At 42.0% G+C, this 144179-nt stretch overlaps 1 protein-coding gene and 8 non-coding genes across 9 annotated transcripts; all 9 read right to left on the reverse strand.

Moving 5' to 3' along the window:
• Positions 1-19568: 19568 nt before the first annotated feature.
• Positions 19569-116970, reverse strand: RPS3 (ribosomal protein S3). The gene is made up of 7 exons (XM_044071144.1): positions 116865-116970; positions 112729-112859; positions 110661-110754; positions 108508-108602; positions 86386-86573; positions 52543-52739; positions 19569-19628 (listed from the first exon to the last, which is right to left on the reverse strand). The coding sequence occupies exons 1-6, from the start codon at positions 116892-116894 to the stop codon at positions 52546-52548; spliced, it is 732 nt and encodes a 243-aa protein (XP_043927079.1). The 5' UTR covers positions 116895-116970; the 3' UTR covers positions 19569-19628; positions 52543-52545.
• LOC122803011 lies at positions 77412-77555 on the reverse strand. Its single transcript, XR_006365057.1, has one exon. It is a non-coding gene; the product is annotated as a small nucleolar RNA SNORD15 (small nucleolar RNA).
• Positions 77871-78014, reverse strand: LOC122803009. Its single transcript, XR_006365055.1, has one exon. It is a non-coding gene; the product is annotated as a small nucleolar RNA SNORD15 (small nucleolar RNA).
• On the reverse strand, positions 78330-78472 carry LOC122803010. The gene has a single exon (XR_006365056.1). It is a non-coding gene; the product is annotated as a small nucleolar RNA SNORD15 (small nucleolar RNA).
• LOC122803015 lies at positions 78773-78917 on the reverse strand. Its single transcript, XR_006365061.1, has one exon. It is a non-coding gene; the product is annotated as a small nucleolar RNA SNORD15 (small nucleolar RNA).
• Positions 79207-79350, reverse strand: LOC122803012. The gene has a single exon (XR_006365058.1). It is a non-coding gene; the product is annotated as a small nucleolar RNA SNORD15 (small nucleolar RNA).
• LOC122803016 lies at positions 80248-80389 on the reverse strand. The gene has a single exon (XR_006365062.1). It is a non-coding gene; the product is annotated as a small nucleolar RNA SNORD15 (small nucleolar RNA).
• Positions 81110-81254, reverse strand: LOC122803013. The gene has a single exon (XR_006365059.1). It is a non-coding gene; the product is annotated as a small nucleolar RNA SNORD15 (small nucleolar RNA).
• LOC122803014 lies at positions 88571-88714 on the reverse strand. The gene has a single exon (XR_006365060.1). It is a non-coding gene; the product is annotated as a small nucleolar RNA SNORD15 (small nucleolar RNA).
• Positions 116971-144179: the final 27209 nt, after the last annotated feature.

The raw sequence follows: 144179 nt of genomic DNA on the forward strand, positions 1-144179 counted from the left end.
TGCACATCCCCTACTGTAATGTCTTCCCTGGTAAGTTCAGACCACAAAATGGTCTCCTTCTGAAGTAAAAAAAAAAAAAAAAACCCTGGACCCCCAGCTAAAGCCAGATTATTCAGGAACTCCAAAACCAAACTCCTGCTAGTAAGTGATAACCTAGCAAAACTTCAAGCCCCATAAACCCTCAGAACACTGCTGACTATGCAGAACTGTTCAAAGAAGCCTTGTGCAAGCATATTAACAGCTGCACAGAGGCAGCTGTACCAACCAGGAAGTACAGAACTAAAAAAAAAAAAAAAGCTACCATGGTGGAATCACAAAATCAACAGGCTGTATAACAAGAAAGAAAATCATGGCAAAAATTAGAAGGTGCAGCTTCCAGCAGGATAAAAGCACTCAAACTAAACATCTCAGAGGGCAAATAAAGTCTACAAAAGCCAAATTTCAAGCGAATTTAGCCTCCCAAGCCAAAAACAACCACAAGACATTCTTTAGCTGTGTCAGCAAACTCAAAGGCAATGCCTGCTTAGGTTCATATCATCCAGGAAGGGAAACTGCAGTCATCAGATCCCTCATAAGCACGTCTACGAGCTTAGTTTGTCTAGGGCCCATCCACGACCATAAAACCTGTGAGATTTCAGGCCTTTGTTCCCAAGACTCTTAGCAGCCATCTACAGGCCCTAAACGTTTACTTAAAAAAACAGCGCCTTAAACACCTGGCTCTGAAAGGGCCATCACGTCAAGCCACCCAAAAGGCCAAACTCTCCAGGCCTGTAACTACTGCTGCACTTCCTCTACCTGACGTCCCCTGTGACGCCTGTGCTCTGGCCCAGCAATCAAGGAGCCTCAATCTTCACCACTAACACCAGTGAGGGCATCTCATATAGGAGAAAGGATAATAAATACACACAGTAAAGTGCAATCTCCCTTAAGAGCACACAGAGATCAGTTAGTCTGGAGCTGGTAGCTCCCTTGCTCTCCAGGTCCCCAATAAGACCCCCCCCCCCTGGCACAGCTATAGGGTCCAGATCTCAGCCTAGCTGGCAAGCTAACCTACAGTACCCTCTGTCCAACCAGTGCTTTGTGTCCCTGCCCACGTAGCTGACACCAAGTATTTATACAACTTCACAGACACTCCTGGGAAAGGCTGACATTCTCCAGCTGTGCCCCTATAACCAGACTATACGGTAGTAATTACTGCCGCCACCAGCTAATAATTATCAACTATCCAGAGGCCCTTAAAAGGGTGTCCAATTATTGTGCAATATTATCCAATAGTAGTGTAACAAGCAATCAAAGCTTATTGGAAGGGCTTAGTACAGGATCACTTATAATGTACTCTAGAGCTTAATTTATCCTACATAAACCAGCCACAGTTGAAAAGGGTTTAAAAATATTAAATACTAAAAACATAAGACAATAGCACTACACCAGTGCTCTTCCAAGAGTTCAGACATCACACAAACTTAAATTTTGTAGTACAGTTCTGACATAACAGAAAAACAGTCTAATTGTTTCTAATTTCCTAGCTATTGCTACAAGAAAACACACTAAGATAACTTAAGAGAGCATAGGGAAGTGCTGAGTTGGATAGTCCAAGATCAAAAATCAAATCCAAGATCAAAATGCTTCATAATCTCTGGTTCTCACTGCTTAAATTGCTGTTGCAGTTTTGCTAAACATCAAGTCTTGCACCTTCTTGGTTCACAGGCCACACAAACTGCATTAACATTATTTTCCACTTAGAGCAATAAAGGACATTCCACATGTAAATTCTGATTATTAACTTAGCCTTAAAACAATAGGTAGGAAGTCTTCATCTAGCCAGACCAGAGCCGAAGAGTAAAACAAAAGCTTATGTAATGCCTTTATAGCCCTTAGGCCGATGCCTGCTTCCCCAGTTATCAGTCCTAGGCCTCAGACTGAAGATCCACATTCTCTTGATGCTGAGAACTCTTCAGATTCCTCTTCAGAAGACTCCCTTTCCTGTGCCTCTCAGATGCCTTCCCCTCTTGAGTATGCCTACCCCAAGGACGACTCTGCTGAGGCAGCCTCCCCAGGAGAAGACCTCACCTTTGGTGAAACCATCTCTAAAATGAGTGCTTTTTAAAATGGAAATCCACTGAAATGTCTGAGGTCCAAAAGAGGTATTACAAACTTTTACAAATTGACACCCTTCACCTTCTGCCATCCCTTCAGTTTTACCAGCCTTTTTGGACTCCTCCAAAGCAGCCTCTCCAAACCCAGATTCCAAACCACCAGCCCCAGAAGGCCCGACACATTCTATAAGGTCCCAGAAGGGGCAACATTTCTGATTAAATGCCCTGTTGCAGACCGTGGCACTGTTTCAGTCTCTGTTGACAAACCTTCAAGATTACCTTTCTCCACCTCTGGCCTTCCCACTGATAAGGACAGTAAGACCATGGAACGCATTGGCAAAAAAATGATGCACCTCTGCCACTTTGGCTTTTAGGGCAGTCAACTGCCAGACATGTCAAAGTATACCCTGGCCCTTTTGACCGATGTTTCTAAACTTTTGGCTGATCTCTCAGACTCGCCTTCTAAGGCCCAAATATTTAGCCTCATATCTCCTTGTCCTGTCAAGTGACAAGACACTATCAAATGCAGGTATGATGCTGCAGAGGACTATCAGATGGGCAGCTTCTGCCTCACTGCTTAGAAGGTATTCTTGGCCAAGACTCTACCCTCTGATATCGGGGCTAAATTCTGGACGCACCCCTGGACAATCCTGCCCTTTTTGGGGCTAAAGTGGCAGAACTTTTCAAAATCCTTCAGCAAAAGGGGAAGGAATTACAAAACTTAAAACATTTGTCACTCCAATCCCTAAATTGCACAGGAATTATCCCACCAAAACACAGTTCATCAGGAAAAATTTGCTCCTACTAATTCTAGGAGCAAAAAACCTCTAGGAAGCAGCAGCCTCCTTCCAGGATTGCTTTGACTCAAGTTCAGGAAAGTACAGTTTGTGTACACTTACCATAAATGTAGATGCTTGAGTGCACTCACTGTTGCAGTTATCACATTATTCCTGCCAGGGTAGCCCTCAGCCAGCCCGATACCAGCTTAGTATTTCTGCATTGGTAGCGGTCACTTCAGGACTGATGTCAGTAGTATAAATTAAGGCAGCCAATGCCATTACATCAGTTTTTCTTGCCCTGTCAGAAGCCCCCAAGTGGGAGCCAGGTTATGGTGGAAGAACCCCACCAGTAGAAAGGAAATACCAAAGTACTCCTTGTAAGAAGAGAGAAGGGGGGGGTGGAGGGGAGAGAGAGAAGTGGGGGATGGAGGAAGGGAAACCAGGACTGCAACAGTGAATATACTCGGAACATTTACATTTATGGTAAGTGTACAAAACCGTACCATGTTCGTGTCTCACTGTTGCAGTATTCACATTTGGGTTGATTTCCAAAGCTGAGGAAAAGGGTGGAGGCACTCACTGAGACTAGGGACTGGCTAGAATGCTCTGCAAGACTGCAGTGGCAAAACCTGCCCTGGATTTGAAGATAGGAAGGTGGTAATGCTTGGTGAAAGTGTGAACAGATGCCCAGGTGGCAGCATCCAGGATGTCCCCGGTGGGGACTCCTTTGAGGAAAGCTGCAGAGGTGGAGGCTGCTCTGGTGGAGTGAGTCCTGACCCCCTTAGGGGGAGGTTTGCCATGTTGCTTGGATGCAGTGCGCTATCCATTTGGAAATGGTTTGTTTGGAGATGGATTTGCCCTCTGCCCCTGCAGCAAAGCTAACCAGTAATTGATCAGGCATTCTGAATGATTCTGTCTTGTCTACATAGAATCTGAGTTGTCTGTGCACATCGAGAGTGCAGGATCCTTTCCCCCTTGTTTTGTGGGTTAGGGAAAAAGGTGGGCAAATGAATGGATTGGTTGAGAACCAAACTGGACACCACTTTGGGCATGAAGGATGGGTTAGTCCTGAGGGAAAACCCAATCAGTATGGAAGTTGAAGGGGCTCCACAGCCATGAGTGTTTGTAGCTCGGAGACTCTTCTGCTGAAGTTATGGCCAGAAGAAAAACTGTCTTCCAGGAGAGAAATTTTAACTCTGCTGAAGATGCTGGTTTAAAGAGGGCATGGTGAGCTTGAGGTCCCAAGCTGGGGTAGGTGCTCTTCTGGGTGGTCTCAAGTTGCTAGCCCCTCTTAGGAATTGTTTAATCAGAGGGCAAGAGAAAAGGGGCTTGCTCAGTGAGGAAATGAGCAGAGACAGAGGCATGAATTTTAATACAGGATAGAGACCACTGTGTAGCACGTCAGCTAGGTAATCCAGGATGAGAGGTAGGGAGGGCTGTGCTATATCGGCTCCCTTAGCCTCAACCCAGGTGCAGAACCTTTTCCATTTGTCAGCATAAGACTTTCTAGTACTAGGGCCTCGGGCCTCCCATATAACATCTAGAACCAGTTTACTGAGGTTGTCAGATTGATTACTGGTCAGGGAATAAGCCAGGCTGCCAAACTGAGGGTCTGCAGGACTTCTCCTTCCCTCTGGGTCAAGAGGGTTGGGGTCTAAGTGAGATGCCATGGTGGCAGTGGGGACAGGCAGCACAGCAATGGGTACCAGTGCTGGTGAGGCCAGTCTAGAGCAATAAGAATTGCCCTTGGTTTTTCCTCCCTTATTTTGAGCAGTACACTGGTGGTGAGGTAGTGGAGGAAATGCAGAGACCAATAGACTGACCCAGGGGAAGGATAGGTCATCCACTTTCCAAGCCCTGAAGTGCTGCCCCCTGGTGCAGAACTTGCTGAGCTGATGGTTGGTGTGGGATGCAAAGAGGTAGACCTTCAGGGTGCCCCATTTCTGAGTTTATTTGGGTGAAGGTTCTGAGGTCGACCTTCGGGGTGCCCCATTTCCAAGTTATTAAGGTGAAGGTTCTTTTGTCTAGCTGCCATTTGTGTGGGCCAAGAAGATTTCTGCTTAAAGTGGTCTGCCAGTGAGTTTAGAGAACCTAGCAGGAATTGTGCTAACAGGTGGAGTTGCATGGCAGAGGCTGTGTGCCAAAGGGTCATGGCCAGCCTGCATAGAGGATAGGAGTCCCTTCCCTGCTTGTTGATGTACCACATCAGTGGTGTTTTGTCTGTTTTGATCAGGAGCGCCCCTGGGGAGAAGGGTCCTGAAGGCTGTCAATGTGTGCTGGACAGCTAACATCTTTTTGGTTGACGTGCAGATGGATTTGCTGTAGGCTCCACATTGGCCCTGTATGCACCTGCCATCCAAGTGTGCACCCCATGCATAGTCTGATGCATCTGTGGTGAAGGTCTGAGTGGCAAGGGGCGCTGAGAAAGGTGGCCTCTTGTTGTGGAAGCATGCAGCTGCCCACCAAAGAAAATCATTCTTTAGGCATGATATCAGAGTTTCCAGGTCTTGAAAGCGTTGACACTATATGGATTTTTAGGTACCACTACAGTTTCCTCATATGCAGTCTGGCATAGGGAATGAGTAGAATGCAAGATGCCATGAACCCCAGAGCTTGCAGAATTTTCCTTGCAGACAACTGGGGTCTGTTGGCTAGTTGAGAGAAGTAGGTTGTCAGGCAAGTTTGCTTTTCTGGTGTAAGGAATACCATCTGGGATGCTGTGTCTAGGCTTGCTCCCAGGAATATAATTCTTTGGGTGGGTACTAGTTTGGGTTTCTTTTCGTTGATAGTGTTCCCTAGGGAAGTCAGTAGGGACTTCACAAATGTCAGGTGCTTGAGCAGCTTTTCCTGTCTGCGTTAATTAGGCAGTCATTTAAGTATGGGTAAATTTAGATATTCCTTTGTCTGCAAAAGGCAACAGCAGGAGCCAGACATTTTGTGAAAACTCTAGGCATGGTAGATGAGCCAAAGGGAAGTGCAAGAGATCCTGACCTGAAACGTAGATATTTCCTGCATGATTCCCTGGATAGGAATGTGGAGGTAGGCCTCCTTTAGGTCTAGGGTAGCTAGCTAAGCATCATTGGAGAGCATGGTTAGCAGCTGCTGGAGGACGAGCATTTTGAATTTTGATCACCACCAGGAAGGCGCTTAAAATGGATAGATCAAGGCTGGGGCGCCAGGTGCCCTCTTTTCTGGGTATCAGAGTCTGGTGTAGAAACATTGGCCTGTTCTGCAGGAACATGCTCTATTGCCCGCAGAGAGAGCAGGGAAAGGAATTGCTTTTTCACCTCTGCCCACTGGTTTGGAGGTAGATCTGGGAACCCTTCTGGGGTTGGAAGTGTGTGTAAAATCTGTATCCCTGGGACACTACGTTGAGGACCCAGCAGTCGTCGATAATGGTGGCCCAAGTGCTTGCGTGAAAGGAGCTTTCCTCCTAGGGGTAAGAGCAGGTGGGCAGGGGGTGGGGGAGAAGAGTCATTGCAAGCTCTTACCATGATGGGGTGGCTTAGAACTCCCTTTTGAAGTGGAGGAAGTCCACTGCTTTGATCTCTGCATTCCCTGTTGCTGCTGTCTGAGGGGTCTGCTTCCCCAATGTCTGGGCTGAACTGACCTGGTGGGAGCAGGAAAGGACCAGTGCTTGGAGGGGCAGTATCTGCTGAACTTGGGTGGCTGGACCTGTAGGAAATCCTTAACTGTCTGCATAGACTTACCTTTTCTTCCATCTTTAAGACCTCATCTGCTTTGGTGCAGAATGAGTCATCTTTGTGCAAGGGTGCATCCAATAATCTAGATTTGACATGGTCTGGCAAGGGCTGCTCCTCAAGCCATGCCAGCCTTCTAAGGACAGAACTGGTGACTGCTGCCCTGCAAGAAGCTTCTAGGGCATCAAAACCACATTGTAAAGTGTGCTTAGTCATTTGACTTGCAGACTGCATTAACACTTAAACTCTAGATTCTGCACAAGTAGGAAAGGAAGACACTGAATTCCGTGGTATGTTGCTGAAATTTTAGCATATGGAACTGGCAATGTAGTGCTCTGACGGCAAGAGTAGCAGAGATGTATACTTTTTTTTTTTTACCCCATCTGTCTAGTGCACGGGAATCCCTATCTGAAGGGGTGGGATTCTTAGCAGAGGTTGCTTTAATTCCTTTAGGCCCTTGAGAAATTACCTCAAAGTCTGCAGTAGGATTTTTGAAAAGAAATGTGCGAGTCAGGGACTCCAATACCAGTCAGGTTTTCTTGGTGCAGGAGGTAGGGTGCCAGGAGTCAAACTGGATTCCAGGAAAACATCATCCACAACATCCAGGACTGGTGTATTAGCCAGGGGTCTGTGCTGTGGAAGATTTAAGAATTCAGTCTTTTTTTTTTTTAAAAGACGGAAGTAGTCCTGACATTTCCTTTGGGGAAACCCTTCATACCTTAGGGGTGCACTTCCAATGGGAAAGCCCTCAGGTGGAGAGGCTGAAGGAATGGAATCATCTGCTAAGCTCCCCTCCCTGCGCCCTATTCCCACCCGCCGCTTCTACTTTTATTCTAACCCCTAATCACCTGACCAGTAGTCCAACCACCAATTCCCTAACTAGCCCAACCCACTCATCCTACCTCCTCCCACCCCAATCCAATTACACCCCACACTGAACCCACTCCCAACACATTCCCAGACAATACAACTCTACTCTCACACAACTCCCAACACATTCCCAGACAACACAACTCTACTCTCACACAACCCTCTCTCACAACCAACCAGGAATCCTAGTTGTACTTCTCAAAGTAGTATCATGTTACCCACACTCACATCCCTATCACTAACCTTCCTAACTTCCTTACAAACAGACCTACCTCTGCACAACTACTATTCACACTACCCACACTAGCCCACCCTCTCAAACCCACTCTGACTTCTACATCTGCCCTACAATCATAAATCTTACAACTACATATTACTCACTAACAAAAATTACACCATCTCACCACACTAAGAAAAACTCTCATAGACCAAGCTCACAAACTAATATTAAAAAACATACTGACACTCCTACAAACTCTGCTAACCTCTGGTGACATTCACCCAAATCCAGGTCCCCTCTCAGCTAGACAAACATCTGATCAGCTAATCCTAAATCTCAACACAAGTACTACCAACAAGCTAACAGACCTACATGCATTCATAGCCCACTACAACCCTGATATACTCGCCATTACAGAAAGCTGGCTTAAACCCAGTATCCAAGATGGAAGACTTTCTTCCCCTAGGGTATAATACACTTAGATCCGATAGAACAAACATGAAAGGAGTAGCCGCCACACTTTAAAACTGGCCTTAACCGCCAGCTCCTGCACACCACACCACCCACTTTTCAAAATGCTGAAGTCCTATTTTCTGTCCTATCCATAAGAAACACCAAGATCAATATAATGTGCTTCTACATACCTCCAGGAAACAACTCGCTCATAATACAAGACGTCCTACACTGGTCAAAAGACAATCTACCTCAGGAAACAATCCTACTAAGAGACCTTAACACTCACTGGGCAGCCTGTAACTCCAGCAGCCCCTCTACTCGTATCAATCTATATGGGTTCTCTCAACTAATTAAAGAACCAACTAGAATAGATGAGAAAAAGAATCCATACTGGACTGGACACTAACCAACTATCCCAAACAAAACTATACAGTAGGCCGTCTCCCAGATGACTTAAGTGATCATCTCCCCACCTTACTACTCCAGAAACACTCCAATCACCCCAAACCAGTAGTCTACAAATTTGTACGAGATGACTAACATTACCCCAAGATACCTAATACTGTCCTAAACCACTGCAACTGGGAACCACTACAGACACTCTGGTTAGAGCAGGCAGTAGACTACTTCAATACTACCTTCTCTAACATCCTTAGTCTAGCTCCCAGCAGAAAGATCAGAGTTAAAGCCAACTACGCACCCTGGCTAGATAGGGACACCAGAGCCTTACTAAAAGCTAGAGATAAAGCTTGGAAAATCTGGAAAACTGACAAAACCCCTAGCTCCAGACAATACCATCAACAGCTTAGAAACAAGGCTATTTTCTTAGCGCCCAAAGGAAATACTCAGTCCACAAAAATTCTGGCATGCCATTAACTCCCTACTAAAGCCAGGCAAAACCACAACCCCAGCACCCATCTCTACTAACAATACCCTAGACATAGCTTCTCAATTTAATAACCATTTTACTAAATCCATCTTAGCCCTTTCCAGTCAAATAACCAAAAACACAGTCTACCTCAATTACAACCTAACCTATCACACACCACCCCCTCTTTCAGCCTATCACCAGTGCCCACCTCAACTATCAAAAAACCCCTCCAAAAACTAAAGCCAACCACACTAGCAGCTGATAACATACCTGTTGCATACCTAAAAATGGCTAGTGACTCCCTATCATAACCTGTCTCCATCCGTATCAACCGCTCCATACTAGAATCCTACATACCCAAACTCTGGAAAGTATCTCACATCATTCCTTTCCATAAAGGAGGCAATTCTTATGAATTCTCCAACAACCGACCTATTGCCATCCTTTGCCCCATATCCAAAATTCTTGAGAAATGCATCCTCTTGCAAGTGATTACATTTCTTCACACACAATCTACCACACAACAGTTTCTGTCCACATCACAGCACTACCACAGCCCTTCTATCCTTTACTAATTATATAAACCTTCACAGGAATGATAACAATCGGCCATTTTCCTAGACCTCAAAAGCATTTGATATTGTCTCCCACTCCATTCTACTAGACTCACTAACATCATTATCCTTCACCTCCTCTACTATATCCTGGTTCAAAAGCTACTTGTCTGAAAGGCAACAACCAGTCCAGGGAAAAGGAACTCAGTCTACACAACTTCCAACCATCATAGGAGTCCCACAGGGCTCTATACTGGACCTGCTATTGTTCTCTATTTTCACAAATAACCTCAAATGCTCTACACAACATGCCACTCATACAATATGTGGATGATTCAACCCTGATCTGCTCCACCTCATCTCCCACTACCCTACATACACTCACTCAAGATACCTTCATCTCAGTAGAAAAATAGATATCTGGTATCCAACGAATTCTAAATCCCAAAGAGACAAAACTGCTACTATTTACCCCTAATAGATAAAAAAAAAACCCTCTCCTTTACCATAACAGTCTCCCTTCTAACCACACCAAACATCTGGGCATTGAAATAGACAATCTCCACTTTCATGTTCACATCTCGCATACCATAAAAACTAGTACACAAAAAACTAGGCTCCCTATACAGGCACAAGTCCTTTCTCTCACAAAAAGCAAGAGTCACTCTTGCACAAAGCCACCTCCTCTCAACTCTATTATACGCAGCACCAATCTTACCCAAATCAGACAATGTGACCTAGACAAACTAGAATCATGCTACAATAAAATAGCCAAGTTTGCTACTAACTCAACCTACAGAACTCATCACTGTGTTGTACTAAAAGAACTAAAATGGCTCAAGCTACAACAGCTACTTAACTATCACCAGCTGGGCACAGCCTACAATATTCTCAAAAATCCTGAAAAAACCCTCATTATCCAACCTACTTTACTGCAAACCAGTATCTAAGATCCAGTGAAAAATCTCTCCTCTCCATCACCAAGGCCAACAATAATGCAGGGAAAGCGCTCTACTCCCACACCTTTACTAGAAATTGGAACTCTTCCCCTTGTGTCCACTGCCCCCTCCACATCCATATTCAAAATCTCCCTCAAATCGCACCTTCTTAATATACCTGGTTATGCCCTTGTATCACATAACCTTACCCATACTATTAACTCCCCCAAATTACTCTCTGATCACATGCTGGAGCTCTGATCCCCTGTAGGTTTGATCATCTTAAAGGGTACTTTTAACTGTAGAATCTTACTTTACATATTTTCTTTTCTTACCAATGACTGACATTGTCTTTTTACCCATGTTCTATATCTTCATTTACCTGGAGTGTTTTTATTAAATTTGTTACATTACTATGTTCAGCATACATGATGTAACCTGTTTTGTGTATTATGCTGGATGTACTGTATTTGTATAACTTGATGTTGGGAGCTTTCTCCCCGGGCCTCCGCTGAAAACGGACCTGATCCAGTTGGAATTTCCCGGTTAATAAATGTAAAATAAATAAATCTGCATCAGAATCCTCATAAGCAGAGAGGGGTTGCTTCATATTCAGATGCAGAGTCAGTTTCTTGTTCAGACAAAACTACTGGGGACAGATCTTTCTTTTGGAAGGGATAGCTTGTCTTCCCCTGATCAGCATAAGGTAGTCTGCCATTTTAAACATTTGAGACAGGCAAGGAAGCAGGTACTTGAGAATGGGTCGTCTGTGCGCGGTTCGTACCCTGGGCCTTAGAAACTCGGTAAGGGCGGTTGACGTGAAAAGTCAGTTTGTGTCGAGAATCAGTAGTGCAAAGTACTTCCTCTGAAGCCAGTGCCTGATCAGCAGCTCCAGACCCACCCAAGGGAGAGTTAACCACAGGATCCTTAGTCAAAGAGGAGTTCTGTGGCAAACCGGACTCAAAAGGGTCTCTGTAGCGGCCTGCAAATCCACAGAAGCAGGCATTAGGGGCCATAAAAACACCTCACGGAGGACCCAAGAACTGACTACTAGTTTAACGGAAGAGTCGTTGGTAACTTTGGACCTGTGCGGTCTTTATCCTTACGTTTTTCTGACATCAGTTAGTGTAAGAAAAAAAAGACACCCCCCCCCCCCAACAGGGTTCTTAGCTTTAGAAGACTACAGTTTCAGTTTGGAAGACGAAACTCTGGTAGCAGCTGACCAGCACTTGTGCAAACTGCTTCACGCTCCTCGGCAAGAAAGGCTGATGTAATGGCGTCGGGCTGCCTTACTTTATGCTGACAACCTGACGTCAGTCCTGAAGCGACAGCAACAGATCCAGAAATACTAAGCCTGTGGTATTCAGGCCGGCCGAGGGCTACCCTGGCAGGGATAAGCTAAATGTGATGACTGTCCAACACTAACATCTTCAGTTTCAGGACAGATAACCTGACTACCTTGCTTACCCCTTCACCCCCTCAGGATTGCAACCCCCCGTCCCAGAGACTCTCACTGGCTTCACATCTGGCAAAAGCACTGCCTCAGACAAGTGGGTCTTGGCTATTACAGAACAGTTTTACTCAGGACTTGTCATTCCGCCCTCAAGATGCATCCCACAGCCACCAAAGGACCAGCTCCTCCTTTTCCAGACAGACAGCCTTCGCTCTCAAAGGACTATCCAAACTGTCCCTCTGCTAGAAAAGGAAAAATACTTATTCCAGACTTTTCCCAGTCCCATGAAAAGATGGGCTATGGAGACCAACCCTGGATTTCTCCCACCTGAACTTTTTTCTACAGGTACTCACTTTTCGCATGCTTACTCCCCCAGACCCTCTTCCCCCTGCTAATGCCTCAGGCAGTTCTGGCCACTTTGGACATCATAGATGCATGTCTACATATCCCCATAAGGCTCAACTTCAGGAAGTATTTAAGATTCTATGTGGGTGCCTCATATTTTAGGTTCTCTGCCTTGGACTTTGGACTACCTACTGCTCCAAGGGTATTCAAATATCTGGCTCCAGTGGTAGCCTACTGCAGGGCTGGGATTCAAAATTTTCCATACATGGACAGCCTCCTGATCCAGGCAAGTTGTTCCACTTCCCTACACATCCACCACCAAAAATTTCTCAGTCTTGCAGTCCCTGGGGCCCAATATCAATTTCCCCAAGTTCAAGCTAAACTCCTCCCAGGACCAGTTTTCCTGGGGTGTGGAATAAGGACAGATATGAGGTAATTTCCCTCCCTCACAAAAGAGGGAAGTCTGAAGCAATACCTGCTGTCGGTCTTCCATGCCATTGCAATGACAGACTATCTCAAGACTCCTAAGGCATATGGCTTCCACTATGCCCAAGTTGACACTGCAAGACTCCACATGAAAGTACAGTTGCGTACACTTACCATAAATGTAGATGTTAGAGTGTATTCACTGTTGCAGTCATTACGTTTAGGGTAATCTGTTGGCAGGTTGCCCTTGGTCAGCCTGAATATCAAGATCTTGGGTCCTGCGTCAGCTGCTAGCTCCTCTTCCATGACGTCAGGGGTATAAAACATGCAGCCAATGCCATTTTCTTGCCCCGGATGTCAGGTACCCCCAAATGGGGAGCAAAAATATAAATATATCTATATACAAATGCAATTGTAACAAACTTCACCTTAACCTAAAAGCAAATACACCACAAAGGCTGTAAAAATATAGTGAAGGAAAGAAGTTCTAGAAAAAAAGGGGGATGGCGGGTGGGTAACCTGGACTGCAACAGTGAACACACTAACATCTACATTTATGGTAAGGGTACACAACTGTACTATGTTCTTAGTCTTTCACTGTTGGTCATTACATTTGGGTAGAATCCCAAAGCTATGGATGGGATGCTGGAACTAAATAGCATTACGAGCGGCTATAAGGCCCTGCAGAACTGCAGTGGCAAAGCCAGTCCTGGACTGAGAAGAGGCGCAAATGATGATGCTTTGTAAAAGTATGAAGAGAGTTCCAAGTAGCAGCTTCTAGAATGTCTTTGGTTGGCACCCCCTCTAAGAAAAGCTGAGGTAGATGCAGCCCTGGTGGAATGTGACCTATATTCCCTTGGGCACTGGTTTACCATGATGCAAATAGCAGAAACGAATGCAGTGGCGTATCCACTTTGAAATGGTCTGCTTTGAAATAGCCTTCTCCTCTCATCCTGCAGCAAATGCCACCAGTAGCTGCTCAGACTTTTAGAGATTTGGTCCCGTTTAAGTAGAATCTTAGTCTGTGTACGTCCAAGGAATGCAGAACCCACTCACCCTTGTTCTGCGGATTAGAGTAAAAAGTTGGCAGGTGAATAGTTTGGTTAAGAGCCACACTGGACACCACCTTAGGCATAAAGGAAGGATTGGTCTTGAGGGCACCCTGTCCGGGTAAAATGTAATAAAAGGCTCCACAGCCATGAGGGCCTGTAGTTCTGAAACCCTTCTTGCTGAAGTGATTGCCAGAAGGAAAGCTGTTTTCCAAGATAAAAAACTTTATATCCGCAGTAGCTGCTAGTTCAAATGGAGGCAGGGTGAGCTTTTCCAACACAAAATTGAGGTCCCATGCAGCAGCTGGTGATCTTCTGGGAGGCCTTAAATTTTTGGCCCCTCTAAGATACTGTTTTAGCAGAGGATGAGAAAAAATGGGAGGCTCTGTATTGTAATGAGCAGAGATGGCAGAGGCATGGATTTTTATGAAAAAGACCCTTGTCCAGCATCTCAGTCAAGTATTGTAAAATCTGAGGAATATTTGGCTTTGCTGTGTCCGTCCCTTATGCTTGGTTCCAAACACAGAATCTCTTCCATTTATCAGCATAAGATTTTCTAGTACTAGGCCTTCTGGCTTCCAAAATGACATCCATCACAGATTTACTGAGAGGTGTTTGAATAATAACATGATCAGCCATGCTGCCAGGTTCAGAGTTTGGAGCTGATTGTGCAGAATTTGATTGCTCTGCTGAAAAAGTAGATGAGGAAATTTGAGGCAAGTACCAAGGAGGGAGTTAACACATTCCTTACAATTTGGTAGCACTGCTGGCGAGGCCAGTCCGGAGTAATTAGGATCATTTTTGTTTTTCCTGTCTGACCTTTAGCAAGACCGTGGGAAGAAGAGGCAGAGGAGGAAAGGCATAGACTCATAGGGCATCCACTTTCCATGCTAGTCTGTGATAAGCCCTTGTGCAGAATTTGTCCAGTTGACAATTCTGGGGAGAGGCAAACAGATGTCCGGACCCCCCCATTTCTCAGTTATGCTGAAGACTTGCGGATCCAGTTTCCATTCGTGAGGGTCCACAGGATTTCTGCTTACGTCTGCCAGAATATTTTTTTTTCCTGGCAGGAACTGAGCTTGAAGATGCGCAAGTCAAGGCTGTGTCCCACAATGCCATGGCTAGTCTGCAAAGGGGGTAGGAATGCGTACCCCCCTGCTTGTTTATGTACCACATAACCGTGGTGCTGTCAGTCTATCGGTAGTTGTCCTGGATGAAGCAAGTCCTTGAAGGCTGTCGGGGCATTCTGAACAGCTAACATCTTCCTGGTTGATATGCAAATGCATTTGTTTTGGGCTCCATATGCCCCGAATGCATCTCCCCACCAGGTGGGGCCCCCCCAAGCATAGTCTGAGGAGTCTGTAGTTGGGGTTTGGGTGGCAGGGGGTAGAGTGAAAGACCGTCCCATGTTCTGCTGGCATGTCTCTGCCCACCAAAAAAACTCCTGCTGTAGGCAGGGAATGAGAGAATCATTCTTTCCAGACTGACAATGTTTACTCCATAAACACTTTAGATACCACTGTAGTTTCCTCATATGCAGTCTTGCATATGGAATTAGTAGAATGCAGGATGCTATGAACCCCAAAGCCTGCAGAATTTGTCTTGCAGATAACTGGGTTTTTGTTGCCATCTGTTTGAAGTAAAGTCAGTTGTCAGGTTGTCTGGCATAAGATAAGCCATCTGGGCAGTTGTATTCAAGCTTGCACCCAGGAATGTAATCTTTTGAGAGGGTACCAGTTGTGATTTCTTGTTGTTTAGTGTACCCTAGGGCATGTTAGAAGCATTTTTATAAAACCCCAGATGTTGAAATAGAATGTCCTTGTTTTCTGCTTGAATGAGACGGTCCAAGTAAGGATAGATTTGTAGGCTTGTCTGCAAAATGTAATTACTGGTGCCAGGCACTTTGTAAAGACCCTGGGCGCAGTAGATAAGCCAAAGGGCAGTGCAGAGAATTGGTAACGCATAAAACCAGCCTTGAAGCGGAGGTATCTTCTGCACGATTCCCTTATTGGGATATGCAGGTATGCCTCTAAGTCTAGAGTCACTAGCCAAGCATTCTTGCCCAGCATGGGCAGAAGCTGATGCAAAGTCAGCATTTTGAATATTGGGATGTCCAAGAACGTGTTCAAAATCGATAAATCCAGTATTGTGCGCCAGGCATAGTCTTTTCTGGGTACCAGGAACAATCCCGAGTAAAACCCATGCCCTTTTTCCTGTTCTGGCACTGGTTGAACAGCCTCTATATCCATGAGGGACGTAACTCGTTTGTGCCTCTGCCCATTAATTTTGTGGCAGATCTGGCCAACCATCTGGAACTGGGCAAGGTATGGAAATGAAATCTGTATCCCTGGGATACTATGTTTAATACCCACTTGTCCTGGGTTATTGCCTGACAATGAGCATGACATGCTAATTTTCCCCCTAAGGGAGCTGCCAAAAGATAAGTGCTTGGTGATGGCAGAGGGAAGTCATTGAGACTGTTTACTGCAGGGTTGTGCTTAGTTTCCTCCAGATTTGGAGGTAGGGGCACCTCATTGCTTTGACGTGCAAGAACCCTGTGACTGATATCAGAGCCTTTTGAGCGCCTGGATTTGCCCCGTGAGGCTCTGTCGGACACAGGAAAGGACCAATTTTTTGTAGGCCAGTGTCTACTGAATCTTGGTGGCTGCACTTAAGAAGTCTTTTACAGCTTGCATAGACTTAGCTTAATCTTCCATTTCTTTAAAACCTCTTCTGCCCTATTACCAGAGTATCATGCTGTAAAAGGGCATCCAACAATTTAGCTTTAACATGAAAAGGCAGATTTTGCTCCTTGAGCCAGGCATGCCTTCTAAATCACAGATCCAGTAACTGCGGCCCTGCAGGAGGCCTCCAACGAATTAAAACCACATTGTAAAGTAGGCTACCTGTTCTGCTGCATGCAATTCCTGTAATTCTTTATTTTCCACACATTCAGAAATGATTTGTTTCAACAATCCCATAACATGCTGTTAATATTTAAGCATATGAAACTGGCAGTTTAAGGCCCTAACTGCCAAGGTTGCAGATGTATAAGCCTTCTTTCCCCATCCATCCAGCGCCCTAGAATCTCTGTCAGAGAGGGTAGGATTCTTAGCTGTTGAGGCCTTTACACCTTTGGGACCTTGAGAGATACTTTCAGGGTCAGCAGCAAGATTTTTGAATAAAAATTTGTGAGAGTCAGGAACCCTGTAATATCCGTCAGGCTTACTAGGAGCCGGAGGTAGGGAATCTGCAGTCATGCTCGATTCCGAAAACACATCAATGTCCAATACAGGAGGTATGGCCAAAGGCCTATGCTGACGAAGGAAATCCCTAAGCCTCTTGATTCTGAGAAATCCTGACTCTCCCAATGAAAATGTTCCCTCAAAGTATTCAAAGTTTCTCCAAAAGAATAATCTTCAGGAGGAGATGCAGATGAGATGGATTCTTCTGCATCTGAATCCTCATACAGTGGTATAGTAAATTCTTGAAACAACCAAACGGAACTGGAAAAGCAGCAATAAATTTATTCCGGTACCTCGGCTGAATGCCTTCAAAGGAATAAAACCAACAATTTCTTAGCTGCTTATATATTATGCATATGATTGTGTTCCAAGTAAATATTATATTGGCCAAACAAAACGCCAATTAAAAATTCGTATTTTGGAACACATGGGTGATGTTAGAAATGCTAGAATTGACAGTCCAATTGCTGAACATTTTAATACAGTTCATAATGGTGCTATGGAATCTATTTTGTGCTTTAGCCAAACCTGCATCTGACATTACTGGTAACTACTTACAGAATCTTTTAAATCTTGAAAGTAGATTCATTTTGAAGTTCAGCACTTTAAAACCTAGGGGCATGAATTTAGAAGTAAATCTTACACTTTGACTTTTTGGCATTAAATTGTATTGTGTTTTGTGATGCACTTTAGGTGTTTTTTCATATTTTCATATTTATACCGAATGTACTTTTACATTGAGATATTCAGTGTTTTTATTTAGCATGTCTAACTTTATTGGAATTGTGCAATTAATTAAATTAATTTAATTAATTAATTAATTAATTGTTTAATTGGTGTTATGCATAATATATAAGCAGCTAAGAAATTGTTGGTTTTATTCCTTTGAAGGCATTCAGCCGAGGTACCGGAATAAATTTATTGCTGCTTTTCCAGTTTCGTTTGGTTGTTTCATTCAGTTCCTTGCTTGGTTTCTTCATAGTAAATTCTTGATCAGAAGAGGAATCTGAATAGAAATCTGATCTGAAGATTCATAATCAGTGTCTTGCCTAGGCCTATTGGGGGGGGGGGGGGGGGGTGCCCTGATCAAGGTAATCAAGTCTTCAGCCATTTTGATCATCTGTTTTTTGGGCATAGAGGCCTGAGCATGTGGCTCAGGAGTCATATTTTTAGCCTTAGAAGTTGCTTTTGTCTTTGTTTTTGATGCTTGCGTCTGTTTTATATAGAAATGTTGAGGCCTGAAAACACCCTCAGAAGCCGGTGCCTGCTCAGCGGCTCCAGACCCATCCGAGGAAGAGACATCTAGGGGTACAATACTTTGAGAATCTCGCGGCATGCCGGACTCCACATGGGTCTCGGTAGAGGCCTGTGACTCGAAAGTAGCAGGTATCAGGGGCTGCGAAACTGCCTCACTGAGTACCGGCTACTGGCTTGAGAAGCTTAGTCAGTTTTGGACCTCGGTCTATCTCTGTCCTTTTCTTTGCGTTTGTGAACTCCGGTAGGTCTGATGCTATCCAACGACATTTCAGGGTAATTAAATCTGTTTCCAAAATATTTTGAAGCAAAGCTATATCAACGCTTAGTGTGTTGGTTAAATCTAGCACAAAACCGACAGCACAAAACCGACAGCAAGGCATGTTATGATCTGGGCTAGGCAAGGGATACAGTACAAATGAAAATCCTTATGGAGGTATTTGCTTCCCACAGTAATGCAATCATTAACTTTTACTGACATAGGTAAGGCCTTCTGTGTGGAGTCTGCATATCCTCCCCGCGGTTGGGTGGGCGTTCGAAAGACATGAGTAAATGGGCGTGCCTTCGTTGAAGGTTGAACGTCAAGTTGGCACCTCGGCGTTCGTGAAAATCTACTGCCAATCATTAGCAGATTGGAGTTCCGCTGTGGTGACCTCTAACAGGGAAAAGTCGAAAGACAACTGACATCGGTAAGAAGCAAGATAAAGTTTCCCCAATGGGGTACTTAGCTTTAATTGAAGACTTCGGTTCTGAAACTCTAATGCGAAAATTTCAGGAGTCTGCCGACTGGCACTTGTGAACTGCTTCTGCTTCGGGCACCTCGCAGCAAGAAAGACCAAAGAAAATTGCATTGGCTGCATTTTTTATACCCCTGACGACCTGACATAAGAGGAGACAGCAACCGACACAGGACCCAAGACTTTGACAATCAAGCCGAGAGGGCAACCTGCCAGCAGATTACCCTAAATGTAATGACTGCAACAGTAAAACACTAAGATCAGCAAATAGAGATATACATTGGGTAACAAATAAGATACATGCTTATTTAAACACAATACAAATCACTTGAATGTAACACTAACAGCCTAAACAGATTCATTCACTTCATTTCTGGCAATGCCTACCTGCCCTACTGGTAGTATCCTTGCATGTGCAGCAGATCTATAAAAACACCTGGCTACATCCAGAAAGGACTGACTAGAGCAAATGCAGCTGTAGTCAAGCTACCACTTGGAAACAAAGTCGAATATTGTCAAAAATTCGAAACTAAAAGCAAGTCAAATCAACTACACAAAAAACACACTTCCATAGTTTTAGTTTTACAGTTTTATTGAGAATCTGCAAGTTAGGATCTTCCCAAATGTTGAAGACCTAGGGGGGGAAAAGAAACAATTAGAATACTGAACTGAAAAATATATGACTGCTGAAAATTTTCATACAAAAACACAAGACACCAGATGCTCAAAGAGGGGTGAGAACGAGAGGAAAAACTACCTACTGAAAAGTTAACTAAAGCAGAAAAAGGTCTAACTCTAACCAGTGCCTACTAAATTTGCTGACAGACCACAGATGACACTGGCACTAGCAAACAGTAAATTACATACAGAAGTACCTAGACATTCATGGTACTTGAGCCAGAATGCTGCAGTGCAATTGCAACATAGAGCAAACATTTCTAACACAAAAAAGAATTTGCTTCCTACAACTGTAAAACACACAGCAATCTCCTTCAGATGTCCCAATATACTGAACACAATTACTGAGGAATACGTACTCAAGTGAAACCCAGAATAAAACCTGTAAAATTCTCACACTTCCTTGTATACAAACTACATTAATGTGAGCAGTGAAAGCAATAGCTAGTTAAGGCCAAGTTACACAGGGGGGGATTCAGTAATCCTCCATGTAAGACTAAGTCTTACTCGGAAACAGCCGCCTAAGAGCATGACGTCAGCGCACCATGCATATTCATGAGGGCGAGCTGACTCAACTCTAAGGCTAACCTGGACCGTTTAGTGCAGGGGGGCGTGTCAGACTGCCGAGCAGTCCCAATATCCACGCCCTGCAAGTGCGTAAATCTGCAAATGTCAGCAGATATGAGCGAGTCCGCTCAAATGTGTATACCCCCAACACTACACTCCCCCACATCGAAAACCCCTGTAAAAATGAAATAAAATGTAAAACAATTTTTTTTTTTGTATTCCCAAAATAGCTGCTCGTATTTGCACGTGTGTGCAGGTGAGCCCATTGCTTAGCTACAGTAAGTTTAGACATCGAAGAGGATAATAAACTACTAATATGCAAATTGAGCCAAATAGCAATAGTGTAGTGGTAGAGCCTTTGCACAAAGAGGAGGCATTCCCGGTTCAAGTCCCACCACTCCTTTTCATTTTCAGTAGGAAATCTGTGCATATAAATAATTCCTGACATTTACCTTTTAAATGTTATTAAAATGCAGTGAAATTGCCTATGTAGTAGTGAACGATATTTTAAATATATATAAGAAGGTGAAACGGTCATGCATACTAATGAATGCATAAGTAACCTATCTTAAGCAATGTGAAGCACTGCTAAGCAACGTTTATCAGTATTAAGCACATTTAAGAATTGCCTATAGCTAAGCACTGCTTTATCTAGTGCAATGGCTTTGCACGTAGCTGCGCATCGCTCCAACTCGCGCATGCAAAACATGTTTGCGTGGAGCTGCGCAACGTTGGGCAATATCGGGCAACGTAGAGCAACGTTGGGAAAAGTAGATCAAAGTCGGCTAAAAAGACACCTCCTAGCCGGTCAGGCCAGTAGTAAAATAAAAAGCAATGACAGGCTTCGAACCCGGGATACTGTGCATCATAATCAAAGTACAGAACCACTAAGCCATGACAGCTGAGCATAAACATGCACTGTTAACATACATATACTTATAAATGGAAGTTTAACCATTGCTAAGCAGGTTTGTTGTTAGCTGAGAATTTTCAAAAATGGCCAATCACAAATAAGTGCGGGAAATGAGGCATATTTAAGCTCCATAGGAGGGAATACTCGCCATAACTGATTGTAGCTCCCATTTGCACTCAGAATGGCAGGTGCCGGAGAGGGTACTCACTTTAGAGCGCAACGGTGGGGCATAGAGGAGTCAAAATACATGGTTTGGCTCATAGTCCACCATCATGAGTCAAGACTCCTGCAGGGCCAGTTCCAAGGGACTGAGTACAAAGCAGAGGCTTAGAACCGGTTAGCTCATTATCTCACCAGTGCCACAGGCATCCCTCGGACTGGTGAACAAGTCCATCACCACCATACAGACCTGAAGAGACGGAAGCAGGACCTACTGAACCGATGGATACAGGAGGCCCGTGACAGTCAAGATGCCCCACTACTGAGTAGGTAGCCATGGAATGAAGTATGTAAGAAATGCTATTGTAGTCTATATAATGGATAGGTATGTCTCAATATCCCTTCATTTACTTCACAGCTGCAGGTGTCCGTGCTGTGAATCAGCAAGCCTAGGCAGATAGGCTGCGCCACCAGGCAGGTTAGTAATTATTCTGCATGTACTGTTATATAAAATAAGTGAGAGAGCCTGAAAAAAAGTGTTGTAGCGTAACAAAGGCATAAAATGCCCTGAATAATTCCTCTGCATGTACTGTTATATAACATAAGTGAGAGCCAGAAAGAGAGAGAGTGTTGTAACCTATTAAAATGTATAATACGTCTTCTGCATGCACTGTAATATCAAATAAATAAATGAGAGAGCCTCTAGAAAAGTGTGCAATGTAGTTTATAAAAGATATAATACCTGGAGTGTGTCCGTGTCACTTACTTTGAAATGTTGTACTCTTGCATTATCTAAATAGTACTGTTGTAGTAAGCGCTGTCAACCCACAGTTGGCCAGTCCCATATAAAGTGGATGAAGGGAGTGCCAGTAACTGTGAAGCATATATACAGTCCTCAACAGTTGGTTAATGGCTGGCATGCATAGGTAAATCTGGCACACAAGTAGCTTGTTAAATGTGTTCCCCAGAAATGTGTGCGCGCTGCTAGAAATGTAAGGGGCTGTAGAAAGAACTGAAAATGTCACGTGAACACATCCAGATATGTAGATATATATAAATAAAATAAATACGTAGCAGTAACATCTGCATCTTGGACAGTTAGTAAGTCAGATATAGGTCAGGTATATAATGAACTAGCCAAACCCATTACATAACCTAATGCATGTTGCCTAGTGTAATAATGCATGTAGGAGATATACATCTGCAGTCAATAGGAATGTAGTGCAAACTATAAGTACATATAATATGTTAATGGAGATATCTTTTTACACCCTACTGTATGTGCATAAACAATGCAATTCCACACCTCAATGGGTATGTGTAATCTCAAAACATTTGTTGGGACATATGTCCTATTCTATAAATATTTGCATTTACTTTGATGCATGTGCCCTGTTCAAACACCACAATCTTGGTGGCCTGTTGTCACCAATCATTCCTGCATGCTGCTGGAATGTGCACTGTTGTTCAATATATGCATGTGTTATGCTTGCTGTTCAACTGTTGTAACCCTGGTCTGTTGGGTTAATGGGAATATTACAGCATGCTGTTACAACTAATTTGGAATGCGGTTGTCTATGTTGTCATTAAATACACCTAAACACAGAACGTATGGGGAAGGCCGGTCCCAGAGGACCCACCTGTCGCTCCTCAGCTGGCGATTGCACCTGGCACCAGCAGGTCCGGTGCCCAGCCGGGCCCCCCCTCCTCCGTTGGTCCTGTGCCACCTTCGAGTGGAAGTGCTGCAGGGGATGGGGCTCACCCCCCCCGTGCAAGCATGGGCAGAGAAGGGCCACCTGTCACCCTACGAAGGGTCCCGTTCAGGTTCAGCCACTGATCCCCTACGCCAGCTCGAGTCAAGAGTGGCGCAACTTGCAGGTGAGCCTGCCCCTCCTACACAGCCCCCAGCACAGCCACCCTCCGGGCTGTGATGGTGCAGTGGTGACTGCCCATGGGTGTGGATCTCAGTTCCACCGTTACCATCTGTGGGCTCATGGGCTTGCGATTTCCAAACATCCTTCCCCGTCAATTGTGTTCACCCACCCCGTGTGTCATATGCCGCCCCTGTATGCGTCGTCTGTTTACCTCCCCAACCTACCTCCCACAACATACCTACTTCCCCTACCTCACATTCCACTCACCTATAGAGAGAGAACCACAAGGTCATACTTACTGAGACAGGTGCCTGGTGACCAAGGCATGGACTGAAGCTCAGTGTTGACACTGCAGTGCCATCCCTTCTTGCCAAAACATTGTACCCATTAACTACCACATAGGTGGTAGTCTGCCTAAAACCGAAGGTGTGATAAGGGAGCATGGGACACAGGTGGACTGTAGCCTCCCCTTTGATAATCAGTGCCACACTAGTCATGTAATCTGTCTACGTGGAACACGTCATCACAAAAGGTGCGTCATCTAGGGAAATGTAGGTCAGTGTTCCCCTCTACTCACACTTAAAACCCATTATAGAGTACAATGCCACATGTGGTATGTACCTCACATGACAACTACAGCAACTGGAAAGGCCACAGACATACCTCACAAAGAGTAATCCCGTCCTCAAACAGATGCCCTGTACAGACCGACTCACAAAACCACAGCTATACTGTGTCGCATACCGCCTTACCCAGAGGTGACCTCTGCCTAACATACAAAGCTATGTCACACCCATAGCTGTTGGACATCCTCCACGTAAACATATCACAATCCCTCAGAGCTACACGCTCTAGGGCCCTAAACCTGGTCAGCTCACTAAACAGCACACGCTGGAGGGATAGATTCCTCAGAGACATGCCATACTCTGTCTGGAACAAACCACCTATCAATAGGAAACCAAGCTCATTAGCAGTTGTCAAATACTCATAATTGGTTGTGAGATAGGAAATATACACCAGGAATCACCTCTGTGGCTCTGGTTGACAGGGGCAAGTGAAATTAAATTACATGCGTGTCAAAGGCCAGGGTAGCGTATGGCTAGGCTGCTCTAGGCCTTAGGGGAAATAGCGTTTTACCTACCTATGACACTATGCACACACATGTATTTGGTGAATGTATGTGTGCAAGATATGTAAAGGTGTGACAGCTTAGTGTGAAATTGTTTGTCATGGTAGTTTGTGTCCAAGCTATGATCCTAGCAAAAGATGTGTATGCTATTTCTAGGCAGAAAGTATGGCATACGGTGTGACGTGGTCCCTTGTCGACTTGTGGTGTCCCATTGTCGGCTAAAGCAATACATGTATGCTTAGTGAGTGGTACTGCTGGTGAATCCAACTCCCGTATGAACTGCAGTGCTACCTGAAACTGTAGGCCTAAACAGTGCAGTATGGTGTATGTTCACATTGCTTGGAAGCACTGTTGTGCGTGTTCCCTGTAATCCTCACTGATTACATACCTCAGGCATAAGGTTTTGTTAAGTAGCGACACAGTACTGTATGGTACACAGGTAAACCTCATCTGGGTTGCCATACATGTGTGTGTTGTATGTATGTCTGATGTGTGTAATTATGCCTGTACCATGCCCTCAATCGTGTGTGCTACAGGGTATACATGTGTATCTAGCAACATGTATAGTCTAGTACAGCAGTATGCCACCTATATTAACTGTGCACATATGTTAGGCATGGGCTTGGCATCAATGACTAGGGTGGTATTCTGGGAATACTGTAACTGTACTTTACATTCATTGCAATGGATGACATCTTTCTTTATGCATTAGCTTGATATATACCTCCTGTGGCTAGGTGGTGCATTGTGTCACAGTGTGCCATGTACTGGTGTATAGTCTTACATACTGGCTTCTCATTGCTGCTGTGCAGAACATGGTTTGATATATAGAGCATGCCAGGCACCGTCACAGCCAGTTGTGGCCTGAGCACTGATATGTGGTATTGAACGTGTGTATCCTCTGACAGCCAATCGGATGCTATATATGGCAGTTAAGTGATATCTGTACTTTAAAATGTTAAGTGTGCCACATGACTTGCTCACACACATTGTTTAACAGTCTTCCAGGGTCATGGCCCACAGTAGAAACCAGTCTTACACAGCTGCAGAGGAACAGGAAATACACAGCAGCCTGGTGCAGCACTACAGCCTGCTGTTCTCTAGAACCAGCATGAGCAGAATGCACTGTGGCAAGACCTTTGTTCGTCGGGTGAATGACATAGGCATGCATAACCGGACATATGAGCAGGTACGCCATCACTGCAGTGATTTAATTAGACATGTCCGGCAGCGCGCGTCTGATATCCGTAGACAACAGCTTGCCACAGGTGGTGGGGTAGCCATTCACACCCCCCCCCCACCAGAGTGGAGGAGCAGCTCCTAAGCGTGGTGGCTCCTGGCCAACAGGAAAAGCAACATACATGCGTCATCATGGAGGCCGGAGCCACCCAGCATGTTGACATGGAGCGTGCAGGTAATATGCCACATCTGTAGACTGTTACCTGTATTGGTAGATTATGCATATGTGAGATGTGTACTGTGTGTTTAGCAGTTGTGCAATACTGATATTAGGAATATGTGTATGCCTGTGAAAGTAGACAGTTTTACTACTGCAGTTTAGCAAACTCACAGTAGCAATGCCACAGTTGTGGCCACTGAAACTGTCTCATTCTTGTAGGTCCCTCTGGTGTGACAGCAAGGCAGCAGATACATGCTGGTGAGTAAATGTAACATTACTAATGAAATGTGCATGTCATAGGTGAGGTGTAGGCCATGTACACGTAACACCTACGCATACTGCAAGCTGTGCATGCTTTCTGTGAGACTATGTACATCTCAATAATGTCAGTAGCTGCTTCAATCACATGCAATACACAAAGCATCACACAATTGTGGCAACACTGTACTGGACATTGGATAGGCACAGTTGATACACATGTACACAACATACTCAACTTTGTCATACGCAGTACACCTTAACATGCTACACATGGCGTATCCATACACCCGCTGTAAGGTCACACTTCAGTATCCCACATGTCAACCACACAGCACACAATATACCCGAGGGGTAGAGGCCTATCATAGGACTGTGCGACACTCCAACGAATAACACATTCATGTTAGGCAATGCTCCCTATTGGGCACCTTACAAACCCATGTAACAAGTGGCTGTGTAATTGTGAATGTAGCCACGGTACTGCAGTTCAGGTACAGCATGCTAGGTGGCGGTCTGGCACACATTAGTAGCCTTGAGCGACTACATGATGATGATGGCTCATGGTACTACACCCCATCCAGTTACAGTGACCACAGTACTACACATAGCAGCCATTGCTATGCACATCAATGTGTGTACGCAAACACATGCACCTATATACAAAATGCATAGCAATCACCATTTGTACAAAATTACATACGTCTTGTAATGCTCTTGTGTATAGGTCACATGACACATATTGGGTGTGTGTGACGTTTAATGCTGCAGTCATATTGTAGCACGCCATGTCATGGCTGGCACTGGCATGTCCACAATATGTCCTACACTCACCATAACCACTGTACACTGGCCATGTTGAGCAATGGTAGTCCATCACATATACATGCACCACTCATCCTGTGAGTATACATAGCATGCATGTGCTAAACCTGTGTCCACAATTATCTGCTACAGACACAGACAGTAATCAGAAATGGATATCTACGAGACACAGATACACATCCAGCCATGGTATGTATACCTGTGGCTGATGGTGCACAACATATTGCAGAGCTTTTAATACTTGCACAGCAATGTTGTGTCCCATGTACACATTGCATTCCAGGGTGAGGCCAGTCACCAAACACCACCACATAAGCAAAGCCATGTACACTTATGAACAAGGGCCGTCTACACTTGCACTGCATGGTCCTGAGCAACAGATTTTCTGCATGCTGACACGTGTGATATGACTGTTTGCCTTGTGATACTGTATCCCACCTTCAAACACTATTGAGTATGTTTTGGATTGCTGGTGGTGTGTGTGGGTATCTGCAGTAGTGAGGAGTGTATTTGTGTGCATGTGCTCTGACATGTACAGGTCGTAAAGTGCGTTTCCTGTGTTCCTCCCACAGGTGCTGTGTTAGGGCTGGTTCACTGCAGCAGGGAAGCTGATGTCACTGAGCCACATAGTGATAATGAAGATAGGTGTGTTGAGGCACAGGCGTGTTTACCAGGGTCTGTCGTTGGGCCACCAATCGACAGTACACAACTGTCCACCCCATCCATGCACACAGTCATACTGCCAATACATCAATCACCAATGGCCTTAGGTGAGGGACAGCGTACAGTCGGCAGTGGCCAGGACAGTGTGGTATCTATGGCACATGCATACCCTTACAGCAGCCATACCCAGATATCTGGAAGGGTACCACATAGGCAGATGTCCAGGGGTTCTCGTAGGAGCACTGCTGCTCATCATGCCCCTGCCAGACGTGCCACAGGACTTACTACCTCACGCATGTTCCAGGCTGGCATGGAGGCACAGGCACGTATGGAACGTTACACCAGACGGTGCCTAAGGGCACAGAGGCAACAATAACACCTCTGTACTTGAGTGTATCTGTGACCTAGCAGGTGCCATCTGCAATTACACTGAGGTCACTGATAGACGGGTCACTGACAGACATTGGGGAGAGACCTTAGATATCCTCCGCAATGTCATGTCCATGCATCAGGACACTGTGGGACGGTTGAGACATAGTCTGCCAGCAACATCAGCAGCTGGCAGCCGCCGCGGACGTCCCTCAAGCCACAGCCGCTCCTGTAGTGCCAATACCAGCCCCAGCAATGTTGGGGGTGGGCTGTCCATAGAACGTCCTAGAAGACCACGTGCATGTGGCTCTGGACAGTCCCAGCAGGGACCTGTCCCGTGTACAACCATCCACCTCTGGGGATAGTACCCAGTTCTGGCTTAGTACCTGATACTGTCAGTAGCACCCCTGCGAGGCACAGGTACTGGATCTGTGCCCAGAGACTGTGATCTGTAAAGCCTCGCAGGTACAGTCTGTGGCTGTCCCACAAATACCCATATACGGCAGCCACATGGTGGAACTGTGTGCATGCAGACACACGCATACTCCAGACACCTAGGGCTAACACATACCCACACACATTACAACATTGGCCCATTCCAGTATTCTTGCCCCTCACACAGTCGATTGGATGGCTCACTGTAGACCTCTGGCAAACAGACAACACACACTGTGCATACGATGAAATCTGTGCCGCCTCCTGTCATCTGCAACGTCGATGCAGGAAAAGGCTACCATGGTACTGATGCACAGGGTGTCTATATAGCAGTATAGCAATGTTAGCATGTTATCAGAAGTAGAGTGTAATGATATGCTTGAAGGTGTAGCTGAGCAGGCATGATGCATTAAAGCTATGATTGTCATTGTAGTGTTGTTTACACCAGTGTGGGATCCAATTGTGTATTGTCCGGCCACGTGCCACTTGGCTGATGTGTGCAGTATTGGCAGCATGTGTTAAAGAGTGTGGACAGTATATGTGGGATGTGTGTAGCACAGATTTGCAGGTGTACAGTTGTGAACATGGTGGAGGTGCACTGTCTGCATGTACGTGCATAGTGGACACATGGGCAGGGTGACATGCTCTGTATTACACAGTAACACTCAGTTTCTATTGGTGGCCGGTATGCATTGTACTACACACATTCCGGAGCCTGACTACACGTGTGTATGACATGGTTTGACACTGTGCTGTGGGTGATACTGTTACCATCTGTCATTGTTTTGCATTTAGGTAGTATACGTCAACAGCTTGACCATAACCAATCATTAGATGATGTCTTGACAACAGACACACAGATGTAGGACATAGCAACATTTGGATCCTTCAGGTACTACACAATGGCAGTAACCAGTGGTATTCACCTGCACCCATTGCTGACACCACTCCTGTTTGGCATATAGCTCTGTTGGGTACAAGCAATCACAGCAGGGATATGTCAGTCCACGTCTGGCAATGCATACTGTGGCCTATAATGCATTCTCCAGATGACACACATCCTCCACAAGGACATCATACAGACAGATGCCTGTTGTCAAACACATGCTGTAAAGTTATAAGCCAAACTAAGCATAGTCATCCACCTTTACGGAACATATCCCCACAGTACCACATTAGGTAGTAGCCACCAACATGATGAACAGGTACCGATGTGTACATGCAACCAAGTGTTAGGTCATCTCTCCTTTGTTAATCACATTTCCAAAGGTATTTTGGAATCCCTTGGTGGATCACATAAGCAATAAGGGGTCTGCATGCATATCCACATAGGTTGTTCTAGATCTGTTAATAATCATTGACAGACACTGCTGCGTTTGAACAGGTCTGACATATACCTCTGCCATAGACCCTCACTCACACATTCCAACAGGAACCGTAATGACTGTGTGACAGATGACCTAGGCGAGGGATCACTGCAGTGGTTGGGCTTGTCACAAGCATACAGATGTGGCCTAAGGTCTGGGAAGCAGCAGCACAGTCTGGCAAGGATGACAGCTGTGTTCTTGGGGAAAGCAGGGTTCACACATGCAGTCATTGAGGTAACATGTACGTATATGTATCGGACGCACAGCTAGCTCACATGTGCAATGCATACCGATAGGTCATACAGTGGTAAAAGCAAAACCCACAACACACTGACCAACAGTGCCACACACACAGCACACACTCACCAAGTAGAGAATTCAAACCCCCTACCCAACTACTTCATGATACTAGAGGAGTATGCATTAACACGACGTGCTATACACATTACTGGGAGTTCTCTTTTCCACAGGTATATTTGTAGGATGGTGACATCATCAGACTTGACAAAGGTTAGTTTACTGCTTTTGAGGTCTCTTACTACTCTCCTAAAAGGTTGCTCCTTCCCAAGGAGCGAGCACACACACACACACACACACACACACACACACACACACACACACACACACACACACACACACACACACACACACTTGTCCAGTGCAGGATTCAAACCCCTACCTAACTACTTCATGATACTAGAGGAGTATGCATTAACACGACGCACTATACACATTACTGGGAGTTCTCTTTTCCACAGGTATATTTGTAGGATGGTGACATCAGACTATACGAAGTGGGTTACATTAGGTGACATCAGATGGGTTACACTGAAGGAATGTATAAACACTGTGGCCATGTGATCAAAGGTGAGTTTACTATCTACCCGTGTCCCCAGGGCCATAATGACTTTCTCCGTACATGTTGAATTACCACATATGTGGTAATGTGTGCACTTTGTTTTACTCAAAGAGGATGACTATGCATTCTGCCATTCAGCTTGAGGGCATTGTTTTGACACCAGGTATTTGTCCTTCTGGAGGATGTCTGTGTCAGATGTACAGTCGATTATGAACCACAGTCACCATTCATCTGCAAACATGTTCAGCCATACACCTGCCGTGCTTGCCTGTACCTCTGAGCAGTACCTACTGAACAGGTGGGATCCCAGGACCAAGACCTGTGTGATGTCATTTGCGACTGGATTAGAGTTGGACATGGCACCTGCAACTATGAACATGTATTTGATCTGTGAGCCACTTGGCCACCCATCCTGTGACATAGCTGTTAATGTTCAAGCTGGTACACTGGTCCATGATGACAGTGTGGAATGGTGTAGTAAGCCCTTACGGAGGTCCAGGTGGGCTGTGTGGACTACTTTCACCTCCATCTATGTTCATGGTAACTGTGTTAATTCAACTAGGTTTGGGAGTCAGGCTCTGCCTTTAAACAAGGCAAAGTTGTTTAGAGTCCAGTGTGTGGAGATCTCCAATGTCTCGGTGTGTGTTCCATAACAATTTGCTCAATAGCTCTGGAGACCCGGCTGAGTAGACATATTGAGCAATGGTTTCCAGGTTCTGTTTTGGCACAACCTTTGTGGAGCTGGATGATTGTTAATGTATGCCATTCTTTGGGTATATAGCCTGTGGTACGCTCGAGTCTGGACAGTGAATGTAGGTGAGGGTGTAGTTCCTTATGGGGGTAGTGTTAGATGCAGCCTAGGACGACAGTCACATTGATGCTATGTTCTTAGCTTTGGTGAGGGCTGTCTTTACCTGCATGTCCATGGCGTCTGGGTCTCTGCATCCTTCTGTGATGGACACAGGCCCTTTTGGGGGTGATGGGGGGGGGGGTTTACACTGAACTTGTCCCCCTGGATGTAGGCAATGAAAGTTGGTTTGGCGTATTTCATTCCTTTTTTTCAGTAGCAGACATATTTGGAAGTTGAGACCTACATGTCTGGTGTAGCTACCAAAAGCTTTGTGGTAGTTATTCTTACATTCCTTGGCTATTTGTCTTTAGAAACAGTCCTTGGATTATTTTGTGAGCGATCATCGTTTCTTCCTGATAACGATCAGTGATGCCTTCCCTTTAGTGAAGCTGGATCTATCATGTGTTCATTTCCTCCTCTTGCCTAGCTTATTTATGGACAACAAACACCTGCTTTTTGTCCTATTTTTGGATGAGGGCATCTTGGTTTTATTTGTGATGTCTCATTCCATGCATCCCTGTAGATGCTCATAGGATGCACTTGTAAATGATTATGCAGATTGCATGCCATTATTCTACAGCAAGAGGTCTTCGGAACGTTCCACTTTGGTTTTGGGAAGTGTGCAGTATGCTTTTGCAAATGTCTTCACAGTGGTTTCATTGACTGTGTGTGGGGGCGGGATATGGATGTCCAGTGTGATTACTCAATGATCTGATATTACCAGCGAGGAGTTTATATCTGTTGTGGAACACTGGTACCTCATGTTGGTGATGATCATGTCCAGTATGTTGTCACCTCTAGTGGGCGTGCTGACCAGCTGTTCCAGGGGGTTAAGAGTTTCTTAACTCTAGGATACATTGGGCAAGGGATATGACTAATTCACCCACTCAGTGTTTGGGTAGTTGTAATCTCCTCATATAATGGTGTTTGATAGGACCTTTATATTTGCCATTGTTCTCCGGAATACTGAGTGAGGTTCCTGAGACAAGGTACGTGATCTGTAGCAGGCTACAATCTGATGGGCAGCTTTGCCCAATCTTAGTTGCACTTGCATGGTCTCCAAGGCCTCATGCTGTGCCAGTAACCTGAAGGTGTGTATATCCATAAGGTAAACAGCTACACACCTTCCTTTTGTATTTCACTTGTGGTTTTGGGTCCAAAGGTCAAAGTGATCATTTTACGTGGATCATATCCAACAGCTCTATAACATAGCTTTGTATGTTGGTAGTGAACGAGTAGGCGAAATGCAAGGGAGTACAGATGGAGCATTTTGCAATGGTCTGTGTATGGCAATCATTTCAGGCCACTGATGTTCTTTGCGAAATATTGCTGCTGGTTTTCTAGTTGTTGCGGTTGTCTTGTGAGGTACATAAAAGTGGTGTTGTACTAGTATAGTTCTAGTGAGTGGTGAGTAGAGGGGAACAATGTCCTCTTCTATTATGCATGAGACATTTTGTGATGAGGCGTGCCACATAAGAGGTTTTCCTGACCACTGTGGGAATGTGCTTATCACAGTTGAATCCACTGGCAACCTGTGAACCAGGGTCTCTTGTCACACTTGCGTGTGAAGTATACTACCACCTATGTTGTAGTTCTTGGCTACAGAGTTTTTAACAAAGGTGATGATAATGCACCTTTTGGCATTTAGCTACAGCCCATGGCTTGGACAACAGCCATCTGTCTCAGTGAGGCCCTTTTGTAGGATGTCCACATCTTTAGTGTTTACAATGATGGCTCCTAGCTTGCAGTCCTCTGGAAACTTCAGTAGCCACAGGCCTTCCATGTTAATGTTTACTTCAGGGAAGTCTATACTACACATCCTGGGAAGTTATGTAGTCCCATGGCTGCTGTGATAATGGCTTTGGAGAGTGTATTTTACCTCTGCAGCCGTGATGACAGCAACTTTGCAGTCTTCCATTATAGAGATGTGCTCTTTCATGGGTGAGGGGGGTAAAGTTAACACTGATACTATCTGCCAAGATGTTGGCAATCAGTTGGCTCTGTACATTTAGTGCCATTGAGCTGCAACTCAGAACAGATCTGAGTGTAACCATGACATGGACCTGTCCGTTGGCCAGAGATCTCCTGAGTAGACAGTATGCAACAGAGTACAGATTGGGTTACATTCAGTCTTGTTGTATGGGGCAACTATTTGAGGCCAGTAATCCTCTTGTTAAGGTACGTCATTGGTCTTTCTAGCTGCTGAACACGCCTAGTCAAATTCATCGCAAGTGTATTGTGGTACTCTGACAGGTCTGATGACTGCTGAGTAGTGGCAACCTCCTTTGACCTACATGCACAGACCTTGGCAGTTTGTGTGAACACACAGCAGGATTTTCCGACTACTTTGTCAATGTATTTCTGAAAGCAGAGATGACTATACACATTTGTCCACAGATCCCTTATTATCACATCTGTTTTTAGCCTAAGTGTGTGAGCATGCCCAGTACGACCTTTCAGTGTGATGAATGAAATCCACTATATTTGGAGTGCGTGAGCACGCACACTACACACATTTATACTATGTGTATGGTAAATAAAGTTGTATTTTTTTACAGCAGGGCTTACCTTTGTGGGAAATAGATCAGGGATCATGCTGTGCCTGCAGGGCTTCCATGAGACACTTTGCATAGACTTAACATTTCTACATACAGGGGGGACAGCTATTCTTTGTAAATTTCTACCCGGGGGCACACCGGATTGTTACTGTGGGTGTACACAGGATGTGGGTTTCACCTGACGCACATTTGCTGTGCCTGCACTGCTATGTACAGGACACCGTTACAGTCTGTACTGTTGCCTATCGTACTGGCTTGAGGTATACTTACTGTACTACAGATCTTAGCGTCCAATGTCATGTATATTACTTGCAAATTCATAGCCTACACAACAACCCACAACACCTGGCCTGATGTTCAGTCTGCATAGGTGTGTGGGCAAGGTTACCCATTTGTCTCTTTAGGGGCATGACACAGCATTGCTTTGTGTTTGCATTAGTGTACAATTTTCCTGCTGTGTCGGTGCCACTGAAATGCTATCACGGCTTAGTGGTTCAGTACTGTGACTATAGTGCACAATATCCTGGGTTCAAAGCCCTGTTCACTGCTTTTTATTTTCATGCCGGACAGACCAGACTGCTTAAGGAACAGTAAAAGCAGATATGAGCATGTTTAACTGACTTTGCTCAACTTTCCCTAACCTTGCCCAAACATTGCACGAGTGACTTTGTTTACATATACTAGATATTGGTGAAGGCTGCTTAGCACTGCTTTATATTACTTAAAACATGGCAATCATGCCTCAGGTGGTGCTGCAGGGCTGCCCATGTCAGATGCACATACTACACCGCCTATACATGTTTGGAAACAGGTAGTGTCAAGTTAGGCATCCCTTTTATTTTATGTGAGAGTCAGAAAGAGGTAGCATTTCCAGGGTTCCTATTGAGCCAGTGTATGTGCTATGCGTTGCCTCTGTCAAGGACAAGGCATACTGGGCACGCCTACTGGGGCAGGCTCAGGTTGTTCCTCCTCAGTCACGCTGTGCCTGTGCAGGCCTTGGCAATGGTGGGGGGCTGTCAGATCCTGACCCATGCTGTTCCTGCTGCAGCTGTTTTCGCAGGATCATAGTGTGTAGCATAGCACATACCATGACAATTTGGGTACATGTAGTTGGTGAGTACTGCAAGGCTCCACCAGATGTGTCCAAGCACCGAACAGTGACTTGAGCATCCCAAATACACGCTTGATTACATTTCGTGTTTGTGCGTGTGCCTTATTATGGAGTTCTTGTTCAGGTGTGTGTGCGCATTTCTGATGGGTGTCATCAGCCATGGCTCCAGTGCGTATCCAGCATCCCCTACTAGGTGACAGTCAGGGATGTCCCCATTGGCAAATGTCTGGTACAGCTGCGACAGATGCCACATATGGGAATCGTGGTAGCTTCCAGGGCAGCCAGCACACACATTCAGTACTATACTGGGCATCGCACACGACCTGGCAGTTGGAGTGGAAGCCCTTGCGGTTGATGTAGGCCATACCCCGCTCACCAGCTGGTGTTCTGATGTGTATGTGCGAGCAGTCAATTGAACCCACTACCTCAGGGTATTCTGCTATTTGCTGGAAGAGACGCATATTGCTGGCCAATACCTCACGGGAAATGGGGAAATATACAGGATCACCGACATGTGCTGACATGGCATTCAGGAACTGGTGCAGTACCCTGGATGCTGATGCCTGTGAAATCCCCATCATATCACCAGTTGGTCTCTAGAAGGTACCTGTTGCTAGTATTCTTAGGCCAACACATACCTTGGTTTCCACTGGGATGGGTTCCCCTCTGTTGGTTGTGTGTGTGAGGCGTGGCCTGCACAGCTCAACAATTTGCTGCAGGAGCTCTCTGTCCACTCTATAGCGCTCCACTATCTCCAGCTCATGTAGCCCCTGGTAAGTTACCCTGGGTCTGTACACTCCTCAGTCTCCTCACTGTGGGTTGCTCAGCAGCATTTGCAATGGCACCACCCTCAGCATCTTGCACATGTTGCCTTATAACAGCAATAGCAGCCCCTAACATTTTTAATGTCTCAGTTTAAGCTTAAGTTTTCACTTCTCTTTGTTGACTGCAGTGTTTGAGAAAAACATGGGGGAATGCTGTTTGCAGAGTTTTAAGTGCTGGGCTACTGTACTGCCTGTGTAATTGGCCGATTCCGATTGATTTCACCTGGCAGCTCTGCTAATTCTCCTTGGTTAACTTCCTACTACTTTTCCTTCCTTTTCCCCTTTGTTTCCACAGGTAGCAGCGACGCGCACACAGGCTTAGGCGGGTGCACATTCGTGTATACAAGCTTAGATGGCCTTACACGGGCGCACACAGGCTTAGACGGATTTACACGCGCGCACACAGTGTAAGCAGCTTTGCAAGAAACTTTAGTGATAGCCATGGCGTATACCTTCAGTTTCTGGGTTTCAGTTTAGACAACTGTAGACACACCTCTTAGTCCTGAGTAACTCACAGCAAACATGCCACTCTGCTCCAATGAGCTTAGTCTTTTTAATACATACCCTCTCATGTCACCCATCTTCTACTCCGTTACTCCCCTTATCCTACTGTTACACTCTAGGGACAAATTGGGATTCACTATCCTTTATCCTCATTTGCATAGGATTGCCTACTAATGCTTGGTTACATCTTAAGACTGAGCGTCCCCCCTTAGCAACCTCTACTCAGCTATGTTGTCTTCAGCCTACCATTCACTTGCATGGCAGTTGAATATTTTTGAATAAAATCACTATTTGTGGCTTTTGTTTTTATGGTTTTTAGAGCGCAGCACGTTTGCGCAGCGCTGGGCTTAAACATCGGAGATAAAGGAAAAAAATATTTTTTATTATTTTGCAACACAAAAATGCCAATGGCCATTTGGCCATTGGAATGCTTCCTCAACTGGATGCATTCTTTATTTGGAGCTGTCATGGCTCCGGTTTGCTATTTGCAGAACGGTACTCAGTTGCCGAGTACATCTCTGCAAATAACACTACTCTTGCTCGGACAGGTTAGTGTTTCCTGGATCACAAATTTACCTCACTTGCATAGCTTTCAGCTGCAAATGAGGTAATTTGCATAAGCCAACCCTGTCTGTGCAAGAGTAGTTTTTTAGGAGCTCTCTTGCACTCCCCTGCTGGCTTTTCCTGGATCGCTCTGCAGACATGGTGGCTGCATGAAGTCTTACTCTACTCAGACTCCGTGCAAGCCTTCGTGAATCCGGCCCATACTAAATACAAAAAAGAATAGTCATTTAAATCTGACATTGCAAATGAAGATCAAGAGGCCCACGCTCAAAGAAACAGTTACATTAGAAATAAAGGTTGAGGAATCGAGAATTTCACCTAAAGCAGAAAATCCTTGGGAAAAAATTTAACTCATTGAGACATTAAAAATGAGCCTAAATAATTGGTTTAACTTTATACTTTGATTATAAATGTTACTAATTTGTGTGTCTTTTCGGCTTTTCCCCGGTTAGGGGTCGCCACAGCAGAACCCCGGTCCGCTAATGATTGGCAGTTGATTTTTACATGCAGAGTTGCCAGCCCTGACACAACCTTCAACGAAGGTACGCCCACTCACGCATGTCTCCACGCAGAAAACGCTCTAGCTGAGAATCGAACCAGACAGCGTCTTTACAGTGAGGCGACAATGCTACTGCAGCACCACCGCAGTATTTTATTAATTTTCCCTCCTTTGTTCAGGTCAGTTGTACAGTGTATATAAAGGTTTATAATACTTTGATTGTATTGTTAAACATTATATTTGGAAAATAAAAAATTTGAAAAAAAAAAAGGTCCACGCTCTCACAGCCACTCTAATGGTACACAGGAAAATTGTTCCAGACTACCTTGATTAGATTAGCAATAATACGGGTAACTGTGAATGCTAGAGGGATGGGCATTACCATCTCTGATGGGCGACTCCACAGGCATCACCCAGGAGGCTGGTGTAGTCACATCAAGCCACAGGCAGGGGGGGAAGATAAGAGTAGCGACAAAGCTGTGCTGACACTGAGGTGGAGTGATATGCTGGACATCCCCACTGTATGCTTGCCCATCAGTTGTACCACTGGGAACCAAGGTAGGGGAGTAACAGGAGAGAGCATAAGACCCCCCCCCTTTCCTGCAGAAGTCAGTGGCCAAACTACCATGATGCCCTTGAGTTCCAAGTCAACCCCAGCCCTACAGGAGATTAGTCAGGTGCAGGCAATGGTTGGTAGACCCAACTGCGGACATGGGGCACTGGGTAGGGAGCCATAACAATTAAGAAAATTGGCATGCAAAGCAAGCAGTAGGCAAGTCAAAAATGTAAACCCAAGTCCAAGACATTATGGGCGAAATGTGAAAGTTCAAAAGCAGTCGTTAACAGGATAAGTTTTTTTGCATCTTTCAGACTATTCTTCAGCATATGCACAAAAAAATAATGCCTATAACAGTGCATGACGTTTTTACATTAGGACCACTACATATAAACAATACGACATTACAGCGCTTACTAGGTACAAAACACAGTTTGTATAACTTTCAGACTCAGTTCTATATAATGCGGACTCCAAAAAGCTTCCAGCAAAATATTCTCATCCTTCCCCATTAGTTTAGAACCTCCCTTGGTCAAGAGGCATACATTTTTTAAATAAAACCAGTGTTATTTCAGTCTGGCTTTTAATCTACATGTTGATCATTTTTGGTTAAGGAGCCTGCAAACAGATTCCTTACTGCTAAACAGTTGGTTATTCTTAGCCCGAAAAGCTCCAGTTTGCCCATCTTAAAATCAGCAGCCTTAACATCCACCACAGTCCCAGCTTTTAAGAGTTGCAAGAAATACATCAATTCATTCGACTGAGAGTGCATCTCCTTCCTTGTCAGGATGCTGCACGTAACGGAAGTCTGACTACCAAGAGAAAGGTGAGAGTATTTATGGTCACATCCAACATACCAACTACGAGCTCCTCTATCAAGCAAACTTTCAAATGATGCACTAAATCCAACTATACTTGGAGGGATCATGCTTTGGGTAGTGAGACTTCAGTTTCTTGATCTACTCTATGCTTAATCAGTGTTTTACAGGCAGGCATCTTTTACTTTAAAATGTCTAACATGAGGTCTAATTAGTTCTTTGCTTACAGTCACTATGAAGGGCAACAGTACAGTTGTGCAAGGAAACTTAACAGTACATGTTCGAACACTGCTGCAGTAACCTTAACTGTACAGGTTATATCCCACAAAAGTTGCAACAGCGACCAAAGTTTTAGGAAACCTTTCACATGTTCAAATAATTAGTCAGCTCAAATTGAGGCAACTAGAGAGATAGGCTTGGACTCGTCATTCAGAACTTTCATGCCAGAGAAAGGGAGGCTAAACCTTGACAAGTACAATGCTAGGAAAAAAATAAGGGTCCTTCCCCTGTCAACAAAAATAAAGGGGATGAAGGGACAGAGCAGCTACTGCAGCAGTGATCAACTGAACATCTATTACTGACAAAGTAAACCTGATCATTAGTATCCCTACTGCAGTAATTTTAGCTATATGGGTAAAATACCATAGCTCAGAATGACTGGGAGGAAGATAAATGGCCCTAGCAAAGTCTGTTCTTGACCTGCAGAAGGAATTAATTTGTAGTGCTGTCAAAATATGCCCCGAGGAACAAGCTGCTGCTTCTAGTAGACCTATAGAATCTAACCATTGAGAAAGGGCAACAGATAAAACCAAGGCCCTGAAAATGAGCACTGACCCTGCCTGGAATTACCTTGCTGTGGCAGGTACAACAAAAGGGAATAGATAAGGAGTGGCTTAATTTTTTTCTTCTATCAAGATAGGATGTCCACTGACATCTGTGGTGCCAAGTATGAATTAGCCCTTCTCCCTCATTTTTCTGTTCCAGAAAGATTGGGAGATGGACAGCTGGTCTCAACGTAAACTAGGGCAGCACTCCGCATACAAGGGATTTCAGAGAAACCCCATCTTTGTAGAAACGAGGGTTGACCCACCATAAGAGCTAGCAACTTAAGACAATCTTCTTGCTGAGGTCAGAGCAATGAGTAACACTTTTCCATGTTAAAAACCTTAACTCCGCCAGCTGAACTAGGCTCAAATGGAGCATCATCAAGTTCTTCTAACAAAATAAAAATCCCAAAGAGGAGGTCCCATTTTCTAGGAGGCATGATATGCAACAACCTTCAAAACACACTTTCCACATCAGACTTAACTGAAAGAAGGAATCCACAGGCAGACATGCTGAAATGGCATACAAGTGAACCTTGATGGAAAAGGCAAGCCAGGATAGTCTCGCATTTATTTACATTCAATTACCTGGAAAGTCTGACTGGGTAGAAGTCCATTTCAGTGAAGGCCCAGGGTGAAAAGCTGCAAAACAGCCACAGAAAAAAATAGTCCTGAAAGGATGCTTGCTGGATCAAATCTTTGCATCAACCAGAAAACCTTTTTTTTCCCATTTACTAACCAGAGAACTTTCTAGTGGCAGGTTCTTGCTTTCTATAATACCTGCTACACATCCTCAGAAAACAGCAACCTAAAAATTAAAATACTATCATTCACACAGTTAGTTGCAGTTGCTTGTGGTCGGGAAGCATCAAAACACCTCTTGCCTTGTGTATAGTTGTTCCAGTCTGTAAGGAAGCTTGCAGCTATTGTTTGCTGCATGCACTATAACCATAAAAATGAGCTATCCTTCTATGGAAAGGAAAAAATTGATCAGCCAGGAGGGGGAAGGAGGGATGGACCCAAGAATAAAGGTGAGATGAAAAACTCACATGGAACGTTACGGGGAGTACACAACTTCTTAATGTGAAGTTGTTCAATCTCGCCGTTCATTCTTGACTGATGGGTAGCATCCCTAGCACCATCAATCTCAGGTGGCTCACGGGAGTACATTTTTCAGGACCATAGACCCAAGAGATGCCCTGTCCCTGGAGGTCTTATCAACTTTTTAATGCGTGATAAAGGTATGAGGTTTTGGCCAAGTATGAAGGGGCAATTTGGCTTAGAGCCCAGAGGATGTAGAAACTGCTCTGGTTGAGTCAGCTTTAATCTTGTGTTGTAAAGGCATATTAGCAGCTAAGTAGACAAAGCTGACACAGATAACCATTTAGACAGTTGTTTAACCACTGGTATACCTTTTCTGGATTCACATAATGAAACAAAGAGCTGGTCTGACTTCCTGATATCTTTTGTTCTATCCAAATAAAATCTGAGCTGTCTGAACAAAGTTTGTGTAGCATATACTCCAAATTGATAGAATGATTACGGAAGAAAACTGGTAACTCAACTTGGTTGATATTAGTTTCTGAACAAACTTAGGACAAATCCCTCTTTTGCCTAAAGAGATACAGATACTCTGTCAGCATGAAAAATCAAAGGAGGGCTGATGAAACTTGAAGTTCTGACACTCTGCGGGCAAAAGTAACAGCTACCAGAAAAATGGGTTTTCCACGACAAATATTTGAGGTCAAAAGATGATGCTGGTTCAAACAGGGGAAGGATTATACAAGACAGCATAAAATTTAGAGTCCATGGAGAATAGGGAATTTCCACAGGAGGTCTCATATGAAATGTCCCCTTGAGAAAGCCCTTGGATAACTTGTGACATATTTAACCCATTAATCCAGAGAAGAAAGTTAGATATAGCAGCCAACTGAACCCAAACTGTTGCAGCTGTTGCTCCTTTGTTAAAATCAGTCAAGCATTCTAGCATGAATGTCAAGGGGGCTTGGTAAGGATCAATATTCTGCTTACAGGCCCATATGGAAAATCTCTTCCACTTACTAGGACATAATCTTCTAGTGGACGGCTTATGAGAAGACAAAAGGATCTGTTTTGTCTCATTTGAGAAGTTATGAAGCCTGGTTATGAGGGGAACTGGAGCAGCCAAGCTGCCAGCTTCAATGACTGCAGAGAAGGATAGGATAAAGGCCCCCCGACGGATGTGTCAGAAGGTCTGGAACTGGGTTCAGAATCCAGGGATCCTCCAAGATATGAAGGAATGGGAACCAAATCTGCAGAGGCCAATGAGGGGCTATAAAAATGATGGTCCATTCCAGGGAATTTGCTTTCTGTAGAACTTTGGGTATCAATGGGATTGGTGGAAAAGCACAGAGACGACCCAAGGGCCAATCGTGTACAAGTGCATCCCTCAGGGCTCCTCCCCGAGGAGAAATCAGGCAAGTAGCTTCTGCATTTCGTGTTGATGTGACTGGCAAAAAGGTCGCAGCAAGGCTGGTCCCATTTGCGGAAAACCCTGTCCACAATCTCTGAGGGACCACTCGTGCAGTAACAAGATTGCCCCTCACATTGGATCTCCCCAAGATATGAGTTGCCAACAGAAAGCGCTGGAAGGAAACAGCCCACTGCAGAACTCTGAGGGCTTCTTGGCAAAGGGAGTAAAATCTGCCCCCCCCCCCCCGCTTCATGTACCAGACTACTGACATAGTCAGTCTGAATTGCAATAGTCCCTAGGGGAGAGAGTCCTAGAAGTACTGCAATGCCAAAAGCACTGCTCTCATCTCCATAACACTGATATGCAAATGTGACTCGATCTGTCCATGTGCCTTGGGCAGTCTTTCCCTGAAAATGCCCCCCCCCCACCCTATCAGGGATGCATTTGTGGTCACAGTGGCTACTGGAGGGGTAGAACAAAGGGATGGCCTATGGTGAAATGGAGACGTCAACCACCACTGGAGATCTTTTTGCAAGAGCTCGTAATCAATATTGTGTGGTCCATGGGAAGTTCCTGGTAAGACCATTGAGTGAACAGCCATTGAAGGATCCGCATATGCATTCTTGCTAATGGTATGGCTAGGATTGCTGCGGCCATCAAACCCAACACTTTCAGAACTTCTGAAGTTGGTGCGCCGTCTTTCGATACCAACGTGCTGACATGCTGAAGAGGACTCTTTCGATTGGTAGCCTTAGAGTGGTTGAGGTGTCCAGCTCTGCCCTGATAAAAATGATATGCTGCGATGGTGACAAGGCAGACTTTTCTGAGTTGACTAATGCCTAAATGATTGCAGAGTGACAGTGTACACTCCTTTGCCTGAATCAGTTGATGCCTGGTGGTGGTGGTGGTGGTAAGGAGCCTAGGTACAGAAACACCTGGAATCCTAGACGCCTCAGGTGAGCTATGACCACTGCCCTGCATCTGGTGAACACTCTGGGGGCTGTAGTGAGACCAAAGGGCAGGGCTCGAAAGTGATGACCGACTCCCAGCTGGAAACGCAGGTGATCTCTGGATGGCCCGGCCATTTTTTTGTGTTAGTATGCATCCTTGAGATCTATAGAGCACATCCAACTGTTTTTCCCCAAGAAGGGAAGTACAGACTGGAGCGTGACCATCCGGAACTTTTCTTTACATACTGGTGGAGTCTGCTGAGGTCCAAAATGGGTCTCCAGTCTTGTTTTATCTGGAACCAAAAAGAACCTTGAGTAAGTTCCAGATCATGTTTAGTCTGCTCTGCTGGGACTGGCTGGATGACTCTTTTCTAGCAAGTTTTGGACATCTATAGTTACTTGTTCCCTGTAACTGGGTGGAACGTCCAGGATTCTCCTTATGGACAGGGGGGGGCAAATGATATGAAGTACCCTCTAGAAATACTTTGTATCCAGACACCTGGCAAGAAATGACCAAAAATAGCTGGGGACAAAAATAAGTGACCCCCCCCCGGACTGCCTCCAGAGCAGGAGTGTCAGGCCTCCTTTCAGGAGCGCTGGTAGTGTTGACCAGAGAAGTGACCTGTCACCCTGATGTTGCAGACCCCCTCTGCCGTGAGGGTGGCGTCCTTCCACTATTATCCCTTTCCTCTGCCCCTGGAAGGGGGTTCACCACGTGTCGTGAAAGGTTCCTTGGGCTTTCCGGAACCACATTTCTCTCCCCTTTGGGATAAGGCCAGGTAGGGATGGAAAAATGGACCCAGACTGTAAATGGTCTTTCCCGTCTGTTCACACCTGGTAAGAGTTTTTCACTTTAGGCCCAAAATGCGATGAGCCATCAAAAGGGGAGTTTACAAAGGATGACTTAAAGGGCTCCGTGAAGGAACACAAGCGCATCCAGGAAGGTCTTCTAAGAGCGATTCCTGTAACCGCTGCTCTACTCGTTCCATCAGCTGCATAGGATACGAGATGCACGGATGAGTTAACAGAATTTAGGGTAGCAAGCTGGGCAGCAACTTGGTCAGAAGCCCCTGCAGCTACTGTACCCTGAAGAGCATCTCCTAACACCTTAAGGAGATCTCTCTGCAACCTAGTGAAATGGGTTAAGTAGTTCAGTGAGCGGAGAGCAAAAGTCACTGAACATGCGTTTCCCATATCTATCCATGATCCTAGACTGTACTAGGAGGGATAGAAGAGGAAGTCTAAGACATTTCCTTTTTGGTGGCCGCCAATACCATGGCATCAACAGGGACTCCTTTGGATAAAAAAGGAGTTATCTGGTGAGGCTGATATAAAACTGGTTAGGCCTCCTAGGAACAGGCTCCATCGACTCCGGTAACTCCCACGCCCTCAGAGAGACCAACTGCATGAGCGCATCGAAGGGCGGAGGCACCTAAGAGGTGGAGGGTTGAGACCCGAAAGCTTTCAGGAGAATTGACATACTCAGTAGGGGCAGTGGCTTTTGAACTGCCAATTACCCCTCTGCCTAATATCTCAAGTATCTCAGCAAAGGAGATATCCTCAGAGGGGAACCCTGACTCATCCAAGTCAGTGTCAGATGTTAAAGACTCCTGTGGGGAGTCCAAGTGTCTCCTCTTGCACAATCTCTTCCTGGGAACCTACTCAGTGGGTACCTCTGGGGAGGTCTCAGAAGAGCAGGGAGCACCCTGTGGGGCTACCTGAGGCTCTGGGTCTCTGCGCCTAGCTTGGACAATGGAAGCAGGAGCAGACACAGGCGCTTTAAGGGATGAGAAGCAAGGCCTGAAGTAGAGGTGGTCTTGGGGGACAAGGCTCACCTCATGGCCTCGAAGGCACCACGGCTCTGATGGGAAGGAACAGACTGATCCGAGAGCACAGTCAAACCCTCCCACACCAAGGCCGTGGGCTCTGAGCCGGAGGTAGGAGCCAAGCTCATCCAAGCTGAAGCCCCAAGAGTCAGCACCAACAAGTCTGACTATCCTCCCCGGAACCGACTTGAGTGTGTCGGCTCTTAGGAGTCCCTGGTCAGTGCAGCGGACATCAGAGTGGATGGAGCAGAGGACAGTGGAGTAGGTCTCTGCTCCAAAGGATCCACAATTAACAGGGCTACTTCCATTGGCACTGAAGGACCGGTACGACTTGGAGTAGTGGTCTTCAGCTCCGAAGCCGCTTGGGTCACAGCCAACAATTTAGCAAGGCCTGGTGCCTGTAAAAGCTTCTGCACCCATCGATCCATATCCAAATCCGAAAGGTTGACAGATGACTGATGAATGCACCGGGGGTGTAGACTGAAGCAATGGTGACTGAGGCACTTCGGATACCGGCTCCAAAAAGGACAGTTGGCTCCAAGGTCTGTGGAGCCGATGTCGCAGACTCATACTTTTGATTTCTTGGCATGCTTAGAGTCCTTAGATTCCACAGAAGATCTAGAGGACTTGGAAGATTTGCTGGCCACATCCTGGTCACTCAGCACCTCTTGTAAAGAGTGCTTTAACAAGCCCCTGTCCATCAAACTTCCTTTTCCTCTCCAACACACTCGAAGAAAAGAATGATATATGGCACAAGACTCCTGTTAAGTGGACAGCTCCTAAACATGTTACATGTCCGCCCGTAACAAACTTTTGGTTGCAGTCTGGACACTTTAAAGCCAGACTTTGGGTGCTTGCCTTTATCATCCGCCATAATACTGCTACAAAAACACGCAAAGCAGATAAGCAATTTTCTAGGCTCTAATAACACACACACAAATGAGCCTAAGAAAAAGGCATCTCAAAATATTAATAAAGCTATTAGGCTCTAAACCTACACACAGAGAAACGAACCTGATAAGAATTTAAACTAGAAAAAGCTGTACAAAGTCACTAAATATTTAAACACTCCCTGCAGACTTAGGCCCAAAAAACACGAGGCCAACAATAGCAAAAGGCTATTTATAGCCACTAGTAAACTAAACACAGTAAGAGAAAACTAGGCCAAACCACACAAGGCAGTTATTTTAAAGATTAGTAACCACACACAGGAAGAGGAGCTTCAAGAAAGCTATAAAAGCCAACTACCTAACTTATCTATGAAAAGTTTAGAAAAATATTTAAGCAACTGCTAAATATAGAAGTATTTAAACTGTACTGGCCCGAGCTTGCACTGGAACCTCCAATCAGATGCCGCAACAAACTTAGATCGGAGGTAATTCACAGTGCATCATGGGATAGGGGCGTGAACTCAAGCTATTGGAAGACCTCGAGCTTTGCTTACAGCCGTACCGGAGCCGAACCCATCCGTCAAGAATGAATGGCGAGATTGCGCAACTTCACACTAGTCTGTATCCTTATCTTGGGATCTGAAGGAATCACTTGTCTTGTGTGAAGTCTTCCCACTGCTTCATAAAAGGCCTAAGCAACCCCAATAAGATTTTTTTAGGGGTGCGATGGAGATAAGTTTAGCCAAATCACAACTGTTGCCTCTCTAGGTCTCCACCCAGGGGGGCCCCAGTCCTTCCAGGGACTAACCACCACATACTTTTCAACTCTTGTGTTCTGCTTCTGTTGTGCCGTAGGCAGGTACAAGTCAATCTTTGTAGGAGAAATTAAAAAGCAGTTCGATATTAAGACTGGTGGCCTTTCCCCCAGTCTCATTCTCTGCAAGGGGTCATTATTCGATGGAGCTTCCAGGAGTTCTGTTTTTCACATGGTCTAGAGGAGTCTCATCTCCCCAAGTCTCCTTAAACACGGACCCTAGAAGCAGATGCCCTGAAAGATGCAACCATAGCATCAAAACCTCAAGTGGAAGTACTAAACACCCATGAAATGAGTTTGAACAAGTCCAGCATTTACTTTTTCAAGTTAATGTTCTATCCCCTCATAGCCTTCTCCATTAAATGGTTCAAGAGTACAGTACAGTACAGTATACTTCGAACTGTAGAAGGGTCTTCACTGTTGCAGCAATAAAATTTGGAATTTCCACCCTGGGTTAAACTCTTGGCCAGCCTGAAGAGATTTATCCGTTCGGACATCCTCCTGTCTGCCAGGCCATTGGCAGACGAAAGATGAACTGGCACAATTACTTCAGCCCTCCTGGCTGAAGTCTCACTCTTCATGCACTTCGCAGACAAAATAACCTGCCCACATTTTCCCAAAGAGATCAGAGGAATCAGCTGGGGGGGGGGGGGGTTGCAAGAGGGAAGGGAAACCACTGGGAAGACAGAGGGATGGTGGGAGGGAATGGTTACTGAACAGTGAAAACACCAACATCTAGGATTGATAACTGCACTATAAGTTATTACTGCAACAATGAAGCAGGGTAACACTTGTAATAATTCACAAACCTATAGGCTGACAGGAAGCAACCTAAAGTGGGGAACAGTCCCGACAGGACTGATGAGGGCAGACTGTAGTGTTTGGAGAATGTGTATGGAGGACCAAGTGACTGCCTCCAGAATATACACGAGTGTCCACTCCCTTGATGTAGAGGCCCTGGTAGAATGTGTCCTGATGTGCTCAAGTACTCTCTTGCCAAGAGGCTTGTAACAAATGGCAATACAATTTAAGATCCATTTCAAAATAGTTTGCTGACTGTTCTTCCTTGCTCAACTGCAAGGCTACAAACTGGAGACACTTTCTGAAACGTTTTATGCAAGTAAAACTAGAGGTGCCTGTGCACATCCACGGAAGTGAAGGGCTCGCCCATGTTACAAGTGAAGACTGGCAGACTTTTGTGACTTTACACAGAGGGGCTGGAACTCAGGAAGACTATCTTGATGCTTTTCAAATACCACTATTTTCACGTGCAGTTTTGCTGAGGGTATATTAGGATAACACACGCAATGTGTCCCAAAGCTCAAGAGATCCCTGCTCAAAACAGATTCTTCCAGAATAGGCTTTCTGAAGCGTCTCCGGCAGAGAAACTTTTTGAAGGCCAACCCAGAAGAGCCCCCAAGAACTCTGGTCTGCTGGTGGGTTGTAGGGTTCTCTCTCAATCTGTAGTAGTCCAACCTGACAGGCAAGCCATGTTCAGTTAGGGAGGATTTCAGCTCCTCCAGTGTCTGGCTGTATGAAGCAATCATCCAACTAGTGGAAAATTGCACAACTTTAGTCTGGCTAGCAATTATTGAAGCCAGACATTTGAATACTCTGGGAGCAGTGGACAAGCCAAAGGGCAATTCATACAAAGCACAGTGTATCCCACAAAGTGAAGTCCTGTGGAGGAATGGAAGAAAGCACCTTTTACCCTCAGGGTGTCCATGTGCGCCTGAGGAGGGATCAAGGGAAGAAGTTTCTGCAAGGTAAGCATTTGGGGACGTAACTGAAAAGTCTAAAATGGGTCTTTCAGGAGCCTTCTTTTCTTGGAATCAAAAACAATATTGAGTAAAAACTTGCTCCCAACTCCTTTAAGGGGACTGGTTTTACAGAACCTTGTGCTAGGTGTCTTTGATCTAAACCTCTGCCTCCAAGTTGTCCCTCTGGAATGGGAGGAATGCCTGAAAACTTTGGTAGGGAAGCAAACTGTACATTATACCTGGTCCTCCAAGACCCACCTGTTTGCAGTGATATTGTGACCGCAGCTTCATGGTGGGTACAGGGGCGGTGCACAATTCATTGTTGCTCCCTGCTGGACCTAGAGGTTGATATCCACTATGCTTTGTTCTTGGGTCAGCTTGCCACCTTCGCTGCTTTGGGAAGTAGGAAAGCACCAGGACTTCATGGGGTAATTTCTATAAAACCTCAAGAGCGAGACCTGCAGAAATTCCAGCAGTTTGCATAGTGTTAAGACTTCTCCAGTCTTAAAAACACCAAGCTTTAGGTCCAAAGAGGAAATGCTGGTCTTAGGGGTCAAAGAGATGCGCTGGTGTGGTCAGTAAAAATCGGACCTATAAGCCAAGCTGACCCTGTGGTGGTTGCCCTGTCTGGCTTTGAACCTCAAAAACAACCACAGTGCACAGTTCCTTGAACACGTTGCAAAGTTTTACATCTTTTAGTCCTTTACCGGAAATTATCCCAGGAAGGCCATCTTCCCTCACTGGGCTTAGAACTTTATTCTGGAAAAACTTAACTTGCCTCCTTTTCAACTGGCAGCTTCAGCTTCACTAAAAATTTGTGCCTGGAAAAGAGTGATGCTACTCGCGCTCTGATACAAGAGTGAGTTACAAGCTCTTACAGCAACTCCTCCTTTCCTTACACTGTATACAAGGATAGGGTTTCCTTTAGAACTCCTTTATGCCCAAAAAGTGGTAAATGAGCCATCTCCAAACCAAGCTATTCATTTACAAACCGTTTTTCCCCAATATATAAACTTCCCAGATATATAAAGCAGAGGTGAGAATCCTTCACTCCCTGGGTGTGCATAGGAAATTAAGATTCTAGCTGTAAAAACTAAATCAGTCTCACTAACTTTGCTTTCTCCCAAAAGTATAAGTTGAGAAGCCCCATTTTCAAAGACCATCTCCAACTGGTTTGCCAAAGTACACTTCCTTTTGTTACACTTTCCACAGTAAACCTCTGAAAGCTCCAGTCAAGATTCATTCCACCAAAGCATTTTCCTCCTCTGGTGCCTTTTTTAAAAGGTACTAATTCCAGATCCATCCTCGGGCCACCACTTGAATCTCTGTTCAGACTTTCATGAAGCATTAAAAAAATTGTAGGAGCAGGGAAGCCAGACCTGCACCGTGGTTAATGCAGAAGAAATCAGATGGCTGAAGGCCAGCTAAAATGTCTTTTGTGAAATCTTTTCTTCTAAGTCAAAGGGAAAGAAACTTGCATAAGAAGATTGTGGGTGGATCTTTAAAAGATACCAAAGAAACATCACCTGGACTACCTTGCACAGGCCAAAGGATGCCAAATGCCGAGAGTTTACCACTGCCCGAAAAGAAAAGTTTAAGACATTTTTCAGGTTCTTTCCTCCCTTATGAAGTTTTCAGATGTTGCTCCGAATTCTACTCAATTGTTATGAAATTCAGATGGGCATTCGAGTTTTGCTAGAACTATTTGAGCACTGGCATTACAAGTCATTTGGCAAGACCTCTCTAAAGTCAGTGCTAACTTACACTTGCAAACTTCCTTCAGTCAGACCGCTTTTCCACCCACTTGTATGGACATTCTTACAAGATGGACAAAAAGTCCTTCAGTTGTCCTTAATCGGTGTCATAGATGTTGACCTCTGGAATATAGGGGAAGGCATGCCTTTTTGCTGAATGACGTAAACATGTGCTAGTGGGTAGGAATGTGCAACCTGTAAAGAATTGAAGGAATTTTATCCTGAGACTAGGATTCAGCAGAAGAAATCTCAACCCACTATAAAGGCTAACAAACTGACAGGCAAATTTTCTCATTTGTTAATCAGACTTGAGGCTCTCTGTGCAAGAGATTTTTTTTTCTCTCCCTAGCTCTGCAGTATTTTTCTATGGAATGTGCCCTGACGGGGTGAACTGTGTGTTAAGGGGAAGCTCAGAAAATGTTAGTCAAGAAATAAGGGAAAGCTTTAATGACTTGCTTGCCTTCAAAGCAAGGGATACAAGGGATATTATTCAAGAACTTATATCCTTCCTACCCAAGAAAGATCTCAAAGCAGTGTGCATTCTTCCAGTAGAAAGGTTGCAAAGTAAACAGGAAGACAGTGTCAGACAAATTTAAAGAACAGGAGCGAGTCCAAGCCATGAGATATTATTGCAGGCCTTTGAATTATCAAATGCTGTTCACCATGATCCTCACCATGATCCTCTCCTGCAAAGGCTTTTTCCACTAGGTAAACTCTCAAGATGCCCAAACTAGGGCACTGTTACTTGCCTACAGGGAATGCTTCTAGGACAAGGAAGGACAATGGTACCTTGAGCAAAAACACACTCACTTTGAAAGCCCGATACTGCAGAACATACAAGTTCCTTGCTGTATAAGGAGAGAGATCTCAAATATATGCCAGTTACTATTTTTACTGTGCATCCCCCGTAAGATACAACCCAGACATATACCTCAATAGCAGTATTACACTACATAAACATCCACCAATAATAAATTCTGTCAGCTTTATCACACTACTGCAGTTCATCAAAATCTTGCTTCCCCATAGCTCCACATACATGTTGTCTAAAAGACTGCAGTGATAAGTACTAGGCTAGCTGCCCTTGCAGACCATTTTAAGCCTAGCCAATTTCCATTTTTGTCCTTGAAATAACCTATCCCATATGGTTATAGACTGGCTGGCCTCCACCATCCCTATGGTTAATAATTACATATTACCGCTAATGAGTGTAACTGGGATCATACCATAGATTAGGAGGGGATCCATTCACAGGATAAAGCATTTAGAAGCTGAATCTGTCCAATTAGTACAGGGGGTAATCTTGGGGCAAATTTTCAGTTTCACATCCACAGATCTAAGCTGCGTCCGAATAAGAACAGGGATGAACTTTGTTTTATGTGGATGGAGAGTCTGTTCCATAACAGCAGTACCCTCAGAGATATACCAGGGCACCCAAACCATTCTGTTTAAAGTCGCAGAAGAGGTTTAGATCCCTAGACAGAATACTTTGGATACCATCTGACTTGCAGATGTGCAGTAAATCAGTCAGTAATGTGTTAGAGGATGCACTGCAAGCCAGACACAGGTTGCCTCTTAGCAATCTGTAGGACACAGTCTACCATGACAGAGCTTCGAGTCGGTCCATGTAGTCTAGACCTTTTATTAAAGTTATCGGAGGGCAATCCAGTTGTTGCATTTGTCTGGACAGATGCATGCCAAAGGGGCATTATATTCAGAGACTGGCCCAACAAGGGCTGAGTAAAGGGGAACAATGGATTCCCCTAAATCTAGACAATCCCTTTGTTTATAAGCTCTGCAATACAAGATATTCTTCCAGTAATGGACACATGATGGGGCTGAGTAAAGGGGAACAATGGATTCCCCTAAATCTAGACAATCCCTTTGTTTGTAAACTCTGCAATATAAGATTGTCTTCCAATAATGGACCCATGGTCAAAAGTTAGGTTACTGTCAATCCTAAAATGAGTCAACTCTTAGGGGCGTATTGCCATTGTGGTAGTTCCCTGTGGTAGATGACTTCCCAAAGGACATAATGTATTTGGCATTTTAGTTCAGTCCAGGATTTTAGCACCAGTTATTTACTTGGGGGCAAACGTTCTTGCAGAACACCGACAAAAATATGCATACCCCTTATCCATCCTCTTTACAATGCTACATACGCTTTGTAATAATGCCCAGGACATATCCCTCCACTGGCAAACTTATTAACCAACTCAGAACGGTCACCATCCCAAATCTTAACCTAAGCTGTTGTACTACTTCCATGGCTGTTGTGCTGAAAGTCCAGAAATCCCATCAAGCCACACTTCATGGTCCACAATTACTACAGTTTACATTTACTCAGATAAATTTCCTTGAAAAACAACACACACTAAAACCAGTATTACAATGCAAGACTGCTATGGGGCAACTACATAGCTGTACTGTGTGTGGGGCTGTAAAGCACATGTAACACTATCAGTGCATTACCATGACAAAAAGGTTTGTAATACATACCCTTCAAGCAGTTGGGACAGGCTGTGGCATAGCAGGTGGCTCTGGTTTGGTTCCCTTCTGTTCTGAGATGGGGGTTGTAGGCAAGATCTCCTCCTTAGGCTCAACAATGCTAACATGATCAGGCAGAGGCTTCTTAGGGCCAATCTTACCACTTGGGTCCCAAGGCAACATGATTTTGACTTTGATGCCCAATACACCTGTTGTAAAAAGGTATTTGAATCAGGCAAGAAACTTCAAATTTGTCAATAACACAAGGCAAAACAAAGAAATGCAGCATAAAATATTTCACTATTGCCCCTAAACTTCACATCATCTCCAAGCAACTGCAAAACAAATAAGGCAGAAGAGCGGCAAGCACACAAGACAGTTTTACTCCAGATAAGTGCTTTCGTCCATGGTACACTTGAAATGGACTTCTTCCAAGCATTTCAACACTGGAGCTTTGAGTTTTTTTTTTTTAATTCAGTTGTTGGGCACAAAGGTCACCAGCTTTTAACAATTTAATCTTCAGACATTTGCTGCGCTAAGCAAAACTTTTCAGGGGTTCTGAGCTCAATTCTCAAAGCACGGCCATTCGCATTAGAACCACAATAAATTGCGACTAGAGACTGACCCCCCCCCCCAAAAAAAAAAACAGAAGTTCATACAATCAGATGCATTTCTATTGCATGCGTTCTTATGTTAAATATTCTACTCAATTTCTTAATACTAAAATTACACTAACTTGAGAGCATTAGACATCAGATCTAAAAGTCCCTAGTTCAATCCTGGGTTTCAGAGTGGAAACCTTTCAAACGCAAGAAGAAAACCCACATTCTATGAACCTATAAAGGTAAGGATGGAGCAGTCAGAAAGCACCCTGTCCCTACAGGAAATCTACATATCTTCAGAGGACAGTGCCCTCGCAGACAACTTCCACAAAAACCCAGACAAGATACCTAAGAATTGATGTTGCACTGAACAGTCCTAAAGCATCTTTTTGCAAGCCCCTAGAACAGATCACTCAGACTGAAAATTGATGTCATTTCCTTCTCAGTGACTGCAGGCAGACTTAATAAGGTGCTTGCAGAAAACCACAAGCTGAAAATTTTAACAGATAAGTATTCTGCTAGTTGACAATGCAGAGGTTCTGAAATGGACTTGTTGCTCTTCATGAGCAATCTGCTTCCAGTCTACTATACAAAGTTGCCTCATTGAGAAGTGTGGCAGCAGAGATTCCTTTATGCATTCCACCACCTTTGATCCAATATGAAGGTGGTGCACAGTAAGCAACCTAGCTTGATACTCTGCCATTCTGATACAGGCAACACTTTCAGTGGTGGTGAAGCAAGCCAATCAGGTGCCATCCTAGAAGCTGTAAAGAACAATCTCGCACACACTATTTATTCCAAACTTGAATGAACTGTCAGGTGGCTTGAAAGATTTGAATTTTATTCCTCAGACATGTTTTCTACCATGAAAAGACTCGTTTTCAAACAAGCTAAGAAGCCCAACATAAGGGGATCTTAACCTGACAGAAAGGGAAAGGCTATACGAGGCAAAAGAACAAGCAAGAACTCACTCAGAGCAGATTGGTACTTCCTACTTACTCTCCCCCTCTCCCGCCCTCAATCTCAACTGCTGAGACCTCTGAATTGGTATACTGAACTGCCCCCCCCAACACGGGCTATGCAGGGGGCTTGCCCATTGCAAAACAAAAAACCAAAGGCTTCTTCAGACATTCACCAAAGGTACTTTTTGAGGAGTGGACATGAATTTAATAGGATGTTTGTGTCAGAACAATCCTCCAGTGTATCCTGTAATGGGATACCACAAGTGGTCAGTGTCTTTTCAGATTTCACAGTGGGATCTGATATTCCATTTTCCCATAAGTATTGAAACACTGAAGAGCACTGCAAGAGCTCACAACAGTAAACGTGTTGGTAGCATTTGTTTCACCAGGGTTGTCACTGCAGTAATAACCATACCACCACCAAACATGCACAAAACAGGGCCTTTAAAAGGCTCATCGCACAAAAGCACATCTCTAGACTGGACACTACAGGGGTGATCCTCACCTGACTATACTAGGTCAGTTCTTACATACACAAGACAAGAATTCCTTGAAGTAATTGAGGGGACGTTGGCCTGTACACTTGGATAAGCAGAGCAATGGAGTCTGGCTGGTTGGCACGTACCAGATTCCCATCAGAAATGAAGAGCAGTGCAACAGGTTACCCAGCAGTTGTCATTAATAGAATTCTTGTGCAGTTGTACTTTTTCCTACGCTGACTGAAAACAGTAGTTTCCTTAAAGTGATCAAAATGAAACAATGTGCAGCTAAGGTAGTATTTGATGTTGATTATTAATGTTTGCTTAACTGTTTTTAAAATGATTTTTTAGATCAGTTCAGTTCAGTTTTGAAGTGCCTCCTTCCTTCACCCTACAGCTGATATGGATGTGGAACAAGACTTATTTTAATGCTCCGTGGAAGCAGGTAATATCCTGCAAGAATTTTTTTTTTTTTTTTTTTTTAAATACTTCAAAGGTTGCTACAGAATACTGACTTCCAGGTTGCCTAGGGATAGGAGCTTTTTCAGTGAAACTGCTGCTTTAGCTGTATTGCTTGGCATAAACATTAGGAATCTGTAGGGCAAACCATTTTTAAAGCAGCCAGTACTTTCCCAAGAAGTGTTAGGCTTCAGATACAGTCAGTGGTTTAAATCCTCCCTCTTCACTGACAGATCAGGTTATCTTAGCTGTAGCCAAGGTACAGAAAAGTACTGCTTGCAGCTTATTCTCAGGATAGAGGGGATGAAGGTGACTGACTCTTGATTATACTGCTGTATCACTACTCTAGTCTTCTTCCCAGGATTAGCAACAGTCTACAATGAGGTGTAAGCAGCATTCTTCATACAGTCTTTAAATGGTGTCCATGCCCAACTGCACTTGCCATGCAGCTTACTAATTATTTCAAGTCTCTTCTCTAGCTTTATGGTTAGGTGGTGATGTGCTGGTCGCAAAATTCAGCCTAGTGTAGAGACTGAAATCCAGAGCCTTGCCTGTTTTGGCTCTATCTTTTTTGTTCTGAAGCTCAAAACCCCATTCAAGATTTGAAGAGTAAGAGCAATATCTTGCATGCTTCACGTGTTGTCATCTTCCCGTAACCCTGTGACACTGCAAAAATTCTTTTTTACAAAAGTTTTCCAGTGTTCTTTTTTTCAGGAGGATTAGTCTCCCCAGAGCTGCTAAATGTGGTAAGGGGCATCTATTAGCTGGCGATGGTTAAGTACTGAGAACAGAGGGATGTGGGCATTGTAACTTTCTTATCAGGTTAAGTAAAATTCCAGCAAATTTCTTCCTTCCCCTTGCGTTTCTCCACAGTAGGATGCTTGCTCCTAGCACCCCCCCCCAAAAAAATAAGAAGTTATGTACTCACCATAACGTTCCATCTGAGTAGGTGACTTCATTTGTCTGCAACCTTTGGGTCTTGGATCCGAGCTGGCAACTTATTTTACAGCTTATGGATCCGAGTTCCTAGCTCCTCCCCTCACCCATAATCCCCTGCCAACCCCAAATGACCTCAGATCAAGTTTGCCCTTCTACAATACCTTAAATAAAAGGTGTCCCGACAGGGATCAAGGAAAGACATCCAAGAACTAACTTCTGAAGGCCAGGGGGAAGGAGGGGGGGATGGTTGCAGACAAATGAAGTCACCTACTCAGATGGAACGTTATGGTGAGTACATAACTTCTTAATCTGAAGTAGGGACTTCATTTGTTAGCAACCTTTGGGACAGAGTCCCCAGCTACCTAAATCTTGGGCGGCCATCATGGAAGGATGTTCCGGAGCACTGCAGAGCCAAAAGATGCTCTCCCTCTGGAAATAACGTCCAGTTTATAATGGTTGATAAAAGTATGAGATGAGGCCCAAGTGGCTGCGGAGCAAATATCATCCAAAGGAACTTAGACCAAAAGGCGGTCTAGGAGTAGATATGGAACGAGTGGAATGTGCACGGACTCCCTGAGGTGCGGGCCTCCCAGAAGTTTCATAGGCTAGAAGACTGCACCGAGAAATCCAGCGTGACAAGGTGACCTTAGAATCAGCCTTACCGGGATTGAATTTGGCAAAGGAAATGAACAACTGATCAGACTGCCTGTGACCAGCAGTCCTATGGATATAGAATCGCAATTGCCTGCGTACATCTAAGGAATGCAGTTTGTATTCTCCTTTATTCCGGTACTTAGGAAAGAAAACTGGTAGGTTGATGGACTAATAGATATTTGTTTCTGAGGCCACCTTAGGGAGAAAGGAGGGATTGGTCCAGAGGAACACTCTATCCTGATGAAGGATCAAGTAGGGATGTTTCACAGAAAGGGCCTGAAGTTCGGAAACTCTCTTCGCTGAAGTGATTGCTACAAGGAACGCTGTTTTCAAAGACAAATATTTAAGTTCGGCCGAGGCAGCTGGTTCAAAGGGAGGGGCGGTCAAGGCTTGAAGGACTAGAGATAGGTCCCAAGGGGGTACAGCTTCCTTGATAGGGGGCCTGAGTAGAAAAGTACCCTTGAGAAAGATTTTGCATAGTTTTGCTGTCAAAGGACCGGTTTCATTTCCCACATGGTAATGGGAAATTGCTGCCAATTGTACCTTGACTGTCGAACAGCTAGCACCTTGCTGGTAAAGTCCGGTGAGGAAGTCTAACACGGATGGTAACGGGGCAGTGAAAGGATCTAAATTATGATGTTCCACCCAGATGGAAAAACGCTTCCATTTACTGCAATAAACTTTCCTAGTGGAAGGTTTATGCGCTGCCACCAAGATGGCTTTAACTGGTGAAGAGATGCCGGGAGTCCTGACTAAGAGTGGAACTGGAGCAGCCAAGCTGTCAGCTTCAGGTTGTCCAGATTCAGGGTCGGTAATCCTAAGGGGTGGGATATCAGATCCGGGCTGGGATCCAGAATCCAGGGAGGATTCACCAAGTGAGACCACAGGTAAGGGAACCAAGTTTGACGAGGCCAGAATGGGGCAATGAGGATCATTCTGCTCCCCAACCGAGAAGCTCTGTATGAGCTTTAGCATCAGGGGTAGAGGAGGACAGGCATAAAGTAGACCGGGCGGCCAAGCATGCACTAGAGCGTCTCTGGGGGGGTTCAGAGTGAAGAAGCTGGCGCATTTCGTATTTGAGGGAGAGGTCGCAGCAGGGTTTCCCCCATTTGGCAAAAATCCGCTTCGCTACTTGGAAATTGAGAGACCACTCTTAAGGGGAAAGGATGGTGCGGCTGAGTTTGTCCGCCAGAAAGTTGGACCATCCTGGAATGTGTGTTGCGATCAGAAAGCGGTTGGTGGAGATCACCCTTTCCCACACCCTCATGGCCTCTCGACAGAGGGCAAGACCTGGTTCCCCCCTGTTTGTTGATGTACCAGACAACTGACATGTTGTCTGTCTGTGTATCGCAATAGTTCCTACGGGGAGAAGGTTCTGAAGTGCTTGCAACGCCAACAGCACCGCCCTCATCTCCAGAACATTGATATGCAGGGAGGTCTCTGTCGTTCCACATGCCGTGGACTGTTCTGCCTGAGCAATGCCCCCCCACCCGAGGCGAGAAGCCTCCGTGGTCACCATGACGAGAGGAGGCGGAATGCAGAAGGGGCACCCCGTATGGAGGCCTGGGGACTGGAGCCACCATAATGGGCCCTCCTGCAAACCTTGCTGAGAAAGATAGGGTGACTGAGGGGAAAAGCTGAAAGGACCATTGTACTTGGAGGGTCCACTGTAGTACCCTCATATGCAGTCGAGCGCATGGGAGAAGAGTTATTGCTGCCGCCATGGAGCCCAGTGCCCTCAGGACCAATTCCGCCGGTGGAGCTTCTGTTTGGAGGATGGCCCGCACATGAAGCCTCAGGTTTTGAAGTCGCTCCAAAGTGAGGTAGGCTCGCAGACTTCTCATATCTAACTTGGCCCCTATGAACTCTATCACTCGTGTCAGAGCAAGGGAGGATTTGTCCATATTGATCGTAATGCCTAGTTGGGGAGCTAGGCGGAGAAAGTAGTCTCTGGCTGAACAGAGTAGATGCCTTGTTGGGGCGGTCAGGAGCCAGTCGTCCAGGTATGGGAAGACCTGCATTCCCTGGAGTCTCAGGTGGGCCGCTATCACTGCTAAAACTTTGGTGAACACCCTGGGGGCTGTGGTGAGACCAAAGGGATGGACCCTGAACTGATAGTGACTGGCTCCCAGCCGGAAGCGGAGAAACCTCCTGGATAGTCTGTCCATTAAAATGTGGTAGTACGCATCCTTAAGATCTATTGAGCACATCCAGTCGCTCTCCCGCAAGAGGGGGAGAATGGATTGAAGAGTGACCATTCAGAATTTTTCCTTGGTTACTGACAGGTTCAAGAGGGAAAGGTCTAGAATCGTTCGTAAGTCCCCCGGCTCTTTTGGCACCAGAAAGAACCTGGAGTAAAACCCTAATCCGAGCTTGTCTGGGAGAACGGACTGGATGGCTCTTTTTTCTAGCAGCTGCTGAATTTCTGCGGCTGCGGCCTCCCTCTGATCAGGTGGTACATCGGGAAGGTTCTTGAGTCTGGGGACATGGTGCATAGGGATTTTGTAACCTCTGGATATGATCCGAAGCACCCAGCTGTCTGACGTGATGGACTCTCAAGCCGCCAGGTGCTTCGAGAAACGCCCCCCCCCTACTGCCTCCAGAGTGGACCAGTCGGGCAACCCCTCAGGGCTGCTGCGTGGGCCAATCAGAGAAGGTTTCTCTGGACCCAAAATTTCTTGGGGCTCCTCTGCCTCTAGGGCGGCGTCCTCCCTGTCCTCTGCCATGGAAGGACTGGTTCTCCGGAGCAGGCTGGGGATGATGCGATTTCCAGAACCACATCTTCTTCTGTCCCTTTTGGTTCTTGGAGAAGGACCTCTGGGGAGCAGAGAAGCGGACTCCAACGGCAGACGTCTTCCCGTCCTTTTCGCTCTGGACAAGTGTCTCACGGTCTTGCCAAACAAAGCAGAACCAAAGGGGTCATTTGCAAAGGACGCCTTAAAGGGCTCCGCGAAGTCACAATGTCGGAGCCAGGCCTGACGTCTCATAACTAGACCCGCTCCACTAGCTCTAGCGGCTCCCTCTGTGGCGTGGGACAAAAGCCGCATAGAGGTATTCGAAATAGATCTTAGAGTGGCCATACGAGTTGAGTACAACTGCTGGTCCTCCGCCAACATGGACTCTGGGGTCCTGACGACATGTGCCACGTAGTTCAGGGACCTTACTGAAGGCCGCTGAACTAAATACCCGCTTCCTGAGGCGATCCAAGCGGGACTCCTTGCTCGGTGGATGGACCGAGGGGCTGTTCTGAGCAAGTTCCCTCTTAGTGGCTGCCATCTACGGGGGGACCCTTGCTCCAGTGGGACCGGTCTGCAGGGGGACTCAAAATCCTATCCGGACGTTTGGAGACTGGCTCCACAGTGTCCGGGTCCTTCCATGCCTGGTGGTGATAAGGTCCACCAGGGGGTCGGCCAGAGGAGACACCCAAGAGGTAGACGGGCCTGCTTTGAATGCCTCCAGGAACACAGACTCTGAGGAAGCCTTGGGGGCAGACCCCACCCCGATCCTGAGCATTTCCACGATGTCTCCAAAGGAGACATCCATGGGGGGTGACCTTGGGGAGCCTTCCCCTTCATACAAGTCTGTGTCCTCTGTTAAGGACTCGGGGGAGTCAGTCTCCTCTTACACTTGTGCTTGCGAGGCACATCCTCGGGGGGACTGTCCGAGGAGGTCTCACCAGCAACATCCTGTTCCAATGGAACAACCTGGGACATCGAAGCAGGCTGTCCCTGTGGCCGGGTGATGGAAGCCTGACCCAACAGAGAGGGAGTGCGGGGTGGAGCCGAAGCAAGGAGTGGGGGTCCGGATGCTCTCGACAGAGCCCTCACCACTGCATCGAAGGCCGAGAGGGAGCCGCTCTCCCTGGGATCCGAAAGTAGACTCCCACTCGGATCCGATGAAGGGATCGGAACCGGCACAGAGGCAGTCGGCAAGAGCACTCATCTGCAGCTGGGCCTGGATGAACCTGCTCATCATCCGGTCCAAGTTTACATCAGAAAGGCTGTAGGTGGATCTCGACGAGGTGGGCCTGGAATGCCGCCTCTATGACCTCGACGGAGATCGGGTCTCCTCCTCCTCGGGTTCCGGGGAAAAGCAAGGGGATCGCACCAGAGAAGGAGGAGACCTGGAAGCCGTGGAGGGAGAAGCCTGCTTAGCTGGGGGGGGCCGAAGCGGAGGCCTCGGCCCGCCGCTTGTGGTGCTACTCCCTCCTGGCCTCCCTTTCCTCTGGCGCCTTAGTGGGAGTTTGAATCCTGGCCGGGGGGAAGGGGGGGCAGGAGTAGCCACCACCGAAGGCTGAGGAGGTGCCACAGGAGTAGCCGAATCTGGAGGCAAAAGTCCCGCCAGGATCAGCTTCGACCTCCGCTCTTTCAGTGCCCTGGGGTTGAACGCCGCGCAAATGGAACACCCAGAGGACAGGTGTTCAATCCCAACGCACCGAACACACCGAGTGTGGCCATCCGCCTGTGAAAGCTTATGGCCACACTCTGTGCACTTGGAAAGAATGGGTTTTGGGGCATCAGACATGTAAATAAAGTAAACTACACAATCACACTAGGCCCCAAAAACACAAGCAACACACTCACTCTACGACCAGCGAGGGTAGGGATTACACTAAAATTTAAAGAAATTTACAAAAAGGGAAACATAAATCACACACACTAACAAAAATAATCTTAGACAGTTTTTTTAAACTCATCTGGTAAATCGCCAGGAGCTCAAAATCCAGCTGTCTCTTCTAAGAGCGGCAAACTAGATCAGACGTCATTTGGGGTTGGCAAGGGATTATGGGTGAGGGGAGGAGCTAGGAGCTCGGATCCATAAGATGTAAAATAAGTTGCCGGCTCGGATCCGATGTCGGATCAAAGACCCAAAGTTGCTGACAAATGAAGTCCCTACTTCAGATCTGTTAACATTCACACAGTTTTGCTTTTTAAAAGATGCTGAATGGTGAATACAAAAACTTTTCCACCATGTCAAACAGACTGCAAATATGTTCAGATTTCTGACTTTTGTAAGAACTTTCATACTTGAAACATGATGTTAGCATGCTACTGAGTTCAGACACCACAGTAAATAGGTCGGGCTTCAAACAGATTCAGCATCTCAGTTAATCTGTTTTTGAGCATTTTGGCTGCTGGGTGATGGGACTTTACTTCAACTCAATCTTTAAAAAAAAAAAAAAAAAAGGTAAGTCTCAGGTTGCTACCCTCAGACCTTCACTGAGCCACACTTTCTGAAACTTCTAAATCCGGAGTGAACTTTTTTTTTTTGGGGGGGGGTGGGTTTCAAGAGTATTCATTTTTCCTGCAATGTTCTGCTTTTCTTTAGCGCCCCAGCTTTGAAAGGGGTACCCCCTAGAGCCATCTATGGAAGAATGCTTTCATGGCATTGAGTTTTTGAAGTTCGACAGATTTCTTCTAGTTGCACTTTTTTTTTTGAACATTTAGAAATTGCAGTCAAGGATCTTGCACTTCTGATATGAATTCACCCCATCTTGCACTTCTGATATGAATTCACCCCATCCCCCCAAACTCAAGATGCTCTTACCTTTGTCAGGATGGCCACGATCTGGCAACTGGACATCCAGCTTAGATCAAAGTCACTCTCGGGTGTTTACCTTTTTCAAATAGTACATGCTTTGTCTGTCATTTTTGTGTCTGGATTTTCCAGCACTAGCAAGTACCCCAGTCACCACTAGAACAAAATAGGGGTAAAAATAAAACCACAAGTTTCCACTTGGTACATTGTTGGGCTTCTAGTACCTCCAGCACTTCCTGCTTACACAAAAGGAAATGCTCGACTTTGAGCTGGATTAATTTTTACATGAACTATATATATGTAGGCCAGATAAGCCCACTAGACAGTGTACCTTGGTCAAACTGAAAATGGATAATTATCTGGTTAAATGACTTGTTCAGAATTGCACAGTAGGCAGACAAGTGGAATAAATCAAAGCCCGGGCACAGAAAGCAGCTCATTAAACAGTTCAGAGCTTTACTCTGCTCTGTACAAGGAACTGAAAAGGACAACGGCTGCCTCTTACTCCAATAATCCTGGCTTTATGGAGTTTATAAAGAACAGGAAGGATGCTGACAGTATGTACATTGGGGGGGGGGGGGTCTGAATAGATTCACTGTCCCCAGATCAAACATTCTGGATGCTGAATTTTTGCTAGTAGACACCGATAATTGGGAATGCCTTCATAAAGAACATTCTATTCCTGGAAAGGCAAACAGGATTTTTCACCCCACCCAGACGCTAGGTTTTGGCTGAAACTCCCAAGACTGATCTGACCATGTTGGTTCTGACCCGAAAAAGAAAGTCAGAGTGGAAGTACAAGCCATTCAGCTACTGGGCAACACAGTTTCAAAGTAATAGACTACAAAATGCATACACCCTTAAGCCAATTTAACATCAAGGAGTACAGATTTCTTTAACCAACAGTGCTTCTACAGCTAGCTGCTGGAAGAAGCTGCAAGTTCAGAGAACAAGCTCACTGATGGAAAAAATTCAAAAACTTAGGACAGCAGAATTGAGAACTGTGGATTTCATTGTCTGGGTGGTTCATTAGACTGAGATGGAAAACTTTGTCCACTGCTGCTGCATACTGTTATCCCAGTCCAATACTAAAGATTGGAGAGAGACTTCTGAGGCCGCCCAAATAGAGTAGCTACTTCTGATGGAAACGCAAGATTTCAGCTAGTCCCCCACCCCACTGTACGCTCTTTTGTATACTTCTGTTCCTGCTTCTCAGCCTCTTGATCCTAAGAAACCCTGACCAGATTTATAAAGGTTACAGATCAGAAATTCCTTTATAGGAATCCTTCTGATCCTTCAGTTGCCTCTTTTTACAGACAAGCATATTAAGTTTCTTCCCCTAAATTGTTGCCTACCAAAAGATAGAGCCATGGAGAGATATAGCAAAAAAGGGAATACCTCAGCTACTTTGTACTTTTCAGCCACTATCAGACTTGCATGGTGTGCTCCTCTAAGTTTGGGGACATCTTAAAGCTATGTGCTTGAATATGATAAATTCTTGGCATTATCCCTACTTGGTTCCACTTTGGAAGAAAGTGTCTGGTTACTTCAGGAGTGGCTGCTTCAGGGTTGGTAATGGACAGGTACTCTTGACTTAAGTCTCTTCCCGAGGATGGGGAAGCCAAACTTTTGGATTCTCCTATTGATACTCAAGTTTGTATGGTTCCACTGCTGCAGATCTATTTAAAGGTTCAACAGGACAAAAAGTAATGCAAAACCTGAAACAAACTCACTTCCTGCCTTAGTAGTAGAGGAATTATCATTCCAAAGCAGGTCGTTTGTTCGGAGGCAACACACAAAGCAAGGGTCCCTCTAAAAGTAGACTGACAAGAAGGGTCAGAAGGCTTCCCTTCCAGACAAACCTGCTTCCCTGTAACTACCTTCCTTTCTCCTCAGCCAGATTCCACTCTTAAGATGTCAAGTCTTCTCCAGTCTGGCAGCAGATCTCTAGACAAGTGGGTCTGCTTAATCATATAAAATGGGTTTTAGGATATCATTGAACTTCCTCCTTTTGCAGGCATTCCTTAACCTCCCCCAAATCAGCTACTGTCAATTCCTCCACTCCCTCAAGAGCTTTTGTTCCAAGGTACTATTCAGCCCATTCTACCCTCCCAAGAAGTGTAACGAATGTGCTTAAATGAGAACCGTACCCAAATACTTTTCAGCAAATATTGAACTCTTCTGCATTACTAATGTCTCTCTAACAAAGTGGTTATGATTTTCCAATAAGTAATACCCCAAAATGAAAGGGGGTTAACATTCAACTTCCTGATGTCATTTGAGAGGGACAGAAAGAAATCCCCAAGATAAAACTGATTTACTGTGATTCGCTCTCATCCACTTACAACGGTAAGTGACGGCTTTTCACTGTCAGCATCAATCCTCATTTTTAATTGCTTTGCTTTCTTTTAATTTTCATTAGTGGCCATCTCTGTTACAGCATTTTAAGGGAGACAGGCTCAGGCTTGAAACTGTCGTGGAGTTCATTGCACTTTTCAAAGTAACGGTAGTTCAGTGTTAAAGTGCAAGAAATCTGACCCCTGTGATTAATAGGTGTTACTTGACAGATGATTTGTGTTGCACTCTCCGCTAAAACTAAAGTCTTATTAATCTTCTTTCCCCAACTCACTGACTTATCCCAACACTGTATGCAATGCAAAAATGATGCAACAAACACCACATCATGCACTGTTGAAGACTACAGTATAGAAAAATGCAAAAAACACTGAAAATAAAAACAGTTTAAGTGAACACATTTCCTTTCTTTATGCACTAAGTTTGACTAAAGGGAAAGCCATTGGCACCTCAAAACAAAGCTTGAAAGCCCTTGCCTTTGTTCAGATCCCAGGTCAAACTAATTTATCCAAAGTGTGACCCTGGCAACCTGTAACTGATGACGCCCATTTAAATGCCACTGTAAGTAGCACCATTTTCTAAATGGCTCTGTAGCTGGTATAAGTGAACTAACCCAACTACTCAATACTCTTAGTAGACTTCGTGATGAGAAATGCAGGAAAGAAACACACTGATGCTTTTCCAGTATGTGAAGTGTTTAGAGTTGGATTACAGGAAAGGAAAATTACATTTTGGAAAGAAGACACTTGGGTGGAGTTCTCCTTTAAGCCTCAACAATTACTTTGTGAGGGGATCTGCAAGCCTCCAAACAATGAAAGCTAAGAGACTCAATGGGTGCATACAAATCAGGGAGCAGTATTATGTTCATTAGATCACTATTACAGCAGTTAAGCCACAAATGCAAAAAATAATGCATGTTCCAGAGCTCAGGACTTCTCTTGGCACTACACATGCTTCAGTGTGGGTAAACACTATGCTCTGGTATAAAATGTATGTACACCTGCACCATCTTCAGAACTTCCTTGACACTGCGTATAGAGGCATCTCATTCGGTACTATACAAAACTCTCCTCACCCTTGGATCCAGCAAAGTTACAAGAGCAGACAAGTGTACACCAAATGAAATGTATGGAAAGTGCTTCTCAAACAGTTCCGGCAGGTATTTGAGAACATACACCTCAACCTGTTGGTACTAAAAATCTGGACAAAGCGTGACAAAATGGGAAGACAAAAAAAAAAAGGGACAGATTTTAAATATTGCTCTTATAAACTTAGAAAGTTGGCAGAACGTCAGGATGTGTGTTAATAGAAGTTTGACGGATTTGAAGTCTGAAACTGAAATGTATGTCATTAGGGACTTCAATCCTCAGATTGAGTAATCTGCCAGAAAAATCACAAATTTTATGAGGAACAGAAAAAATGTGGCAAAAATCTGGACAGTTGAGAGGTATGTTTGATAATGAATAGAGGGCAGGTTTATCAGATTACATAAAGCTGCATCAATTTGTTTAGCCAAGAAAGAATTAGTACTAAAAATCCCTAAGCTTCATGCAAAATGCATGCCGCTTCTGGGTAGAACTGCCCCCAAAGTGAATTAGGCTGAGATCCAAGTAGTTAAGCTGAAACTAAATTTGGATGTACTAGATTAGGGGGCTCCTTTTGCTTTGTTAGAAGCATACAATGGGTTGGAAAAGGGTACATATGCCTGTCCGTGCACATTTGGACTGAAACAACCACATCTAACTCAGTCACAGGCACATACCTCTCATTGTGCAGATTTTCACAGAATGTCCAGATTTTTGCCTTGTATTTTAGTCTGGTCCTCATAAAACCTGCAGTTTTGAGGCAAATCAGAGGATAAATGTTACTAAATAATGACTTGACTCTTATCCAAAAAAAAAAAAAAAGTTTAAGTGCAACACAAATCCTACTATCCTACCAACTTGGTTTATTAGAGCAATATTTAAAATGCGTACCTATTTTTGGGCCTTTGACCCCTCCACCCATATTTTAGGCTTTGTCCGGGGGGGGGGGGGGGGCACAGTCGGCTAAAAAGAGAGAGTCTTGCTTTTTCATGCTTTTAGAAACTCTCCTGGTAGAAATGGGATGAGAGAACTATGTACAGAGTGTGCATGCCCCGGAGAAATAAAGCTCCCCTATATGGGTAGCTGGAGCAGAATCTGTTTAGCTGACCGACACCCTGAAACTAATCCATGTGTAGAATTCCACATGTCTGCACAAATGCAGCTTTCACCCAGAACATCTGGAAAAAAAAAAGGGACCTGCTAAGGTGGTCTACTGGCGAGTTCTCATTTTAGGGAAATACCTACCTTGGAATTTGAGTCCCTGCTCCAAGTTCACTTATGCCATCACAGCCAACCTGCACATGCCAAGTGGATCCAAGTAGATCCCCTCTTTTGTAGTACATAAATTAAGACAATCATCCCCATCACATTTAGGTTCATCAGACCATTGCCCTTGACCTTTTAGATGACCTGTGCATCCAACCACATACAAGAGATATTAAAGTCTGGCTAACCAGAAACTGGCATACACAATGAATTCCCACCTTGAAGGACTGGGGAGCTTCCTTCACCAGAGTGTGGTGATACATTCCCACAGAATAAAGGCCAACATGATTTCATCATTAGAGCCTGGCTAAAAGGGTAACTGAACCTATCTGAACGACTGGATGGGTAACCGGAAAGACATCATGGGGGTTCCATGCGTCTCTTGGACAGGGGCAATAGGTGCCAATTTTAGTGTCTGCTTGAACCACACACACCTTTGGGAACACAGGCTGAACTCTGCTAAGCTTCTAAGGGCTCTGGGGCCATCGGCCTAGTAACCTCTTATGATCCTATTAGGACAGACAACGTAATCTGCCACCTCCCAGACTAGTTAAAAACATCTGCAGAAGTATTTTTCCAGGGGAAGTAGTGACCACAGAATCACTGTGGATGTTTCTCAGACTACTTTTGCAGGTTCAGGGAAATGCCTAGGTTGGTAAAACACAAAGCTACTACAGAAAGAAAATGATGAGCACCTCATCCAAGAAGGTCTTGGATAAAGCTGTCATCCAGACACAGTATGGCTGAATCCCTCCAGTTCTGAGATGACTATACACGTGTTAAACCCCTACGCAGCAGTAAGTAGACCAAAGAGAAAATTTAGTGCTGCTTTTTCCCAGCTACAAAACTGACAAATTGCTTGGATTCTCATGAAAATGAATAAACCTCATTCATACACAGTCATTAGCAATGCATCTTTGTATGGCAGGAGTGGTACCAGTCTCCCAAGCTAGAATTTCAAGCTTTCTTAGAGCCTGAGGTCATAAACTGGCCCCTCCCTCCTGGGACCAATTACTTCTGGCACAACTAATGTTTGAAATCCGCCCTTCCTCTACTTGTCCCTACTGTGTAGCCCTATTCCAAACTTGGCAGTACTAAGCTGATCTTGATTAGGAAAGTGGGGCAGCTCATTCCTGCAGAAGGAGATAATGTTCTGAATTGTCCTAGAGCCAGCAACAACTTTCTTCCTTAACTAGAAGTCTGTGGTCAAGCCAAACCAGTATCGTTTGATATAGGGAAGTCTTTCCACCAAAATGTGTGGGAAAGGACTAATTGGTAATGAGCTTTTCCCTTCTGCGCATATGGGGACCACTTCCCATTGCACCAGTCTCCACCACCTTTTCCTACCTGTATTTTCTCAAAAGCTTTTACTCCATATCCGACTGCATGCAATAAAACAGCCATGGTTTTGTAGGGATAATTCCTGCTATACCTGGTAATTAAACAAGAAAGCCTCTTTGCAAACTGTGTAGTTCTTCCCCCTCTTTTCTTGGAAAGGACCCAAAAAAATCAACTGCCCCTTTCAACTCCAAGTAGGTTTAATATCTTAAACAAAACAGGTCTACAGTGCCAGTTACCCCCCCTCCACTTCTGGCATACAAGTATTAATGCCACACTTAATACGGCATTAGCCCACTTAAGGTGGTCTGCATTTCTCAATACATTAGTCTTGTCTTCATTCTGCCCAAGAATACCGAAGTACTGAATCCTCAAGTACTGAATCCTGTGGGTCAGTCAGTTTATGGACTAGATACCAAGGTAGGACAAGGTGACATTTCTTAAAATGGTCTAACCCTCACTTTCCTAAATCACTGTTAGGGACACCCCTGACATGTTCACAACCACCACTGGGGTCTGCCAGTTTTTCAGACTGCGGTGGTGGTGCTGCGGTAGCGTTGTCGCCTCACGGTTAGAGGTTTCCCGTTTGATTCTCAGTTAGAGAGTCTTGTGTGGTGACATGCGTGAATGGGCGTTAGGCCCGGTAAGCCAGCACGTAAAAATCTACTGCCAATCATTAGCAGACCGGAGTTCCGCTGTGGCGACCCCCAACAGGGAAAAGCCGAAAGACATTGTCTCTGTAGAAGATAACTTTTTTTAAAGGCAAGAGGTTTTAGATGTGTACATATCGGACAGATCCCTCTGTTTACGGTGTTACCTCAACACACTGGGGGGGGGGGGTAGTTACCCCTGGAGAGACGTTTGTTGGGGGACCTGGGGAAATATACTGCCTTCATCTGTATCAAAGGCAAAAAGGCAGTATAACTAGCTAGTACAGGCTACCTCATCACAGTAGTCTGGGCTGAAATGCTCAGCTGGGGAAGGTCTCCACTAAGCCACTGAGGTGAAAGCAGTCTGTATCTAGGAGCAAGCAAGGGTGTAACATTTTGCAAATTTGCCAATTACCTTCCAGGTCAAAATATGTGGGAACCTTTCAGTCCACACTGCAGTGTACACAGACACTTCCTGCAACACAGGCGACCAGAGTTCAAGTAGCGACTCCGGTGCTTGTAAGGAAAAGACCAGGAAGAATGTGAGCTGCTATTGCAGTTATCGCCCATCTTGGTTGGTGGGAGAATCATCCCATCTCACCACAAAGGTGATCCTAGCAGGAGGACTAGGCATTACCCAACCGTGCTTAGCACCAGTAAGGTCAATGGAAAATAAACATTCCAATTGATTAGAATGAAGAGTAACAAGAACTGTGCTAAAGGCTGCTCTGAAGCAAGAGGTCTTCCTTTTGAAGCCATAAAAGATCTAATCCTATTTGATAACAGATTTAGTGGTTCTTCCAGACAAAACACAAGGGGCCTAAATCCACACCTAGCTAAAGCCTATGGAATACATTCGCACTATAGGGCAAACTTACTTCAGCTACCTTTAAGACCAGTCTGCTGAATCAGCAGACAAATTTACACCATGGATAACATGTACAGCCCAGCTTGATTTGAGAAATAAGCAATATGAGGTATTGGAAAGGGGTGGCAAGAAGTGTGCCTACTCAAAAGATATGCAGAGACATCTTACAGTCCCAGTGAATCACTTTCCTATTCTCGTTCACTACGTGCAAAGAAGAGAGCAGTCTTCAGCAGTAAGCCAATTTGTTGACAACCCATTTTACAGGGTAGTAAGAGACATTGCAGAGAGGTTACACCCTCAAAAAAAATTAGACCCTGACCTCAGATGTGACAGCTCTGCGCACTCTGCTGCTTCATCTCTTGGGAGGCATGAATGGTTAAAGTAACTTCATAGATAAGGTGACCTGTGAGCATCAATTGAATAAGTATCAAAGGAGATATGATCTGCTTCAAAAAAAATCACAGTTCTGGAAATCACTCCAAGACAGATATCTACATGGCTGACTAAGGACATTTAAGAAAACTACTACTTACTAAAAGTCCATCTGATCAGAGATGGAGACAAGACTTCTATGGTAACAGACCAAAACACAAACCAGCAAGCAACTATGGGTAACAGCAGGCAGTAAAGTGTTTTAAATGGACTACTAAATACAGCAAGAATTCGGAACAAACCCAAAAATATGGCAAAGGTTCCATCCATAAGAGACAGACGGTTTTACAAGACATGCACTCTTAACGTATCAGTTATTAGTGGCCCACTTTCCATCACGAACATGGAATGCACACTAAGAAAGTTAAAATCTTAAACCGGTACTGCTATTTATATTCAGTTGTCCTTGGACTGAAGCAGCCATTTATATTCAGTTGTCCTTGGACTAAAGCAGCTTATAACTCCTAAAACAGCAAACATCTGACATTATAACCTATTGCGCTTCTCTGGCAAATGCCTCTAAAATCAGTTCAAAAGTACATCTTGCTTAGGTTTATCAGAGAGTCAAACATGACTGTAGATAAAGAACATGGACACATGTTCCTTTCAGACTTTGCTATATCACTGAAGGAAGACTAGTGACAAAATGTATTACCTGGAAAATGCTTAGGCTCACATTACAGTACATCCATACATTTTTTTTCTTTTTTACTGTGGCACAATTTTAAAACATTCTGCTCTTGTATGACACTATTCTGGAAATCCAAATTACCAGCTTCCCGATATCACAGTGTACCTAAAAAGGTCATTTCAGCAGTATGCAGTGCACATCAGGGAGGTACCATAAGCTTGTAAGCTATTAGAAGTCACCACATGAACTTGTTCCAACACCTGTAGCATGCATCAATGGAGAGAAACATCCTAGACAATCAGCTGTGTCAGCAATCCACTCCTGTGGGCAGTCTTCCAGTCAAACCCAACACAAGTTTATCAGGAAACAAGGCAGGAATGAAAAATGTAGAGATACTCAACCAAAAATAGAGTGACTGCATAAAAGTAAATATAACAGGTGTGACACCAGTCACTTTATAGATCCAATATCATAGTAAGTTTCTTATATGACTCTCAGTCACACTTGGGCAGCAAGAATAACTTAGGACAGCTCTAAAATGGGCTACTATCCTCCACAGTTCAAAACACCCTGAAAGACGTTCCAGATCAGGAGATAATAGCCAGCATGCATGCAAACCTACATACAGTGGATAATGCTACTCAAATACATCCACCAAGGTCTCTGTGGGGGGGCAGGGGCTAGAGAAGGGCAATGCCCTAATGAAATGGACCTTCCAGACTGACCCAAGAGACTATATAAAAGCACGCTGTCCCAGGTCTCCACACTTTTTCCAGCTCATCTGCCTATAGCAAAGGAGACAAAAACTGTCAGGTCCTTGTGCAAGTCTACTGTTCCACCACAAACAGGTCGTCCTTCACCAGGAATACACTGAGCAAGACTAATGGAAAGTCAATGTAATACTCCCAAGTAGTCAGATTTCAAGATCTAAAGTCAGGATTAGAGAAAAGCCTGTTTTGACTTGACAGCTCAGTTCAGTAGCACACCAGACTAAAGCCGCTGCCAACAGTCTTCCAAGAAGCAGCATTTTAACTAGCATACTTGACTGTGGCAATTGCTGGTGCTTCCAAAATAAGGGGTCTCATATCGTAAACAGGGCCGTGGCCCTGCCAGGGCATACTTTATCTATGCATGCAAAGAAATGTCTGGCATGGGGTGGAAAAAACTGCAAGTCACAGACATAAAATAAATTAATTTCTTCCAGTAGAAGGCATTTTTTCAAACCCATGTCCCTCAGTGGGGTGGCTGGGTCAAGTGATGCAAGAGAACTGCTTCCCTGCACAGAGGACCTTAGACTTCATTGAAACATCACCTCAACCAGACTGCTGCTGATCAGACTATTGCTCTGTGAAGAGATGACAACTATTGTCTCCAACATACCTTTCAACCTCTTTAGTGCAAGAAATCCAGACAAAGCCTAAAATAATGGAGACACAAATGCCTACAAATACAGATAGTTTAGTTTACAAGAGCAATATTTAAAATCTAAGAATATAGTTAGATTAACAGGATGCGTTAGCGGGCATTTCCTGAAAAATTGAGCCTGAAACTCATGTCTAGTGACTTCCTCAAAATTTGAGATTTGCTGGCAAATCACTAGGGGATGAACAGACCAAAAATGAGGCAAACATCTGGACATTCTGCAAAAATCTGTACCTTGGAGACTCTCCAAGCAGCAAACAGGTCTTGCCTTTTTTTTTTTTTTTTATTTTACCTTTTTACTTCCTCCAGTGGAGTACCAATGATTAAGCAAAAACAGCAGCAGACCAGACCTTGGAAAAGTGGAACAAAAACAGCATCCTCACTTTCATCATGAATGGGGTAAGACAGTCAGGTGCAGAGATGGACAGCAATGCTGGTATTATTGTCTTGCTTTCCAAATTGGCAGAGATGTAAATCACCACAATTCTGTGGCAGATGTGTTCGGTAAAACCTGTGGAATGTTAAAACTTTATGACCCAACCCCCTTGCTTCCTTATCAGAAAGAACTGAACACTGTGGTCTATGGAACAGGACTTGGCACAACTACAGCTGTAATGGTGTCTGAGCTGGGACACCCATAAATCATAACTCTAGGTAGCCAGACAAAATCTATCCATTTCAAAATGATCTGGTACTACTGTGTCAAGATAATACCCATACTGCACTGAACACGGACCCCCCCCCCCCCGGTGGGTGGGGGACAACCAGCACCTCTGCTCTGAAGACGCATTTGGAAAGCATATTGATAATGGACCATTGACTACACTTCAGTTACGTGCAGCAAATAAATCCTGAAGTCACATGCAAGAGTTCCTCCAAAATAAAAGGTAACTACATGGGCAGAATGGAAAGCCTCAGCCCTCTTCATCCCAACTCAGGTCTTCCCTCGAGAAACCAATAATGACAACTGCCTAAATGTGTCTTGGGAAGGGGTACATTAACCTTTTTGGAGTTGCACCTTGAAGAGGATCCTATAACACCCAAAGAGCAAAGGCAAGCATGGCTGCAGGAGTAGACATGGTGACAAAACAGTGCCTTCGGAATCTGCAATACCTACACCAAGACACTGGCTGACTGCTATGAAATATGGATGAAGCCAAAGACTTAGACCCAAGGCAGAGAAGAATGGACCAAAATTACTAACATATTGGGGTGGGGGGTTGTCATCAGTGATCATATACCACTACATTATAGTTATAATGGGGCTTACAGACAGGAACCAAAGTAAGACAAACTAACGAAAAACAAAAATACAGCTTGGAAACACCAAAGCAAATTCTCTGTTTAATTCTCTCAGTTTAATGAAGCGCTTTTCGTCTTGCACATATGGCAAGACCATCAGAAACTGAACAAACCAACACAAGCAATATATACACATTGTCACATGACACTTCTAATTAAAATCTTGTGTCTTAAAGGCACATCCACATTATTGCTACTTAAAACATTTTTAAAAAACAAATATGACTGACAATATTTTAGAACATCTCAACCCTTCCCTTCCTTCAGAATTTGTACCTGTAATGGTTTTATATATATATATATATATATATATATATATATATATATATATATATATATATATATATATATATACACACACACACACACACACACACTAACAATACTATATCTCAAATTAGTGTTGACACTCAAAATATGATATTAGTTAGCCAAGTCGTCAGAAACTTAAATATCCGAGCCAAATGAAGTCAAATATCACAAATATGAACGCATTTTATAAAAATGCACACACATTAACGTTTAAGATTTTTTCAACTTCAGTATACTGTTTAAAGATAGTCTCGTTCAAACCCGGGTAAAACATTGCCCCAGTGCGTATTTGCCAACTTAACTCAAGTTGCTAGAGTAAAAGTGTAAGCGGGACCCCCCCCCCCCCGACTATCATCAACAACTGAATCAATTGCTTTGAACAAAAATTAATGTTGTGGATAGGAAATAATGTGTCTAGCCAGTGCGTTCTTTGTTAAGGGTCTTTATTTTATATAGATGTTCGTATACTCGTTCTTTTAACCTTCTATCCATTTTACCTATGTAAAACGCTGCACAGCATTGGCACTGAGCTACATAAACCAAACTTGGACTGACAAGTGTACTTCAATTTGATTTTAAAACTAATATTTTTAACTTTAATGTTTTGTCTTGTACTATGTATTTACAGTAGTTACACATTTGGCATTTGTACATGCCACACTTCCACTGTGGGGTGTTTTTTTATGTTGTAATAATTCCTTTAAATTAGCCCCCCTCATAAATAATCCGGGATTTGCTTTTGACCTTGTAAGAAAGGTGAGGATCTCTCCTAATTCTTTACCAATTTTTGTTCAAAATTGACATTTCCCTTGCATTACTACTATAGGGTGGTATTAAACTTAAATTCCATACTACTTTTTATTGTAATTCTCTGTCACTTATAACGCTTTGTAAACCAATGGACAAAATGGGTTTATACAACCCCTGTTCTCTCGTATATTTTACTTCTTCCAGTAGACACTCAAAAAAGTCCACTGGGTAACCTCTCCTAACAAACACTGACCTCAAGTTACTACATTCATCCATGAAATCCTGGTCCAACGTGACTATATGGGCAGCTCTCACAAGTTGGCCCTTCACCACGGATTTCTTTTGGTGCCATGGATGGCAACTGCTAAAATGTAACAGTTTGAATATGTGGCCTTTCTATAAATTTTTGCTACATATGCATTCCTTTCTATCTCTTTACTAAGGTCCACATCCAAGTATGAAATCCTGGTCATTTCAAATACATAAGTAAAGGAAAGGAAATCTGTAGTGTTGTTAAGATAATTTCTAGTTTACTTCAAAAATGATAAAAATATCGTCCAAAAACCGTGTGCAGAACTGGATGTACCGTTTTCACTTCTTGTTTACCAAAGTTAAATTCTTGTTCCCATGAGGCCATTACCAAATTGGTATAACTTGCTCCACAGGGTGACCCCATAGCTACACCGGTCTTTGAACATACAATAAAATGTAATTATTATACAAGATTATGTCAAGCATTTCCTCTATTAAAGCCACCTCATCAGAGGCTACTGCTTTAGTTCTCAGGTAACTACTGACTCGTTCGATGCCTTCCACATGGGGGATAGAAGAGTATAAATCTACCACATCCACTGTTAGAAAACTGAAGTCAGCAATGAATTCTAAATTCTTGACTTGTGACAAGAACGACCAAGAATCTTTACATATATATTTCTCGAGTTACGTACTACTTCAACTTTTGGTCTACCCATTTTGCCCAAGAGTAAGTTATACTTGCCCTAGCATCCACCAAAGGTCGCATAGGTGGATTATTCACATTATGTAACTTAGGGATACCAAACAAAACAGGTATCCTTGGGGAAGGCAAAGACAAATATCTAAACAAGTCAGTAGCAATCCCGATTTCTAACATTTCATATAAACGAGACTTTATTTTACTATATGCCTGATTTAACTCATTGCGTGAAACCAACTGATATGTGGAACTTCGGACTATTTGGTCCATTTTATTGACATAGTCCTCCACATTCATAACAAGCAGCCCCCCTCCCTTATCTGGGGGCATAATACGGACGGGGGCTTCTTGAATTAATTGTAATAAATACAGCTGTTCACTAATAACATTTACAGATGAAACATTCTTACTTTTATTCTGCTTATGGTTACTACCCACCCCTAAAACATTACATAAATCCAACTCACAAAGGAGTTCAAAACATTGTAAAGTTGGGTGTAAAGGGGAACAAAAAGTACTTGAAGGATGTAATGCACTACACTGAACCATAATATTTTCAAGAAAAAGCATAGACAAATTGAGTTTACGCACAAATAATTTTAAATCAAAGTTTTAACCAAGTCTGCTTTTCTTGTGGGGACGAAAGTGTACCCCTTGGCTAATAGTTCCACCAGTGGTTGATCTATAGTAACATCAGAAAAATTGTAAATTTTAAAATATTTACCATTATTCATAAAGATGTTACTTAGTCCAAAATCTGCAGCATTAGTGGTCAGGGAAGATGGTGCAATAAGAGGTGGTATCTCCTGCGTTTCCAATTCTTCCCTTTGTACTTGTGCGAATGAGATTTCTTGTTCTTTGATCTCAGATTGCATTGGTTGGCTTGATGCTGAAAATTTTTGGGTGTTAGCTGATGTATTGTTCACAATTGTCTGTTGGGGTAACATAGGTCCCTCACCTGATGGAAGTGCACTATCATTTGAGACAGACAGACCATGTGTTAATTCATTTCTGTTTGTTGTGTTACACAAAAATACATTCATAGCAGCATTGCTGGATTTTGCTACTTGTGAACTTGGGGGTGGGGGGTAGGCATTCCCCTCACCATATGCTTTACGGTCTCTAGCTAGTTTTTTTTACTTTAATTTCTCTAAACTTCATCATTTGTTGGTCTATACTGTCAAAAATTATGTTGTAATCAAAAGCATATCTTGAAAAGTTTACATGACCCTTAATAGCAGCATCTAAGCTAGTAGCTTCTTGTTGAACAACTCAATTAGTTCTTTATGAAACGATGAACCTGGCTCTAACCCCGTTGGGTATTGGTGGGCACGCAAGCCTTTGGGAATGTTTTCATTGACGTAAGTAAGTAACTTCTAAAGTTAGTTTTTTATATTTGAAAAGTTGTGTCAAGGTCTTGCAATAATGAAAATGAACCTGAACAGGTGCTCCGTGAGCAAGTGGAGACATTACACTATGGTAATGGCAACAGTCAGTTAGGAAAGGGAGTGAAAAAAAAATTAAGAAAAATATCGCAATCATGCATCAGTCCTTTTAGGCTAGTAAAAGCTAAACTTCACAGTAAATGCCCACAGTAGCATACAAGGAGGTGGGTGGTGGGGTTACATTCAAATCATGAATCCTGACTCCAAACCCACTTCAGAAAATTCTGAAAACAAAAATTCAATTCAAAATTACACATCTACACAATGTGGCAAAAGCTATTTAACAGTGTGCCTACTTAAAAATAAATAAATAAATAAAAAACTGAAATTTCTTCACTATCCTCCAAACAATAATGCAGGACATGAACCTTAGCTACAAACTACTTAGAAATTCTTACAAAATTAACTCCTCTTAGCCATAAAGTGCATTTGGCCACCCTTCTCAGACAAATGCCTCTAGACATCAATTAAAAGGGCATCCTGTTCAGGCACCTAAAAACAGAATCACAGACCATGACCCTGAATTATGAACCTGAAATGGGATGATACCTTTCAGACTCGTCATCGTATCATCACTGAAGGGAGCCAGAATACACATGAAATGAATTTCTTGCAAAGTGATAGGCCATTGACTGTAGCAGGGAAAAATGCCATTTACTACTAAAGTTTCAAGACCAACTTTGGGACCATCATTCTCAACTAAAAATCCGTTTCCAATGCATATGACAGCAGACTGCAGTACACAACCCCGGAAACCACTTCACCTATGCACACAGGCTTACCAGTTCTTAAAGTACCACTACCCTAACATTCACTGGAATTCAAGCTAAATTACATTGTGAAGGAGTACAACAGCAGACAAATTAACTCTCCAGCCATAAAGCACGTTTGGTCACCCTTCTCAGACAAATGCCTCTAGACATCAATTAAAAGGGCATCCTGTTCAGGCACCTAAAAACAGAATCACAGAACATGACCCTGAATTATGAACCTGAAATGGGATGATACCTTTCAGACTCGTCATCGTATCATCACTGAAGGGAGCCAGAATACACATGAAATGAATTTCCTGCAAAGTGATAGGCCATTGACTGTAGCAGGGAAAAATGCCATTTACTACTAAAGTTTCAAGACCAACTTTGGGACCATCATTCTCAACTAAAAATCCGTTTCCAATGCATATGACAGCAGACTGCAGTACACAATCCCGGAAACCACTTCACCTATGCACACAGGCTTACCAGTTCTTAAAGTACCACTACCCTAACATTCACTGGAATTCAAGCTAAATTACATTGTGAAGGAGTACAACAGCAGACAAATTAACTCTCCAGCCATAAAGCACGTTTGGTCACCCTTCTCAGACAAATGCCTCTAGACATCAATTAAAAGGGCATCCTGTTCAGGCACCTGAAAACAGAATCACAGAACATGACCCTGAATTAAGAACCTGAAATGGGAGGAACCTTTCAGACTCGTCATCGTATCATCACTGAAGGGAGCCAGCAGTAAAGCCAGAATGCACATGCAATGAATTTCCTGCAAAGTGACAGGCCATTCATTGTAGCAATTGCTGCAGGGAAAAACGTCATTTATTACTAAAAAGTTTCAAGACCAACTTTGGGGCCATCATTCTCAACTAAAAATTTTGTCTCCAATGCATATGGCAGCAGACTGCAGTACTCAACCCCAAAGCACCACTACCCTAACATTCACTGGAATTCAAGCTAAATTACATTGTGAATGAGTACAACAGCAGAAAAATTAACTTCCCAGCCATAAAGCACGTTTGGGTCACCCTTCTCAGACAAATGCCTCTGGACATCAATTAAAAGGGCATCCTGTTCAGGCCCCAGAAAACAGAAATCACAGAACATGACCCTGAATTAAGAACCTGAAATGGGAGGACACCTTTCAGACTCGTCATCGTAACATCACTGAAGGGAGCCAGCAGTAAAGCCAGAATGCACATGCAATGAATTTCCTGCAAAGTGATAGGCCATTCATTGTAGCAATTGTTGCAGGGAGTGCCATTTATTACTAAAGTTTCAAGACCAACTTTGGGGCCATCGTTCTCAACTAAAAATCTCGTCTCCAATGCATATGACAGCAGACTGCAGTACCCAACCCCAAAGCACCACTACCCTAACATTCACTGGAATTCCAGCTAAATTACATTGTGAATGAGTACAGCAGCAGAAAACTTGCCAGCCATAAAGCACGTTTGGTCACCCTTCTCAGACAAATGCCTCTAGACATCAATTAAAAGGGCATCCTGTTCAGGCACCTGAAAACAGAATCACAGAACATGACCCTGAATTAAGAACCTGGAATGGGATGCTGCCTTTCAGACTCGTCATCGTATCATCACTAAAGGGAGCCAACAGCAAACCAAGTGCCATTTTAACTAAAGTTCCAAGACCAATTCCATTGCCATCATATCCAACTAAAAATCAGACTCTATAATGTACTTTACAGCAGCCCGAAGTGCAGAACTCTTGAAATACCTTTCCCCAGCTCACACACTTAATTACTAATTACCATCAACTCATTCATCTCTATCTGGCAAGCTCTCTCAACATTCCTACGATTCCACTTTATGACAGGAATTCTAATCTAAATCTCATCATGAATGACTAAAGCAACACAGAAAGGGGAAGAGAAGCAAATCCTGTGGGGAAGTGGTATTTAAATCATGAGAAAGTACTCTACCTCATCCTCATTGCAGAAAATATTCAGAAAGCAATAAAAATTAGACAATACACTACATATACCTACTTAACATGACAAGACATACTACAAAGTTGTACTACTTTAGCTTTGTAAACAAAACCAAAAAAAGGAGTCAGCTTTTAACCAACCTAAATTTGTTCATCAGCATACAGACCAGTGTCATAAAAGACTGAGCATATCCTGTATGGAAAACTACTCCTTACAACCAGAACGAACTTCAGTTGCAGACCATTATTTTTATTTAGCATTTGTTTACACCTGGAAAGTCAGACTTGGAACAACGCCAATTCTTCAGCAAAGGCCCAGAGAAAAACACTGACTGCATATCTTTGTAACATGGGAGGAAACTAGAGTACCCAGCGAAAACCCACACAAACGCAGGGAGGACATGCAGACTCCATACAGAAGGTACCCCAGAGAATCGAACCGGAGAATCTCTTGCTGTGAGGCAAGAACGCTACTGCTACACCACTGCGCCGTCCTATAGTACAGAAATTCTGACAAATTAACTGCCTTTAGTCAGAAAGTAGCTTTGGTCACCCTTCTCAGACAAATGCCTAAACATCACTTAAAAGGAAATCCTCCTCAGGTGTCTGGAAACTGTCTCAAAGAGCATGATCCTGAATCAAGAACCTAAAATGGTACGATACCTTTCAGACTAGTCATCGTATCATCACTGAAAGGAGCCAGAATACAAATAATAATTCAAAGGAAAGTGATACGTCACTCATTACAGCAATTGTTACCGGGGGGTGCATTTCTTTTATCAAAGTTCCAAAGACTAATCCTGCTGCCATCATGTTCAATTAAAAGTCTAGAACTTAACGTATTTTACAGAAGCCTGTACTTCAACACCCTTATGTCACCAACTGGAATCCGGCATACCATCACATCTGTCCTACAATTCACCTTTAGGACAGCAGCTCAGATGAAAGCTAATCGCTGTGACATATGTGCATGTGTGGGGGAAGGGGGCCATCCCCATGAGGAAGGTGATATTCAAAATCAGGAAACAGCATCTCTCATCCCATCTCAGTGCAAAAATACTGTGAAAGCATTAAGACTTTGAATACATTATACAAATCTATTTAATGACCTAAAAGCTAATGTTCTATTTTTGTAACTTATTGCTACCACTGCACTTATGACCATTTAGTAGCTGCTAGCTTTACATTAGATAACCGGAGAATTTTAGGAGTCAGTTATTTCTAACCCAATTATATTTCAAACAGCAGCTTAAGTCTTTCCTAAAGTGAATTCTACAGACCAGTCTTAAAAACACCATCAAGTAGAACTGAAGAGTCCTTAGAAAATACCAACACAGAAGGCGAACTTTACCTACATGGCCACTAGTGCTGAAACCCTGAAAAACAGACAACTGTTAGCCGTAGTGTTTAGTCACCCTTCTCAGACAAATGCCTCTAGACATCAGTTAAAAGAACATCCCTCTCAGGTACCTGAAAAAAAGGTTCAAAGAACATGACCCTGAATCAAGAACCTGAAATTGGATGCTACCTTTCAGACTCGTCATCATATCATCATTGAAGGGAGCCAACAGCAAGGCCAGAATATGAGCAATAATTAAGAGGAAACTTGTTACAACAATCATTTCAGGAGAGAAAAAAAATTTGCTTTCAAGTCTCAAGATCATCTCTATTACGGTGGTCTTAGACTAAAAATGTCAGACTTCAATGCATTGTACAACAGCCCGTAGTGGTTACAATATGAAGCCTCCTTCCTAACTACATGCACTTCACTGTTCTTAACCAAACTATTCAGGTCATATCTGGCTATTACATCTGCCCTGCATGTACCTTATTTTATAGTGAAGCTGCAGCTTCTGCCCTTAAAATCCCTTAGACATGATGTATTGATGAGGAAGGTGATATTTAAAAAAAGTTGCGTTATCAACTTACCATAAATGTAGCTGTTCAAGTGTAGACACTACTGCAGTCATGACATCAGGCATCTCTGATGTGGGTGAAATCAGTCTAGTAAGAGTTTCAGATCTCAGCCCCTCCTCCCATACTGAACCCAGACCACCTCCCACCCAGAAATCTCCAAATCTTAGTATTAAGGCAGTTCTATGCTTGGCAGTCTTCTAGCCTTTTTTGTGCCCCGGTTATCACACTTACAGTGAAGGCTGGTAACCTGAGAAAAGACTCTCAAACTTTGCAGGGGTGTGTAGGAACCTGCACAGTATTTCCTAAACAAAGAGGGGGGGGGACAAAGATACCCCAACGAAGAGACAATGGTCCCCACCCTAGAAAATGAAAAATTAAAAAGGGATGGAAAAATGACTGCTGCCATGACTACATGAGAAACATATGTAATTATGGCAAGTTAACACAACTGTACTCTGCTCTTTGACTAGGTCAATGCCGCAGAGTCAAATTCAGGAAGGGTCCAAGAGTCCACACAGTCTTTGCACCTACAAGTGGGACACTTGTAGAAAACCAAAACAACATGCTTTTTAGGATTGTTGAAACAAACCTGTCCCAGTCCTACATTTCACATCTAGTCTACAAAGACTGGAGAAAATGCAGAGAGGACACAAAATAGTAACTTCCCGAACATCTATCAGAAACACCCTTCAGGAAGGCTATGGTTATGCTTGGGCCCCAGTGGTGGAATGTGATCCCACCTCTCCTACTTTCCATGGTACTGTGCATCAAAAAATTATACAATTGGAAATCCATTTGGAAATGGTCTCTTTAGACAGTCATTCCCTTTCTGCTTTCTTCAAAGGCTATGAAGAGCTGGTCAGTCCTTCTGCACAACTTAGTTCTGTCCAGGTAATACCTTTATTGCTTGTGTACATGCAATGCAAAATGTTTCACTGTTGTGTGACATATGGAAAGAGACTTGGAAATTCATAGCTTTGTTTACCGACACTGTATTCACTACCTTGGCCATTTTTTCAGTTTGTAAATGATGCACAGTGCCTCTGGAAATGTGGACTTAAGATTCCCAGGATACCAATGAATTTTTATTTTTTTTTTTAAATCGTGCAGTTGAGCCACAGCCACCAGAAAATAGAGCCAACAATGTACTCTGATATACCGAGGACCTATTAGTCTTTACAGACATTTGCTGAAAGTTTCTGGAGAAGGACCATTCTGAAAACATTACGGTCTAGAAGTACCGCCAGGAAGACAGTCCTCTAACTTGGAAACATAACAAGTGACGCCAACTTCTTTCTACAAACAAGCCTGTTCATACAGAATTGTCTTTTGCAGGTTTTTTCCTGGGACTGTGCTTGCAGCAGGCAGTCAACCATGTATGGGGGGAAAAAAAAAAAAGGTAACCCCCTTAGCTCATTTATTGAGCATCAGAGTCAGGTACCATGCGTGAAAAACACTGAGTGCCCAAGTCAAAGGGTAAAGAGATGAACCGGTAGTGGTTACATGACAGAAATCTTAGGAAGCACACATGTGCAATGTGAATAGGGTCATGCAGATTCCTTGGTAACCCCATAAAATTTGGGTCTTAAGGCTATGAGAACCAGAGGGTTAGGATTTCAAACTTGGGAATGTACAAGAATTTTAGGGTCAGGAACAGTCAGTGGACACATCTACCTTCCTGGTCCGAAGTAACTGCTTAGTTGGTCACTTGTTCTAGCATTAGCTACAGGATGGGTACAGAGATGCTCTTGCATTGTTGGAGGTCTAAACCGGAATACCGGAATTCCAGACTAACTTACTACAATGATGCTTTGCATCCATTTGTTTGAAGTAACTGGCCTACACTCCTCCAGACATGCAAATAAATAGTTTCCCTCCCAAGTTGGGTATGGTCTTAGAGGCAGGGTGAGGGATTCGGGCCTAAAGTAGTCAACTGTAACATAACTCCAGTTATGACTTAAATTGGCCTACCCATCTTTGAGAGTTGCTCTTCTGAAGGGTAGTTTCCTCCAAGGTGGCTACCATTCCTGCAAGATGGTCCTAGCTAAATAAGAAAACAATTACAGGGGGGAGGGCTAAATATCCAATTGTACCAATTACCCTTAAAGAAAAGGGAATTGCTGCTAGCCCAACTGGTTTGGTGAGTCTGTCATGAACATCCACCACTGTGGTGCCTGATGACAGGGCTGTCACCAGTAGACAAAATACAGCGTTGAAACAGCAGATGCCTGCAAAGTGGCACAATGTACCACCCCTTTCCCCAAACGAAAAGCCTTTATATATACACCTGTCTCAAGAGTTCCACAGACTGAGTTTTCACTTAATTAAACTTTTGGGAGGTATGGCCCACTGATTGCTAGGATCAATTCCATATAAAAAGTTAAACTCGGACCACCATGACAGTCCTGGACCATACTCCGGTCAGATGCAATCAAGGTGAATGCAATCATCCTACTGACCAACACATGTTGGGTGGGGGGGGGGGGGTACATTAGACTATGCAGTGGTATAAAGTCTTCCCTGACCTGTGATTACAATTCATCTTTTGGCTATGACTAGAGACGAGAGAGAAGGGAAAGCAAGGAGACCATACAGATCCTCCAAAAGATTAAAACCTACATCTAGAAGCTCAAGTCAGGGAGATGTGAAGGAGGAAATGCATACAACAGACTGCATTAACCAAATGTCTGGACCTGCAAAATCACAGCTTCATGAAGAGGGCTGCGACATGAAAATACTTGTTGTGGGCAGAGAATCCATGATGCTATTCAAAAGAGCATGAAAGGAGGTGAACTGGGAAATGTTGAACACAAAGGACAGAAGACACAGGCAATTTCCTTCTGTCACCAAGCAACAATATACAACAGTTTTCTTTCTGTATGCTTATTAACCAGCTAAGTGGACTAATCCCTGCAAGCATTTTGCAGGCAAGCTTCAAGCAGCAAGGATAAAGACCAGGGTTATTATTATACAGTACACTTAGAAATACAAAAATGAATCCATGGAAGGTGCGGGGAAAGCAGAATACCTGAAAAAATTCAGCAATGCAAGAGTAAATGGTGCAAACTTCAGAAAGACAGTAACTGAAACCAGGAAACACATTTTACTCAAATCCTTCAAATATGTCCTTTGGATCACGATAAATATCACCCCGGAAAAAATATAACCTGTCAAAATTAAAAGCACTAGTTCACAAGATGAACTGGGGATTACTCTGTCTACAATGGACATACTAGTTGCCCATGGTTTATCAATATTCCAAAACCTCCTGAAGCCCAAGCTAAATTAAGGTGCACCTTCTAAACAAAGAAAAAAAAATGGAGACTCAAGTCTTTATACTTGATTACAGCAGCAACTTTATCTGCAGAACCCAACTGACCAAAGTATGTAATGAAGTAGCTCCCACTGGAAAGAGCTGAAGAATCTGCTACTTGACCAGAGGAAACAATTATGCACTGCAAAGTAAAAGGACAAAAAACCCTAGGTGGAGCGATAGAAATCCAGAAAAAACAAAGTTCCAAGTTTGTATCAATCCTTACAGATTTTCCAAGCTTGTTTCCCACAAAAGGATGTAAAAAATTGTTCCCAACTTGTAAGTTTGCCAACGCAAACCACTCGAGAGTTCTAGAAAAAAAAAAATAATGGTAATGACACCAGTGAAAAATGCCTTGCAGCTTTTAAAGCCCTTGTTCTTTAAGAAGTTAGATACACTCATTAACCTCCCCAGACAGACAAATGCCAATTAACACAACCGGATGCTCTCTGGCATTCTGGGACACCAGCAGGTGGTAGCTTCACTAAACAGAGCAGATACTGCAGGCTGCGTTAACATGTTCTGACATGCGTACTCGAGGCCGGAATTTAATATAAAGGCACTTTTTTAAATCATGAAGCCAACAGAAAAAAAAAACTTGCACGACAAAAACAGTAGAAAAGTGGAAAAAAGAATTCAAACAGTTAAAGGAATGCTGGATAAATTACAAAAAACAAATTCAGGGCATCTCCAGCTCTTGATCATCCAAGGTTAGCCAAAGGACAAAATGCTGGAAGGGTAGGGCCCTGCAACCAAAGCACCCAGAATAGAGATGGTATACAACTCTTAAAGATTAACTTTCCACATAAAACTTCACTAAAGTGTTTAGCCACAAAAATTATGAAGGAAGAATGCAAAACACAAAAAAGAGCATTTCAAAGCAGTGTCTAGCAACAAAACTTATGCTTTTAAGGGGGGGGGGGGTCTATATTATATAAACAAAGTTTTATAACTTTGAATATCATATGGTCGAAGTTATAAAAACTGAACACTATAACTATATATATATATATATATATATATATATATATATAGATATATATATATAGATCTCCATAAATAAAAAGTTACCCGACAACTGAAAGCTCCCCTGCACCCCCCCCGCTATTTAAATATACCAATTCAGAGATCGCACTACAGTGCAGTAAAGGGAAATCTTCCCTTTACCGCATTACAGTGCAGTCTCGGAGTTGGTATATTTAAAGAGCGGGGGGCACAGCCCCCTCGAGCGGGTACTGGGGGCTTGCCCTCCTGCTTACAAATCTTAGTTTTTTTTCCCTCTTTTTTTTTTTTTTTTTTTAATATATTTGAAGTTTTATAACTTTGATCATATGGTATTCAAAGCTATAAAACTTCGATTATATAATACAGACCCTTTTAAGTTAGTGCTCCAGGTTTACAAAATTGAGCTCCAATCCAACCTTGGTTTACGTACATCAGCCAAGTATTAAGATACCCTACCTTGTCTGAGAAGAACATGGCGTACAGCTGTATCTACATAGTAATTAACAGGATCACCACTGTGGATCATCAAGCCATCCACGAATTTCATGGATTTGGCCCTCTGGCCTCTAAGCTTGCCAGAAACTACAACTTCACATCCCTTGGCTCCACTCTCCATGATGAAACGTAGAACACCATAGCAGGCTCTAGAAATCAAATAAGAAAACATTGTTTGATGCCAAATCATATTCGATCTACCACTATCATAAAAAACAACACACTGACAGAACCACATAACACAAGTATGATACAGAAACATACAAATTTCCCTGGCCGTAGGCCAAACAACTGATGCTCAGACCACCAAAAAAATCTGCCTCAAGCCAAGGAACCAAAAAGGTTTCCCTTTCTCCAGAGTGGGCCTGGTTTGACTGTCAGATTGTGTGTGTGTGTGTGTGTGTGTGTGTGTGTGTGTGTGTGTGTGTGTGTCTTCCAAAAGAAAAAAGAAAGTCAATTTCTTCAACCTTTTCACAATTCTGCACGCAGCCAGTCTAGGCTCACACTGCCCTTTGGAACTTTTCCAATTTTCAAGCACAGTGCTTACTAATGTAAGGAGTCTTAAAAAATCTGTGCTATTAGCCATCTGAACTCAAGGATAAGAATGTTGAGATTTGGCTGTCATCTCCAATGACATTATTGCAATTCACCAAATAAATCTTTACAACAGCTGTAAAGATTCATGACCTTCAACAAAAACACTGCCGACAGTTACTACTACAAACAATACGGCCAGTGCAGAATGCCAGCTTGTGAAATACTGGTAAGCAATGCATCATGTTAGGATGGTGGCCTAATGGTTAAGGTGTTTGCCTTACAAACACAAGGTGCAGGGTTTGAATCTCACAAGGGATAATTGGCTAGGCTTAAAATGTCTCGCAAGGGCAGTTAGCCTAGTACTAATCTATGAACCTATGAGAGTAACTGGGTGGCATACGAAGCAGCAACACACTTCAAAATGGTCCTGAATGTCTGACAAGCACCACTTGTATGGCAAGGTGTGCAGTAAACACTTCAGGGGGTGGCACTCATGAGCTCAAGCATTTAAAGATCATATGCAAACTGACAAAATCAAAGTAGCCCATCTGTTCTGAAAAATGCATTTCCACAGCAGCTGCTTACCTTGGATGCCTGTCATTTACATTTGCATAATAATTTTTCTGAAGATATCTTCCAAAAAAATGCTCTCCATAGCTATACCATGCTCTGCCTTCAATGGTTACTCTGCAGGAAGTTCTGCTGCCTTACTGACGTGATATCACAATGGGGTCAGCAGATTCCATTACCTAGTCAGAGAGAGAGGGAGAAAGGCATAGAGAGGATTTTCAGATTGGGGAGTTTTACTTCTCTATCCACCCACAACCCTTTTTCCAGTTTTGCACAAGGAGCTGGGGTGTCACTTCCAGTAGTGTCAATCTAGAACCAAGATTTGCACTGCCAGGTAGCTAGCCCTGCCTCGCCAATTCTTTTCCACTACACATGCGCGTGCACATCTATGGCCAGTTTAGTGTCTCCAGTCCACCTACTGCATGTCTTTGGAATGTGGGAGGAAACTAGTACCTGGAGGAAACCCACGCAAACACAGAGGACATGCAGACTCCCACACAGAAGGTACCCCAGCCAAGAATCAAACCGGGGAACCTCTTTCTAGGAGGCAACTCTGCCTGCTGTACAACTTTTGTCTAATTTTCAATTTTAAGGTTTGGTTAATCTGGTTTTCAAGCTCTCACTAAATTATACATTCCTTTTACGTGGAAAAGGAATCTGAAGGCTAGTTATGTTTCACTGTCACTCAAGCACACCATTAGCAGCACACAGTCCATAGTTCCTCTGTCTTACTTTGCCCAATGTCACTGAATACCTTTAATTGGTCTGATTTTTGCAATAACACCCCCGAATATGCCTCATTTTCACATGGTCAGATTTTCAAGTTTCTAGTAAATCATTGATTACAGTTTGACAGTAATGCTAGATATTACAGTTTTATCCGGAAAATGGATGCAGATGCAAAAAAATACATAAAAACTGAAATTTCATTTCTTTACTATCCTCCAAACAATAATGCAGGACATGAACCTTAGCTACAGACCACTTTAATGTAGAAATTCTGACAAATTAACTCCTCAGTCAAAGTGCATTTGGTCACCCTTCGCAGACAAATGCCTCTAAACATCAGCTAAAAGGACACCCTGCTCAGGTACATGAAAACAGAATCACAGAACATGATCCTGAATCAAGAACCTGAAATGGGATAACACCTTGCAGACTCGTCATCGTATCCTCACTGAAGGGAGCCAGCAGTAAAGCCAGAATATACACACAATAAATTTCCAGCAAAGTTGTAGGAAAAACAGGCATATTGTTCTCAGCCCATGCAGCATTAACATTTACTTAAACATAGGAATAAGACCCAACCCAATGGTGCAGGAAATACATAACTTCGCAAAGTGATACATATGATGCTGTAAATACATGAGAAATGCCCTAGTAAGTCAGTGGGAGCAGGAAATGGCAGTAAAACAAAACAGAACACCAAGCAAAGTGGCTATATAGTGTGGGAAGCCATCCCATCATAAAAGATATACTCCAAGTAATTGCACGTGATCTTTAACATATGTCTTTATACACCTCATCCCTTTGTCATGTTTAGTTATTCCAACTTTCAGAATTTTCAGTGTTTAATTTATCAACTAACACTAATGCTTAGTCCCCCTCACCCACCTGTTCCTGGCAATTCTGAACAAGAATATAATCAGCATTACATCCTTGTACTGCTGGGTCCATCCACTGCTGGGTCCATCCACATTTACTTTATTTACTTTTATTTTACATTTAACTGGGTTAGTCTGACCGAGCTTTTTGATCATTTTCAGCAGAGACCCGGGGAGAAAGGCTCCTCTGGACTAGAAAACAATTTGTTGCTACTATGTTACTAAAATTTAATAATCAGCTATAGAATCTTACAAGCAGAGACCTGGAGAGAAAAAAGCTCCTCTGGCAATTCAATTATACAGAGTATTAACTGGCAGACAAGCATGCGAGTTGTTACAAACAAGGTTTTAAACAATTAGAAGAAAATGTGACTAGTTACAATATTATTTTAGCAATGGTCTCAGTAGCAAACATCTACATGGGTTAAAGCTATCTCTTCATGTAATGGATTAGGTGGCTACAGCAAGCTAAGGCACATAGGAAAGCGATTATGGCTGCCCCGAACAAGAGTACTTCAGCTAAAAGACAAGCAATGTTATCCATCCATAACTTCCATTTCTTACTGCACACACTATCCACTAATCAGGAATTACAATGCAGGCCAACTCAGTCCCAAGTGGCTTTTATTGCAAGATTATCAGCCTTTCCTGAACAGTAATGGAAATATCACATACTTGACCATCACGATGAACTTTCTACATGAAGGACTGGCTGCTGCAGGAGTTTGAGCCAGCAGCAACACAAGTTCCCAACTCTCCTCTCTTTCCCCAGTTCTCCAGATTAAGTTTGCTATAGGCCATTTAAGACCCATAAAGAAAGGTCAGGATGAACAGAAAAACACTAAACCGGCCCCAAACGGTCTACAAGGTCCGTCAGGCAAGTAAAGATAATCTGGAAGGGTGAAGTAGAGTGGGTTTTTGAAGTGGTTAGCCATGGACAAGGAAGATCCAACATAACCATTATACTCTACATTATCTAGGTCGATCTACATCAGCACCGAAGGGCAAAGTCCCCAGCAACTAACCTTTGGTGGTATCATGACAATCTCTCTTAGTATGGTGGACTGTCAAGAAAACAACCAGACCCAGCTTAAAATGTCTTGTAAAAGTAGTGAAACTTATGTTTCTGCAGAACAAGTAATAATCCACCGAAGAATTTCTGAAGCAAACTGAACTAGCTATACAACTATGAGTGTACCCAAAATTACCTGGAAGAATTTTATTGCTAGAAGAATATATGAATGTCTGATAAATGCTCAAAGTTCTACCAACACTAGGATTTGACCTTTTTGCCCTCTTGCTCACATCTGAGCAGCTTTTTCATCTTTGGTTTAAAAGGGGGCAATTACAAATGACAAAAAGTACTCATATCAACATATTCAGATACAGGCATGTTATGTTACGGTTATGCCCTTACTGCTTAGTTGGCTGCACTAGTCTGTCAACTAATTAAGTGCTTAGATGGCAGAAGGGCCCGATGCACAAGCACAACTCCCAATGCTGTCCCACCAATCTAGAATCCCTGCCTAATTAATAAACTGCAGGGCTCTCACCACGTTATCTTTTACAGCCACCAAAGCAAACAATTTTTCATACAAACCAGGTAAAACACAAGCAGGAAATAGCAGAGAACAACACCAGCAGCCAAGGTAAAATCTTCTTTATTAACACTTTCGTCCAAAGTTTTGAACTTCCTCAGATAAAAACAAGAAATACAAGGTTTAAATACCACAATTAGCCCAGTTTCCTTAAAATTTCCCTCCAAAACTTAATCAATGAAAACCTCAAAAATCTCCTCCCAAACATAAAATATTAAAAGATTTACATTACACGAAAACTTCTTAAACTCATTACATATAAAAAATAAAAAACTATTATTCGGAACTCTAGCTATTCAAAGCCTTTATTTTTAATAGACAAGAGATGGAACACATCATGAAGACCCGGCCATTTAAAGGCATTCAACCTTGTTTTTTCCTCCAGGTATAATTCTACACCCCCCATTATCCAACAAAAGTTATCAATAGCCATATAGGCAAAATGATGAGCTCCATTTTCACAAACATGCTTCGCTAAAGCATTTTTTTGTCCTTTCCTGATAGCATATTCATGTTGGTAAACCCTGTCCCTTAAACTACGGTCAGTTTTTCCAACGTAGAATGCACTACATATGCCTGACAAATATCCAAACAAACCACTCCTTTACTGTTATTCCAATTTAAATCTTATTTTAATATTCTTTCACCTACTTTGAACCCATTAACATCTTGGGGCAATATGGACACCTTCCACATTTTTTCACACTTTTTTTAATCATCATCTCTGAGGTGGCTGGATTCATCATCTCTGAGGTGGCTGGATTCAATCTCCCCAAAGTGATTTGCGCCCCTTCTATACACCATGGAAAATGAAGTACCTACTCTATCCCTAATTTGCCTTTCTTCCATCAAAAAGAAGAAATATTAACAATAATGAGGCAAGACATTCTGAGAGACTAAAGAAAAACAATCCAACCAATCCCAACCTCTGGGTTTTTACCCACCCCCTAGGCAGGAACCAATGGGGCCCGGTGGAAATGGGAGAACCCTCCAGTGGCTAGATCTTGTGAGATTAGAAGAGGAGGCTTCATTTGAGCCGGCGATTTTGAAAATGGAACCGGAACTTGTTTCGGATTGTTCTGTATTTACAATTTCAAATGAAGAGTTGGCTTATAACACGGTAGGTTGATGATTTTTTTTTTTTTTTAATTATTTGCGATGGATTCAGTTATTTTAATGGGGCCTTGGTTTTGAATATATGGAGACTATAGGTTCAAATGAGCAACCAACTTCATTTGCAGGTACGAATGGGGAGGCTCCATGTCTTTTAGGAGCCGATCATGAATTAGACCTTTTTTCCTTGAATGACTCCAGAACCACACTGTTTTCAATACTACAGGTGATGTTTGGATTTATAACTTTTCAGATACCAAATTTGACACAGAGACTGCAGACATTTTATCTAAAGGTATGACTTTTGTGACTAGTAAGAGGGCAGATCTAACAGTGTGACCTAAAATTTACACAAAAATTAAATTTCTTATTAATGTTTGAAGGGCACACCGACATTACTGACGGTTGTAGGATTCCTAGTATTTATAATTCTCCTCTGCAGCCTGCATTATTGCCTTTTGAAAGAATGTGAATTAGACTTGAGAAACTTGGCCGATTCAAAAATTTAGTGCAAGAGAAATTTGAACAAGGAACAGTTGCTGCTTAATTTCTTGAAAGACCAAAGGGTATGATTTATGAAGCCGGACATAGAGAGAGGGCTGGTAGTTATGGATTTGGTAGATTATAGGAATAGGATGTCAAGATTACTAGATAATGTGAATTATCAAAAAGTCTCTAGGAATGAATTAAATGGGGTTTACAGAAGAATCTATGGGCAGATTTGCGATATGCTTATCAGTGTTATTTCTATACAGACATTTATTTAAATATGGTTTCACCAGTGATACCGAACATGTTTGGGGTCCCAAAATTACACAGACATCCAAAATCCACCAATGAGACCCATTACTGATGAAAGAAATTCTACTACTGCAACTTGATAAATTCTTGAGAGTAAGCTGAAGAATATTGTATCTTCTGAAAAACACATTTGCAAAGATTCTTGAGTTTTCTGGCAGCAATTAATGACCTAGCATTTGATCCCACTTATAAATTTTGCTACCACAGATGTATAAGACGTTTATACAATACCACCTCAGGATATTGGTCTACAGTGGATAATATATTTTTGCATCACAAAGGGGTACAACAGGTAGAAATGAACCTGTATGAGGAATTTGAGATCATACTTTCAAATTGTTTTGAAGATGGAATTAATTTGAAGATGGAATAGTATTTACAAAAATCTGGGGTCGCAATGGGGTCCCCATGTGGGTCAGTTTTTGTAAATTTGTTCATGGCTGCCCGGGAGTCCAAATTTGTATTTAACAGTGATTTTTCGGCTAATATTATTTGGTATACCAGCTATTTGGGTGACTTGTTCATCTTGTGGAAAGGTAACAAATATTTTTATAAATTTTATGGAATACATCAATGGAACTGAATTTTTAAAATTCACTAAAAAGTTTAGCACTACAGCTATAGCATACTTGGATGTCTATTTAGAAAATGATTTAAATAGTGGGAGATATACATCAAGGATGCATAGGAAAAGACCTACTGTAATAGTTTAGATATTTCTAGGGCCCACCCTAGCCACCAGAAAAAGGGTGGTACTAAAAGGTCAATTCGTGAGAGCCACAGGAATGACTACCTTCAATAGTTATTTTGAGAATGAATTACTACATTCCATTTTTAGTAAGAGGGCATATCCCTTGGAATTACTGGACGATTTAAGAGCAGAGGTAGTATTACAAAGAACGAGCGGCCACTTCCACCCTATTTTGGAGTATGGATTTTTCAACAACTGAAATCAGACCCCACTGTTAGTGAAATGAGGGAGGTTAGGGGCTCCAACGAAACTGTGTCTTTACCTCAATTACCCAGTTTAGTAGTGATACAGAAGTACTCAAAATCTTACTTAAAAATAAAAAGGCAAATTAAGGATAGAGTACGCACTTGCCATGGTGTAGAGAAGGGGCACAAATTTTAAGCCTTTTTTGGATAGATTGAATCCAGCTACCTCGGAGATAAAAAACCCAGGTATGAAAAAAATGTGGAGGTGCTCATATCGCCCCAAGATGTTAATAAGGGGGGGTTGTGGTTTATTTTGCTATTTGTCAGGTATGTAGTGCATTCTACAATAGAAAAACTGATAAATTAAGGGACAGGGTTTACCAACATGAATATGCCATCAAGAAAGGACCAGAAAATAATGCTTTAGTGAAGCATTATTGTGAAAATGGAGCTCATAATTTTGGCTATTGATAAGGTTTTGCTGGATAATTGTGTGTGCGTGTGTGTGTGTGTGTGGGGGGGGAGACACCACTTGTAGAATTATATCTGGGGAAAAAAAAAAAAAAAAGAGCTGCTATGGCAGCTAAGACTGAATGCCTTTAAATGACCAGGTGTTAATGTATTCTATTTCTGGTCTAATAAAAATAAAGGCTTGAATACACAGACTTAAGAATAAAGCTTTACTTTTATATGCAAATAAGATTTATAAACTTCTTAAACTCAAGTTTTTAATTTTTTAGGGTTGGAAGGACATGTGATTTTCATTGATTTTGGACGGAAATTTAAGGAAATAATTGGGCTAATTGATTAACTGTTTGCTGTATTTAAATCTTGTATTTCTCTGGAAAGTTAGAGGAAGTTCAAAACTATTTGGATGAAAACGCTAATAAAGAAGATTTTACCTTCACTGCTGGTGCTATTCTCAGCTATTTTCTGCTTGTTTTGTGTTTTATAGCCACCGCATACACAATCAAGTCTGCAAGAGGGGCCTTACACTAATGAAGTCCGTTCTTGGGGGACTTTAGGATCCCATTCAGCTTCCTAGAAACGGAGTCTCCCATTCAGCTTCCTAGAAACAGATTCTCCCACACTGTGGCTTTCCCACCCTTACTCCACAGTCAAGTCCATCTTTCAGTCCATGTGATGGGAGCCATGCAAGGAGTAGATGGGGGCCAGCAAAATGCCTATTTTAGAATCTACAAGCCAGGGGAGAGTCTGTGGGTAATGATCCCTTCTACCTCACTAAATTCCAGTATTCCCCAAACCTTAGTCCCCCAAAAAGGAATTATGGAAGCCCAGCCCTCCCTTTTGAACTCAGCCCCCCCCCCCCTTTTAGAATTTCTCTTCCTGGATAAATGGACAATCTTCCAAGTTTTCCAAGAAAGAGTTTTCCTCAAATGATTAGGGCCTCTCTGGGATCTACGAACCAAATACAAGACCGGTGAACAAAGGGAGTCTTAGGGAACAGCCCAAGTGGCTGGTATAAGTCTGACATTACTACCCTAGATGGATGCCTGGTGCTCCTTTTCAGGTATTTGAATACGGACATTGCACAGGCAGGTTTTGTGTTGCATGAAATGTCGGACACCAAAAGACCAACGCTGGGTAAAATGGTCACTGACACAAAACTAGCTTTAAACACAAAAGGGGGGAATGCCAGAACCTGACAGAACAGTTCCCAAGATCAAAGCCAAACCCAAATGCATGTGGATTAAGCACTTTCCGCAGTAAAGGGATAGTGTTGAGGCACCCAGGACCAAGGAGATCAAAGTAGAAACAGGACAATGGAGTTAATTCCACACCTCCAGGAGCAGAAACCTGGCCAAAGGAACGAGCATGAGGCAATAAAGGAAAAAGGGAACAGAAGACACCCAAATCAAAACAGAGCTTAGATAATGGCCAGCATAATATAATTTCAGTCAAATGCTGTCAGAGGGACTGACAGACTTTGCAAACTTAAGGGATTGAAGAACAATGGTACAAATACCTGTGCAACTCTCTCCCAGAAAAAATTAAAAAAATTACCAAATGCAGACAGGAACTTTTCATTTGACTGCCTATGCACTGGCAGCTATTGAGCTGAAAGTGGTGGTCATATTGAGCTCTTCATAACCAAATAGGACCACCTCCTCCTTCATTGGCCCCCTTGATCCTGACCTTCTCAACACCACCCCTTTCAGTGCTGAGAACTTGAGACTCCACTGATTCAGCTCCCATCCCTTCAGGATCTCAGTGGCAGTGTTCAGCCTTTGACAGATTGCTACTGTTGCCAGTTTGTGTTAGTGACCTTGCCTCGACTAGTTCATTAATGTTCATGCCATGCATGGCAAGGCCTGTGCAGACCACCCTAGTACCACATGGCACATCAGCAGCATTGAAACTCATGGAAAGGAGCCAACTTGTCTTCCTGGGAGAATGGTCTGAAAAACAAGTAGTTGCCTCCAAATGTGAAATACTTTAAGAAAGCTGAGGGGCCCCGGTACCACCTTAACAGGCTGGAACTACTTTAATGAAGCGGACAACCACAATGGGTGGGGATTTGACCCTTGGACCTTAAATAGCTGTATAGTGTTGCCCCCTCTAACCCATTTCCCCATATGCTTTTCTCACTCTTTGGCATGTTTTTTGTTTGGTGGCAACAGGACTTTATAAATTAAACTTTTTTTCTCTTAAAGCATTCTGTGGCCAACCTCCTTAAATATCGCAGCTTCTTTAAAGTATTCTTGCCCAAGGCACACCATGCATAGAGTGTGCATGCCCTGGCAGGAATCTTACAGGATGCAACCATAACTGTTGAAACCACCCACCCACCCACCTCCAAGAACCTAGGGGACAAGAGAGAAAAAATGTCAGTTAAGCAGCATGCAATCTACAACAGAATATCCTTCACACAACCAAGATGCATCTAGGAATTAAAATAGATCAGTGGCCCCCAACCACCGGGCCGTAGATCATTTGGTACCCGGCTGCCCAGAAACGAATGAACAGCGAAATTGATCAAGTTAGTTTTACACTCGCTAAGCAGCGCTTCTATCGTTTACCTAGTGAACAAAAACAAATGAAACCGAAAAGGTGCGCGCGAGTGAAATGTGTGCACAAAAACATAAGAGTCTGTCGAGCTTGCTTACTGTGTGTGTGTGTGTGTGTGTGTGTGTGTGTGTGTGTGTGTGTGCGCGCGAGTGAAATGTGTGCACAAAAGCATAAGAGTCTGTCGAGCTTGCTTACTGTGTGTGTGTGTGTAGACTGAATGAGCAAAAAAAAAAAAAAAAAAGTGAGTGATCCCTGGCAGCAGTGCGTGCCTCTCTACTATAACTCTCCAAGTAGAACATCTTCACACAAGAAATCTGGACAGAACCACAAAGGGCCAAAAATTACAAATGTTAATTATTGCTATAACAGGATTTCATTAGCATGTACTGAATATTAAGTCTGAAACTCATATGCCTGTAATTATTTCACAACTTCAACCGCCAGAAAACTACAGGTGGTACCTTGAAATTCAACCACCTCACAACTCTACCTTGCTTTCTGCCACCCCTCAATTCAACCTCCATCTTGCAATTCAACCCAGAAAGGATGCTGAAAAGTTGTTCTTGGCTTCTTCTTGTGTTTATGTAGTGCAGTTTGTTTCTTTTAAGTGTTGCAACAGGGTATGTTTCAGCAGATAATTACTGAAGGATAGGAGGATGAAAACTGAAATGCTGTGTCATTATTTACCGACATAAATCATTTACAGACATAAATCCTTGGATCACCACCATGATTTACCAGACACACAAATAAATTGTAGAACTGAACAAAAGTATGGGACAAACATCCGGACAGTCAGTGAAAATCCTGGCAGTGGAGAGGTATGCTCAGAACCCCTTAGTGCAATGAATCTGGACCAAGCCTGAAAAAGTAGGAGACAAGGCATGAAAATAGGGACATATCTAAAATATGTCAGTAGATGAGCTGAGAAATTTGATGTAGCGACACCGTATCTCCTAACATATTATCGACTGAAATATCACAATTCCAGGATTCAATTGCTTCCCATTAGTTAGTGACCTCAATCCACACATCATTCCACTGATGTGTCAGGAATACACAACAGTTATGGTGACCAGACCAAAGATATCAGTCAAACACCTGGACATCCTACAAATGTGTGTAAATAACACAACAGTAGGGAAACTACACGGAGCAATGTCCAAACAAAGAAGTGAAGAAATGGGGCCAAAGAACAGTGGAGAGGGGAATACTGGCAGGAAAAAAGTGGCTGAGCATTGAAAAGAAAGAATCATAGGTAAAATTGAGAGAGGAAGTAAAGCAGAGCGAACAGCAGTATGGCGTGCCTAGGTCTACTGTCTCAACATTTTACTGCGGTGGTGGTGCTGTGGTAGCATTGTTGCCTCACAGTTAGATGTTGCACGTTCGATTCTCAGTTAGAGAGAATTCGGTGGGTCGGCATGCGTGAATGGGCATTCCTTCGCTAAAGGTTGTGCGTTAGGCCCAGCAAGCCAGCAAGTAAAACTCTGCCAATCATTAGCAGACCAGAGTTCCGCTGTGGCGACCCCTAACCGGGAAAAGCCGAAAGACAGCATCATGGGTGCTAAGGTGTCAAAAGGAGCAACAAAGGTTTTGGGCAAAATTCATGAAGATATGGAGGTGATGCTTCGGCACCAGGGGAGGCAGATGAAGGGAAATCCAATAACTCTGATAATGACCTGTGAGAGAAAGCTAAGCTCATCTTTGAAGAAGACCTAAAGAAGAAGAAAAAAAAAAAAAAAAACACAAAAACAAAAAAAACAAACACTCCCGGAAGTAGCCCACAATGCAAATGGAGAAATTTAAAGCAAGTAGGGGACTGTCTCAGATAAAAAATAGAAAGGAATTTGTAGAATTGATAGAGAAGGTCACCTGCCAGAAGCAATTTTTTAATTGCGACGAAACTGGGCTTTTCTGGAAGAGATTGCCAAGTAGGATTTGCATAACCCAAGAAGAAGCTAGGATTCCTGGTCACAAGCCCATGAAAGATGGGTTCACACTCCTCCTGGCAGCAATGTCAGTGGAGACTTCAAGCTGAAGCATCTGCTGGTGTATCACCCAGAAAACCCAAGATGCTTTGGGAAGAAGATTATATTCAAAACTATCTGTAATGTGAAAAATCAAACACCAAACCTTGGGTAGACCAGTCAGTTTAAGGACTAGATTTTCCCAGGAGTTTGCTCCAACTACCACTTGACAGAGAACAAATTTGCCAATGAAAGCTCTTCTGCTTCTGGATACCTCTGCCCACCTACAAGAGAGTTAGAGGAAATTCTTCAGATAGACTACAATTTTATTAAGGTTCAGTTCCTGCCTCCCAACACAACTCTCATTCAACCTATTGATCAACAAGTCAATGCCTGCTTCAAGAAGCTCTACATAAGCACTTTAAGGTCTTCGACGGGACCCATTCGTCAGACAACACTGAAAGATTTCTGGAAGACCGAATTCATTCTTCACACTACATCATTCATCAAAAGTGCCTGGAAGAAATGGGTTCCTTCCTTTTCCCAAGGTGAAACTGGATGAAGCAGCTGAAGATGCTTAAGTGCTGCAAGACATTGTTTACACAGCATAGCACCTGGACACAGGGGGAAGTGGATGAGGAGGAAGTGCTACAAGACCATGGATGACAAGCTCACAATGGAAGAACTTGCAGCACTTTGCAATGACCAGGTCAAAGAACAAGAAAGGGAAATTTATTCTGAAGATGAAGACAGGGAAAAAGGACCTATGCCAACATCTTGCATTAAACTTTTATTCAACTGGGAGAAGGTGCAGGCTACAGTGTTGGAGTGGCACCCAACACAGGTGACATCACCAGGACGACAGTCTTGTTAATACAATACAATCACGCACCACTTCAAGATCATGACAAGTCACACCGGATAAATTATTGTCACACCGGATAAATTATTTTCACCTACATCTGCCAAAAAACAGAGGAAATCAGCAGACAGAGTGAAGACGGCTCCCCTTCCAAAAACTGGACTCTGCAAAGAGTGTAAATATGGAGACTCATTAGATTTATGGCATGGACACTGGTGGGGTTGGGCAGAGTGAATGGGCACAAGTGAATGGTACCAACTCACCTGTTCTGGAAGGGAGGGAAATGACATGATCAAATTCATAGGTGATGCCTGCTGGCAAGCAAACCACCACCTGTGAAATAGGCCAGGTCAAGCTTATGCTGTTAAAGCAACACATACCCCACTGAATTACTGATTACGTGGGTGTCAGCATCCATACCATTCCCTGTCTGGCAGTTACTGCCCATCAGCCGGCCTTCTGTGGCAGGGACCTTTCTGGGATTAGTACACTGTCTTGGTCTCAAATTCTGGCCACTCACCTCCACCTAAAAGAATGGGCCGATTAGGTCCCTGAACAGGAATGAGTGAGGGAAGTGGCTCTTGCCCAGTTCAGGATGTGTGGCTCTACCCCACTGGGAGAATGAATGAGCCAAGTAGGGGACCACTGAGCAAAGTCCTGGAGAGGCATTAAAAACAGACACCAGTATACACTATTTCTTTTGGGAGTGTGGATAGGAAACTGTTGCAAGATGTGTTAAGTTTTAAGTTATAAATTATATCATATTAAAAAGTGAACTAAAAACATTATTCAAAATCAGAGACAGATATTCATTTCATAACTGCTATTATACTAATAAAAAAGAAGCTACATTTGAGCCACAGTTTTAGGAATACAGCAGTCCATTTATTTAACATTTGTTTACTGGGAAAGTCAGACTTGGAACGAGCCAATTTTCAGCAGAGGTGTGGGGAGAAATGCTCCAAACTCATGTCTTTGTAATGTGGGAGGAAACCAGAGCACCCGAAGGAAGCCCATGCGAACACAGGGAGGACATGCAGACTCCACACAGAAGGTACTCCAGCAGAGAATCAAATAGGAGAAGCTCTTGCTGTGAGGCGACAACACAAAAAGCTGCACCCATCACCATTCTTCCCCCATCCTTCCACCACTTAAAGTGGAGATGTTCTACACTTCAAAACATGGTAAGCTACAATTTTTTTAGTGCATTTTTTTTTTTTTTTTTTTTTTAAACTGTTTGAGCCAGGAACAAAAAAAAAAAAAAAAAAACATTCCATACATTTGTATGGGAAATTGTGTCTCGTAATTCAACTGTCATTCAGGAACAGATTACAGTTTGTGAGTTACCACCTGTACAGAAGATGGGACCAAACATACCAGCCAAATATTTGGACATTCTGTAAAAATCTGAACAGTTGAAAGGTATGCTCTGTTGACTCTTGGCTCAATACATCTGGATAAAACCTAAAATAAAACGGTAGACAAAGGCTCAATAGGAACATGTTTTTATTAGGATTTGTGCTAGCATACATTTTCTGAAAAAAAAAAAAAAAAAAAAAGAGAGAAAGGTGTGTGCGAGATAATGGTGAGAGCAACAGTAAAGAGATTTGCATACCGTCGGACCTTTCAGCTGAAGAAATCAGAATAAACCCCAAGAGGAGGAAAAAGGCTCAAAAAAAGGAACAGACTGTAAATTACTAGTATTACAAAATTACAAACTTTCTTAAATGCAAGGATTTGTTACTATGAATTTTCTGAAAACAGTCTGAAACTCAAATGCATGCCATTATTTAGTAACTTCAATCGCCAATGACTGGCAAATCACACAGTTTAGGAGTAAGGGACCAAAATATCCAGGCATTTATTTTGGATGCAACGCTTCCTCCACAGCCATCAAATCACTACAGCAAAGTCTGAAAACATTAGGCGGATTAACTATTTTACATCAAAAATATTTAAAAATACACAGTTCTTAAGTACAACTTTAGAGAGAGACCATTCTCTAATACCCTCCAGGGTGTGTGTTAATGTGTAATTAATGCCCACCCACAGGTGTTCAGGTCTGACACCACTGGCAGTCCCTGGAAAATTGTCTTTCATGAAACCAGCCCATTGTGCCAAAAAAGGTTGGAGACCACTGACTTAGGATATTATGAAACAGATGCAGCACAACAAGAGGTTTGGCCCAGCTGCATAATCAGGAAGAATTCTAAACAGGAAAAATTAAATAAAAAAAAAAAAAGAGGGCTGAAAAGTTTTTAGCCTGCCTGGATTAGCTTACCCCATTCATCACACTGATTACCTCTGCAGCAGGGGGCCAAAAACAATACCTATCCAAAGGAGACTTTAAAATCTTGTTTTTATCATACCGGAGGTTCTGAGAATGCAAACCTCCTCAAAACAGTAAATTATGACCATAGTCATGAAGTATTAGTCATACGCACACTGTAAACAATGAGTAGTGACCTGTGCAGTGAAGAAAATAGAAATTAAGAAAAAACTGCAAATAAAACATTCATTTTTCACAATTTGTCAGAACGTACATGAGCCTGATGACAACTCTGAAAATCAAAGTTGCAGAAGCAAACGACCACCCCCCATTTTTAGCAATTTCCCCATTACTATTACTACTACTATTTATTTACATTTAATACTGGGGAAAGTCCGACTGGGCCAGAAGCCAATTTTCAGCAGAGGCCCGGGGAGAAAAGCTCCACAGAAATACAAACAATATACAATAATTGGATACAACAGTATACATACAGTAAGCTGCAGAATACATATCTTCTAGTTAGTCTTAAGTAGTATTCCATACAGTAGAGTGTAGAATTGGAATTAACTAAGTTTAGCAGCAGTGGTTATCAACTAAACTTACACATGCTGGATCAAGGTTGGGAATAGCATATAAACATTTTAGGGGCAGCTGGCTATCAGGAAATCTGAAGGCAGAAATAATCCCCTAAAGGAGAGAGCTGGAAAAATGGGTGCATGTTCTGGAAATTCCTTCGTTTAACAATTAGTATTTTGAGGGACTGAGAAAGCCCAATCCACTCCCAATGAAAACCGACACATTCTGGAAATAGTCTCAGTAAAGGGAAAATCCGAAAGTTCAAGAGTCTGAACCAGGAATCAAGAGGGGAGGAAAAAAAACCTACAATTGACCCTATATCTTTATCTTCCGGTTCAGAATCTTGAATCTTCAGAAAAAAATAAATAAATAAATAAATAAAAAATAAAACACACACACACTTGTGCTCTGCAACCTTTTTCTTATGAGCTTCAGGAGTAACCACACACAGCATATGTGCTACCTGCTTTAAAAGGACAATGGGATTATATTAAATGCTAAACATCCCTGTCCCTTTTCTCCCCAATTTACTGTCCCTGCTATGAAGAAATACAGCATGAAATATTTTAAATAGACTTGTTACTCTCCACTAAAACAGTACCTTACTGTACTGTGGTTGTTTCCCTTTCAAAACTTTTATCCCATCCTGGAAAAGCTTGCTGCAGTCTCCAATTCATTGATGCCAAGGCCAATGAATACAGGTAGTTTTCTGGCCAATTCCCTCCGACATTACCATGACCATCCTAAAAACCACCTATGCTGTGGTGTCACAGCTCCCTGGCCATTCCCCTACCCATACAGAAAGTAAAGGCTAGAACAAGGAATCAGTATACGAGTCAGGTCTCCTGCTGTGATCCGTCAATCTCAGTAGTAACAGCTCAAAATTACCCTTAGCACTTTTTAACAGCTAGGAAAGTTAGGTGTGAAGGTGGATGGGAGAGGAGTTGAAGTAGTACAAATTCAGGCTTCACAAAAGACTGCAATGTAGCAGTTCTAAAAAGCAGCAGCAAAAAGCACCATGAAAGTCTATTCTGTGGCATTTGCCCTGTCCGTATTTTAAGCAGTCATTGAACGTCATGAAATGTTACTTAAAACTAACAGCCTGAAAGACAGCAGTGTATGCATGTAAAATCAATGCAGTGAAAGGAGCTTTAAGATGGAGGCCCAGGTGTTTTTTTCAAAGCACTGCATTAGATATCTAGAGGAGACTAATCAAGATCACTTCAGGATGCTAGACAGCGGTGTCAATATGTAGGAAACACCATTCCATAACAAAATAAACATGTTGTGGGTGTGATTCTCCTTTAAATCAACCTCACTTAAATTTCCTGTTTGTGTGCATAGCCCTGCAAAGGATGGCAGGAATTAACCCCCCCCCCCACCTTCTCTGGTTTACTTGATATGGATGGTATACACCTTCAAATGCCTGAACAAAAAATTTACCAGTCACCACCCTCAGAGTCCAAATCGAGAGGGGAGAGAGAAAAAAAATATCAGCAAGAGATAGTACTACTACTGGAACTCCATTCATACTTTGATCTTGACAAGTACTTCATCTGATGGCTCTAGGTTTTACAAAATCTCAAAGAATATAGATAGTAAACAGAGATAAAAAAAATAAAGACTAGATGAAAATAAAGACTAGATGCACAGGTCCCTGCTGACCACTCCTGGTGTACGGATTGGTGCCAGGATCAAATCTTCAGAACAAACATTCCTGAACAGAACTAAGCCAGGCTCAGGTTGAGGGTGGCCCCATGTGATAGAAGTCAACAAAAACTGTTAAGCCAAACAAGAAGCAAAAGCCAAAAGGTGGAGGTGATTATTTATAGTTACTATTATGGAGGAGAGAGAGGGGAACAAAAAATAGCAACAGTTGACATTTTAATGCAGGTATAGTTAAGGAGTGGTGAATTTAAACCAAAAAACGTCGACAGACTAACTGATCAAAACAGTGGGTGGGTGAAAGACAAGTGTGGATTCTATAAAATGGAACAGAGTTGCACATCTCAATGCTGGATGTGATACACAAGACATGTATGTGGATTATGATATGTACACTAATGTGGCAAGAGTGTCATACTACTGACTGCAACAATGACAATTACATTCTGATTACAGGGATTTGGGAGGGGGGGGGCATAATGGTTAAGGTGTTTACCTTACAAACACAAGGTACAGGGATCGATTCTTACCTTTAGGTTGGGAAATTTGGCTAAGCTTAAAATGGCCCACAATGGCAGATAGGCTTGTACTATCATATAAACATGGGACACCCAATAATGGTTGAGAAAATAGACGAAAGAAAACCTGACAGTTCAAGAGCAGCCAATAATACTTTTCATTGAAACTGATACACCGAGGTATTGTGCCCAAGTCCTCAAATACCCGGAACACAAGGGCAAAGTAGATGACAACCAGAGAGTTGTAATAGAATGAAAAGAAATTTACAAATCATACTTAAACACGCTACTAAGACATGGCTCCTCCTGCTGTACATATGGAGTTAAAATTCTGTGCACACTGCTGATACAGAGATGCTCATGGCTAACTTCTAAGACTGAAGCAATACTACTTTCATTAACTAATTATGCCCTTGACTTAGGAACAGGGTTTGTTCACACTATGGTACTAAATGCACAAAACGTTTAACAATTTAGTACCGTTTGACCTCCAAGGTAGTTGCCACCCCTGTTGCTTGTATGCACTATACAAATGGCAAGCAAACCCTTTTTATGAATGTGCTGCTCCTTTAAGTTCAATCTCTGCTCACTCTCGTTTTGCACTACACGTGGTTTCATTTCTCCTAGTCGCTTTGCTTTTCAGGTGTTTCACTCTGAAGGTTCCACAATGCAAGCAGACTTGTAAGATGTGGGGTACTGAGCTCCCTTTCGCTGCATACAATGCACACTTACAGTCCATACCTTCAGGTAGTGAACTGAATGACTGCATACAAGGTAGCTAGCAATTCATCCTTGGTTAGACCAGAATGTGGAGTCCCACTGCTTTACATACTATCCAGTTGTCCCCCGATAGCCTGCCATACTCTCCTGTGCTTAATTATTCCAGCTGCCAAAGGTAAAAACTGCTGCACAAGGGTACACTGTTTTGTTTGGACAAGTTCAGACTACAATACTCGGCACCGCTACAAACCAATTAAATTTATGATCGTGCAATGTGCATTACCGCTGCATACTAATATGCAAAGAGTTGGCTATAGAAAGTGCATGCAAGTGTGCACTGCTGCCTTGGGCTAAGACTAAAACCTTAACACAGCCAAGTAAGCTCCACAGTTAAACACTGGACGCTAGCTTCCTGGAAATTCCTTCCCTACATGCTTAGCTTACTGCTTTCAGTACAAACAACTGAAAACTACTTTGTATTCTCACACACACACACACACACACACACACACACACACACACACACACACACACACACCCTTATAGTAAACATGCATCTTTATAGTAAACATGCTGTTACCAAACCTTTTGGCTGCTGAAAACTTAAAATAAACCAGATGTATACATTACATAAACGGCAAATGCAGAGTAGTGGTTCTTCAAAAGGTGGATGCCAACAGATGTCAATACACTAGCTTGGGTATCCAGCCTAGGGAGTCCAATGGACCCTCAGAGAGAAAAAAAAACCCCCCTAAAACATGTCAACTTCTGCCCAGTTAACAGCATTTCTCCCAATTCCTTTATATTAGATTTTTACATCTAAGAATCCTGTTAGAACTTCCTATAAAGCTGAGTGGTTCAAAGTCCATGCATGACAACATGCTTTGACATGAAACTGCAAACAAGGGAGACACTTTGCTGTGTGTTTTAATTCCAAAGATCTAACATACTTGCAATGGAAAAAACTGCTAGACTTTTATAGTTGGTTTTACACGCACACACAAAAAAAAAAAAACATCCACCTCAGTTTAATGAGAACTAGAACAAGGGGAATATTTCACTTTGTTATATCTGGTACCCCATTTAATGAGGCCGCAACATGGTGCCAATTCTTGGTCAAGCACTATTCTGAGATACTTAGCACTGACAACTTACAGCCAAGTGAAAACAAACACTTACGCACTTGGAAAAACATTTAGTGCAGAAGCAACATAAATCATCATATCATGGTCTTAACTCCTTTATGAACACTTATCTCATACTGGATTCTCTTTTGGGGATGAAGGGGCACTAAAGTATAGCACACAAACAGATGACAGCAATAAACTGCACCATGAATACATTAAGCAGATTGCAAAAATCTGCAAGAAAAAGATAACTGGCATGCCAGTTATGTGCTATTCTGCGACAACCAGCACTTGTGTACTGTTATGTATAAAAAGGAAAAATCTCATTTTCACATGTCTACACGATGCATTATTCGGTGAGAGGAAATAACACAGATGCAGTTTTGATTCTGACAGCTATGCTGCAGTCAGATACAAAGACAAATGTAAACTATTTTCACATACTTGCACAGAACATGTGGAGCGGTACTTAAAAGCAACAAAGTCATTAGCTGAGAAGCACCTTTGTGGAGATAACCAATAGAGCAGTATAACACAGTAAATAGCCTGTAAACCAAGCCTCAACGATGCTGTTCCCCTAAACGAAAAAAAAAAAAAAATCAAGCAGCACACAGGATTGACTAGTTAACTGCTATTCAGAAGGTATATCAATGCAGCTACACAGAATGATCCACTACATGACAGAATATGAGAATATGCAGGGGATGCAAAAGTGATTTCACTCATATAAGGCTGAATACTGCAATTGTGCCTACAAAGATTTGCCGCACTGTGTAATACAATAAAAGGGTTTTTATGGTACAGGAAAGCTACACAGCATTTTCAAAATGAATACAGGAAAGCATGGGGCACTAAACTAGAACAAAACGTGCAAGAAACAAAGGGATGGGAATTTAATTTTACTAAAAACACTAGGAAGATTTCAGGCTTGCAGTTTGGAAAAAGTGTTGTACTGCTAAAAACAAACTGTGTGCAACAGAACAGTCTGGGGATGGTGTACAACCAAATGCGATCATCAGATTCAGATTCAAACTGCCCATAGAAAAGTTATACAGTGCAAAACAGGACAAGCAGGTATGGGAAACATTCTTTTAATGGAATGCTAATGTGTTGAAATTGGACAGAAGGGGAATAAGTGCTATTCTGTCTATGCTGTGTGGCACAAACCCAATACAACTCACTAATGCTTACTAAAATCCAAATGCAAACAAGAATAATAAAAAAGATTTTACTGAGTGAACTCCAATATTCTGCTCCGTACTTCATGATCTCACACTAGCAACATACCATGCATTTGCAAAAAAGGAATGCTGCACTGCACAATAAAATAAAATGGCTACAAACTTTGATTCAACTAGACAGTGTATAACATACATCAGTAAAGCGATGCATTTTCCCACTAACAGCCTATTAATTTGAAATTTTAATCTCATCCAAGTTTCCTTTAAACCTTTTGTTGAAGTAGCCAGTGTTCTGTCACTCAAGCAATAAAAGTAAGTCAGCTTAACTAGAGTTATTTCCTATAATTCTGCACCTGCAAAAGGAAGCTTATAAAACGCTAGTACCATTTTACAAGTTGCACATTATGAAAAATGTGCAGACAAGTCTCCACAGCAAGTCATAATATTTATCGTGACTCAGTGTTAACCTGAAGTGCGGTAGTCCATGGGCCTTTCTCAACTACAACCTGGGCACAAAACAAAGGAACAAAACCACTAAGTTTTGCTGCATGCACTTAAAAGTGTAATATAACTGAATCACATTGGTTTCCCAACCACGATTTTTAACGGTGCAATGCACCAATCTTCTCCAAAGATGGGCTGCATTCAAATCTGAAAGGACTGAAACAGATGCACAGAAAGCTGTCCAAGTCTACTCTTAGGCTTTACTACCAGTCGTATGTAGGTTGCAATATCTATCTACAAACTGATGAAACATAGGAGGCTATCTCTATAGTTGCAGTCACTTAATATTGTTTCACATTAATATAGATACAATTACAAATACAAACCTGCCCCTAAAGTCTTACATGACTATGAACTACTGGCTGTAGTGATTACATCCTTTCCCTGATCACATACTTCGATGATATTCTGAAAGGGAATTCTGAAAACACTATGTAACAGCATGAGAATTACAAGGACTTTGCAGGAGGAAAAACAAAAACACACACCACCAACAACATACCTACGAACTGCCAGCCCTCCCAAGAGTTTGTAGCGTAGAGACTCTGCCTGGGCAATGGCACACAACCCCCTGGTAGCAACTTTCTCTGCATACAGCTGCAAAGGCAAAAACAGGAAAGATTCATCAGATACTGATAAAGTCCATGCACGATGAAAAAAGTCCACTCAAGTCTAATTTTACTTGTTAGAAAGTTAAGCAAGGTGGTTCAAAGTCTTCATTGGCCATGAACACACATTTAAAGCACCTTAAACCATTCTGAAACTACAGAAACAAGCATATCCTAGCTGACTAAATGAAACAATCTACAGTATCCTATGAACCTATGAAGTATCCATAGCAGTAAAAATCTTAATATTTAAAATGCAAACAGGTTTGAAACTGAACCATTAACATAAGGCCTAAACAAATTAATTAAAAAAGTGAAAAATAAAAAAAAAAAGTTAAAGGATCCCCCAAAAGTAGCAACATGTATGTGGGTCCTATTTAGAACAGGCATCCAATCCCAGAACACATTACCACTCCAAAACTGAATTTCTTCCAAAAACTACATAAGATGCAAGTTGGAGAGCTCCACTCACTAGGTCACAAAAACAGTAGCAAATTGACGGGGGGCAACTGATATGCAAACACACACAAGATAATTTAACCTTGCTCTCAGTTTTGATGTGGAACAGACACAAATGAGTCCACATCAGTAAACTATTTACATGCAACTAGTCTATGTGGGATGCAAGTCAGTTCAATCAACAGATTTCGGCATAGAATACAGCACTTAATCTCTCTAATGCTCAATAACAGCAAGCACACATCCTAAAATGCTCAATAACAGCAAGCACACATCCTAAAATTTAAGTGCCCATCGACTGCATCCCATGTAATAATCCTTGCTGGAACTCCCGTATTTACAAGCAGGGCAAAGCACCTTTTCAGAGGACTTGGGGGAGAAGTACTCCATACTTTTCACAGTTAATTAGCATGTGATAATATCAAAGCACACTACAAAATCACTAACAGCTGATCTTTTAAGTACAATATACAGTCTTTGCAGCATGCTAAATTCAAATCTAAAGAACGTTCAGTATTTTACAGTTAATACAATCACACAAATTTTAGTACAGACAGCAAAGCATACATAAATTTACCAGTTATGCATGAGACATTTAAACAGTTGAGAATTTTATGATATTTACTTGATTTGGCTACATAAACAATGAACTGAATAACGGTTCCGATACAAGAACAGGACTATTTTTTGACAGAACGATTTCACTGGTCATATTGGGCAGCCTTAAGTCCACAGTGGCTGATGGATTTCAAGTGGCAACAAGGCTAAGCAAACCCATTCTGTAAAAAAGTGTCAGGGCCAACAGTTTCATTGAACCGAGCTAACTTGCTTTACTACATTTGATGTGGGGGGTTAGAGAAAGCGAAACTGCTAAGGCCTAACGTGCCTTTTTATATCACCCACAACGGGCAGCAAATTTAACGTTTCAGCCCCTAGCAACGTAGACGCCTTAGATATTCAGCCTTTTCAGATCAAGTAAACAATGCCCAACACTTTTTTTTTTAAGCGTTGTCTTACTACCGCCGTAAGGGAAAAATCCTATTTGGTGTTCAGTGCTTGCACTTGGCAACATGCCCAACGCAAATATTAGTTTGCCAACTAAGCTCTAGTTTGTGCGCATGAGTAATAAATAGGCACTATTTTCATGCAGCGCACATTCTCTGCTAGATTCCTTTCCATCCTTAATCCAAATCACACATACAACTTCCAAACTTCTACTCACCAGCAGGTGCATTGTCTAGCCTTCACACAGCCCCCCCCCCCAATACACAAAATGGGCAATACTAGCCGGCCGTCCCTCACTTCCCCAGGGAATGTTGCCAGCAACCAGGCCCACACAGTTTCCTAAAGAGAAGTTAACCCCCATGGGCTTCCCCAGCACCTACTACCCTCCCCCTTTCCTACTTAAAGGCAAGCTGCCTATTTCCCTTCATTCCTCTTCCGCTTTGAAGATGGGCTGCAGTAAAGGTGCCATTCCTCTGTACCATGGAACCAGGCTAGACAGCTTTCCACTGACAAAATTAAACTTTTAAATGAACAGCTTTCACACAGGTTACTGAAACCATGCAGGTGAGCTTGATGCCCTTACCTCAACACTGCCTTCAGGAAATCCAAACCTCTTCTGAACAACAGCTGTTAATTCTCTAATACGGCGTCCCTTTTCACCAAGAACATTTTGAGTTCTGAAATAAATAAAACCTAAATTTTAAACTGCACCTCTTTTTCGTAAATACAAAAGGAAGCAGAATATAACCAATGCCTACTGACTGTATACAATTCATAAAGTATTGCAAGTTAAAAAAAAAAAATAGAAGCTGTAGTAGCCACGTTTTCAGTATTCTGTTAAAGCTCCAGTCTACCATTAAGATTTTACTCACAATGAATATGCACTAATAAAAGGATACATCACTGAATTAGGATAGCAATGTGAATACAGTTTGCTCCTTGACATGTACTTACTGTATGCATTAAGACAAAATAGCAACTTTAAGAGCACTGTATTCACTTAGATTCTATATACCATTATGGATTTGAAGTTTTGACAGGAGAGGAAAAATGACAATACAGCAAACGAGAAGTCTGCCACCTCCTAAAATGTAAACCCATAAAAATTAAATAATTATTCTCCAACAGACTGTTATGCAAGGTGGAAGATGAAGATGGCCATGTGGTGCACAGGAAGAAAACATGCCCACTAGAAACTGTATAGATCTGCAATTGTGGGCCTGCGTACATATCTGCTGACCTCGTCAGATCCAAACAGTGAAAGTTTGACAAGTCAAAGATGACCTCTCTACTTAGTTTACCAGAAGCATTCTGGTGACAAGCAGGAATGAAAAATCAAACCAAAGGTAGACAAAACAGCAACCGTGTGCGCAGAGAGAGAAAATAAGGAAGTGCCATAAATACTCTCACATTGGTATGTGCCTCCCCAGATGTGCAGCAACTAGAGCAACTTCAGAGGTTTCTTACAAAAGAACACGAGGCAGGACAAACCTCCCTTAAGCAGTGTGCCTTAAAAGCCCTATACCTCTAGTCTCCTCATAGGTGATCTATGCCTGGCTTAGAAGGCATCCGCAAAACCCACACTTATGAACTGTTTGCATACAAGTCAGATAGTACCAGAAATACATCTATACAGACCTGAATTTTGTCAGACTTAGAACATGCTGGACAAACAAATGTGTTCTAGAGACTGCCCCTCTTATGGAACAGGCTTGCTATCCATATGAAGCTGAGTTTTGCCCATTACTAAATGGAACAGCAACCTAGACCAGTTGATGTGGAATAGGAAAATTTACACTGGGCCCAACATCCATGTCCCTTCATGTACAGAGGTAGCTTATAAACATCTGGCTCTCAATGTCCTATTTGGATACTGGGCGTCATTCTCTGGGGAAAACTTGGCCAGGGTTAGAAAAGCCCTATGGGTCAGTAGCCTTGTAAAATTATGAACTTATAGGCTCACACTAGGCTACAAATCTACCGACCACTACAAGCAAAGTCAGAATCAAACTCGGTGCCCTTTTCCTGCGAGGTAAAGACCTTGACCATTATGCCAAATCCTCTCAGAAAACTCCTGAAGAGCTTCATGTTGATCACGATTTGACGCAGTAATGGTTAAGTGAATTCAACCAAAAGATGAAAATATTGGTGGCACAGGACACTGGACTACGCAAAATTTGTTTACAAAGTCCATTCAACATGTGGGAGAAATAGGCAAGTGCAGGTTCTGTACAAGAAACGTGGAAACAAAGTCGCACATCTTGTTGTTGGGTGTGGCACTAATGGCGGAGGGCCTGTACACTGAAAGGCATAATGTGGCAACTGCAGTTTGAAAAATCTGTTTTAAAAAGACATGCAGCTGAAAAGGGAATAGACCATTTGGACAATGAACTGCTATACTTTTCAGTCTACTGAACTATAGAAAGAACTTCAAAACAGAAAGCTTAACTGTTAACACTTGATTAATGTTTGTGCCTACTTGTGGATTTTAAGTGGCAATCGTGACTGATACTATTTACAAAGAACCCAAATGGACCACTGTGCAGCATACTCAAATATATCAGCTGTATTTCTTGCATTAAAGCCTGCATCAAAGAAATATTCTGTTTTGTAAAAACGAACAGGGTCCTGCTATGCAAGAGAGCTACTACCTGGTAGCAAGGATGATTATCTCTGTTCTTGTCGGAGTAACACGCACTTCAACACCAGAATAACCATCTTCAGCCAGCTCTCGAGTTAGAAATTCGTTAAGTTCAGCCTTGAAAATGCCATCTGCCACAAACTAGAGGAGAAGAGACAGTAAAATTTAAATTTTCTTCATGTTCACATACCACTGAAATACAGCTTACAGGTAAAGCAGTCGCAGACAGATTTTTCAAAAGAAAACTACCAAATATTTATTACCAACATTCCAGATTTACTTACAATCACCTACAACAGTTTGGACTCCACAGTTGCAGTACATTGGTGTTAACATCTGGTGTGCGTGTGTGTACTGCAAAATATTTAGAAAATGTAAAGGGGGATCAGAGTTATAACATGACGCGCAGAAATTACCATTTCCTGCAATCATACTCCAGCCAGTTCTCCGTGATCGATGCATTCACAGGCCAGAAGATACTAAAATCACTAACTTACCCAGAATCTACAGTTGATATAAAATGTGTACACACCCCTGTTAAAATGCCAGGTTTTGTGATGTAAAAAAATGAGATCACAATAAATAATTTCAAAAGTAACTTTTCCCACCTTTAAATGTGACTTACAACATGTACAATTCAATTCAAAAATCTGTTACGGGAAAAATATAAAAAACAAAAAGCGTACAATAAGCTGGTTGCATAAGTGTGCACACCCTTAAAACTAATACTTTGTTGAAGCAGCTTTTGATTTGATTTAATTACAGCATTCAGTCTTCTTGGGTACACACCTACCAGAGAGGCTCTGATTAACCCCAAATAAAAAGTTCAGCTATCCTAGTAGGATTTTCCTGACATTTACTCAGTTGCCTGCTACAGCAAAAGCCATGGTTCACACAGAGCTTACAAAGCAAAGGGATCTCATTGTTGAAAGGTATCAGTCAGGAGAAGGGTACAAAAAAATTCCCACAGCATTGGTTATACCATGGAACATGGAAAAGACATAAAAAAATGAAGAAAACATAGGACAACAGTGATGTTGCAATGAACTGGACGTCCCTCCAAAACTGATGAAAAGACCAGATGAAAAACTAGTCAGGGAGACTGCCAAGAGATCTACAGCAACAGTGAAGGAGCTGCAGGAACTTATGGCAAGTACGAGTTGTGTACTACATGCGAATCTCCTGTATTCTCCATATTTCTGGACTAGGCGGTAAAGTTGCAAGACTGCCTTTTAACAGAAAGACATCCAGGCCCAGCTAAAATTTGCAAAATAATACACCAAGTCTCCCAAAAACCATGTGCGAAAATGTGTTGCGGTCAGAGACCAAGGTTTAACTTTTTGGACATAATTCCAAAAGGTATGGTTGACGCAAAAACACTTCGCATCACCAAAAGACACCCCCACACACATACACTATGGAGCATGGTGGCGGCAGTACCATGCTATGGGGTTGCTTTTCTTCAGCTAGTCAAGGTGGAGCAAATTATGAACAGTTCCAAATACCAGTCACTTTTGGCCCAAAACCTTCAGGAGTCTCCTAGAAAGCTGAAGATGAAGAGCAATTTTACCTTTCAACATAACAATGCCCCAAGCATGCATCAAATCAACAAAAGAATGGCTTCACTAGAAGAAAATTAAAGTTTGGAATGGCCCAGACCCAAATCCAAAATCTGTGGGGTGACCTGAAGAGGGCTGTGCACAAGAGATGCCCTTGCAATGTTACAGATTTGGAGTGCTTTAGCAAGAAGAGTGGGCAAATATTGCCAAGTCAAGATGTGCCATGCTGAGACTCCTATCCAAGAAGACTGAAGACGGTCAGACTAATAAAAGCTCATTTCAAAAAACACAGATCACAGCCACTTCCCTCATCAGGTTGTCAACTTTGCATTAATCCAAGCAGTAACCGGTGAAGAAGGTCCCAAAACTATCCCTTCCCCAATACACACAGGTAAAGACAGTAGTCCCTCCTTTTCAGAAAAAGCATGCTGGCCTCAGATATGGAGCAGCCAAGTCTCATAAGTTTCTTTATGCACAACAGTAAACCATTTGTATGTCAGATGTCACTCTCCTTTTAGATTCATCTGCAGAGAAATCACCATCTCCATGTTTAAAAGTGAACACTACCAATCTGTGTCTTAACCACCATAAGGATCACGAAAAAAAAAAGAAAGAATGTGACATCACACTTGGCAAAGTCTAACAAACTAAAAGAACTTCAGCAGAATTTCAAGAATATGTTGAACTGTGTGTTCATATACGGACCAGAGAGAACGCAATGTCAAAACACCAGTACACCACACTTCAGCAAGAATGCCTATGACACAACTGGGTCTTCTGCAAAAACCTCAACTCTTCACATGTACCCAGGGCTAAGGAGCCGCTACAAGCCTCACTGTAACGAACACAGTCTGCACTACTCCACTGAACCAGTTTCAATTAGATACTGTTCCCCCTGAACAGAAACAGAACATTCAACAGCTCAAGTCTCCTCTCCCAACATTTTGGAATAAGCTTTTCTAGAAGAATGAGTGCAAGTATCCTACATATGGAATACACCCCCCCCCCGATAGCATCAGAGTTGAGGTCCCACCACTCCTCATTTAGCAAGACTACAAACATCTTTCATTGAATACCAAAGAGGCTCACTGACCAAATCTGTTGATCACTTAACATCTCCATCCAGACCTCACTCATAACTGTAGTATCAGCAAAGGAGCCTCTGATAACTTTGGTAACTTTTTGCTGCAGTCACTGACTTCAACCATAGGCTTCAGGCAATAATTCATGTCCAGCAGGCTAAGGCGTCATCACCAGTTAGGGACCCCCCCAACCAGACTTGAAACTCTCAGAGCAACTCTGCTATACATGGCAGTACAATCTGTTACGCAACCTTCACTTACAGAAGTTAGTAACATTTATCCTAAACCTTATGCCTACAATCCATCTCTGCACAATTTTTATTTCCACAAAACATACTTTTCCTCTGCAAAATTCACATACAACTAAAAGTTTTACACATGCATAAGAAAAACACAGGCATAATACACAGGTCCACAATTTCTACAAATTTTACTCTGGCAGTTTGCCCAATAATAAGGCCCAACAGTCTGCACCACAAGTTTCACTAGATGCACTCAAGCATCTAAATACACCCAACACACCCCTAAACAATTTCAAAATTTTCAGACAAATTTGGGTCAGTTGGCTGTAATGAAACTCATGTCAAAAATACTTTGTACACACTGGTACTGACTTTTCTACAGACGTACTCCCACACATTTTTTTTTTCCGTTTAGAACAGTCTGCTAGGAAGCTCATAGAAATATTTACCATGTTTTTTCAAATATTTCACTTAGTACAGATACAAAAGTTGCTATAATAACAATACCTCCAAGAACCCTCCACCCCCTTAAGAGATAAACACATCTACGCCATGGCACATCCTGCCGCACGCATGCACGAGTATGCACAGCTGTAGCCGCAGCAACAACCCAGAACACCACTGCCCCTTGTCAAGATGCACACAGCAGCCGTCCTCTATTCAACAGGATATGCTCATTATAGTTACTGTTTAGTCAGGTTCCCATGCGTTTCACTTTTTTTATACACAATACTATAATACATCAAACTTTGTTTACAAAACAAACATCAGCTCACTGTACCACCAAATACTTCCTCAAATGACTACTACCGTCCCCGTTCAAAGACCGAAAGCATAACCGTTTACAGACTATGCTATAACGTTGGCAAGAGTGCATTCAATTAAATTATATACCATGACAGTCTAAACAGTTTCCACGTTTGGGGGCTAAACCAAACCGCAGTCTAAAATATTTTATTTTAAACTATTTTATTTTAACACGTTTAACGTGACAAGGGCAACTAGCTCCAAGCGTTACCCAGCAGTACAGATGGAAACGTAATATAACGGTATAAAAAGAAATTAGAAACCCCATAGGCAGAAAAAATATTTGTCAAACACAGAAGGGCCTTTGTAATCCACTGTAATCTATGCCCAATTCAAGATCATGTCAACAGAATACCAGTGAACGTGTTCGCTATGATTCCTTCCCTACTCAAAACCAGAAATAATTTATAAAATATACTACCACTACAGTAAAATCCTCTACTACTTTAAGCCTACCTTCCTCTTCTTTGAGATTTGAACCGCCATCTTGCACCTAAACGGCTCCGGAAAAGGAAACAATCTTGCAACACAACCGGCGTATTCACATAACTGCTTCCGGTTTCTTAAGAAAAACTTCCTTGGTTAAGGTTTAAGTGAGTGGTGTGAATATTCTAAAACAGCTGAAGTTATTTACTGTAGCAGTAAAAAGAAGGGTATTCATAACAACGGTTTGATAATTTTTAAACGTGGTCTTCTCAACTATAGCTGTTTAGAAGGTTTGTACTTCCAGACTTGATGTCCCAAGCACTCAATATTTTACTTTCGAAATCAAGGAGAAATACATAAATAAACGGGACACTTTTTTAACTCGGTACTGTTAACGAGAGAAGGTGACAGAATAAGAAAATATGAATTAATATATATTTCTGATGTAAAAAAAAATAACTGTGTAACTGTTGTCCTTTTTTAAATATAAGTCACCACCTTTTTTCCAAAATCGCCACTTTTAAGTGAGATTATGAGGGTCAGAGCAAAATCGGATATAGTCGAGAAGTGACCTCTTCCCTGGGTGTACCTATTTTAAAAGGCAGTCCTATATAAAAAGCCTGAGTTATCATTTCACATGATTTTCTGAATCCTCCCCATCAATTATGAACTTGAAGATGCTTAGTACACTGGAAACCAGTCCACATTGTTAAAATACTGCTAGTACCCATACATTTAAAGAAAAAGGACCTATACCTTACACCATCTTTTTTCAAAACCAAAATTAAATGACTTTGTTAGATTTTTGCACTACTGTTCATTAACATCTAGAGGTTTCACACCATGTATTTGATAATACGCTTATATTTTTGAGTCAAGGTTGTTAGGCTCAGTTTTTATTCAACTGTAAGTTGAGTAAAAATGTGTGTTATTCAGAATAATGTTAATTTGGGCCAAGAGTTTTGGCTGGGTATAACTGATTTTCAAGAGATTTTGTACTTTTTCAGTTATACAAAAAAAAAAAAAATTGCTTCCAAATATCAGGAGGCTGCTGACCAGCATCCCTCATATGACAGTGGCTCAACAGGTAGTTACTCTCCTAGTTTTTTAATCCCTGTTTCCCCCCTTACTAACATTCTAACAGCCTTTTCTATGCCCTATATAATTTGCTGGGTCTGCTGGCACTCAATTTCCTCCTCCCTCCGGTCCAGTTCCTGAATTTGAGTTAGGGCCAACAAGGATCCTAAGGATGTTTGGGGGGGGGGTCACTATCTGTCTTCTAGGCAGGCTGTTCTTACCTTATAGCCTACCCTCTTTCTTCCTCTCATCTCTGTGTTTCTTGTGGTGAAGTCCAGAACAGGAGTGTGAAGTTTCACCCCACCTCTGCAGCAGCACAGCCATGCCCTCACCCTATTCACATTTATGAAGTCATCCCTGGTAACTATGTCCCCAGCTTGTACTAGCGATTGCCATTAGAGACACCCACAGGACTGCCCTCTTCCAAGGGGTGGTAATGCCTATCCCTCCCTGCTCCTTCGTCAGTCACCCAAACTGCTAATCAAACCCAGTCTGCTGGGCCATAGTCAGGGATTTATCCCTCTGTGCCGCTTGAGCAGCTAGTGCTCTCAGTTTTAATGCTTGAAGATCAGAGGAGGGTAAGTTGTATTCATATCCCTGGTGCTTGGATTAATTTTTTCACTGCTCATACTGCAGTGCAGTATGGGGGAAAATACCGCATTCTTTTATTCTTTTCAGTATGCTATCCTTCTAATGAGATGCTAAATCACGATCCCATCTGCTTGAATGAGTGATAAGTAGGTGGATACAAAAATTATAATGACACTTTTCAAAAAAAGTGTGGATTCTTTATTAAAATTTCTTAAATTTGTAATATCTTCATTTTATATGCATAAGTAAAGCATTCATAAACATTCATACTTACTTATTTACATAAAATTTCCTTCTTTTACTCCTACTACCTTTTTGCCCAAACCAGATTTTAGTCTGATGATCTTAGCTTCTGTCGGTGATTTGTTTAACAACAATTCTTTACATTTCACATCCTCACTTTTCAGAATAATGGCAAATACAGTCTTGTCCATTTTTTTTCTTTGCTGGATATAATATCCTTCCAAATACTCATACAGTAAAATATTCATAGTGACGTTTACAAAATCCTCTAACAATACAATTCTTCCCACAGTTTACTAATTCTTTCCTATGAGAGAATTTTTAGTTCATAGGATTAGTTCATAGGTTCATACTAGGCTAACTGCCCTTGCGAGCCATTTTAAGCCTAGCCAATTATCCCTTGTGAGACTCAAACCCTGCACCTTGTGTTTGTAAGGCAAACACCTTAACCATTAGGCCACCCAGAATGATATGATCTGAAGATTCATCTAACTTGCATATGTTACATGGACCTTCATTGATAGTTTTATAAAGCATTGCCTGTGTAACTAGTAATTTGTTCAATAATAATCTGCATAGGAATTCCTAGATTTGCGTAATATTTGACAACAGATTTCTTCTATCCTTTTTAACTTGTCTTATTCCTATCTGCAAATCACCTTATTTTCATATCTCCTTCTTTTCATCCATTTAGTATTTTTTCAAAAATATAATTTTGACCCTTCTCAGCTTCTTGCAAAAAACATCTACACCAGAATCCAACTGTTCTTTAACCCAATTCTTCTACAATCACATCTTTCTATAAAACACCATTGGATTTCCTTACCCATTTTTTAACTGACCACTTGTTTTGTCCTACTTTTTTCTTAGTGTACAGTTATATATTTTATTCTGTTTTCCTCATTATCTTGTCTTGCCTCCATACGTTTTCTACTTTCAGGTTCATCAAATTGTATTGGTATTGCTTGTTTTCTGACATACCCCCCCCCCCCCAAAAAAAAAGTGAACTATTTTATTTTTTCTTAGTACGAAGTACTGCTGCTTAAATGACATCCCTTTAATGTTTCATTGTCTTTTTTCAAATACGCTATACTTTCATTTCCCATCACATCCATATCTCACTTATTATTTTGCACATGCATTTTGTTTGCTTAAGATATTCTTTTTATACGTTTTCCTGTAACTTATCCAGCATTCTATCCAAAAGTAAAAAATGGCATAATTGCCATGTGGTTCTTCCATAATTGTTTTATTTCTTTCTTTATTTAATGCTCCTTCATCAACATTCTGACCAGTTAATATCTTTGCCCCTTTTTCTATCACAACCCAATCATTATTGTCCATTAAAACCTAAACATCCATTTGATCTGTAAACATTGTAACTGTACTTTCCCCTTGAATTTCTTGTAATGCTTCAGAGGTCATTATGTAATCAATTTTCATTTTAAATGCAGACCTAGCATATGCATATATTTCTCTCCTTCCCTTTACTTAAATTATTACATGCCACTAGTTCTTTATATTTTACCACATTTCAATGTATTTTATCTTTTTTCTTTAAGTTAGAATTTAAAATGTTCAATGTACAATAATATTCAAATTTACCAAAACACGTCTATACTTCTTCTAAAAGCTATTCCATTTCTTTCATTTTATTATTATTATTACTATTACTATTATAAAATCATTGGAATTGCAAGGTAGTTGAGTCATAAGATAATTAATGCCTTGCCAGTACTAATCCTTATGCTATATTCCCTTTCTCAAGAAAAACAAAGTTGGGCAGTCCCTAAGTAAATTTTCTGGTACCCATACTATCATCTAGACATAATTTGAAGGATGCTAGGGTGTCACTCTGTTTTACTTTCACTATCACATAACTAAAAACTTTATTCTCAGGGTTTTTAATCAATGCAGCCACACCAGAAAATAAATCTACCCCGCAGTACTTCATTTTTCCATAATAATTCAAAATTATCTTGCTTATCCTTACTTAGGATTGTAGTATGCAATAAACAAATAATGTCACAGCTATCTCTTAACACTATTGCAATGCATGTAGTCTTCTAATAACATTAATGACGCTATTGACATTTATGATATAAGTTTAAGGTTAATCTTTTCCATTCTTTCTACCTTTAGGACTACCTAAATTATTTTTTTTCTTTTTACTGTCCTTTATCATTCTTTCAATAGAATTCTGCCCTTTAACTATTTTCAGTTCCTCATTACATCCCTCTTCACTTTTCCTTGTATAGAATATAATAAATATATTTTGAGTAATACAGTAATTACCTCACTATGTCCTGTTGCTGCACAATCTTTCCATTTAACTCTTTCTCTTGCTGTATCTAATGTTCATCCCCAAATGTCAATTTAAAACTCTTTCATCGATTTTATTTTTATCACAGCCATCATTTTTATCATCTTGAATCTCATCTGTGACATTTAAATCATAGTCCACCTAGAAATGCCCTATTTTATGATAGTTTTTGACATTCCATATTTGAATTAGCCATCAAATGAATCCTGTCCCCACACTGCTAACAATACCTTTTGTCACAGTCATTAGTTAAGTGGTCATTAGAGCCACAGAAAAGGCACATCTTTATCTGCCACCAATATTTGTGCCCCTCTGTTCCCACAGTTATGTATTTATTTGTTTGTTTGACATTTGTTTACCAGGAAAGTCCGAATGGGCGGAAAGTGCCCATTTTCAGCAGAACATGCCCATTTTCAGCAGTCGCCCAGGGAGGAAAGCTTCACAATAACAATATTTCAAAATTCAAGTACAGATATTTTCAATTACAAAGTATCATGTTACAGTAAAAACCATGAGTGAAAAAATAAAATAATAAAAATGTTAAACTATAGGATAAATGCTGTACTTTATTTTGTTAGCATTCAGAATAACTTGACATTCTCGACACACATGGTACACACATCTCTGTCATCCTTTACTTTTTATATATCTTTCATTTTAATGAAACAAAATTTACATAATATATCTGTTTGTCTTCTGTATCATCTGCTCAAGCTGAATCTCAACATTTTTTTCTTGACATTATATTCTGAGTTATAAAAATAGAGTTATTCCAAGGATAACATTTATTTATTTATTTCAGTTTGATGATCAGGGAAGTCCACTGGGCCAAGAAGAGCCTGTTTTCAATTGAGGCCCGGGGAGAAAAGCTCCAATGAACAATTACAAGCATACACAAAGCACTAAAATCATCTAAATCAGGCTGAGAAAACAGCATAATATATATGAGGTATAATACAATCATGTAAAGAAATACAAATAATAGGACATTGTTGGAAATTTTGTATGTGCAAAGTTAGATACATTTACTGATATAAGAAAATCTAATAAGGTTAGCCAAGGTGCAACAGAAAGCTGTCCAGTACTGGTTTAATGGAGTGTAGTAGTAGACAAAGTAATTGTATGAGAAGTAGGTGTAGCAGGGGATGGAGATGAGAGTAGTTAGAGGGGAAAGTTATGTTGGAGAGTGGCATGGACATGTCCATTTTGAATATAGGTGGGAGAAAAAGAGAGATTTGAAGGTGGTGTGGATTTTGCGAAGTGAGAGAGGGAGAGAGTTCCATAGTTTAGAGATGGAGTAGGATAGCAGGATGTGGCCAGGGAGTCATGAGGGTTTGTAGATTTGTAGGAGGTTTTGTTTTTTTAATCTGAGTGAGCAGTTAGGAATATAGGGGGTTAAGGTGGATAGTGAGAGAGGGGCAGCTGGAAAGTTTGAAGATGAGCTTGTGGGCAGTGGTGAGTTTGAGGAAGTTCAGGTAATTTGGTAGTTCAAGCCATTCCAGAGTATGGAGTGAGTGGTAATGGTGGGATGCATTTTTTTTAACTGGTGGAAAATTTGCTTGTTTTATTGTAGCAGGATTCTAGTTTGGATTGTAGGCCAAGATGGAGATTGGTTAACAGAGGAGTGCCGTACATGAGAAAGGGAAGAAGGTAGGAGGAGGCTAGGGTTTTTCTGGTGGAGGGGATGAGATAGCGGTTGTGTGTCTACATGAGTCCTAGTTTTTGGTGGGTTTTTTGATGATAGTTTGGATATGGGTGTCGAATTTTAGTTGTTCATCAATGATAACGTGGAGCAGTTTAGTATTTGATACAATTTCGATGGGGACGTTATTCTGGCTGAGTATAGAGAAGTAGTTTTTGTCGATAGGGGAGTTTCTAGAGAGATAAAAGATCAACAGTTTAGTTTTATTTGTGTTTAGGGCCAGGTGTTTCTTTTGCATCCAGGTTTCAGTTTTAGAGAAGGCTGATTGGGTTTTTAGAAGTAGGTTGGAGGGAGAGTATGCTGAGCAGATGATTGTTGAATCGTCAGTGTACTGGATTAGTGAGGAATCAGGGATGGTGTGGTGATAGTTATTGATAAATATATTGAAGAGGAAAGGGCCTGGAACAGAAAGGGGGGGGTGTAGGAAGGGAAAGGTTAAGGATTTCCATTGTATGGCTTGTTGTCATTCAGAGAGGTAGTTAGAGAACCAGGCTATGGTGGAAGGAGAAAGGTTGAGAGAGGGGAGTTGAGATAGGAGTAAGGGGTGGAGGCAGTCTCAAAAGCTTTGTATAGGTCTAGCAACAGGGTAGATACAAACTTGCCAGAGTCACGTGCTTGGTTAATGGTCTCGAGAAAGTAAAGGATGGCAGTCATGGTACTATGGCCAGGGCAGAAACCGTGTGGAGTGGGTGTGAGAAGGTTATTGTGTGTTAGGTATGGCATCAGTTCTGAATGGATACATTTTTCCAGAATTTTAAAATGTGGGGAAAGAATGGCAATAGGCCTGAAATTGGTGATATCGGTGTTTTTACCTTCATTATAGAGTGGGATGATGTATGCATGTTGCTAGATAGAAGGGACATGGGATTCTTGGATGGATATATTTATTAAGATGGAAATGGGAAAGGCAATGCTATCAGCAGATATTCTGAGGAAGGCTGATGGTAGATTATCAGGTGCATTGCGGCAAGGTTTAAGTTGGAAGAGTAGTTTTTTTATTGTACTTGGGATGGGTTTTAGGTTGAAGGGGGAGAAAGGAGTTATGAGATCAGAAGGATGGGGGGGCAGGCGGGGTTGGGATTAGGTGAGGGGTGAGGGAAGGAGGAGGACAGTTTAGCTATACAATCCACAAAGAAGGAGTTGAATAGGGTGGCAGTTTCAAGATCAGTGAGGTTGGGGTTGGGGCAGGGGTTATCTTTATTTCCTGGGTGGAGGAAGGAGGAGATGGTGTTCCAGAATTTTTTAGGGTGGGTTGAGTGTTTGGATTGAAGTTTGGAGTAAGTATGCTTTGCAGTCTCTAGTTATTAGTTCTTTTACGGCATTACAGAGTTGTTTGAATTCAAGTAGGGAGTTAGGTTGTTTGTTTCTTTTGTATTGCTTCCATTTTTTTGTCTCTTTGAAGCATGGTTAGTTTAGTTTCTTTTGATAGCCAGGGAGAGGCTTTAGCCTTGACACATTTGGTTCTTAGAGGAGCTTAGTTGTTGAGTAGGTTTAAGAAAGTTTCATTGAAGTAGGTGATGGCGTTGTTGAGGGGCAGGGTTCTTAAGGGGGCGTCCAGTCAGTAATTTTAGATATTCGGAGAAAGTCTGAGGGCTGAAGTAGGAGAGGTTATGAGTATGAATGCAGTGATGTTGCTTTTGAAGAGGAGAGGGGTGACTGTTGGCGAAGACTGGCAGGTGGTCACTGAGAAGGTCTGGGAGGATTCCTGCATTTGAAATAAGGTTGGGATGGGATGTTAAGGTTCATAGGATCATAGGTAGGTACTAGGCTATTGGCCCTAGGGCCTATACAAGCCTAGACAAAAAGGTACCCTGGCTTTCGCCACCCACCCAAGAAAATTATTTTCCTGTGCCCCTGTAAAACAAAACCACAGAAGAGATCCCTGGGGTGAATTTCTTATTACCCATCCAGTCATCAACATTTTTCTTAAAGAGTGCTAATGAGGAGCTCTGTTTGACATAGATAGGTAGTCTGTTCCAGAGTATGGGAAGTCTCTGGGACAGGAATCTATCCCTCCAGCATGTTCTGTTTATTGTGGTGACAAGGTTTAGGTCCCTAGAGTGTGTAGCTCGGAGGGAATGGGATTTCTTTAAGTGGAGCATGTCCAACAGCTCTGGGTTTGACATTGCTTTGTATGTTAGGCAGAGATTGCCTCTGAGTAGACAATATGCGATGGAGTAAAGCTGGAGTTTTTTGAGTCGGTCTGCGTAGGGCATCTGTTTGAGACCAGTAATCCTCTTTGTGAGGTATTTCTGTGGCCTTTCAGTTGTTGTAGATGTCTTGTGAGGTACATACCAAAAGGGGTGTTGTACTCTATAATGGGTCTAATGAGTGATGAGTAGAGGGGAACAATTACCTCTTTTTTTTCTGGATGAGAAATCTTTTGTGATGAGGTGTGCCATGTAGAAGGATTTCCTGACCACTGTGACGATGTGATTATCAAAGGAGAGACTACTGTCCACCTGTGTCCCAAGGTCTCTTATCACACTTTAGGTGTTAAGTAGACTACCACCTATGTGGTAGTTCATGGGTACAGAGTTTTTACCAAAGGGGATGACTGCACTTTTAGGCATTGAGCTTGAGACCATGGCTTTTGACACCAGGCATCTGTCTCAGTGATGCCCTTTTGTAGGATGTCTACATTGTTAGGAGTTTCAATTATGGCTCCTAGTTTGCAGTCATCTGCGAATTTAGTTAGCCAAATACCTTCTGTGTTAGCCTGTGCTTCAGAGAAGTAGATACCAAACAGGAGAGGACCCAGGACTGAACCCTGTGGTACTCCACTTGTCACTGGTCTGAAGTCTGATTTGGAGTTTGCTACTTTCACAGCGTGGGTTCTGTCAGTAAGCCAGTTGGCAACCCATCTTGTGACATAGGGATTTATACCTAGTTTAGTGAGTTTATCTATAATTCCAGAGTGGGGGATGGTGTCAAACGCCTTGGCGATATCTAGATAAGCTGTGTGAACCACTTTACCCTCATTTATGGCTTTGGTGACTGCTTCAAAGAGGTCTATCAGGTTTAGCAGACATGATCTGCCTTTTACAAACCCGAACTGTGTGGTGTCCAGAGTTTGGAGATCTCCAATGTCTTTGTTTATGAGTTCCATGATGATACGTTCCATGGCCTTGCAGACCAGGCTCATCAGGCTAATGGGGCGGTAGTTTCCAGGGTCTGTTGTGGCCCCCCTTTGTGGAGTGGGATAACCGTCGTGGTGCACCATTCAGTGTGCACAAAGCCTGAGGTGAGGCTGTGATTGAACATGGTACTTAGGTGAGGTGCCAGTTCATTCTGTAGTTTGTGTAGAAGGCAGCCTGGGATGTTGTCAGGTCCCATGGATGCTGTGTTCTTGGTAAGGTTTTTACCTGTGCAGCCATGATTACAGGAACTTTGCATTCTTCTGGTATAAAGATGGGCCTTTTAGGGGGTGAGAGGGGGGTAAAGTTAACACTGAACCTAACTGCCAGGATGTTGGCAATATCAGTTGGTTCTCTATATTTAGCGTCATTGTGCTGTAACTCATAGCAGATCTGAGTGTTGCCATTGAGATTTTTGACATAGCTATAGAATGCTTTGTGGTTGTCTTTAGAATCAGTGGCGATTTTGTTTTCATAACTAGCTTTGGAGGATTTTATGAGGGATCTCAGCTTCTTACTGAGGCTGACCAGGGAGTTCCTCCAAGCGTGGGATCTTACTGTTTTTTGCAACAGTTTCTTTCTTCTGTTGTAGTGTTTGTTTATGGCAGAAGACCACCAGCTTGGCTTCCTTTTTTGGAGGATAGCATCTTGGTTCTATTAGGGATAGCATAATCCATGCACTCATGTAAGTGCTTATAAAGTGCATTTGTGTAGGATTCAGCAGTTGTAACTGTATTGTCCATCTGCATGGGTGTCGTGAAGTTTGCCACTTCTGTCTTAAGAAGCATGAAGTTGGCTTTGGAGAATTTTTTTACGGTTGTTTTCCTAATGGGGGGGTGAGAGAGGAATGTGGATTTCTAGGGTGATTAGCGGATCTGACCAACGAGGAGCTGACCTCTGGTGTAGAACACCGGTAACTCATGTTGGTGATGACCAGGTCTAGGATATTGCTGCTCCTGGTGGGGGTGTGGTTAAGTTGATCCAAGGCGTTGGAATTGATTATTTCCAGAAAACGTTGAGCAAAAGAGTTGGTACACGAGTAGTTTTCCCAGTTAATGGTGGGGTAGTTAAAATCACCCATTATTAGGGTGTTGGGTTGTACCTTAATATTTTCCAGTGTATCAAGAAAAGAGGAGTGGGAATCCTGGGGATGATGGGGGGTCTGTAGCAAGCTACAATCTGGATTGCGGTTTTGCCCAGAGTTAGTTGAACTTGGATAATCTTGCATACATTATGCTGAGCAACTAGCTTGGAGGTGTGGACATCCTTAATGAATATGGACATGCCTCCACCTTTAGTGTTTCGGTCTGGGTTTGGTAGCCGAAAGGTGTGGTATGAATTATAGCCTGGCAATGCAGTGGTGCTCTCTGGATCTTTGAACCAGGTCTCTGTCACTGCACAGATGTCGATGTTCTCCATTTTAAGGAGTGCCTCGAGTGAGTGAGTGCATTTTGAGGTTTAGACTTTTAGCATTGAATAGCATTACCCTCAGGTTTTGCTGGCTTGTACCTGTTACGGTGATGAATGTGTCATTTGAACCTTGCCTAAAAAAGGCAATATAGGGGTGGCAAGAGCCTTTGCCAGTATCCGGAATCCCAAGGGCGACAGGTGCAGGCCATCCCTGGCAAAGCAGCGTGCTCTGTCGATCATGTCATCCCAGGCAGACAGATACTGGATTCCCTTAGTCACCAGAAGCTTAGCCAATTGTTGAAGTCAATCATTTTGTCCTTGTACTGTGGTATCATTCTGGGTAATGGCAGGATGCTACTCAGGGCGAGGGTCATACCTGCCTGGGCTACAAGATCGGAGAGCTCCTCCATGTCTTTTTTCATGTAGTCCAGGGAGGTACGTCTCAGGTCATTCACACCTACATGGACAATGACAGAGTCATATCTATACTTGTTGTGGAGTGACCTGAGTGCGTGCGTTATGTGGCGGATCCTGGCACCTGATAGGCAGCTAACAGTAACTTTCTCCTTGTTTAGCCTGGTGAGTGGAACATCAGTGTGCCTGACTATGGAGTCACCTGACTACAGTATTGGGTACGTTATGCCTTATGGGCTGTAGTTGCGTGGCACACTGAGTATGTGGGCTATGTCTCATTTGGGTTGTATTGGGGGGTGGAGGTTGCTTGCATTTCTGCTTTGGAGGTCTCGGTTGTTTGGGCAGATTTTTACTGAGAGCCTCCGCGAATGTAGGTGTGTGTTTGTGCTTCTGTGTGTGTGTTTTGGTGGTTTAGGTTTTGAGAGACTATGTGATAAGTGTGGTGTGGTGCAAGTGTTTACCTTCACCTCTTGACTGTCTAGTCCAGTCTTCGGTGAAGAGAGCTTTGCTTCCAGTTTGGCTATATAAGTGCATCACTCACAGGTCATAGTGTTGGGTGGTAGGAGGAGAGGGTTGTCTGTGTACATGAGGCAATTGCTGCACTGTCCCAAGATGCCCAGATTCATCATGTAGACAGGAGAAAACACCAGGAGCTGACCTTTAGACATGCCTGGATAGGGGCTTATTTATTAAGTACTAAAAACTGTTTTCCTCTAGACAAGTGAGGCAAGTTGAGTGCTGTAGTAATTTGTAGCTTATTTAGTGCTTACAACAAGTTCTGAAAAAGTGCTGAGCTCAAAGAAACAGATTTGAGTGCTAAAACTAAAAAGCTGGCTAGTTGCAAGGGAAAATTTGAAGAGCAGACGTTATGGCGCCAGGAATACTTTAACCCTAGTTAAGTGGAGGGGGGGGGCTCAGGAGCTTACAAACAGTCCTGGATACAGCAAATCTGTATCTGGACAAGACTTGTTACAGGAACGAGGGGAAGCAAGCTTAGAATTTTTTTTTCAGTAAAGAGGCAATGGAGAAAGCTGGAATAGAAGTTAATTCAAGGTTAAGAATCTGAGTGGGTTGGCCTTCACAAATGTTCTCTACTAGATTGAATGAACTAATGACACTAGACTGGGAGGAGTGTCACAGATCAAATATGCAGTATGGTCTAGCAACTGCAAAGCCACCAAGTATAAGAACACCACAACACTAGGGACGGTAGGTGGGGAAACTATTACAGTTCCTAGCTGTAGCCACTAAATGAAAGTTTTAAAACAGATCAAGGAGCAAGCAGACTCTAGAGAATACTTTTAATTGTAAACAGACTAGATTAGAACGCAGAAACCTCAAAAAATCAAAAATGCACAGACTAAATTAGAACACAGAAACCTCGAAAAATCAAAAATGCACAGAAAAGCTCGGATAGAGCACTCACAAACAGAAAATACAATTCTCAGTATGAAAAAAGCAGTTTACAGTTAAGTAATTCAGTAAACATGCAATTAGAGCAATGAAACAGTATCTAGCAATGAAAAATACAGTTAAAACAGTACATAAATGCAACAGTAAAAAAAAGCTTTATAACAGTGCAAAATGTAGTAGATTAACTGTATAGCACAATTATAAGCATTTCAGAAGTGCAGTTCAGTGAAATAAGTGTAAGAAATAACTTATCCTGCTCTTGGAATCTTAAGGAATTTCCACTTAGTTTCAGTAATGAAATGCCATCCACAGCCTGATAAAACAAGCACAACCTTTTCAAGACACAGGGTTTATATACCAGTAAGGATGGAAGAATTAGAAGATCAAATTACTACTCAGTCCCTGCAATTACCCAATCACTCATACTACAGAAGGTCAGGAGGCCCTGTTGCTCTCAATAATAATGAAGACAGACTATCAGCAGAAAATGGCTGCCAGAAACACAGGAAACTCAAACAAAACTACCAGGCCTAGACAACAGTAAGCTCTATCAAGATTATGCCACCTGAGCAGAACACAGAAACCTCACTTTAAAAGATCCAGTCAATGATGGTGCCAGAGGGCCCATCTTTTTTTTTTTTTTATCACAGCCAGACAAATTGTTCTCATTAAAAGCAAGAGTTTCAAATGCTAACCTACAAAACTTCCTTTGCCCAGGTATATAAAGACTCTTACATCCTGAACTTTTAGGGTGACTCATTCTTATCCTCTACAAAATTCCTGTTAATTGGTGTATCTTTTTTTTAAATTTTAACTCATCATCAGTCTCTGTCTGCTTTGTGTAATTGATAATGTTGCTGTCCCTTTCACTGAGTCCATCATGGCATACAAACACTGCTTTCCCCATCATGTCTTCCTTGTTGCCACTGGAGACAGTATCTACTACTTTCTCACCTCCTTCTCCTTCCTCCTCCATACCAGCAAAGGTTTTTTTTTTTTTATAAATTCATACAAGCAACATCATCCTGTAAATCCTGCTTTGTATCTGACACTGATACACATCTTTCTACTGCATCATCCCATGAAAGGACAAAATTATCACTTGCTCCTGTTGCATTAAATCCACCAAAATGTCATCATAAAACATCCTGGCTAGAGAGTGCCAATTTTTGTGTCTTGCATATTATATTCCTCCAAACACTGATAGCTCTTTTTCCATCACTTCCTTGCCTTGCTGAACACCTCCCTCAACCATTATACTCTCTTTCCCAGCTATCTATGCACTGGAAGCAGAAACGTGCAAAAAGAGTGGGGACTGCTTCATTATCACACTCATATTTACAATATATTATACTTTATCTCAAAAGGCACACTTTGTCACACGTGGTTATGATTACTTACAATACTGAAAAAATAACATTTCTAATAAACTTTCTACATATCTGTCATTATTTTTTCAACCCCCCCATCCTTTTTGCCACAACCACCATTTTACTTCTTCTAATACTGCTCCACCCTTTCTAACCTTGTTATATACCACTTCCTTTCATCTCTTTTCTAAATACCATAATGTTACAGAGAAGTTATTATCCCTTCTATCATTTCCTCTTTTCTCCCCTGATTATATTTGCCATATATCAATATACTCACGTCAGTTTGTGAAAATGTTTCATATCTAAACTGCTCCTTAAATTCTTTGCAAAAATCCTTGATTCTCCTACACAGGAAAGTGCTTCTTTAGTTGATTCCTTATCTCCACAGAAATTACACAATTTTACCTCTTATTACTTTATATCTAATATATGTTTCACTGATAGTTTATCTAATGTTAATTGCAACAAAAATCCCCACAATCCAAAAAAACTTCAAATCTTTCCTGTCTTTCTTTCTTTTACCAGCAATATATATAAACATTTTCTTTCATTATTTACATATACCAGTCCTACCCTATACTTCATCGTCCTGTAGTTTCCGTAACTTGATTTTTCCCAGTATTCCTTTAAGTTTTCCCAGTCATTTTATTTTTTCCTTTCCTGCCATAATTTTTCTTATTTCTTGTAAGACAATCTTCCCATCACCCTGTCTGGCATATATTTCCCCATCTTCAGAATAAAAAATAAATGTATTTGTGCCATATGTATTACTAGATTTACTAAATTTAGTCCTCCATTTTTACCATTGTAAAATATTCCTCTTTGGCTAGGATTTATTCTTGAACCATAAAAAATAGACATAATTCCTAAATAATTATGTTTGAAGTTTTTCAGGAAGCATGTACACACATCTTATAAATGCTAGTTACCCTAAGACATAAGTATTTATTCCTGTATACTTTTTTTTGCACAACAGTTGGAAAGTTTTATATCACATTGTTATTTTTATGATATCCTGTAATATTTATTTTCATTGCTTAGGACTTAATTACCTTTTGCCAATCTTTATTCCTAGTGCCCTAATCTCATTCAACATACGCAAACAACAGAGTATTGCACTGTACTAACAAATCACTTCTAAAAGTAAACAAAGCTAGGAATACTGCATGTAGCTAACTATTCTGTAACAATGTAGGCACCATCTGGAACTGTGTCCCACAAACTGTAACATCTATTTCTGAAACCATCCATTTTAAAATAATACTTAAAAAAAACACTTATCTAGTTCAAGGTTATGGTCATGCACCAATCCATATTAGCACATTTCTTCTGCAAATATTCCTCAATTCACTACAGAAACAATACTATGAAAACTAACTACCTCCTCTGTCTTACTAACTGACAATGATGTCACCTTAGCTTACTGTTCTGCTAAAATACTACTCTATTCCTCTTACTTCTTTAAACCAAATCTAGTTTCCACACAAGGAGGTCATACCCATTTCTTTCTACTTCAACAATAATCTCAGAGACAAACTAATAAACACTTCTGCCTTTCTTCATTTTCCCTTAACCTTTTCTTCTCCCCTTACCTGCCTATTATGCCTTACTTCAAGTCAGTATAAAGCTTTTCCTTCTTAGCCATTCTCTCAATCTGACTTCCTATAAATGCTAGTTATTGCCAACAGTGTCCAACACATTTCATGTGTATGAAAGTATTTTGCCACTTAAGCATTATACTCACTAAATCAAAAGTGATGAGTGAATAATCACATGTATTATTTCTAGTTAATTTGTAGATATTAGGTGGATCCCTGTCTTTGTCATATTATATTCTATGTGTAAGTTTGACATATGTATATGTAAACAGTTCGTCATTGCTTCTCATTGTCATTGTTTGTATGTGGAGCTTTGCTTCCCAGGCCTCTGCTGAAAATGAGTTTCACACAGTTGGACTATCCCAGTAAACAAATTTGAAATGAATAAAATAAATAAATAAATGCAATACATTCTACAGATCTTAAGCACATCCCCAAAACCTTTGCACCTTTCTTTATTTAAATGCAGTTCTATCTTCCCCAATTGTTTCTCCACTTCTAGTACTACTCCTACTACTTCTTCCTCACTTATTTGTCTGCATGCAACATCATTTGTGGCAACTTTACACCCCCGTCACTTCCAGTCTTTTATCATCCATTTTAAATAAATTTTTCTATAACTGCGTTCCAAACAAGAAGATAAATTAACCCATTTCCTTACACCTCCTTTTAGCTGTACTTTCTTTTTTATCCACCCATACATCATAATCCTCACCTCTGTATTCTTATGCATTGATTTAATTACATGAATCAGTTTTGATCCCAGCCAACAACTCTTCAAAATATTTTATGTTTGTTTATATCCAGCATTATTGAAAGACTTTGTCACAACACAATATTACTCTTCCTTCTTTTTTCTTTAACAATGCTCTAATTTATTATTATTATTATAATCATCATCAATATTAATACAATAATAATAACATTATTAACACGTCCTTTACCTGTCTATCTTTAATACCATTACAGTCCTTCATTTACCAGTTATTTAATCACTTCCTGAAACTTTTTTGTGGTGTTCTCATAAACAGTTTATGGTCTGTATTTACATTGGTCTCCAGTTCTTTATATTCTTTCTATGGCCCCTTTCTATGTAAATTCCTTAACACTATCACAGACTTCTTTCACTGTTATTCTGTTGTCCAAACATTCATTTAATATTTTCAACAACATCTCCTTCTCCTTTTCTTTTTCTTCCATTTTTATAGAAGCAGTGACTCAATCTGTATGGTCCTGATGCTGAACCGTCTTTCACTAAATGTCATACCTCATCCAACTCTGTCCTTGTTATCATCTGTATCATTCACTTCACTTTCTCTTCTTCCAAACATTTAAATTTCTAACTATTTCTTTCTCTACCCACAACCTCTACATACATTTTAACACATTCTGTCAAAATAGTCATTATTTCCTCTAATGTATATTTTATTATTCCTTTTCATTCTCTAATTGTAATATTTTATATTCTAAGTGATCTAACTTCCTTCCCCCAAAAATGGTGAACTTCTTTCTTACCTTTCAGAAAATATGCTATGTCTACATAACAGATCCCTAATTATTTATTTATGCAACTTTCTTTCTACATTTTCATGTTTTGCTATTTTCTTCTAGCAACTCTTCACATTTTCTCATAAAATCTTCATATCCTTTCCTTTTTTCTGTCTTCTTACTTTTTACTCTACTTGTTAACAAACATTTTTTAAATTTATCTTTATAAATCACACACAACTTTTTCCATGATTTGTAAAAGGCCTTATTCTCAAATGCTCATTCTATAATGCAATAGTTTCCTGTAGTGATTCTTCCCATTCACTAATAGTTCCTCTCAATCTTCTTACTTCCCTCATTAATAATGCTTTCAATTTCCCAGCTCACCACCCCACCACCAAGTGATATGAAAAATTCATCACCTTTGTAACCCTTTACCTCTTTCACATCTTCTGAAAACAAAATGTACTCTATTTCTGCTCTTATTTTTCATCTTATATATGTAAGCCCCATTAAGTTATATCACCTAACTTACTCTTTAATACTGCACAACTGTTCTTCTGCTTTGACCTCACTCTAACCCGTGATTCATCTACGTTATATAAATACATTTTATATATATATATATATATATATATATATATATATATATATATATATATATATATATATATATATATATGTACATATATACATAGATATACACATACATATACATACATGTACAGATTTATATTTATTGATTTATTTATTTATTTACATTTGTTTACCAGGAAATTCCAAATGGACATAGGTCCTTTTTCAGTGGAGGCCCTGGGAGAAAAGTTCCACAGAACAATAAATGAGACAGCACAGTACATGGAGAACAATTGAATATGTATACAATAGCAAATAATGCACACTGCAGCAAACATTAACTATACATACAATATGAAACATAGTAATGAACAGATATACCAATATCTAGCTAGAGGCTAGGAATAAAGGCAGGATGTATATACAGATAGTACTAAGCTCAAACAGATACAGTTCTAAACTCATATACCTAAATCTTATATACAAATATTGCACTAAACTCAAGCAGCTATAAAGCAGAAGTGCCACATGAAGGTGAACAAGTTAGAAGAGCTAATTGGATGGAAGGGGAAGATAGAAGAATAAGAGAGGAGACTGAGTGAGTAGTATACGTGGTAGTGAGAGGAAGCTAGGTGTAAGTCAGTTGGATATGTACTTGGAGTTGAGATGAAGTGAGGTAGTTAAGCATGTTATAACAGGTTTGAGAGATTGAGTGAGGAGGGAAGGGGAGGGTAAAAGGGTGAGCCAGAGCCTGCAGAGGAAGGAATGCAATGATCAGATGGTTTGAGGCATGGTGGCTAGGGGAGGAGAGAGGAAGAGGAGGTAAAAGGAGGGTTACTAGTCAGAACTGGTGAATGGGCATAACCAGGGACTTTTTAAGTGAGTTTTAGTGCAGTCTTGAAGTGTTTGTAAGAATGTAGTGTGGTTATAGAGGGGGGGGGATCATTCCATAATCTGGATATGACACAGAAGAATAGTGCCTCCTGCTGAGTTCTTGGGTTTGGTCACTAGAAGTAAATTTTTGCTGCTGGGGCATAGTGGTCTAGTGGAGCAACAGTAGAAGGTTTTGAAGGGATGGGACTTTAAGAGGACGGTTTACTAACTTGTGGGCGAGAGAGAGTTGATTCAGGTGAAGAAGTTGAGGGAGTTCAAGCCAGTCATGTTCTCTAAGTGAGACACAGTGGTGGCTGCGATAAGATGCACCAGTAGCAAACTTAGCAATTTTATTGTAGCAAGTCTTGAGCTTGTTTAGGTCTGTTTATCTAAGGTAAGTAAGTATAGGAGAGGAGTAGAGTAAAGTGGAGATTAGGTGGGAATTGGCAGTAGAAATTCTGGCTGTCTCGGTGAGGGATTGTTTGTTTCTGTACAATGCACCTATTTTTCGTGAACCTTTTTTATGGGAAGAGAAATGTGAGTGTGAAATCTGAGATTGTTATCAATCTCAACACCAAGCAGTTTGGTGTGTTCTGTTGGGGAGATAACGGTATTGTCTTTGGCCATAATATTAAAGTGAGGGATAATTGGGTTAGATTTAGTGGGTTGGAAGATAAGAAATTTAGTCTTGCTCGGGCTGAATAACAACTGGGCATTAGATAGCCAGTTTTCTACAGATGAAAAGGCTTCTTGTGTGGTCTTGTGAAGTTCAGGTATAGTTGGGACTGAGTAGATGAGGGTGGAGTCATCTGCATACTGTATAAGAGAAGCATGCTTGGTGGCTGTGAATAGATCATTGATGAAGAGTGAGAATAGTAGAGGACCAAAGATGGAGCCTTGGGGAACACTGAGTTTTACAGGAAGTCGAGGAGATAGTCATTATGTCAGACAACTGATTGTTGGTGGCCAGTTAGATAGCTGTGAAACCAATCAGTAGCTGATTGGGAAAAGGATAGGTTACTGAGAACAGAGATTAGTAGTTTGTATGAGACCATGTCAAAAGCCTTGGATAGATCCAGAAATATGGTCAGAGGAGGACAGGCCATTATTTTTATGATGAAGGATAGCTTTAGTGAAAGAGAGCAAGGCAGTGGTAGTGCTGTGGTATGGCCTGAAGCCATGCTGGGTTCTGGAGAGGAGGTTATTAGCTAAGAGGTAGTCTAAGACTTGAGAATGGATGCATTTCTCAAGTATCTTGGAAAGTGGAGAATGGATGGCTATGGGGATGTAATTGGAAAGTACAGTGGAGGAGCCACCTTTATGGAGGGGAATGATGTGGGATATTTTCCACAATGTGGGGACATAGCTTTCTCATAAGGACCAATTAATTTAGATAGAGACTGGATAAGCTAGAGCTTCTGCTGCTATTTTTAGGTATTCATAGGGGAGATTGTCAGCTGCAAGTTTTGTAGGCTTATGTTTCGATAGAAGTTTTTTATATAGGAGGTAGGTACTGATGAAAAAGAAAAGACTGTGGCCAGAGTATTTGGTTTTGATGTAGGGAGAGTGGGTAGAGGGTTGTGTTGTTTAGTCAAAGACTGATTCGTTTCAGTAAAATGTTTATTGGATGAGTCAGCAATACTGCTGGAGGAAGGGGGAGTGGTAGGTGGGGGTGGTGCCTACTTTACCTGGGTGGAGAATGGAGTTTATTGTGGACCAGAACTGCTTGGGGTTGTGATGGGAAAAGTTTAGGGAAGACTGATAATATGGGGGTTTATCTTCTTTTATTTGCTTTTTGACCTTGTTGCACAACTCTAGGAATGACAGTCTAGAGGAGGCGGGTTTTGTTAGGCTACCGTGCTCCCTGACCTTATCTCTGATTTTCATTAGTGCCCTGGTGCTTTTTTTGTCACCAAGGGGAGTACTGTGTTTTGACTGTGGCATTTCTTATGGGGGCATGTGTGTTTAAGATGTTTAGGAAGGTGCTGTTGAAGAAGTGGATGGCTCCATCCAGATTGAGGTACTTTAGTGGTGTACCAATCACATATTTGAAGGGATGAGATAAAGGAGAGAGGGTTAAAGTTTATCCTATTTTGGATTTGCCTATAGATGATGGGTTTAGCACAATTTACGTGGTGTCTCAGAAGGAATGTTGGAGTCTGTCACTGCTGTTCAGAAAACACTTTTTATGCTTCATCACGTTCTTCAGCAACATCAGATATTCTAAACTGAGGGTCCAAATGCAGAGATGAAGAGTAGGCAAGCAAAGGAGAGTAGTAGTGCTGAAATTGTATTCATCCTCATGTCTTGGGGAGTACCTTCACGAGATGGGCCCTGTTTTCACAAAATCTCACCAAGGCGACATGGATATATAGACTGTATTTATATAGCATATATCATGGACAGAAGTAGGTCAAAAACTAAAAAAGATAGCTGGGTGCACAAGACCCAGGATAAAAAAGTACCCAGTCCTGGTAGGCACACTGGTGCCAGGACTGGAAAAGATGACAGTATAGAATCCTTAAAATGTGGAAATATTCCTATAATGGGTCAGGCCAGGCCCAGGTGGAGGATGTCCCCCCTGTTGTAGAAGAAAGTAGCAGTCCACAAAAATCACAAAAACTGATAGTACAAAGAAGAGCCATAAAGTGGAGTATTGAGGATAAGAAAGAAATTATGTATTGTTACAATTATGCAAAAAGCCCAGAATTTTCAGACATAAGATATACAAAGCGATTAAGAAAGAAATTAGAAGAAAGAAAAATACTTCCACAAGAAAAACTGTCAGAAGCTTCAAATGAAATATTGTTTTTATTAATACAACAGATTTGTGAAAAACGGTATATAGATCAAGAAACCTTGATCTGTTTGGAAAAAGAAGCATCTGAGGAAGTGTGAAAATATAAACAACAAAACCAAGAGATATTTGAAAAGTATAAAAAAGAAATATAGACATGGGAAAGAAAGAGAGATTTGATACAGTGCAATATTTATGCAAAGGAGAAAGCCAAATTAATCAATGTAAAGAAAGCAGCCCCAAAGATATTTGAAGAGAAATACAGGCAAAGGCATCCAGATATGGAAAATTTTACAATAAAAAAAAATAATATCACAAAGGTGTAACATAGAAAAGAAGACCAGTAAAGCAGAAGTTAAAAAAAAAATAGAAGTTGAAGTTATGGAGTGCCTGCGAAGTGAAGGATTTGATGTAGAAGGTCTAACACAGGTTACATCACAGCAGGATGGACTGAGTCCCCACAACAGGGAGAAACAGGAAGATCAGGAAACATCTGAAGAAGAAATATGAATATGAGAGAGAAAAAGAGATTTAATATCATTGTTGGTTGTGACATACTAATGGCAGAAGGACTATATATTGAAAGGCATAATAATGTGACAAGGCTGTTGCACTGGGGATTGTGCAAACACTATGGTATTGAAGTGGCTGAAAAACACTGGAAACATGAGCCACAAAGCATCATAGAAAATGAAGTCTACATTACATGAGATCATCCATTACCAACAGTTGAAAAGATGGGTGCTAGAAAACTGGATATAGTTGTCCATGAAAAGAAGACAAAAGTAGCATTGATCATTGAAATTGCCACGCCCAGTGACTATAGTGTCTTGCATACAGGGAGACACAAAATCGTAAAATATCAGGATTTGCAGACAGAAATGAGAGCAATGTGGAAGAAAGATACCCAGATAGTGCCAATAGTAGTAGGAGCAATTTGTCTTACAAAAAAAAATCTACTATTGTATTTAGATATGTTATAAATACATGTAACTCCATATGAATTGCAGGAGTCATTACTGGACACATTGTGGGTGCTGCGAAGTGCACTTCTGGCTGACATCAAAGATTGAAACAATACTAATTCCATGAACTTTAATCATACTTTTACTTAGGAATGGGGTTCATTCCTGTCATGGTATTAGAAACCCAAAATACTTGGAGAAATTAAAAAGAGAACAAATAACCTTATTTTCATTAGTATATTTAAATTTTGAAAAACATTCAAACAATGATCTACAAAAATCTTTATTCTCTTAGTATGTCATAAGTCCTTCAGCTAGAATAAATGTATCAACAGTTAGTTTACAAAATGTTTAATTTCTAACATGTATTACTTCCAGCCATTTGAAATCCTAAAGGCAATGCTACTTTGTCTGAAAAGTCATACCTGTTTATAGACTCTTCACTTTTACTCTTAATTCTTACCACTGGTCTTTTCGTCATCCCTCCTTCCAGACCGACTTCCTTCTGTTGTGTCTGCGAGTCCCATGTGATTCTGCTGCATGTGATATACTTATTTCCTCTTTTCCCTAAGCTCCATTTCAAACTACAGCATTTTCCATTTTATCCAACATGTTGATAGAAGCCCTTTCTGATCGAATGCCCTATAGTTACATTGCCAATCTGACATGCCTGTTATAGTCTCTTTGTTGTTGATGACTGCTGCTTACTAATTCAATGATCACCTCTTGCTCCATCACTTCAACCTGTTTTCACACTGAACTGTAAATTCTACTGGCTTTTTCTGTTTTCTCCTAATTATCAGAGTATTCTGCAAACTGGTTGTAATAATTCCACCACTTCTATACCACAAATATCAGAAATTGTAGCTTCTGCTTGCATCAGCCCAATACTGCGGCTAACACTTTTCTTGGCCATGTTCCCAAACATGGGTACTACCTGATCTTTGAAAAGAGTAGGAGAATTTCCCCAGTACTGTGGCAAAATTATCTTAGCCAGTATAAAATACCATATAAGGTATCCACTTATCCACTGAAAATAGACCATTGCCATACAGGACTAACTCAGTTAACAAAAGACACATAAAAATATGTTATTATTTTAATGTGGTTTATCGTACCTCACATTGTGAGCCCAGGTAAACCTTTTATAGTAAAAGAGAGAAAAATGCTTTACATGCAACAGTTTCTTATTACTAACCATAAAGAGAAATGTCTGATCAGTGTCTAATCATGAAAGTATATAAAAACTCAACCCACAACATGCGTTTGATGGATAGGCATGCTAAATGTGTATGAGGTGATGATTTTTAAACTGATGATCTGGCTCATGTGTTTTAATGAGTACTATATTAAATATTATACTCTTGCTATTTCTGGTTTGAACAGCTTGAATTTGGTGGTTAGCTGTTCGTAGTGACTTAAACAAATAAGTAGCAGTAATATACTTAAAGATTGTCCTTCATTATGGGCCTTTGTCCATCAGTATTTTTGTCTTTATCACTGATTTCTATAGTAGGTAGTTGAGATAGATTAATTTAACTCATTTTTTTTTTTTTTTTTTTTTGAGAAAAGATGAAAAATAGTTTTTACTTCAACTCTGTGCTTTACTACCTACTGTGCTTAGTTATATCAGACTGTGGTCAGGATGTCACTTATCACAAATATTCCCAAACTGCATGGACTTAGCTGTAGAGTATATCTTTTAAAAATGATGTTTTTGCAGGTATCTTTCCTACTCTGCAACTCCCACACTACAGTTAAACTGCAAGGTTGTGCAGCCTCTGAATAAAAGAAATATTTGGTCCTGCAAGGAAACCACCTTTTCCTTATTTTTAAGCTAGGTATTATTTCTAATTTGTGTTTTGGCACACATGCAGTTAAGTTTTCATAATAATCACCCAGGAAACTTGCAGGATTTCCAAGTTAACCTGTCACTGTTTTTTTGGATATGGGAGGGAACCAGGCAGTTGTTAGCTTTTGACCCTATGTATGATACAGTGCAAATTAGAAGTATTACAGTACCCCAGAGGTAAAGGGGATGTTTGATTTTCTTTTTTATTTATTTATTTTTTACTTTTTATAAGTATGTTTTGCTCCTCTATCCCCAAAGCACACCACCAGTTTCATCTGGTGCCCTTTCTTGATATCTGGGTCCCCAATGCCAGCTGTTCCCCTGGATCTAATATGATATTCAGAGCAGGAGATGAGGTTTAGGAATTCCAGTGTACCATTATACTGCTGCCAAGGAGAGATTTTGGTTTTACTCCCTACCCCTAAACACCTTCCTGACTGACACAACCACATAATTCTATTGATATCAGCATGCTGATACATCCTTATTGCTTTTGTAGTCAGTGTTGTACCCCACCCAGGTCCTCATCAACTGAGATAGTGGCTATGGGTGCAGGAAAAACAAGCCCCCTAAAAATAGATAAATAATAATAATGTTATTTCTTTTCTAGGAATCAGTTGTGTAGTTTGTTATCTTTCAACATATTGCTGCACACCTGACATGAGGGCTATGCCCCCTTCCAGTCTATATTAAGTATGCAAACTTTGAGGTCATCCTACCACTGAGTAAAAGGAATACTTGGTTTTGATAAAAAAAAATCATGTACCATAATGTCTTTAAGTTGGAGATGGGTACAGCATTGGTATCAGTAACTGGAAACTGCAGCCCTCTTAACTAAAAAAAAAAAAAAGCAGATGATTTTCTGCCTTGACCAGGCTATTACTACATGTACAGAAGGAAAAAGCAGAATAAGTGATAAAGAGGGAGCAAAAGGGTGAAGAATAGGAGGAGATGATCAAATAAGAGCTAGTGTTAGGCTGCAGCCATCCAGCTTTATGCCAAGGTATTTTTAATAAGATTAATCTTATTTTTACTGATCACTGTAATTTATTTAAGTATTTAACCCTTTAAATGTAAGCAGTGCAGCTCATGGTAACTACTGGTCTCACTACCTATTATGTTCTGTAAACTATGCACAAAAATGATATAAATAACATCTGATGGACTGTCTTTTAAAACAGCTCAACAGATATGAAATTTCCCATGTGATTCACCACTGATATCAGCTGTCAGTTTCCTAATGAAATTATTTATTGATTTTTTTTTTATATGTCTTGACATGATCTTGCCATACCCCTTTCTACAAGAAGGTCCTCCTCCTTCTCCAAGGAGTGATGTCCTTTTGGGCCACTCCAGTGAGCTTACTGTAGTCCTGAAGGATAAGAACTGGGAGGGAGAACATCTTATACATCACCAAGGAGGGCATTTTTTGTAATGATATGGAAAGTGAAACCTAAGTTGGGCAGAGTATGTAATGGCATCATGTGCATCACTGCACAGGACATCAGCTCTACCCACCACACACACCCACAGCGCCTAACATTTGGCAGCTTGCTTGTAGCTGTGGAAATACACACTGGTTTCCACCAAGGAGCAACCCACATTCATCTACCAAGAGACTCAACATCGAGACCCATCGAGGAAGGAGAACTGTTGTTGGCCACTCATACCTTCCTCCCGGCCACTTGGCTACTACACTTGGTCTACTGTGCCTGAGCTACTAACTTAACTTTGGATGTCTGGGTTGCACTAAGGACTCCTTCCTTGTACACCACAGATCTGCAGATCCAGGCTAGTGGAATAAGATTCTTGAAGTAAAAGATGAACAGCGGATTTGAGTTGTGCATGCACTGATCTCACAACTTCTGATTCTATCTATCTATCTATCTATCTATCTATCTATCTATCTATTTCTTTATATTTTTTACATTCAGTAATTGATAGAACAAGCCACGATGCAGTCTATGAATGTCCTAACTCCTAGCTAACAATAGTTTATACTAGAAATGTGGAAATGCTATGGAAGGAAGGTATCAGAGGCTTGGACCCTGGAGTTTGTAGGTATGGAAAAATAGCATTATTTTATTCTATGCACCATAAAGGTGGTGATCTTTCTTTTGAAAGTTGGTATTTATGTACTGTGTAGAAAAAATATGTTATACACAAGTATATTTTTGTACTCAGAGCACAATTATTGTTTTGTAGAAAATTAATTTCCACATTCCTAAAAAAGAAGTAGCAGTGGTTTTAACATCATATTTTATTTTTAGCATGTTGCTGTTATAGATAAGGGGCATAGATGTAATCAGAAATTTCAGAAGTGTATACAAAATGTTTGCACACCTGAGGAATATAGCCAACATTTGCAGACTGCACTCAAGGGAATCAAAATGCAACCCCTGTTTTCACTCTATCCACTGCATACATCTAAACAGCACACTACTTTGACCGTATCTAACAGTGCCTTCTTTAATAAAGTTTACAATTCTGTCACATAATCTGTATTGTCATTTTGCTACAGTGGTGCATTGCAGTAAGCTTCTGCAACAACAGCACTGATATATATATATATATATATATATATATATATATATATATATATATATATTTTTTTTACCCTGTTGCAGTATGACAATCCTTTGTCCACATCAGAGACAGTATGCAGTTTCTCCATAGCAATCAAAACATTGCTCACAAATATTTAACTATAAATAAGTGCTTTATAGGAGTGCAGACTCCCTTAACCTGTTTACACTTCATCTTAGAAACAATAGTTGCAGCAGAGGTTAAACAGGGCTGCAGCCCCCCTTACAAATGTTAATAATGGAATAATCTCCATATGAAAATGTGTACCCAGCAACTTTCCTGGTGGCCAAACCGACTCCTGGGAAATCCAAGTACTAGCAGTCAATTGTCCTTGTAACCAGCTTGGAAATGTTTCTTTTGAGTATCACCCATGGCCATAGTCCCTCATAACACTATAGTTACTGAGGAGCAGACAGTTCTCTGTGCTTACATAGCCATGTCACTCTCTAGTCTGGACATGAACTTATAAAGGATCCAGTATTCTTCATAATCACCCATTTCACTTAATATGTTAGCAAATTAAGTACAATCATGGACCTAGGCAACCGAGTATAGCAGTGGAAGAATTTTGCTAAGTGCTGTGTTGAGGGTGGCTGTTTGTTTTGTTGCTACTTGACTAGCGGGTACATAGCTGAAGCCTGTGGATTGGCAACTAAGTAAAATAGTTCAGTTCATTGGATTTCATTTGAAGAGAAAAGGGATGCAGGCAGACAAGTGCAGGACTTAACTATTCCTTAGATTTCTGAAAGCATATCCTTACAGAGATGGTTGTGGACCCACATAAAGGATTATCACAATGGGTGAAGGAAAGGGTTTCTGGATGTACTAGTCTTTTGTCAAAAGACACAGCCATCAAGATCACTCCAAACATTCTTATCTGCAGGGGTCAAGACCCCCACCCTCACCCGACCATCAAAATGGAGAACT

The sequence above is a fragment of the Protopterus annectens genome, chromosome 5.part0 (genome assembly GCF_019279795.1).
Source record: "Protopterus annectens isolate FY-2018-M chromosome 5.part0, PAN1.0, whole genome shotgun sequence".
Classification (NCBI taxonomy): Eukaryota; Metazoa; Chordata; order Ceratodontiformes; family Protopteridae; genus Protopterus; species Protopterus annectens.

Excerpts from the sequence above, each read along its gene's own strand:
- RPS3 (XM_044071144.1), bottom strand. The coding sequence starts at position 116,894 with ATGGCGGTTCAAATCTCAAAGAAGAGGAAG. Across the intron at positions 110,755-112,728 it reads ATAATCATCCTTGCTACCAG|AACTCAAAATGTTCTTGGTG; the intron begins GTAGTAGCTCTC and ends TATTTATTTCAG. Across the intron at positions 86,574-108,507 it reads GGAGGGCTGGCAGTTCGTAG|AGCCTGCTATGGTGTTCTAC; the intron begins GTATGTTGTTGG and ends TTTGATTTCTAG.